The 121,896-nt window shown below is 37.8% G+C and overlaps 1 protein-coding gene across 7 annotated transcripts; it reads right to left on the bottom strand.

Moving 5' to 3' along the window:
* Positions 1 to 413: 413 nt before the first annotated feature.
* On the bottom strand, positions 414 to 110,804 carry FRS2 (fibroblast growth factor receptor substrate 2). Of its 7 annotated transcripts, none has more exons than XM_037996824.2 (10): positions 110,646 to 110,804; positions 95,939 to 96,034; positions 49,393 to 49,488; positions 48,312 to 48,354; positions 18,027 to 18,121; positions 11,337 to 11,428; positions 9,631 to 9,817; positions 8,719 to 8,877; positions 7,891 to 8,054; positions 414 to 6,200 (listed from the first exon to the last, which is right to left on the bottom strand). In XM_037996824.2, the coding sequence occupies exons 6-10, from the start codon at positions 11,400 to 11,402 to the stop codon at positions 5,250 to 5,252; spliced, it is 1,527 nt and encodes a 508-aa protein (XP_037852752.1). In that variant the 5' UTR covers positions 11,403 to 11,428; positions 18,027 to 18,121; positions 48,312 to 48,354; positions 49,393 to 49,488; positions 95,939 to 96,034; positions 110,646 to 110,804; the 3' UTR covers positions 414 to 5,249. The 7 variants fall into 7 exon arrangements, with proteins under 7 accessions (XP_037852752.1, XP_008002175.1, XP_008002176.1 ...); XM_008003984.3 differs by lacking the exon at positions 95,939 to 96,034 and adding an exon at positions 67,854 to 67,948; XM_008003985.3 differs by lacking the exon at positions 95,939 to 96,034 and adding an exon at positions 43,078 to 43,145.
* Between the last annotated feature and the right edge of the window lie 11,092 nt (positions 110,805 to 121,896).

The raw sequence follows: 121,896 nt of genomic DNA, 5'->3' as shown, positions 1-121,896 counted from the left end.
CTTTAAACAAAACCCCTCAGGGATCACCCCCTCCAAGCAGCTTTGCTTGAAAACCTGCACCCCTAGGCTGAGTTGGATGCCCTTCCTTTGTGTCTTTATCATGCCAGTTACATCAATCATTTGTGGACATGTCCATCTCCTTCATTGTTTAAATAATTTCCATCTTGACCTGTACTCAACTAAGGCTTTGCAATGTCACTCAGTGGCTAAAAACAGGTTTGAAGTCCCAGAGCTGAGAACTACTATCTGGAATGATCGCACAGATAAAACTGTGAGAGAGCCTGTCAAATAGTTACAATTTCATTTTTATGATATGTTCATTTTGAAAACAAAGGCACTGATATGAGACTAGGAAAGAAAATGTCATGAAGTTTCAAGTAGTATGTGAAATATAAATACAATAAAACTTTAAGTAGATATCCAACCACACGTTTTATTGGGGTTTTATTGCAATCTACTTTCGGCAGTAAGGGGAAAGTGAGCATGAAAAGAACTCCAATCAGACTTTATTCAACAAAGTAGCTTTTCATGAATGCTTCAGGTCAGTGTATGATCAGCTCAGCTTCCAGTATCAACTTGAGTACCTCATCATGGATATTTATGCTAGAATGACAACAGTAAGGCATTGCAAAATCCAAAGTCATCTAATATTAAACCATACTTTACATAATTTGTAGGACAGTATAATACTCTACAATAAATAAGGATTTTAAAAAATGTGTTGCTTAGCCCTTGTTGAACTAAATTCAATTACTAGCTTATTCTAAGTACTCCAGTTAATAAACGTTTGATTGTACTTAAAGAACTCTGACTTCTCCAAAGATAAAAAAATTAGTTATTTGTCTTGACAAAAATTAAGCTTAAAAAGCACATTCACACTTGTCCTTAAAAGCATGTTTACATCATATATGAGAGAACTTTTCATGCCTGACATGGCTTATATGCAAAAACAGTCATATGCAAAAGACAACTAGAGGGCAATTGTCCCATCCCCACTTCCTCCAAAAAGCCACACTCGGCCTCAGTGTAAAAGTTATATTTTATTGCCATGCTACAAAATGTATGAAGTTGGCACTGATAGGGAGAAATAGAGAACAAAGGGTGGGAAGGGATAGAGGGCAAATTATGTTGTTACATATACAAGGTTTTATTTTAATTAACAGTGGTTACGTTTTGCCAATATTAAAAATGCAAACCAAAATTTAAAATGCTGATCTGAAACAGCATTAAGATACAATTTATGCATAGTACAGTATCACTTATGTCCTTTATTAGAGAAATACGGAATGTTTATAAAAGAAATTAACCATGGGGGTAAAATTCATATTTCATATACAGTTTGGCAATGGTAGTCCCACTGTTAGACAATTTTTTATAAAAGAAAAAATTAAAAATCTAATAAGCTACCTTTATACAAAGTTGCTATATTTATGCCTTTACGTAGGAAAAAAACATTTATAATGCAAATGAGGACATACAATAATCTTACAATATTATACAATGTAATGAAAATAAAACATAACACAAAGTTTGTCCTTTATAAAATGTATATTTTGCATTACTAATGCAAATGTGGCACACTGGTGACTACTGTACTATTAATACCAGTCTGTTTCCATGCTATAATTGTCCAATTGCCATAGAACTGCAATTATAATGATGCTACAAAAGAACTGTGTTATACCCCAAAAAAATGAGGAAGTAGGGATGGGGAACAGGGATGTAAAGAACAGGAAAGATAGATAGGGGGCTGGTTTGGGCAGAGTATACTGTGGTATGTCATAAAATATTTGTTAATTTTTCAAGCCAAAAACATTTTCTTTACATTCTGTAATTTCGTACCAATGCCTTTATTCAAATTTGGCAAACATCAAGGAAAAGGTAATTAGTACCATATACCTCACACATCAGAAATATGAATGAGATGCCAATACATCAGTTACTTGTGAATGATGTCTCTGATGGTATGTCTACTTCAAGAATATATGTATTTATACACACACACTACACATTGCACAAAACATTTGGGCATTATAGGTTAGGAATAGCACAGGGGGAATTGGGAAGTACTTTTTCATCTGTTAAAACCTTTACCTCTAGGCAAAAATATGGCGGCACATTGTTGGGAAATTATGAAAACATAAGGCCCCTGTCCCATTTTTAATAGAACATTATTGAGGTACATTTTTATATGCTGTGCCACAGTTTTGGCGAGGGGAAGGAGATTAACAAACACTAGCTTGACTTGTTCTATTTATAACATTGAACGGTGGAGAGGGTCAACATTAGTATCTATAAAAACAAAGATTGCTTGGCAAATTTTCCTAAGTCCCAGATGTGATGTATTCTGGATATACTGGGAAGTGAAAAGCTTTTTGCTGAATCTTCAAGAGTAAAGTGCATATCTCATCACTCCACAGCAGCAGTAAATAAAAGGAACTATTTGCCAGTCTTCCTGGAGGGAGGGAAGGCACCATATTTTCATTTTTAAAATAAGATGAAACTGGGAAATAAAACACACTAAGAAAAAACACAAGTAATACCAATATCAGTTTCCAACCCTGGCATGGGATAGATGCTGTTATGATTTATATGGATAAATCAGTATTCTATTTGGAGGGAAAACATTAACAATGATTATATTTCCAAAACCAAAAAGAAGGATCACATGGTCTACCAACAGAATTATCTAAAATTAGATCTGCCTCAGAAAATCTGAGATATATGGCCATAATTATATGCTAATAAAATATTAATATTTCATTCTAAAATGCACCTAGTAATAGGTACATCTTTCCAGGACACAGCTTAATGCCCATTACTAAACTACTGCAAAGGACAAGTAGTATTCTAAATTACCTTTTATTAAATAGGAACACAAGTGATTTCTAGAAGACATCTAGAAATTAACACCAGTTGTATATATCTTCCTAATACTCTTATAGTACCTAAAATCAAATTCTTAGCAAATTGGTCCCATTTTCATTTTTAAAGCACACAGTATTTAAAGCATAAACTGTAATGATTATATTGGAGTTATCTAAAAAAATAAAAACTAATTAGAATCCAGAGGAAATAATGAAAAGGATGACGGAAAGAATAAAGTATCCAACCTCCAAAATGAATAAATAGATCAGCCCTTTCATTTGGAGATTAATGTTCTGCCTTGACTGGTTGTTTCAGAAAAAAACTATGTGCATTGGTTCCATCATAATTCTTATTCCACGTTACAAAAACTATTACATAAATTTGGCACAATTAGCAATTTACTCAGAAGAAAGGATAGTGGAACAATGTATTAAAAATGGAACCTGCATCACGGAAACTGCACACCTATACCACTGCTCTCTTTTAAGGGAACAGTGAACACTTTAATAAGCACCAAGTTCACAAGGGAACAAAAGGGGGAAAAGAAAATTCTGCTATGCACATAGAATGATAAAATACACTGATATTGATTTATAATAAAGACACTAAAATGGCACTGAAAACGATAAAGACACCTTTAATAATTTATTTTCTTTATAATGATCCCACTCTATTGTTCTCCTAATCCATCACTGTCCTATGATTCGGTTATTTACTGAATAGGTTGGATGCTAATATGACTAAAACTTTTTCATGCTAAATTAACCTTAGTTATATCTGGTAGATCCAGATCATAATCTCAAACTTCCTCATATTTAGAGGAAATAGTAAAATATTTTGCAAGGTTACCTAACCTTTTTCCACTCTACCTTCTCTCATATTCTCTAATGTTTAGGAAATTGGAACATCTTTGATTTTCCAAGAGTATGACATACGGAGACTCTTCAGTTTATATAAACTTTAATTCATTTTAAATCCTAAATTATGATACAATCTCATTGCTACAAGACTTCCACTGCACCTGCTATGCTGGCAACAATATTAATATTTCATGGAAATCAAAGGATAATCAAAGATCCCGCTACAAGTAAACGGACAGCAGAGCTGAGGAACACTAGAGTGGGCAGAGTACAACTGCAGCGTGTAGCTGGGGGAATTACTGCTAAAGTGCTGGGGAAGAGTGCCCACAGAGAAAACACGGTACACCTTGAGGGAACTTTGCATGTTAAAAGTATCTTCCTTTTTTTCTCAGTTGCTAAAGAGATCACCTATGGACACAAGTAAATTTAGAATTGAGAGAATGTTTTTATCAACTTGAAAAGTAAACAGCATATAAATAAATACTGGACAAGGGCAACCCTGTTACAGAATAACAGTAAGTTCCAAATGAACCTTCAAAACCATAATTTGACAAAAATGCAAACAACAATGAACACATAATCCAATTTCAAAACTATATACAAACTCAAACATTTTAAATTGAAAAGGACATAAAGCAACAAAATAAGACATCCCAAACACCAAAGAAAAAACTGAAGATAAATGGAAACCTAATGGCACAAATGCCTCCAGAAAACAATGTTTTGTCAATAATCTATAGGAGAAAAACTTTCAAGAGATTGTGGTTCAGATTTTCAAATGTTTTTGGGTAAAGTGACCTGAGACTGATTCTTGAGCCTATTATAATTCTGAGTAAGATATGTGGACATGCCCTTCAAATGACATCATGAGATGAGTAAATAGAAAATCTTGTCTCCTTCTTGCCTTTCAGTACACCAACAGCAAACCATACTCATGGACACAGGCTGCTTTCTAGTAACACTGAAGACAAAGGAGCTGACTGGTATAAGAGGAGGTGTGGTACTTGTTTCCTTTACATATGTTTTGGCTCAAGTAAAAAAGCCTTTAATTAATGAAATAAAGGATTCCTCATGTTACATGCTGGAGGCCACATACTGTGAACACTGAATCTACGAGCATTACTTTCAAAGCCTATAGTTATCTGTTAGCAATGCACATTGTCAAGAGGCTTTATAAAAAGTTTTAAAAGCCAACTATGACTTAGACATGAAAGATATGTGTTAAGTCCAGAATATTGATAAAAATCAACCAGCATGTCATTCACTTCAACTTTCATTTTAAATAGGCACTGTGAAAACAGGAATGCTGCTGTACAACGAGTAGTATATAATGAAATTAGTGTTCTTTAAGGAGTACCTGCTCTACATTAATTCCCTTTAGTTAAAGATGCACATGAAATACTCAGAAAAAAATTTTATCAGTCTATAAAAGGAATTAGTATTTAGAAATGAAAATGAAGTACTTGCATCTTCATTTTTAAAAACTTCACAAAGGTGCAAACAACATAATGCTTTCCAGGCTCACATGGGCAGATCAGTACTATTGTGTCTAGTTTTCCTAGATGTACCATCATCTCGTGGCAGTGCTTTCTGCAAATTTGACATAGCAGCAGTTCTCTCGATGTCTATCACGGCATACAGCTCTGTGCGCCTGGTAGGGGTTTGTGGAAGGGGAGTTGTAGGCGTTTTTGGAGTCTGAGGGTTGTCAGAGTCACTGCCACCTTCCAAGTCAACCTGTATGTAATTAAGCTGCCTGTGTTCTAAACTTGGGCGTCTGATATCAAAGTTAAAGACTGTAGGTGTACAGTCCCGACGCCTTGAATATTCTATTTTGTGAGCACTTGCCGGCACTGTTACATTCTCTGTATTTACATAGTTATGCATTGGATCTAGATTATTATGGTAGCCATTTAGAGATGGGGTCTTTGGTCCTAAATTGTCATCTTCATCCCTACTTAGCTTGCGGGCTTCCCAAACAGGAGGCAAAGATGGTAGATTTTCATAGTTTAATAATGCAGTTCTTCTCTGAGCTGAGTTGTTGATATTCTGGGTATCTGAGGTACTGGTGGATGTCAGACGACCTCTCCTGACCCCTGAGGCACTAGGGATAGATAGCCCATTTATATTTTCATACACCAGTTTGTTAACAGAGGGTGCATCTCTTCGTTCATCACTGTCATAGCCAGTGTCCCATTCTGTGTTATTTGCTCCACTTCCACTAACTTGATCTCTTCCAAGTTGCTCCAATTTCTCTTTTTCCATTAATTGCTTTTGAACAGGCGTTGGCCCTAAAACAAATTTGACTCCTTCAGGTTCAAGAAGAATCTGAGGATCCCTGTCCTCAATACTACTTGGTTCTTCTTTTGGTGTGTTGCTTTCAGCGTTAGAAACCCTCGCCTCCAATGGAACATGCACACTTGTGCGGTTTTTCCGCTCTTCTTGCACACCTGTAGTGTTGACATAGGTATGTACCTAAAACAAAACAGAAAGTGAATTAATTTACTTAAAAAAACAAAACTGAAAAAAAGCCTGACCACATCAGTTAATTTTATTAACAAGTTAATTTTATTAACTTTCTCTCCAAATGTACCCTTACTTCAAAACTTTTGCAACTATTTTTTTATTAATAAAAAGGTGGAAAGAGAGAAGAAATGTAGAAATGTCTTCCTAATTTGATAAAAGAGTAATGACTTTAAAATAACATGCAGGCTGGGTGCAATGGCCCACGCCTGTAATCCCAGCACTCTGGCACACTGAAGCGGGTGGATCACTTGAGGTTAGGAGTTCGAGACCAGCCTGGCCAACGTGGTGAAACCCCGTCCCTACTAAAAATACAAAAATTAGCTGGGCATGGTGGTGAGCGCCTGTAATCCCAGCTACTCTGGAGGCCGAGGCACGCAAATCACTTGAACCCGGGAGGCAGAGGTTGCAGTGAGCCAAGATTGCACCACTACATAGCAGTCTGGGCAACAGAGTGAGGCTCCATCTCAAAAGATAAAGTAACATGCAGCATTATATTTGATTGTTAAACATGATAATTATGCAAAAAATAAAAATCAGGAACAAAATAGGGATTATCATTTTGCTGCTGTTGTAGAGGTTCTCAAAGCATTAAAATATGATCCAGAAATAAATAACTTTGAAAAGAGATAAATTTATCCTTATTTACTGATGATCTGACTATATAAGATAAACTCTACTAGATTTAATAAGAGTTCTGTAAAATGCATAGATATAAAATAAATGCCACCTAGTAAGAAATTATCACTATTTAGAAAAGCTTAATGGTATTTTGGGGAGATAATATAAAAATATTTAGAAAGGCCGGGCGCAGTGGCTCACGCCTGTAATCTCAACACTTTGGGAGGCTGGAGCAGGTGGATCACTTGAGGTCAGGAGTTCAAAACTAGCCTGGCCAACACAGTGAAACCCTGTCTCTGCTAAAAATATGAAACAATTAGCCGGGTGTGGTGGCCTGTGCCTGTAATCCCAGCTACCTGGGAGGCTGAGGCAGAAGAACTGCTTGAACCCGGGAGGTGGAGGTTGCAGTGAGCTGAGATCACGCCACTGTACTCCAGCTTGCGCGACACAGAAAGACTCACGTAATTACGGTAAATAAGAACTCATTATGTACAGAACACAAAGAAACTGATTTTAAAAACACTAAAAACTTTTTAATATGACATATGGTTTACAAAACATAAGTATAACTAATTAATACAGAGGTTCCAACCAGATACTTCATTCCACACATGAAAACTAGAATAATCAGGAACACTAAATAACTCCGTAACATTAACAGCAAAATCTACCTTCCTACTAGTAGTTCACTGACTGTAACGGCTAAAATATGAAAAGCAGCATAAACTCTTAATCCATTGGACGTTCTTATAATGGGAACTGACCATTAGTTATGCCTTTCTTAATCTATAGATGTTCCTCTTCTGTGAACCCACAAGCTACTGTAATGCTAAGTTCCCCTGAATGCCCGCATATATTTGAGCATAAGCCAGCAAATATATGCTATTTCCTCTGATTGTTCACTACAAAAGTAATTTACAAACAGATAAACTTCAAGCTGAATAAAATCGTCTAGTTTTAGCACAGTGGTACCCTGACTCTGAACAATCATTATTGCTGTTACACCGTAGCATATGCTTACTTGTTCCTCAGCCACAAGCAAAGGATGTGTAGATTCTTCCCCTACTGAAGGCAGGCGAGCACTTCCCACAGAAGGATGTCTGCTTGAAGGATGGGATGAAGCATCTCCAAATGAGGGATATCGGGGATATCCATTAGGTAAGTTCTGAGCAGCAAATCCTGGAGCTGAGTTTTTTTTTATTGGTTTAAGGAAAAGGGGGGTGGGGGCAGAGAGAATAAAAATGATTAAGAATCGAATCTGTACTGAGAGGATTATGAGAGGTCTTTCTGCCAAGACAGCAGAAATCAGAGCACAAATAGTATTACTCCCACTCCATATTTTAGATAATATGAAATACTAAATGTTTTCATTTTTAAAATATTTGAAGTACATAGAACTACAGCTTTTTTTTTTTTTTTTGAGATGGAGTCTCGCTCTGTCGCCCAGGCTGGAGTGCAGTGGCGCGATCTCGGCTCACTGCAGGCTCCACCTCCCAGGTTCATGCCATTCTCCTGCCTCAGCCTCCCGAGTAGCTGGGACTACAGGCATCCGTCACCACGCCCGGCTAATTTTTTTGTATTTTTTTAGTAGAGACGGGGTTTCACCGTGTTAGCCAGGATGCTCTCGATCTCCTGACCTCATGATCTGCCCACCTCAGCCTCCCAAAGTGCTGGGATTACAGGCGTGAACAACCGTGCCCGGCCTACAGCTGTTTTTAAAAACTGACAACCATTATACTTCTGTTATCCAACGGTGATTTATAGTGTGTTATTGACTAAATATCCATAATCTGTATCTTACAACTAAATGTCTGTTATTCAAAATGTGAGAGGGAAAATGGGTACCTACTTGTAGGTGTTCGAGGTGTTCTAGGGACTTCCAATTCTGTCTGATGATTATTCCTTTCTACAACTGGCTCTTCCACCACATTTATACTATTATTTTGCATAATCTCTTGCAACATGTTAAATAATTCTTCTGCACGGGCACACTTAAAGGCAAAGATTCCTACAAATATAAACCAAAAGGGAAAAATAGTTAACATACCTTTGGAAAAACTATGGGAACACTTGACAAAGAGCAGAATTGTAAAGTAAGCATTCTATGCACCAAGAGTAAGAAATCCCTTTAAAATAAATATCTGATAAATTAATGATTATTCCCTGTTTCAAAACAAGCCCCCGCCAAAAGTTTACAGAATAATTTTCATTTGTCTAAGGGAGATGGCCCAAAACAAAGCTGATGAAATCAAGACCTGCACACTTAAGGCTCGTCTGTTTCTAACAGCAGGGGGAGCCCAACTCACTACTCCAAGGTGATCATCTGCCATGTAACAGGCCCCTTGGAAAGTCCCTAGGTGTTTTCCAATTGCTGTCTTGTTTAATTATTACAATAATTATAAGATAGGTATTACCATTTCCCTGTTATAGAGAAGAAATTTAACATTCAACAGAAGTCCTGTAACTTGTCAAGGCCATTCAAGTAATAGGTAGTAAAAAAATCAATGATAAAGACATTTAGTCAATTTAGCAGGCCCAGTCATTTACTGAAAAATCTTAAAGGTAACACGAGCCAAAATGTCTCACATAGACAATGTGCTTAATAAACACTTGATAAATGAATACATAGTATACTATATCTTTTCTTAACAATCTGTTTATTTTGGGATTTTCATAAGAAAAATATTAATCTTTATATACAGAATAGCTGAAAGAATAATATTTCAAATATAATAATTGGAAAAAGAAACAAAGATTCTACCTTGTCCAGTTTGACACCTTCGACCACTTTCAAAAGAAAAGAGATTCGAGTCATAGCCATAGCGTCGCAGGCAGAGGTAGTGCCATTTTACTGAGTCACGTTTGCGGGTGTATAAAATCAGTTCTGTGTCTGTAAGTTCCATTATGCCAGAACCTAACTCATTCCCATCATCATCCACATTAATGACCTAAAAAAAAAAAAAAGGTGACAGTCGTGCAAATATTTCACCAATTCGTCAGGAAAACGCATTGTTGCTAATTAGTTATTTGTAATTTGTTAGTTCATTCATCAACCAATGTGTGTGTCAGGCATGGACTATGTAGCAGTGTAACACCAGTTCAGATCTGTAAGAAATTTACATTTCCACTGGGGAAACAAAACATACAAACACAAAACAGTGTATGATTAATTGACAAATGAATGCAACAGTGGCTGCAGAAGGCAGGAAATGTGGCCTAAGGTTGTTGAGACACCTTCATGTAAGAGGAGGAGGGCCTTTAGCTGGACCACTAGTATAAATAAATTGACACAGAAAATAAAATCAGGGGGGAAATCCAGTGGGTCAGGAGATAAAGGGGACATCATAAAAACACAATGTTAAAGCAGAACAAAAAAGTACCTTTCAAAGAGACCGAAATAGATTGGTACAGAGTTCATATAAGGAAAGGTTTAGTACTGCTGAGCTTCAAAACACGTCCAAAGACTAGAGCAGTAGATAACACTTAGGGAGAAGTTACTATTCCCCGGGAGTGGGAGAAGAGCTTTATATGTATTTTTCTCATTTAACCCTCATAACAATCCTAGACTACACTGTACAAAAATGGAACTAAAACCCAGTAATAATGTAACCTGCCCAAGGTCACAAAGCTTATAAAGTAACAGACTTACACCTAGGTTTGTGTGATCAAGGCTACTCTTTATAACAGATCAAGGTCAGATTATCAGACACAAAACAGCTATAGGAGCATTTAGCCTATAGGTAAAATAACACCACAGAAGTTTTAGCAAACAGGTTAGTAAATGATGAAAGAAGATTAATTTGATGGTGACTACAGGATGAATCAGAGGGTGACTTGAAGTAGAGTCAAGAAATCCCACAGGCACGCATTAACATAATAACTGAAAGATAGTGATGAGATTGAAAAGGCAACCTGTAAAATGGCATTTTAAAAACAGTGTTACCACAACAGTGTGGCTAATAAGATACAGAGGACCAAAGGAAAACTAAAAAAAAAAATTCCATACTGTAAGAAAATGTTGTCATTGTTTATTAAATCAAGAAAGGGTGGAAAGAAAGGGAAATAGAAGGGTTTGGCGATGAATGCCAGGAATAAGATTTTTTTTTTTTCTTGAGACAGAGTCTCGCTCTGTCGCCCAGGCTGGAGTGCAGTGGCATGATCTTGGCTCACTGCAAGCTCTGCCTCCCGGGTTCACGCCATTCTCCTGCCTCAGCCTCCTGAGTAGCTGGGACTACAGGCGCCCGCCACTACACCCAGCTAATTTTTTTTGTATTTTTAGTAGAGACGGGTTTTTACCATGTTGGCCAGGATGGTCTCGATCTCCTGACCTCGTGATCTGCCTGTCTCGGCCTCCCAAAGTGCTGGGATTACAGGCGTGAGTCATCGCACCCAGCCTAAGATATGTTAAGTGAAATAAAGAACACCCAACTAGGCAGTAAGATATATAACTCAACCAGTTTTACTGACCTTAAACTTGTTCCGATGGTTATCTGGGACAGTGTCTTTATCTGGACAGCTACAACAGCTACCCATGGCTTCTTCAGAAGACCATGTGTGCACTACATGAAAAATAATTTGGAAAATGTATTAGATGAAGGATACAACAACTGTAAACAGAAAAAGACTTTAGAAATAATCTAACACAAACATTATTCTGATGCAGAAAATTAAGTCCAACAAGGTATATGGCTGCAGCTAGATTTTATACAGCTAGCTAGTTGATTTTACTCAGTAATAATGAGAATAAATTTTGTGAGGCAATAATACTGTCACACAAATCTCAAATTTCTAGTTAAATTTCCAAAGGTCACCTATTCTAAAATCATCTAAAAAACAAACCAACTTAAGGTCTCATATATATTATTTAAATAATTAACTTGTGTTCAAGAGTTAATGAAATTAACTCTTTGTGGCTTATCAGGAATTTCATGTCCTTCTTTAGAGAGAGAGAGAGAAACAGAGAGACAGAGACAGAGACAGGCAGGCAGATATTATGTTGCCCAAGGCTGGGTTCAAACTCCTGGGCTCAAGTGATCCTCCCACCTCAGCCTCCTGAGTAGCTGGGACTACAGGACTGCCAGGCCTGGCTTGTTCTTCTTTAAATAAAAAATCACCAAAGGGATGGTAAACTTCTGGGGCAGGTATTCTGACTGTTGTTACTCATTGTAGTATCTTTTATGTCTCCACAAGACAAGAGCTCATTGGTAATTAAAACAAAATCAAATTTCGAATAGTTCATTGGTAAGGGGGAAAGACAACTTAAAATTAAGCAGTAAAGTAACACACAGAATACTGGCAAAACTGATACAGTATGTCTATTTAATACTCCTTTCCCACAGAAGGAGAGAGAAGTGGTTATACACCTGACATTGAGTGTTTAAGAACACTCCAACTGAGCAGATAAATAAAATGCCAAAGCATTACTTACAAGTAAGGGAAATAATCATACAGAATATGACAATATATGAAAAAAGGAGGAGGGAAGGAAGCACAGAAGCTACAAAACATTACAAACATAAATTTGATTGAAGCTTGTTGAAAATTATTCAGTGGCTCTCTACTATCTTCAGTTTAACAGTATAAACTCTTCAGTATGATAGATCCGATCAGATGCAAGGTGATCCCTGTCTACAGATCCAGTCTAGACTCTCCCTGCTCTGTTTCAAGCCCTATTCTTAGTCCAGTCAGAATAAACAAGGTGTGGTTTCCCCAGAGCATCTTGGTCTCTCACATCCTTCCAAGCTGCTCCCTTTCTGCTTCTTTCCTTTCTCAAGATTCAACTCAAAGTGCAGTTCCTCTAGGATGCTTTCCCTGACTCTAAGTAACTTGGCAAGTTATACTTACTATGTATGACCGTCATGCATATGCTACCCCAAAGCACCCTGGGCTTCCTAGTATCATAGCATCTATCCCACTTTGTACTGAGTAGAAATTGTGGCTAGTGTCTGTTTATCTGTCTTCTTTCCTCCATTGTGAGCCTCTTGCCAGCAGGGATGAACCTTACTCATTTTTACATTCCTAGTACCTAACACAATACCTAGCATATAGTAGGTGCTATAGGACCTTTGTGATTTAAATGGACTGTATTAAACAAATGTGAAGGATCCCTAGCAGGTTTAAGTATTAAAAAGATGAAAAAGTATACTAGTGTATAAACCAAAAGTGTATATGATAACATATAATAGTAAAGTTAATTAAGACTCATGATATTTGGTATTTTTGCTTTAACTAATATGCCAGCTAGGTATCACAGTACAAGGACACGTAAGTCACCATCTTTGTCTTCAAAGAGCTGTGAGTGTCATGGGGGTGGTGGGGTGGGTGAAGGAGAGAGAGGTAAATAGATAATGCACTGCGATAAACCTTGTATTAGGATATGAGAAGAGTACTGTGGGCACAGGAAAGGGAGCAACTAACTTTCTGGGTTAGGCAGGGAAGGAAGCACTATTTGAGCTGGGATTTAAAAGGAGAGTAGAAACAATGTGCTAAGCAAAGTAAAGAGAAATAAGCACCTGAGACAGACAAAAGTCATGAAATGTCATACCACATTCAGGAGAAAGTGAGGTGTTCGGTAAGACTGGACTACAGGGTAGACTGGAAGACAAATGGGGCCCAACTATGAAGCAGCCTGAATAAGTTAGGGACATGTTCCCTAGATTTGAGACTTGATCTTCCAATGAACTTGAAGCTAGACTGCCTCTAGCGTTCCCACAATAGAATGGCATAAACTCTATCTTGGCCTTTATCACACTCTGTTGCAATGTTTATCTTTCTGCACCATCCACTTTGCTGTGATCCCTTTAAAGATAGGAAATCTTGCCTTGCTCATTTTCCAGGGCACTAAGCATGTCAACTGACATGACACATATTTTTTTTTGAGATGGAGTTTTGCTCTTGTTGCCCAGGCTGTAGTGCTATGGTGTGATCTTGGCTCACTGCACTCTCTGGCCCCCGGGGTTCAAGAGATTCTCCTGCCTCAGACATGGCACATATTCTATAAACATTTAATTTTTTTAAAAAAGTAATGTTTAATATTAATAAATTATAGGATGAGTAATATAAAAATTTTTAAGGGATAATTGATACAGACATTTTTTAAAAGTCTTCTTGAAATTACATATTCATTCTCCCCAACCTCCTTGTGAAATATAAAGAGCTAAAAGATTACTACAGTACGGCTTTTGCCTCAAAAGATGATCCTCCAAAGGAATGTTTTTCAACTTTTTTTTTCTCAAAAGGAGCAGGAAAATCATCCTTCCATTTGGCATCTTCATAAGCTACCTGTTAAGGTAGAACCTCTCATGCTGGCAGGGATATACAGTCATGAGCCACATAACAATGTTTGGTCGGCAACAGACTACATATATGACAGTGGTTCCCTAAGATTACAAGGGAGCTGAAAAATTCCTCTCACCTACTGACACTATAGCTATCACAGCATCACAGTGCAACACATTATTCATGTGTTTGAGATAATGCTGGTATAAAAAAAAACCTACTGCACTGCCAGTGTATAAAAGTATAGCACATTCAGTTACGTACAGTACGTAACACTTGATAATGATAAATGACTATGTAATTGGTTTATTTACTATACTATATATCTATTATTTCAGAGTATACTCCTTCTACTTATTAAAAAAAAAATTAACTGTAAAACAGCCTCAGGCAAGTCCTTCAGGAGGTATTCCAGAAGAAGGTGCAGTTTTTCTAGGGGATGACAGCTCCACGTTATTGCCCCTGAAGACTTTCCAGTGGGACAAGATGTAGAAGCAGAAGACAGTGATATGGATGATTCTGACCCTGTATAGGCTCATGCTAATGTGTGTATTTGTGTCTTTGCCTTAGTTTTTCACAGAAGTTTTAAAGGTTAAAAAAGTTAAAAATTTTAAAACAGAAAAAAGGGTAAAAAGAAAAAATACTTTTGTACAGCTGTAGAACGTATGTGTTTTAAGCTAAGTATTATTACAAGAGAGTCAAAAAGTTTCAAAAAATTAAAAAGTTTATAAAGTAAAAGTTATAGTAAGCTAATTTATTATTGAAGAAAAAAAATTTTAAACAGTGTAGCCTAGGTGTACAGTTTTATAAAGTCTACAGTAGTGTATAATAACATTCTAGGCCTTCACATTCACTTACCACCCACTAACCAACTCACCCAAGAGCAACTTCCAGTCCTGTAACCTCCATTCATGGCAAGTGCCTTGTACAGGTGTACCATTTTTTCTCTTTCATAGTTTTCTTACTGTACCTTCTCTATGTTTAGAAATGCAGATACTTACCATTGTGCTACAACTGCCTATAGTATTCAGTACAGTAATGTTGCTCAGATTTGTAGAGTAGGAGCTACAGACTATACCATATATCCTAGGTGCATAGTAGGCTATACCATCTAGGTTTGTGTAAGTACACTCTATGACATTTGTGCAGTGACAAAAGTGTCTAATGACACATTTCTCAGAATGTACCTCCACCACTATGTGATACATGATTTATATGAGTGGTAGTGCAACCTACCTGGGGACTGTATCCACACTGAATGCTTGAGTTCAGTACAACAATTAATGAAATGTCTAATATGTGATACGAAAGCCTTGTATGTCATGCCAAAGAGAAAGGAATTTATCCTACACATGATGGAAAACCACTGATGTATTTTAAGTAGAAAAGTGAGATGGTCAGAAGTGCATTTTAAATATAACCATATATTTAAATTTAAGTAAGTGTTTAGATCAGAGGAAAGGAAATCAGTTTGGGATTATTAAAAAATGAAATATGATAAAAACCTAAAACAAGAGCAGCAATGGTAGGAATGAAGAAGAAAACAATAAATTTAAGGAACATTTAAGAGGAAAAGTCAGTAGCACCAATAACTGACTTGATATAATGGAAAAAAGAAGCAGCTTCCAGCATGGCAGATGAAGGGTGCTGGGGTTCTATTACCTGAGATACAAAAAACTATAGTCTTCAAGAGGAAGTGATAACGATTTGTTCAGATATGTTCAACTGAGAGCCCAGGGAACGGCCAAGTGCAATAGTTAAGTACATGAGTATGTGTTTGAGGGAGAAGGTAAAACATTAGAACACACGTAGTATTTTAACTCTTGAACACTAGCGCAAGGATAGTATGAAGACTGGTCTGTGGTTGAAATTCTGGGGAAATACAAATGTGTTTAAATACAGGAGTAGAGAGAAGCCAGTGAAGGGAAAAAAAAAAAAAAAAGATCAGAATAGTACAAACTAAGTAAGCATCAAGCAGGAGAGCACCATCCATGGCAGAGACAGATGCCAAACTGCAATGAGCAAGTGGAAGATAAAGAGGTAGCTCCTAGAGGATGGAAACTGGTCTTTCAAGAACTGGTTGAGAAAATAAAGAATAGAGAAGGCTAGGGTGTGAATATATTCAAAAGAGGATATATTACCTGAGTTATGTATTTTAAGATAACACAGATTTATGCAGGCTTAAAATCAGTAGGTCAAGAAAGTTTAAAAACATAGGAAAAACAAAGAAAAGAGAAGGGCTAATTGATGGATCAAAACAGAGGGGGATACTAGAGACGAGTTCCAGGGCCCAGATTGAGAGGTTTACCCAGAGAAGGAGGAATGCTTCATTCTCTGAGGAGAGAGGAAAGACATAAGGGTGGGTGGAATATAAAAAAGAGACTGAAGTAGATAACATTTATCACCCTACATTTCTTCTATAAAAGAGAAGGCAAGGCTTGCAGAACGAGGGACTTGAGAATGGCAGGATTAGTCACCGAGGAGCTACCCAATAAAAGAGAGCAGGATTATTAAGTAGGCTGAGATGAGAGCTCAGCAGAGGCTGCAGAGGCAAGATTATGCTGTTTTGCTAGCTGTGCTCAGCAGTCCACAGGATAGTTCAACTGACCCAGGGACAGAGGGTAAGAGGGCGAGGTTACTAAAGGATGTTGGCAATACAGGGGTTTGAAGTGACAGATCATCACATCCAGTCAGGAAAGAAGTAAAGAAGAGAGCCAACAAAATAGAAAATGGGGCAAAGACTCAAAACAAAACAAAAAAACAGGTGGCCTCAGTAAGGCTAAAGAATAGGCTTAGCATGAGTGAGGGATAGACACAGCTGGAACACAGGCAGTTGTGGCCAATCTTCCAATTCCTGAAAGGAGACTTCTTTAATGTGAAGTTTTCATCCACATCTCTGATTCTTTCCCCTAAACCACAAACTCTTAGGCAAGGGAAAAGGCTAGATACTAGATATTCTGCATTTATGACCACCAGATTAATATTTGAAGACTACATCTGAGCTATGTGACACCTAATAATATGCACTAATATTGTAAACACTTGAGGAACAACCATGTGATCTCATTTGTATACACTCCTCCAAGTTGGTAACTCAACAAAAACACAAATGATTTTATTATGCTCCCTCAAGACAGCAACATACAAAAGCAAGTAGGGTACATTTAAAAACAATAGGTAGGCGGAGGTGGTGGCTCACATCTGTAATCCCAATACTTTGGGAGGCTGAGGTGGGAGGACTGCTTAATTAAGTCCATGAGTTCAAGACCAGCCTGGGAAACACAGTGAGACTCTGTCTCTATAAAAAATAGAAAATTAGCTGGGCATAGTAGCACACACCTGTAGTCCCAGCTACTCGGGAGGTTGACGTGGAAGGATCATTTAAGCCCAGGTGGTCGAGGCTGCAGTGAGCTATGATCATGCCACTGCACTCCAAGCCTGGGCGACGGAGCAAGACTCTGTCTCAGAAACTAAACTAAACTAAACTAAACTAAAGTAAAAGATAGCTTTTGTTTGGGAAGAGCAATGCTGTAACAAGTTTGCTGAATACTTTAAATTAGTAAACACGTCTTAGTTAATAAAAGCCATTTATCCTCGTTCTTTGGGAGTCAGGGGGTGGTGTCAGCAATCAGGAAGCAAAATGATTGCAGTTCAAGAAAACATTATTAAATTCTCTCATTAAAAAATTATAGGCCAGGAGTGGTGGCTCACACCTGTAATCCTAACACTTTGGGAAGCTGAGGTGGAGAATCATGTGAGCTCAAGAGTTAGAAACTGCCTGGGCAACATAGCGGGACCTCATCTGTATTTAAAATAAAAATTAAAAATAATTGTAAATGCAGGCTTAGTGATGTAAAAAATAAATAAACTTCAACTTACCTAGATCTGGCCATTAATATTCTTAGCCTCTGCTGCAGCATCAGGAGTTTAATCATACTTCAAAATACCATGTTTTCTTTGTTTGTTGACTTAACCTAAAAACAGAAGAAAAACATTGAGCATTTCTCATTTCTAAAGAATAATATTCCTTATGAGCTTTCTGGCAGCACGGTTAGTTCAGTTAATCTATTTAAACAAACTCAAAAGTCTAAAAGATTGAATAAAAAGTATTTAATATATAACATCAATTTTAAAAAGTAATATAATATTCACATGTTACCACTCTTTTTCAGAAGAAAAAGATGATAAAAATGTGATAGTCTAAGTTCTATGATGTTTCTGGCTTCTCTACTACAGCTATAATACTTGCACAACTCACTTCTCTATACTTATCTCCACAGCTGTAAAATGAGGGGTTAGGTTAAACCACCTCTTAGGTTCCATTCCAGCTCTAAAAACCCATTTTAGCCAGTAGCAGACTAATTCTCCGTCCCCAGTGACTTTTCCTAAACCTCACTCACCATAATTCCTCTGGAAGAGCTGTCTTCAAAATCCACCCTCCATATCTTCCTACTCCACAAGACCCCTCCAAAACCAGTTCAGACAAGTCAGCAAATCAGAAAATGGACGGTATGAACAAGCATGCCACAGAATCACAGAACAGTGAAATTACAGTGATAAATTACAGTCTAGATTTACAAGAGATTTCAATATATTTTTGAAAAATTTCTGGTCAATTTACCCTTCACAGCACAAAAAAATCAAACTTACTCAAACAGGGACACTAATATTTACTGAATACCTACTCTGTATCAGCATTTTATTAGGGGTTATGGGAAAAGTGTCATTTTAATCTACATACTAACTAGAGAACAAATATAATTGATAGCCAAAATGAACATTTCTAAAACCACATACTCACAGACAGTCAACAATTTCAACTCTGAACTTCAATTTCATATATAAAATCAGCATGCCAGGTGTTGGCTCACACCCCTTGGAGATGCTGCTACACCTCACTTTAAGGTGGGCAGCAATCCAGTCCCTCTTCTTTACTATCCCTTTCTTTTCTCCAGGAGCTCAAATATACACCACGCTTTGTCTCTGGCTTGGAAAACTGCCCAGGGCTGAACTAATTCTACCATAAACCAATTCTTTTAGGTGAATATATACTCTCTTTGCCCGTCTCTTCTAAAATGTATTCTAAGGGATTTTGGCCAATTAAGTCAGAAACATCTCTATTCCTCTCATTCTTCATTCCACTTATAAGCATTCTCCAACCCTTATCCTGCAATGAATTTAATGACTGCACATAAAATTAAGAGAAATGATAGTGATCTACCTATTAACTACCAATGAAAAGTCACAAGCTTTGAAATGAAGTTAAACATATTAAAGAATTGGTGTACCAACTCATTAAGCTCTTAAAAATATTAAAGAGTCCCCACATGAATCTCCAGAAATTATTTTAATCTCTTGAGAATCAATATTTATTCAATTTTATTCTTTAATTATTTTGATTAATGCTGCCAATGTATTATAGAGTTTTTGCTTGCTTTCACTGTTTTTCAGTGCAAATATCCAGCATGTCAGTTGTATCAAGGAGTCAAGATTTTTTGTGCCTCATTTAGAAGAATACTTTTTACAAGAAAATACATTCTGAGTTCTAAGCAACTGACATATCAAAGTACTCCTGGAATGAACATAACCCAATGGACCATGGGTGTCCACTGGATGCCTGAGACACTCTACGACTTCTTACCCCTCTTTGGTTTCTCCCCATTGTTGGAAGACTAAGAACTAAAAGATAATTTGGAGGCAGTAAGGGAAAAGGTGGTTATAGGCACTACATGGAACTATAATCTTATTGTTGTAACATCAGTATTTTTCTATAAAATAGGTATATATAACTGCACTGACTATGACACTTAGTAAAAAAAAAAAAATGCAATTTTACCAAGAGGCTAAAAATTACACTAAATGCTGTCTACCACCACCCCATTTTTCTACAGCAAACTAATTTACCTTACTGTATGCCACACATAGGGTCATTTGGATTGCCTCATTTAATCCAAACAACCAATAAGGTACATATTACCATTATTTCTGCATTCCAAATAAGGAAACCAAGCCTTAAAAAGGTTAGGTAGCTTTCCCAAGGTCAAGAACTGATCAGAAGAGCCAGACTTAAATTTTGATCTGATACCAAAGCCCAAGCAGTTATTAATTAATACACACAAAAATCTTAAAAACCATGTTTAGCATTTAGTATGCACTAGTAAATGTCAGCTGTGGAAATAACAGTACTTTGTTATTATACAATGCTGCATGCCTTTGACCATCAGTCAACCTTTCTGTGTCAACATTCCCTCATTTATAAGATTAGGACACCCACTTCATAGAGCTATTATGAAAAACCAAAATATCTCTGGATATAAAGACATTTAGAAAATTAATAGCATTTTAAAAGACAAGGCATTATTATATCATCATTACAAGTAAAATTCTGTCTCTTATTTCACAAAGAAGCCTTTTGCACTGTAAGCACAGAAAATCTAGAACTTAAGCACATCCTTATAACAATTATTACATTAATAAATTTAGTAAAGCTGTCCTAAATTATTCCAAATATGATTCTTGTAGAATGACATGTAAAGAGAACACTGAACTCTATTCACAAGTATGATTATAAATTTGGTGCTCAGGAAGGTATATGTGCTCTTTTGGTTCACTAGCAATGAGGGGGAATTTGGCTTATACTACAGTAATACTACAGTAATTTTGTTCAAATACAACCATGAAAGAATGTCAATAGTTAGAAGCATAGTAACATAACTACATTTTGGGCACAGTAAACTGCCATGTTTCATTACATGAAAACAATCAAGAGGATGGCATTCAAAACCCATGTTGTGTCCATGGTCTGGCTGTTGTTTTTTCTTTTTTTAACCATTGGGTAGGTCTTTTAATATACACATTAATTTCCTGTTAATTCTTAACACTGACAAAGATTTCTGAATTATTTATATTATTCTGAAAAAGAGCAGTTAAATAAAAAAAAGCTAACGAGGGGAGATTCTCAGTACATTCTACTAGTTGCCTTAAATCAGAACCATTATGTCAAAAGCAAGGACATCTGCAACAGTTCCCTTGCTAGATGAAAATTTAAAGTACACACCTATACACAAAACTACAAAGGTACATGACTATTTTTAAGCATCCATCCATGAATATGGTTGTATTTGCACATTCTTAAATAGATCTTTCTTCCTTTTTTTAAATCTGAGGACAAAGTTGATGAACTGCTTCATAATACGTAACCCTCCACTCACCCCCTTTTTAACTCTTGAAAAAAATCAATTACATTACTTACAAATCACTTCAATATCTGGTACTTTAATTTCTCGCAATTATATCTAATCAAAATTCCCTGAACTGCAGTTTAAACCAGATTCCTCTCATTTCTCTATCAAAGACAAGTAAAACCAGTATGATCAAAAAAGATTAAGCATATGCTTATGTATATTTAAACTGTCATCAATTCACTTTTCTGTGGATAAATTTCAAATATTAATAAAGTGGCATTTCTTTTAAGATGGATCTCACTATGTTGCCCAAGCTGGTCTCGAACTTCTGGGCTCAAGCAATCCTCCCACTTCAGCCTCCCAAAGTGCTAGGATTACAGGTGTGAGCCACTGTGCCCAGCCTAAAGCAGCATTTCTTTATTTCAGACATAGTTGCTTGAATTAAGCTAACAAAAGGTTATGTAGTAGATACAAATGATTTTTAAACAACTATCAATATTAAAGAGAAAATTAAACAATGAATTCATTTCCCTATCCACACACGGAGGCATTTTACCAAGTATTTTCTGAGCACCTATTCTGTGTGTCAGGCACTGAGTTAAGTGTTAGAAATAAAGATAAAGGACACATTTCCTGATTCCAAGGAGCTTACTGTCTAGTGAGAGAGACAGACAAGAAAATGAATATGTGGCAGAATTGCAGACCCATGTGCTGGTGCTATCAGAACATTCAATACATAGCAGAAGGAAAGACAGAAAGAAGCATCAAAAAAGGCTCCCTGGGAAAGCTGGTCCCTACATTGAGTCCTGAAAGATGGATGGGAGTTAGCTAGGGCAGGGGCAATCCAGATCAAGAAGAAAACATGTAAAACCCCCCCAAACCTAAAAGAACAGGGCCTCCTCCCAGGAGCACCCGGTAGTTCCTTAGAATTGGAATGTAGGGTGTGCATGGGAAAATATTAGGAGATAGGTAGGAAAGAAGGCACATGGCCATTTCACCGAGGGTCAGTTTGTACTACTGAGGATAATTCACATTTCCCCTTAAAATCTTACATAAACCACTAATGTCCTACCAGAATACTTTCCCATGGGGGCAGAAAATTGACATTACATTCAAGAATAATTTAACTTAAAATTAGTAAGAATAAAATTAATAGTGTTTTACTGTCTGTCATGTCCAAATTCTAACCTTCAAGGCACAACATCCATCTATAAACATTTCCCCTGATAGCAACTGGACTTGCAGTGTCACCGAACAATGACCTGAACCTCAGATTCTCTCTTCCCTTCTAGACCCCGAAAACTCACACACTTTAACCCCAAATCTCACAGTGAATCTCAAAGTCCCTTTTAATCACGTATTTTGTTTTTTAGGAACAGAAATCCAAGAATATATAGAGAGATTCATTTGTTTATGCGTATGCGTGTTTGTGTGTGTATGTATACATATAAAACAACACACACACATATATAAAACAATTTTGTGTGGGTATTTGGCAAATACTAAGAAAGTATTACTAAAATAGTTTGCTAAAAAACTAGCTTTTTTTAAAAAAGAAAAAGCTAAAATGGAAGATGATACAAAATACTATATCTCCACCTTTAGTAGTGTTGGTCATAACTCAATCCTGGAGTCATCCTTAATCTTGGTACATATCTATAGCAAGAGACACTGGTGATGAAATTTAGACAATTAAATTGGAGCGCCCATAATGTCTGCTCCAAGATATGTGCAAACCCAGCAGATGAGTCACTCAGTCTTAGCTAATTAACAAGGTAATCAGTACCAAGGGGAACAATCCTAGCGCGCGCACACACACACACACACACACACACACACACACACACAAATCAACCTTCAGAACTCTCAAAGAAACTCTAAGTTTAGGCCGGGCGCAGTGGCTCAAGCCTGTAATCCCAGCACTTTGGGAGGCTGAGACGGGCGGATCACGAGGTCAGGAGATCGAGACCATCCTGGCTAACACGGTGAAACCCCGTCTCTACTAAAAAATACAAAAAAACTAGCTGGGAGTGGTGGCGGGCGCCTGTAGTCCCAGCTACTCGAGAGGCTGAGGCAGGAGAATGGCGTGAACCCAGGAGGCAGAGCTTGCAGTGCTGAGACACGGCCACTGCACTCCAGCCTAGACAGAGCGAGACTCTGTCTCAAAAAAAAAAAAAAAAAAAAAAAAAAAGAAACTCTTAGCTTAGTGCCTTATACTGCAGTATAAAAACATACAGGGAAATCAAATACCATCCTCCAGCAACATCAAAAGGATGACCATTCTATATGAGCAATCCCATAGCTCTCTCCACTAAAAAGTCACAGATCGCACCATAGAAAGCAAAGGTGTCTGCTTTTAAGGCAGCAGTAAGAAAGTAGAGGCACTCTCTAGAAAACGATTATCATTAACTCTGAAAATCTGAATGAATAGATTTGATCTCATAGAGTTAGAGCATTCAGTTTTCTGTAAACATTGTAGATCAAAATTCCATGTTTTTTTATTCTTTAGCTCAGTGATAATTTCTACGTATTAATCTTACAACTGTGTCAAATTAATAAAGGGTCACTTAACCTTCATAATAAATCTCTAGTTTACAAATTTACTAATAAACAGTAATCCCTTAGCAGGGACAGAACTCTAGCATAATAAATACTTAACTTATGAAAAACACATATCATACAAAATCTTTAACCCAATATCCATTTACTAAAAAATACTGTGAAATTCAAAGGAATTGTTATTTCCCAAATAAATGCCAAGTTGTTCTTAATGTAATCGCTGAGTAACTTAAAATCAATTCAGTTTTTTCTATTACACTCATGGTTATAGGCAATGAAGTTTTTACTAAACTGAGCAACCGTAGGAGGTAAACCCACAAGTATGAATTTTACAATATTTTCCTTAATATGGTATACCTAACGGTTCTTAAAAAGCATTTGGCTTTATGGCTTTATTTTTTAAAACAACAAAATTTAAAGGCAAGTCACTCTAATTTCAAGCTTCATGTTAAATACACAAACTAATATTATTCAAACCATAAACATCAATAAAACACTAAAAGACATGTAAGAAAATCCCTAGGCATCTTCACTTTTTATATATAATAGCTTTAACCTATAACTAAATAAACACTAATGATGGATAACAGAAAAGTAAATAAAAGCTAGTCACGGAGGCTCATGCCTGTAATCCCAGCACTTTGGTCAAGGCAGGCAGATCACTTGAGGTCAGAAGTTCAAGACCAGTCTGACCAACACAATTAAACTCTGTCTCCATACAAAAATGAGCCAGGTGCGATGGTACATGCCTGTAGTCCCAGCTACTCAGAGGGCTGAGACGTGTGAATCGCTTGACCCTGGGAGGTGGAGGCTGCAGTGAGCTGAGATCATGCCACTGCACTCCAGGCTTGGTAACAGAGCGAGACAAAAAAAAAAAAAAGAAAGAGAAGACAAGACAAGACAAGACAAGACAAGAGAAAGAGAGGGAGGGAGGGAGGGAGGGAGGGAGGGAGGGAGGGAGGAAGGAAGGAAGGAAGGAAGGAAGGAAGGAAGGAAGGAAGGAAGGAAGGAAGGAAGGGAGGGAAAAGAAAAGAAGAGAAAAGAGAAAGAAAGAAAGAAAAAGAAAAGAAAGAAAAGAGAAAGAAAGAAAGAAAGAAAGAAAGAAAGAAAGAAAGAAAGAAAGAAAGAAAGAAAGAAAGAAAGAAAAGGTAAATTAAAAGGTATTTTTCAAAACTGAATATAGAAATGTATAAGTACAATTTACTATAACTCTGTACTTCCAAACTCAGGTGGATATGATGTTACTAGACTCATATTAAAAGTCTAAATATGGGCCAGGTGTGGTGGCTTACACCTGCAATCCCAGCACTTTGGAAGACTGAGGCAGGAGGACTGCTTGATGCCAGGACTTTGAGACCAGCCTGTGCAACATAGCAAGACATCGTCTCTAATTTTGTTTTAAAGTCTAATATTGATTATGTGTACATGAAATGTGTATACCATGTGTACATCGCCACCCGCCACATACACACTGATCAAAAGAAGCTATGCCAAATGCCAAGCAACTCTAACCCCCCAAAACAAACTGTTTCACAAATAGCTCATTTAAATGTTTCTGCATTTAAATCAACCTAAAATATTGATAAATGTACTCTCAAAGAAAACTAAATTTGCCTATTTATTCTCTACTTCTAGAGCAGTGCATTCAAAGTAATTGTTATAATCTAACACACCTGATTCAAGTATCCCACTAATAAAAATGTTTGTTCTGTATAGTCATCCCTTGGTGTATCTGGGTATTGGTTCCGGGGCCTCTGTATGGACCAAAACACGTGCACACTCAAGTGCCACAGTCGTCCCTGTGGAATCTGTGTATATGAAAAGTCAGCCCTTTGTATATGGAAATTTTGCATACCACAAACACTTTCTGGTTGACAAAATCCACCTATAAGTGGAGCCATACGGTTCAAACCCTGTGTTGTTAAAGGGTCAACTGTATATACGTTTTGTAACATGGCCCCTCACGAAATGCCAACAACAAAAAGTTTACCAGAAAAGTTTGCATCAGAGCACATCTATCCCTGTGATTAACTTTTATAGAGCTCTTAAAATAAATATTGTTCAAAAACTATTTAATGACAAAGACAAAATGTTCATGATATAAAATTAAGTATTAAGAAAAAAGGGCTGCGCGCAGTGGCTCATGCCTGTAATCCAGCACTTTGGGAGGCCGAGGCAGGCAGATCACCTCAGGTTAGGAGTTTGAGACCAGCCTGGTCAACATGATGAAACCCCATCTCTACTAAAAACATAAAAATTAGCCAGGGGTGGTGGCACATGCCTGTAATCCCAGCTACTCGGGAGGCTGAGGTAGGAGAATTGTTTGAGCCTGGGAGGCAGAGGTTGCAGTGAGCTGAGTTCACGCCACTGCACTCCAGTCTGGGCAACAGAGCAAGAGTAAGACTCTGTCTCAAAAAAAAAAAAAAAAAAAGAGAAGAAAAAAGGTAAAAAACTATTATTAAAAAAAATAAAGCTGGGCCGAGCATGTGGTTCACACCTATAATCCCAGCACTTTAGGAGGCCAAGTAGGGAGGACTGTCTGAGCCTGGGAATTCAAGATCAGCCTGGGCAATTTAGTGAGACCCTGTCTCTACAAAAAATAAAAAAAAAATAGCAGGGCATGGTGGCAAATGCCTGTAATCCCAGCTACTCGGGAGGCTGAGGTGGGAGGATCGCTTGAGCCCAGGAGGCCAACAGTGCAGTGAGCTGTGATCACGCCACTGCACTCTAGCCTGGGTGACAGAGTGAGACCCTGTCTCAAAACAGTAACAAACCACTAGATGCAATATGTATCCCTAGGTTGGATCCTGGAACAGAAAAAGAACATTAGTAGAAAAACAGAAGAAATGTAAATAGTCTGTAGTTTAGTTAATAGTATTGTACTAGTATTAATTTCTTAGTTTTAACACATATGCCACCGTTACATAAGATGTTAACACTAGGGGAAGCTAGGTGAAGGGCATATGGGAACTATCTTTACAACTTAACATTCTAAAATTATTCTAAAAAATTTTATTTTAAAAGTTGCTCTTCACATCCAGTAGCAAACTTGAAAGGATTTGCATTATTAAAAAATAACATTTTACACCAATTTTTCTCTCCCCTACCTCCACATAAAATACATAAACCCACACACAAAAAAACTAGATGAACACACCCTAAAATGTTAACACTGATTCATTTGGTGGTAGAACGAAAAGGATTTTTTCTTTTTATGTTTTCTAGTGTGTGAATTGCTTTTATAATCAATGAATTATTAACTAAAGAAAATACAAATCAATACTTACTGAAGAGTTCTTCAGAAACAAAAGCTGTAAGTGTCTAAGCAGAGCCCAAAGGCAGACTACATACAAAACACGTTTGGGCAGACTGTGAAAACACAGTGGCCAAGGGAAACTGCCAGGAGCATTTAAGTAGGGAAACTCTAATTAGTAAATGTTGGAAACCTGCCAACAAGCAGAACTTAACATCTACTCTCAGGTTAAAGTGCCTGAGGCCAACAAGCTATGCTCAAAATTCACATCTTAGGGGAATGAATGTCTTGAAAAGCACCCAATACTAAGAATTCATGGAGATACACAACCTGGGTTTACTTCAAACACAAATAATGCAGCTGGACACCTGGTACACAACTGCCCACTGAGAACTCCTAGAGACAGTCTTCAGTACCACAATATGTTCCCAAAGTTTTTCTTCCCTACTTCTTTCCTCTCTAACATCTTCCTACCACCTACGCCCATTCCTTAGCCCTAAGGCCTAAAAATGGCACCCTGGTGCCACCTAGCAACATGGGTAGAATTATCCAGGTCTAGAGACCACTAAAATTACAGAATCAAATCCTATTTCAGATGAGTAACAGATGCCTCCCACAAGCTTTTTTTTTTTTTTCCTGATACTTTTAAGAAAAACTATGTTCTAGTAACTCCATTAAGCCATAAGGGAAAATTTAATCAACAATAAATATTTTCCAATCAAAATTTAAAGGTACAATCATATTGTCCCTTAAAGAAAGTGCTAGTGGAATCAGATTACATTTTGATAAGAAATTTCTTCTAAGCTGTAATCAGCATAACTTACATATGTTAGGTTGCAAGCTCCTAAAATAACTCTAAGTGGGTCAGGCGCGGTGGTTCACGCATATAATCCCAGAACTTTGGGAGGCCGAGGCAGGTGGATCACGAGGTGAGCAGTTCAAGACCATCCTGGCTAACACAGTGAAACCCTGTCTCTAATGAAAGTACAAAAAATTAGCAGGGCGTGGTGGCGGGCGCCTGCAATCCCAGCTACTCGGGAGGCTGAGGCAGAAGACTCTTGTGTACCTGGGAGGCAGAGGTTGCAGTGAGCTGAGATCGTGCCACTGCACTCCAGCCTGGGCAACAGAGTGAGACTGAGATTCCGTCTCAAAAAAAAAAAAAAATCGCTCTAAGTGGCCTGTTCTGAGTTTTGTGTTGCTTTTTTAAAATAATTTGTAATTGTTTGTTTATGGGACACTCATTCTCAGCAGAAAGTATAGTAAGTCCTAGAACCACCACTTAATAAACATTTATATGCATTCCTTTTTCTTTTTTTTTTTGAGATGGAGTCTTGCTCTGCCGCCCAGGCAGATAGTGCAAGATATCTGGCTGATATCTTGAGAGCAAGATAGTGCAATGGCACGATCTTGGCTCACTGCAACCTCCACCTCTGGGGTTCAAGCAATTCTCCTGCCTCAGCCTCCCAAGTAGCTGGAATTACAGGTGTGCGCCACCATGCCCGGCTAAGTTTTGTATTTTTAGTAGAGACAGGATTTCACCATGTTGTCCAGGCTGATCTCGAACTCCTGACCTCGGGTGATCTGCCCACCTCAGCCTCCCACAGTTTACTCTTTTGAATCCTTGTGGACTCTATAATAAGGTATCTAGGATTAACTCAACGACGTACAAAGTAAGACACTACACTCAGAAGCAAAGGGGTCTTGTAAGTTAAAGTACCTGGCCTTTACTTCATGAGTTCTGTAACAGTGATTTTACGCATCAGAAGCCTTTGTTTCTTACTTTCCAGTTCATGGTTGTGTTTAAGACAGTAGACGTTACCTACCAAAAAAGTGATCCTCAGGTATGGTGGCCACTGTACTGTTATTGTTGTTACTTTGAAAATTAATAGACATATATCCTGTTTTTCATCAAAGCTGAGACATGACTGATTTTAAGACTGATATTTTATATACCACTGAGAAAGAAAAAAAGTCAATTTAACTATAATATGCCACTAATTGTAAGACACACTCAAATTTTAGTGAATCAAATTGGGAAATATCTCTTAGGATCAATAAAATATGTCATACAGTCAATGAAAGAACTATCAACACACTACAAATAACAGAAATGCAAAGTTGTTTGGACTGTCTTTTCTTTGCTCCTTCCCAGATGGTAAAGATAGTTACAATCAAGTGGTAGGATTTCAGAGCATCCAAGACTGATGTGATGTTCTTTTGAGCCCTTGCTAAATATTGATCTAAAAAACAATCTCATAATGCTGGGAACTATTTTCTCCATTTTTCAATGGGGAAATGAAGGTGAATAAATTAATCAAAATTTTACTAGAAGTCAAATTTAGAATGTTCAGTTTTCTGCTCTACCACATTAACAAAGACAATATGCACCCTTCCTCTAAAGGTTTCATGGTTTGCTTTCCTTCAGATTTACCTGGGTCTTAATTTAAACACGTACCAATCATCCATGGTGAAGGTAATTCTGAAGAGCCACATTCATAATTACACTTGAGCTCATCCCTCTGAAAACAACTACAATAACATATAATTTGGTAGTTTTGCTTGTTTGTTTGTTTTAAGACAGGGACAGGGTCTTGCTCCATTGCCCAGGCTGGAGTGTAGTGGGGCAATCAAAGCTCACTGCAGCCTTAACCTCTTGGACTCAAGTGATCCTCCCGCCTCAGCCTCCCAGAGTAGTTTGGATTACAGGTGTGCACCACCACACGCAGCTAATTTTTAAAATGCTTTGTAGAGACACGGTCTAGCAACGTTGCCCAGGGGGTCTAGAACTCCTAGCCCCACGCAATACTCCTGCCTTGGCCTCCCAAAGTGCTGGGATTTGAAAGCAACTTTGAGAATATTTCTTTCTTCTTTTTTTTTTTTTAAAAGACAAATGTCAAGAAAACAAATCTCAACAAAAAACAGCTGAAATTTCTAAGAAGATGTCTTATTCCGTCATACTCTCAAAATGTTTCTTCACCAATACTGGCTGAAAAGCTGTGTACTTTAATCTTTTTAAAAAGACTTTGAATAATTTAAAAGTCTTCAAACTTAATTCAACAGTTAGCTACAAATAATATTGGTTTCCTATAATTATGTACATAAAATACTCATGTTGAAGCCTTATAGTTTTAAATTTTCCACACGTAAATTACAAAATGGAATTCCCAGAAATGATTCATCCTTCTAAATAGAAAGTACACTATGGCTCAGGTGAGGTTTTAATTCTCATATAATTGACAAATGGCATACAATATCTCTGCTATCTCAATGTACTTTAAACACTACATTAGAATTTAAAATGAAATGCTTTGGTGGTTTTGCTTGTTTTGGGACTGGTCTTGCTCCATCGCCCAGGTTGGCAACATTGGAGATAATGTCTTCTAGAGAAATTTAGAATGCTAAAAACAAAGCCTTTCGTTTTAGACTTAGTGAAAATATGTACTTGAACACTAGAGAGATCTGAGTTCTTACTTAACCTCTCTGAATCTATATTTCCTCACAGGTTAAGTTAAAAATACTTCCTACCAACATTCCCTACACTTTATATGGTTCTTGCAGGTTCGGAAGTGGTTGTTGCATGCAATAACCATGAGGACTGAATTAAGTTACTGAACAATGAAGATGGGGAAAAAAAGGATGGATTAGAGTGATACTTAAGCGTTAGCCTTAATAATACCTGATGATTGGTTAGACTAGGAAGGAAAGCAGAAGTCAAGGAAAAATACTCACATTTTCAGCTGAGGTTGACAGTACATACATTGAGCCAGGGAACACAGGAAGGACACAAGGTTTAGAAAAGCATATAAGCTCAGTTTTGAGTGTACTTTGATGTCTGTGAGACATCTAAATAGAGATGCTCAGCAGACAAACAGAAATATAGGTGTGGAGATGGGAGAGAGATTTGGGAGTCATCAGCTTACAGATCCAAGCATAGGGACAGATGAGACTGCCCGTGCGAAGAAAAGTAAGACCTGCAGCAGCTCAGAAACACCAACATTTAAAGGAATTGTGAAAAAAAAAAAAGAGTGAAAAAAAGCCCACAAGGAGACTGGACATTCATTCTCCAAGAAACAAGAGGAAAACCCCCAAGAGTGTGGCATCACAGAAACCTAGGGGAAGACTGAGGCAAGGTGAGATGGGATTGAAAGAACATTGTCAAATCAATAAGGTAAGACTGTAGAAACCAGTGTGGAGAAGAAAATATTTAGCAATATGGAAGAGCAGAACAGAGACAGACAACTGTCTTCAAATTTCCATCTTATGGCATAATAGGCTTGATTTGCTCCTGAAATAGGAGACAGACCAAATGACAGAAGTCTATGCAAATGGAACAAAGTTCTATCTACCCAACAAAGAACTGAGTTCCCTTTAAATGCTGAGTTACCAATCGCGGACAGTGTTTCAGTCGAGTCCATTACTGTAAGAAGTATGATGTTGTCTCTAAAAACAAAATGAATTAAATACACAAAATTAACAACAACAAAGTTGTGATGATTTTTCTCTAAAAACTCAAGTGTGATGTTGTCTCTAAAAACAAAATGAATTAAATACACAAAATTAACAACAACAAAGACGTGATGATTTGAGTTTTCTTTCAATTGAAATAAATTTCAAGGACTAAACTAAATCTGAACTACTTTACATTAAAGGGAACAAAAAGACACAACAAAACAGCTTTAAAATACTTAATATAAAGCATATTTCTTAAATTATTTCTGAAGTTATAAAATATATTCAATTAACTGTAAGTAAAACACATAAAAAAGATAAAAAGCATTTTTAACTTTGTAAGTCTAAAGTAAAACATTTAATATGATATAAAACCTCTAAAGTCTTCACCAAATTTTATGGTTAATTTTTAGCTGTACTAATTCTGTTTAATATCATTAAAATCTACCCAACTGAGTTTTCATAATTTTCTACCACTAAATAATTATGTTCTCCATTTCTCTCTTTGCTATATTTTTAAACTTGAAGCACATACGTGTATTTGTTTGTTTTAAGGTAGGGCTTAAAAGTTATCTGCAATGCTGTATATTTTCCATTTGACCCTCCAAAGCAACTCTCTAACCTTCTCTACTCTACTCTGCGCCCTAGGAGCCTCACCCGCATGGAGGCACCAGCAGACCAGATTGGCTGTGGTTCCCTTCCTTACGGAGGTTCTTCTAGTAATGGCCCCTGTTAGGCAGCTCTCTCACATACTGATAGCTCTTGCTGACTCAGGTAATCACTTGACCTCTCTCTTTCCCTTTTTAGACACCTAGGAGTGTTAAGAGCTGTTCCTAGCAGCCCAGTGTTCCTAGCAAACCTGGCTAACATCACGTGCTGATTTCCCTTAACCTGCCCATAATGTGTAAATAATCCCTTTATTAAATTCTTTTCCATTACAGGGTTCCTGCCAGAACCCTGACTTAAAGCAGTTGTTATTGATGTTTTCAATACAGTAATTATATATTACACTATAATCAGTGGAAAAGATACCTTATGAGAAAAAAGCCACGATCACCAGCTTTTACATTTCTTAGTCAAACCAACTAAACTCCTAAGAATTGAAAATAAAAATTACCAACCTAAAAATGTTTGAAAGAAGGAATTACTTATTTTATTAAGATTAATATCCAAAAATCTTGCAGTCACCCTTCACACCTTACTCTCTCACATCCCATATCCAATCCATCAATCCTTTCAGATCTATCTTCAAAATATATCCAAGTTCAACCACTGCTTAACATTTCCACTATTTCTTCACTGGTCCAAGTTACCAATATTTCTTTATGAATTTTTCCCAACTGCCTTCTAATTGGTCTTTGCCTCTGATTGTCCTGCTCTAGTCTTTTCTCACCAGAGCAACCAGATTAATTCTGTTAAAAAGTATTAATACAGGAGCTTGGTGCAGTGGCTTACACCTGTAATTCCAGCAACTTGGGAGGCTGTGGTGGGTGGATCACTTGAGACCAGGAGTTTAAGACCAGCCTGGGCAACAGCACAAGAACCCATCTCTAAAAAAATGAAAAAAAACCTTAGCCAGATGTGGTGGTATGCACCTATAGTCCTAGCTACTTATTAGGAGGCTGAGATGGAAGGATCCCTTGAGCCCAGAAGTCGGAGGCTGCAGTAAGCCATGACTGTGCCATTGTACTCCAGCCTGGGTGAGAAAACAAGATCCCGACTCAAAAAAAAAAAAAAAGTATTAATGGATATTTTTCTGAAAATGGTAAAAATCGTAACTCTCAAAAAACAGTAAAACAAACATATGTCAAAGATATAATTTAAGTCATTAATAATAGAATTAGTAAGACGTTACAACTGGTTCAGAGGAACATTCCAACAACTACACATACATAGGGAATAAGGAGTTCTGAAAGAAATTTACAAATAGATGCAAAACAGGTATATTCACAGGTAGTATCAACTGCATTCTACTGGGGATAATTTATATTTATTTTCATGAATAAGATTTACTTGCATTTTCTACTTTTTTATTGTGGTAAAATACACATAAAATTTACCATCTTAACTATCCATCATCCATCTCTGTAACTCTTTTTTTCTTTTCGAGACAGGGTCTCACTCTGTCAACTAGGCGGGAGGGCAGTGATGTGACCATAGCTCACTGCAGCCTTGACATCCTGTGCTCAAGGGATTCTCCTTTCTCAGCCTCTCAATTAGCTAGGACGACTGGCACATCCCACCATGTGTGGTTAACTTTTTAATGTTTTGTAGAGGCAAGGTCTCACTATGTTGCCTAGGCTTCTTTTCATCTTGTAAAACTGAAACTCCACAGCTGTTAAACAGTAACTCCCTCCTCCTCCCACCCCCTGACAACAACCATTCTACTTTCTCTCTAATTTTGACTATACTACCTCCTTCACATAAGTAGAATCACATAGCATTTGTCTTTGTGTGACTGGCTTATTTCACTTAGCGTAATGTCTTCAAGGTTCATCCATGACGCAGCATATTACAGAATTTCCTTCCTTTTTAAGGCTGAATGATATTCCACTGCATCTATATACCACATTTTACTTACCCATTCATCCGTCAATGAACACTTGGGTTGCTTCCACCTTTCGGCTACTGTGTACAAATAGATATGGGTGTACAAATACCTTAAGACCCTGCCTTTGGTTCTTTTGGATATACTCAGAAGTTGAATTGCTGCATCATATGGTAATTCTGTTTTTAATTTTTTGAGGACCACAAAACTGCACCATTTTATATTCTCACCAACAGTGCATAAGGTTTCCAATTTTTCCACATCCTCACCAACATTTGTTACTATTTTCTAAAAAAATAGTAGCCATCTGTGGCCAGGTGCAGTGGCTCACACCTGTAATCCCAGCACTTTGGGAGGCTGAAGTAGGCGAATCTTGAGGCCAGGAGTTCGAGACAAGCCTGGACAACAGGGTAAAACCCCATCTCTACTAAAAATACAAAAATTAACCAGACATGGTGGCACATACCTGTAATCCCAGCACTTTGGGAGGCCAAGGTGAGTGGATCACTTGAGGCCAGGAGTTCAAGACCAGCCTGGGTAACACAGCAAAACCCTGTCTCTACTAAAAATACAAAAATTTAGCCAGGTGTGGTGGTGCACACCTATAGTCCCAGCTACTTGGGAGGCTGAGATGTAAGAATCACTTGAATCTGGGAGGCGGAAGTTGCAGCAAGCTGAGATCATACCACTGTGCTCCAGCCTGAGCAATACAGCAAAACTCCGTCTCAAAAAAAAAAAAAAAAAAAGAGTAGTGTGAGGGTAATATAATGAGTATGAGGGTAGTATCTCACTGTATTTCTGATTTGCATTTCTCTAATAATTGGTGACGTTAAACACCTTTTCATATGCTTACTGGCCTTTGTATATCTTCTTTGGTGTAATGTCTATTCAAGTCCTTGGCCCATTTTTAAATTAGTTTTTGGTTTTGAGTTTCAAAAGTTTTTTCTTGTATTGTTTCTGTCTTTGGTGTTACATCCAAGACACCACTGCCAAATTCAATGTCATGAAGCATTTGCCCTACATTTCCTTACAACAGTTGTACACTTTTGATTCATTTTAAGTTAATTTTTGTATATAGTGCTAGATGAAGGTCCAACTCCATTATTTTGTATGTAGATATCCAGTTTTTCCAGCATCACTTGTTGAAGAGACTGTCCCTTTCCCACTGAATAGTCTTGGTACCCTTGTCAAAAATTATTTGCCCATATATGCAAGTGTTTATTTCTGGTTTTTTTTTTTTTTTTTTGAGACGCGGTTTCGCACTGTCACCCAGGCTGGAGTGCAGTGGCACGATCTCGGCTCACTACAACCTCCGTCTCCCGGGTTCAAGCAATTCTCCTGCTCAGCCTCCCAAATAGCTGGGATTACAGGCCTCCACCACCACGCCCAGCTAATTTTTTGTATTTTTAGTAGAGATAGGGTTTCACCATGTTGGCCAGACTGGTCTCAAACTCCTGACCTCGAGATTCACCCGCCTTGGCCTCCCAAACTGCTGGGATTACAGGTGTGAGCCACCACGCCAGTCTATTTCTGGGTTCTCTATTCTATTCCATTGGGCTATATGTCTGCCTAAATTTATGCCAATACCATGCTGTTTGATTACTGTAGCTTTGTAGTAAGTTTTGAAATCAGGAAGTGTGAATCAACAGCTTTGTTCTTCTTTTTCAAGATTGTTTTAGCTATTGACAATCCCTTGATATTCCATATGAATTGTAGAATGGGCTTTTCTAAATTTGCAAAAATCATCATTGCAGTTTTGATAGGAATTGCACTGATTCTGTAGATTATTTCTAGTATTCATATCTTAACAATATGAAGGCTTCCAATCCATGAAAAGCAGATGTTTTTCATTTATTTAATTTCTTTTAGCAATGTTTTATAGTTTTTGTTGTAAAAATCTTTTACTTCTTCGGTTAACTCGTATTTTATTCTTTTTGATGCTATTGTAAACAAAATTGTTTTCTTAATTTCCTTTTCGTATTGTTCATTGTTAGATGAAACTGCTAACGCTTTAGGATTTTTTATACATAAGATTGTATCATCTGTAAACAGAGATTACTTTACTTCTTTCCAATTTAGATGGCTTTTCTTTTTCTTGCCTAATTGCTCTGGATAGAATACACATTACAATATTTAATAGAATTGGTGAAAGTGGGAATCCTTGCCTTGTTCCTGATCTCAGAGGAAAATCTCTTTTCAGTCTTTCACCAATGAATATGACATTCACTGTATTTTTCATATATGGCTTTTACTATGTTGAAGTAGTTTCCTTTTATTTTTTATTTATTTATTTATTTATTTTCAAGATGGAGTCAGGCTGGAGTGCAGCGGCATGATCTCGGCTCACTGCAACCCCCTCCTCCTAGGTTCAAGTGATTCTCCTGCCTCAGCCTCCTGAGTAACTGGGATTACAGGTGTACACCACCACGCCCAGCTAATTTTTACATTTTTAGTAGAGATGGGATTTCACCATGTTGGCCAGGCTGGTATCAAACTCCTGATCTGAAGTGACTCACCCACCTCAGTCTCCCAAAGTGCTAAAATTACAGGCATGAGCCACCACACCTGGCTCCTTTTATTTCTAATTTTAGTGTTTTTCTTTTTTAATCATGAAAGGATGCTGAATTTTGTCAAATGTTTTTTCTGCATCAATTGACACGATCATGTGGTTTTCTCCCATTCATACTTTTAATGCATACATTACATTGAACAATTTTCATATGTTGAACCATCTACGCATTCCAGGAATAAGTCCCACTTGATCATGGTATATAATCTCACTGATATGCTGCTGAATTTGGTTTCACTAGTATTTTGTTGAGGATTTTAACATCAGTATTTATGATTCAATCGCATTTTTAAGAAGTTTTCTGTTAAGTTCCAGTACTCTAAAAAAAAAGAAGCCTTCCTACTCCGCCCCTGCCCTGCCCACAAAATGAGACAGAGATAAACTCAATGGCTGAGCTAGACAGAACACCCATTTGCCATTTTTTTGTCCACTTCAACGTGGTTCACAAGTTTTCCTAACAAAATCCTGCAATGGCTCCCCCTATTCCTCTGAGAATAAAAATTAAGGACTTTTCAATGGTCTCTATGAGATCCTAAATTTTTTAGTAACATTTTCTGCCTCTCCTGTTCCACTACTGATCATGTACTTTAAAATTCTTCACTCTCCATACTCTGCTCCAGCCACAACGGCCTCCTTGCTGTTTCTAGAATACACTAAGTATGTTCCTATCTCAGGTCCTTTGCAACTACTGTTCCTTGTACCTGGAATGCTCTTCTACCAGATATCAGCATAGTTTCCTCCTTCACTTGCTTCAGGTTTTTGTTCACAAATCAATTTATTAAAGAATTTTCCTGAGCACTCTACACATGAAATAGATAAGCCCTTACCCACTAGCTTATGATGATACACCTTTTCCTCTTTCCCTACTACATTGTTCTCAAAATGCCTTACCACCAAGTGGCATACGACATATTGACTTGTTTTTTTATTCTCTATCTTCACTCCACTGCCGCCACAAAACGTAAACTCCATAGTGGCAAAGATTTTGTTTTGTTCACTGAAATATCCTCGATGCCTGAAGAGTGCCAGACAGATATTAAATGCTTAATAAGTTTTAGTTGAATGAATAATATCAGATATTGTTTAAAAATAGCAACATTCTTATTCATAAAATTTGTTTCTGAATTTCTGCAATGTACAAACATATCAATAAAACTACAACCAAATGCTTTTACATTTTTACTTATTAACATATGTTACTTAATAGTTACTTATTGAGATGACTTGCAAAAATGGGGCTCAAAATTATCACTTAGATTTGTCTGTACACTGACAGCTATCTCAAGAAAAATAATTTGAAATTTAAGATACAGTATCACAAAATTTGTTTTAGAAGCAATGCTACCATGTTGTTATCAAAGTGAGCAAGTATACTCATAAGACTGAGGTAGCACCAGATGGTTTCCTTTTTGTACTATAGATTCAAAAACTGTCATTTGGATTATAGTTATTATAGCAGATGTAACTCCTGAAGACTCTATCTGGGTAAGTCAACCGCCTAAGAGTCATTATCCAAGCCACAGTATTTCCTCCAAGCTAGGTCACTCTTTGACGTTTTACAGTCTTGGGATGAGCCTAGGTGAAGGTGAAGATACTCTAAGAGTAAAACAATTGTTTATGTTGGATTTCTCATCCTACAACTTTTCCTAAGCTCTTTCATTTTCTTTTTCTTTTTTTTTTTTTTTAGCTCTTTCATTTTCTAACATTAAAAGGTACTTAATACTAACAGAATTTACTTTGAATGTATTTGAACTACCTGCCATATGCAATTCCAACAACAACATCTTTGATCTTAGTTATTTCAGTGAAAACAGAAATATGGTTACATAAGGTTGAAAGTACAAGTTTGGAACATCACAGACCAACGAAATAATGTTTTAGCTACAAACAATATTAGTTTAAATATTTTTTCTTTACATACCCTGATTCATTCAAAAATCTGTTTGAAAAAATAAAGAATTTCAGAGCTAGTCTTTTTTCTGTATACTTTTTTCCTATATACTTTAATAACCTCTAGATTACTTACAATACAAATGCTATCTAAATAGTTGTTATGCTGTATTTTGTAATTTTTTATACTGTTTTCTATTTCAAATAATTTCAATCCGTGGCTGATTGAATTTGCAGGTGTGGAACCTTGGATACGAACAACCAACTATAAATCAAAGGTAAAGGCATCATAAAGTATGGTTTTAAATTCCTCTAGTTGATAAGGCTGAACCTGTTTACGATTGGGTCTGACAGCATGCACATTTTCACTTTTTAATTAGAATGCTGCAAATTAATATGTTTGTTATACTAAGTATGTCTGTCAGTAAAGAAAAATATTCAGAACATACTCCCCTGCCATCTATATCTGGTTTTAGAGGCAATAAATGCTCCTAATATATGGCCCTGATAACACCTGCTTTAATAATAAAAAGATAATCAAATCATCTTTCGAGTGTGTGAGGAAAAATTCTGAAAATGGAGAAATAACTTATTTGAAACCAATCTCTTTAAATTATAAAAAATGTGTTAGAATTACATCAGAGCATAAGACTTTTTATATAAAGTTACTAAATTTATATCAAAACCACTTCCCCTGAATTAACAATAATACAGTGTTACTTTTTTTTTTTTTTTTTTTAAGACAGGGTCTCACCCTGTCGCCCAGGCTGGAGTGCAGTGGCACAATCTTGGCTCACTGCAACCTCCACCGCCAGGGCTTAAGTGATCATCCTGCCTCAGTCTCCTGAGTAGCTGGGACTACAAACACATGCCACTGCACCTGGCTAATTTTTGTATTTTTGTACGTTTTATGTTTTATTTATTTTTTTTGAGACGGAGTTTCACTCTTGTTGCCCAGGTTGGAGTGCAATGGCATGATCTCGGCTCACCCCATCCTCCTCCTCCCAGGTTCAAGCAATTCTCTTGCCTCAGCCTCCCGAGTAACTGGGATTACTGGCATGTGCCACCATGCCCAGCTAATTTTGTATTTTTAGTAGAGACGGAGTTTCTCCATGTTGGTCAGGCTGGTCTCGAACTCCTGACCTCAGGTGATCCGCCCGCCTTGGCCTCCCAAAGTGCTGGGATTACAGGTGTGAGCCACCACCCCCGGACTACTTTTTGTATTTTTAATAGTGAAGGAGTTTTGTCATGTTGCCCAGGTTGGTCTCAAACTCCCGGACTCCAGAGATCCACCTCCCTCAGCTTCCTAAAGTACTAGGATTACAGGTGTGAGCCACTGCACTTGGCCCAGTGTTACTTTTGTACCAGTAACTATACTAGAATACAGACTAACTGGGCCTAATAACATTAATGCTATATTCTTTATTTTTACAGAGTAGGCCAAATACACACATATACACACACTTCCTTTAAAACAAAAACAGCTAAATTATACATTCTAAGGTATTTTGTATAATTTTCATAAGAATTTTGGTTACCCTGAAGTTTAAAAATTTGAAATATTAAAGAAGTTAAGATTTTAATAAACACAACTTTCTACCGTTTGTGTGAGTAGGCCTTCAGATGGCAGCAAATGCAACATAATAAATGTTGGGCCTGTTTGTAAGAACTGGTTATCTGATATCCTCTTTTACTAAATTTTTTAAAACATGGGTTGCTCCAGGGGAAATACACATTCAAGAGTGGAATGTGATCTAAAATCTAATAAAAGTTGCAAAGTAGGTGACTTCTAGGTTTAAAAAAATACTTGAGGGACTCAGTTTTGTGGTTTTTTAAAAAAACAAACTTCATTACATTTAGTCATCATGTCTCTTAAGGATCCTCTTGGCAGTAACAGTTTTTCAGATTTTTCTTGTTTTTGATTATCCTGACCATGTTCAGGAGCACTGGTAAAATATTTTGGAGAATGTCCCTCCTCTCTTGGAATTTGACACTTTTCTCATAATTAGACTGGGAGTATGGGATTTGGGGAGGAGGATCACAGAGATAAAGTGCCATTTTTTATCACAACATAGCCCTTGAAACATATTATCAACATGATTTATCACTGTTGATGTTACCCCTGACAACCTACCTGGCTGTCAGATTTCTCCGCTGTGAAGTTACTTCTCCCTGAACTCTTCTGTACTTCTTGGAAAAAGTACTGAACTTCTTGGAAGGAAGGCATGCACAGCCCACACTTAAGGATTAGGGAATTGTGTCTCACCATGATGAAGGTGGAGTATTGACAAATTACTTGGAGTTCTTCTGTACAGGAGATTTGTCTCTTCTCCATTTATTTATTTATTTATTTATTTATTTATTTATTTATTCATTCATTCAATCACTTATTCATATCAGTATCAGTCCATGGATATTCATTTTATACTCTGGGTTATAATCCAATACTACTTTATACTTTACTTATTTTCTTGTTCAAATTATTCCAACTTTGATCATTGTGAGCTCTTTTAAGTGACTCCTATGCCCCCTTTGACCTAGTCCCATTTTGTGGGTTTTTTGTTAAAGCCCTTCTTTACTTTTTTTTTTGGCACTACAAGATGTTCTAAGCTGATCTTGTCTATCTTTTTATTATTTTTTGAGACACAGTCTCACACTGTCACCCAGGCTGGAGTGCAGTGGCACGATCTTGGCTCCCTGCAACCTCCACCTCCTGAGTTCAAGTGACTCTCCTGCCTCAGCCTCCCAAGTAGCTGGGATTACAGGTGCCCGCCACCCTGCCCAGCTAATTTTTTGTATTTTTAGTAGAGATGGGGTTCCACCATGTTGGCCAGGCTGGTCTTGAACTCCTGACCTTGTAATTTGCCCGCCTCAGCCTCCCAAAGTGGATCTTAGACGTCTGTTTCTTGCCCTAGTCCTAGATCGAGCCATTTTTCCAAGGAACCCTGGTCCTTTTTAAAGGAGAAGGGTACAGATTCAGCATCCCTAATTGGAAAATCTGAGAATTTCTGAGCACCAAGATGACACCACAGGTGGAAAATTTCACACCTGACTTCACATGATGTGTGCACAAAATTATTTAAAATATTGTATAAATCACCTTCAGGCTATGTGTATAAGGCATATATGAAACATAAATGAATTTTGTGTTTAGACTTGAGTCCCATCCCCAAGATATCTCATTATGTATATGCAAATACTTAGAAATCCAAAAACACCCCTGAAATCCAAGCAGGCACGGTGCTCACGCTTGTAATCCCAGCACTTTGGGAGGCCAAGAACAGCCTGGAGTTCAAGAACAGCCAGGAGTTCAAGAACAGCCAGGAGTTCAAGAACAGCCTGGCCAGCATGATAAAACCCCATCACTACTAAAAATACAAAAAATTAGCCAGGCATGGTGGTATGTGCCTGTGATCCCAGCTACTTGGGAGGCTGAGGCAGAAGTTGCAGTGAGCTGAGATCATGCCACTGCACTCCAGCCTGGGCAACAGAGTGAGACTCTGTCTCAAATCAAAACAAAACAAAACAAAACACCCTGAAATCCAAAACACATCTGATCCCAAGCATTTAGGATAAGGATAAGGATAATCAACTAGTAATAGAAACCAAGATTTGGGTTCTTGGTGCGCTCTTGCTATTGGGTGTCATTGCATCTAGGAGGGCCTCTGTGTAACTAAATTTTATGTTATTTTGTGGGGAATCTGCATAACAAAATATAGAAATAAACTCATGGAGAATAGACTAAGACCATGAAGTTGAAAGATTATACAATTATAGATAGGGTATTATCACTTTTTATGAATGTGTTTTGAAAATAATGCATCTGAATAACATAAGGGAACCTAAATTTTTAAAAATATAAACTTAACACATGTCATTTTTGTTGCAAAGAGAAAAAGGTGACAAATGTATAATATCAGGAATAAAAGAGGAAGTTCAGTAGAATCCATCTTAATTCAAATGGACATGAAGTTAGTTGGATAATGCAGGAAATTAAAACACACATACCACCCTCACACACACCCCTTACCTTAAACATTTTATTTTAGCTTAAACATATAAAAAGGCATGAATTTACCAAACTTAAGGCCAGGGCCTTTTTTTGTTAATGGGAGACGGCTGATTAGAATTCTGTATTATGTTTCTCATACAAACCTTACATAAGTTGTATGTTATTTGAAATGGATCAAGGGATTCTATTTCTAGCAACATGGTAGGTTAGATGTCCAGACTGACTCTACTGCTGGAATCTACAATGCTTTATATACATATTTTTAAAATTTTATTATTAAATGTTTTCCTAATCTGGCACAAATGTAAAAAGCTACGAAAGGTGGCTCTTGACTTTAGGGTAATTTCATAATGCTGCTTAGAAAACTGCAGACTGCGGGAGACAGACTATATAGTCCAAGACTGCCTTGCATACAGTTGCAAATCCCCAAATCCACAAAGTACAAATGAATGAGCAGCAAACCTACCTTGCAGAAGGTGACAGCAAGTAAACTTCCCTGCTTGACCTTGATGCTGGTAAAAAGAAGAAAATCTCCTGCAAGAATTTATAACTATAAGCCAGCTCTTAAATGAGTTTGTGGAGATGAAAAAGGACAAAAAGGCATAAGTAACATGAAAAATAGACTATATGTCTAATTAGAGTTATAAAAGGAGAAAATAAGAGGCATTATTCAAAGAGATAATGGTTAAGAATTTTCCACAATTATTCAAAGACATTATTATCCTCAGATCCAGGAACTCCCAAAGAATCCCAAGTGGGATTACAAAAAATAAAATGAGGAAATGAAAAAAATAATGCCTCAATACATTATACAAAACTGCAAAACACTAAATGGGAAGGAAAAAAAGGCTTAAGACAGCCAAATAAAAGGGTGATTACTTACAAAGGAAGGGCAATTAAGACTTCTCAACAGCAATACTGGCAGTCAAAGGACTGGAATAATGTCTTCAATATGATGAGAAAACAGAATTCTACACACAGAGAAACTACCTTTCAAGAATGAAGTTGAAATAAAGACATCTTTAGACAAAGAAAAAAGTGTCTTTTTCACCAAATGATCTTCACCGAAAGAAATTCTAAAGAACATACTTCAGGTAGAAAAAAAATTATCATAGACGAAAGGTCTCAGATCCAAAAAGGAACAATGAGCCAAGAAAACAGTAATTAGGTAAATAAATTTAAACAAAGGTTTACTACCTAAAACAGTAATTTGTCTAAAATTCTGTATGTATGCATAAGAAGAATATGCCAAAACTAAGATAACAGACAACAATGTTACAGGTTGGGAGGAAAACAACCAGAGTGTACTAAGTTACTACATTATTCAGGAACAGATTAAAGATACTAATTTGGACTTTTCTAAGAAAAGCATCTTAAAATAGCCAGAGCAACCACTAAAAGAATAAATAATATATTAATTATAAACAAATATACATGCATGCAAGGTATGGAGAGGAGATGGAATGAGACAAACATGTATGTCTAACTCAATACAAAAGACTGGCAAGAATGAGAGGAAGAATTGGATAAACAGAAAAACCACAGAAGGGGACAGAAATATATGTAAATCAGAGCTGGGCATGGTGGCTTACATCTGTAATTCCAACACTCTGGGAGGCTGAGGCAGGAGGAACGCTTGAGTCCAGGAATTCAAGACCAACTTAGGAAACATAGTGGGATACCATCTCTAAAAAATTAAAAAATCAGCCCAGCATAGTGGCACATGCCTGTGATCCCAGCTACCTGAGGGGCTGAGGTGGGAGGATCGTTGACAGCAGCAGATAGAGGCTAGAGTAAGCCATGATCGTGCCACTGCACTCCAGCCTGCGCAACAGAGCAAGATCTTGTCTCAAAAAAAGAAAAAAACAGTTTAAAAAAAAAAAATCTAAATCTATCAGTAACACAATTGACTGAAAATCTCCAGTTAAAAAATAAAGATTGTCATTCAGAACAAAAATAAAACTCAATTTTATTCTATTTACAAAACTCCAACGAAAATACAGGAAAAACTAAAGAATGAAAATACTGGCCAGGTGCGGTGGCTCACGCCTGTAATCCCAGCACTTTGGGAGGCTGAGGCGGGTGATCACTCAAGGTCAGGAATTCAAGACCGACCTGGTCAACATGGGAAATCCTATCTCTACTAAAAAAACAGAAATTAGCCAGGCATGGTGGTGCGTGTATGTAATCCCAGCTACTCAGGATGTTGAGGCACAAGAATTTCTGGAACCCAGGAGATGGAGGTTGCAGTGAGCTGAGATTGCGCCACTACACTCCAGCCTGGGTGACAGAGTGAGACTTCATCTCAAAAAAAAAAAAAAAAGAATGAAAATACTATACTAAACAAAAGAAAACTACACTAGCTATATTAATCCAAGAAAACAGCAATAATAACAATTAAAAAAAAAAAAAGTAAGGCTAAAAGTGTGTTTAGATAGAGGGCCCTTTCATAATGATAAAAAATTCGATTTAACAAAAAGATAAAACAATTCTAATCCTAAATTATTTCATTATTTTGGCTTATTAATGTACTTAATAGCATACATTCAAAATAAATAAAGCAAAAATTAACACATCTATAAGGAGAAACTGACAAATCTACAGTCATGGTGACAGACATTAATTACCATGTCTTTCTTACTAGAAAAACTGATAAATCAGTCCCCAAATAAAACTAAACCTGAATCCAAAACAAAACCAAGACACAGAAGATATGAATTGAATAGAACAATTAACAAGTTCTTAGACATAAATATAACACTGTACTTAATAAATGAAAAATTTGCATTCTTTCTAAATACACATGGAACATTTATAAAAATTAGCCACACTCTAGGTGGGAGGATTGCTTGAGCCCAGCAGGTCAAATTATTTTAATCCTTTCCTTTCCCTCCATATTTTATAAATTAATCACTTAAACAGCAATCATTTCAAAGCAAAGAGACTATCTGGTTGTGAAAAATAATATGATGCTCATGTAACACAGGGCTGCCACTGTTCCAACTACTTCATATCTTAAATACATCACATTTATGCCCTCATTTAAGATCAACACATCATTGTAGGAATTAAGAAAAAAGGATAAAAAACAAAAATAATACATTTCATTTAAGTATCTACATCAACGCCTATATCTAGATATCATTTCAAGTATTAGTAATGGTGCCCATAGTAAAATCTTAACAGCATCTCAGGTAAATGGGATGTTAGTTTGACCCTTCTCACTGTCCTTGAATCATTATTTTTACCAAATTGGCTACTTATTTGTCAGACAGGCCCAGAACCTAACTTTGGATGCCTTGAGGAAAAAACACTCAGTTTTTAAAAAAGAAGAAATGGAACAAGTAGACAACACATTTTTAGGAATCTCCAAATAATTCTGAAATTACAGTGCCAAAGAAATATACAACTACAAGGAACACATCATTTACTTGGGGACTATTAATACTGTATATATGACTGAAAAGGATGAACTGGAAAGATGACATTTATTCCAAGATAAATAATTATTTTAAAAATAATAAAAAATATTTATCCATCCAGCAAAATAGACACATTCCCATCTCATCTGCCATCAAAGCACCGTCCCCAACTTCAACCCCAAACACGCACATACATATAAGACAGACCTTTTTCATCTAAACTGTAAGCCTGTGGCTTACATGAAAACAAAATGATTTTAACCACACACAAGTTCCAGCACTCAGACTTGTAGTTTCTACATGCTGCCCACACAGCACTTTGTGAGCATGTGATTAGGAGGAATGATGTACAATCACACCACATTCCTTCCCTCAGCTCACACATCGAGAACTTGCCCTCTCAGCTGCATTCTTCTCCAAACAGCCATGGTCACCTTAGCAACCCTGTACTCCTAATATGGACAGCTGGTCCATTTAAAGTCAGTACTTCTTGGCAGGGAAAATGCTTGTTCTTCAAATTGGGGGAGAGAGTAGAGGTTTTCCTTTCAATACACATTACAGGGGTTGATTTAACTTGATCAGCACTTTTGTTATGTGGCAGCAATTTGTGTTGAGTTTCAACCTATTCTGAATTTTGTTTTTTTGTTTTTCAATCTAAAAGCACATAGCTGAAAAAATAAAATCAAGCCAGCTAATAAGGAATTCTAAGAGTGGAACATGAAACAAAAGGTATCTAAAATAACTGTTCTTTTATAAAACTATAAAATGATCCATATTTTTGTGTATTACGTTCAACCTCAGTTAAAATGAACTGTAACACCTCAAGTCCTAATACACAGTAAGAAATCAGGGTCAGAAGATCCATATCTTTTTAATATCATAGTCTATTTTTGAACAACAAAAACACTGCTAAACTTCAAAGTCCCATAACTTCAAGTAGATATCAATCTGCATTTCCGTATTCCACCACCTACATGTGAAATCTCTCACAGTCTTTCCACAGGCTTAAATGTAAGCTAGGTGTAAGCCAAGTGGTTACTACTATTATCTGAAGACCCTTCAGACCTAAAGTGACCTAGAATAGGACTGGATTACTCAAACACAATCTAAATCTCCAGCTCTAACAGTAAAGCACAGTCTGAACCAAATTAAGCCTTTTGGGACAGAAAATACTGGTTTATAAGCCAGTATACCTGATTTTCACACTACAAACAAATAATTTGGTGGGGAGGGGATTACTATATTCTGAAAAACACAAGATCAAATTGCTCATTTCATCCCCTTGATGAAATTCTAATTTCCCACCCATCAAAACTAGACACATAACCTTTAAGTAAACAGGCATGCTCAAAACTAGAAATACGGCCAGGCGCGGTGGCTCACACCTGTAATCCCAGCACTTTGGGAGGCCAAGGCAGGCAGAACACCTGAGGTTGGGAGTTCGAGAACAGCCTGACCAAATTGGAGAAACCCTGTCTCTACAAAAAATACAAAACTAGCCAGGCATGGTGGTGCATGCCTGTAATCCCAGCTGCTCAGGAGGCTAAGGCAGAAAAATCATTTGAAACCAGGAGGCAGAGGCTGTGGTGAGCCGAGATCACGCCATTGCACTCCAGCCTGGGCAACAAGAGCAAAATGCCAACTCAAAAAAAACAAAAAACAAAACAAAACAAAACCTAGGCAACTTAAATTTATGGCATTCATTCTAAATTGGAAATACTTATGAAATACTTTTCTATATAACAGAGGTGGACCAAATCCATATTAATAAATGTTCCTTTGACTATGGCCTACAGTATTCATTGCTTATATTTTTGTCTATATATGTGTGTTTTTTAAACTTCTCAGGCTATGAGGTTCTTCCTGGTTAGAAAGCACTTCTTTCAAGTTAAGACTATCCTAATAGTTACACTTTTTATATATAGGAAAGTATCAGCTGGGTGGCAGTATAAGATTAGTAAAAGAACCTAAAGCCAATCCTAATACTGGCTTCCTCATTTGTAAAATGAGAATACTATCTATTCTATTTAGGCAGTGTGGTAACATATCAAAATAAGAATAATAAAATTACTATGCCATACAAAAGACTCAAAATTAAAGAAATTGGAGAAAGGGACTAAAATTCTGACATAGTAAAACAGTAGCTAATAAATTAGTGAGAATCCTATGATAAAGAAAAGGTATTAAATAAATCCATGGAAGCAAATTTTTAAAAATCAAGAGCAATTAAGCCTTACTTAACTATATTGATTTTATTACTATATTTACAATTTCTTACCTTGTGGAATTCTCTTCTGAGAAAAACAGATACAATTTTGTTCCTAAAAAAATTTCAGGTAGAAAGTTGAAATGTTAGTTTCAAGACAGTCTATTAAAAATGAAAACTTACAAAATGCTAACATAGTACATTCAGAATATTATGCTATGACATTTGATATTATGAAAGCCTGAGAGACAGTTGGTCTCTAATAACAAAAGTATGTGTTATAAAAAAACCCATAAGATTTATTACTTCTATTACAAAAATACTTATTCTACTTGCTAAATATCAAGTCATTTTGCTAGGTACCTGATGATATGTGGCAATTTTTATATTCTAAAACAGTTGTTAAGTCAAATAGGTTTTCGTCTAAGACGATGTTCTGAAGGGTACTTTTTTTTTGTAGGTGTAATTCACATAAGGTAAAAAGCATTTCTTTGAACAGTGTTTTTTTAAACATATTCACAAAGTTTTGTAACCATGACCACATCATCTTATTCCAGAATATTTTCACCACTCCAATAAGAAACCCCATACTGAAAGTTATACTTTTAATCCTAGGAAGAAACATATGAAATAAATTTAATATTTAAAAATATGCAAGAAGCGTACCGATCAAAATTATGTTGTAAGATACACCACAGAAATACACTTCTTAGAGCTGTATGGTAGAATCTGTACTACCAAGTAAAACCAAAAATACAAGGTAACTTTAATGTCTACTTTTTTTTTTTCTTTTTTTTGAGACAGAGTCTCACTCTGTTGCTCAGGCTGGGTGCAGTGGTGCAGTCTCAGCTCACTGCAGCCTCCACCTCCATTCTCACGCCTCAGCCTCCCAAGTAGCTGAAATTACAGGCATGTGCCAATATCCCTGGCTAATTTTTATATTTTTAGTAGAGACAGGGTTTCACCAGGTAGGCCAGGCTGGTCTTGAATTCCTGACCTCAGGCGATCCACCTGCCTCAGCATCCAAAAGTGTTGGGATTACAGGTATGAGCAAGCATGCCCAGCCTGCCTACCACATTTTTTAATTAAATGATTTTCAAAGTAGATAACTATAAAGTTAAAAAAAAAAAAAAAAAGATTTGGCCACACTTACCAAGCTGGTTGACATGCCACAGCTGCATCTTACTTTATGACAAATGGACTGTTTCATCACTTTTGCATCTGGGCATCTACTTCTTAATGGTCATTTCTGAAATATAGGTTAAGTTATTAAGAATGCTACTCTTGAATATATTATAACAAAACTCTTTAAGGACAATTATCTAAATTGTAGTGACCAGAAAGAACTTTCAAAGCATTTTTTCCCCTTTGAGATAGGGTCTCATTCTGTTGCTCAGGCTAAAGCACAGAGGCACCATCACGCCTCACTGCAGCCTCAATCTCCTGGGCTCAGGCAATCCTCCCACCTCAACCTTCAGAGTAGCTGGGACCACAGGTGCATGCCACATGCCCAGCCAATTTTTTAAATTTTTATTTGCAGAGACAGGGTCTTACTACACTGCCCAGGCTAGTCTTGAACTCCTGCACTCAAGCAATCCTCCTGCCTCAGCCTCCCAAAATGCTGGGATTACAGGTGTGAGCCACCATGCCCAGCCTCAAAGCACTTATTGAGCAACCTTCTCATAAAAAAACATTAACAACAGGGCTGAGACTGGGGGGCGAGGGGTGATAGAAAACTGGCTATTTGTCCCACAGGACCAGAACTCTTCAATCCTCAATTCCTGTCACCCAGTAGGACCTTGCAACTCCTAAGTGCCATTTACAGACTGGAAAAAAAAAAAAAGAAATATATGGGAGCCCTAATATAGTACATTCTGAACACAACAAATTGCTTATTTATTATAAACAATTATTATCATTAATTGTTATAAGCAATTATTATTTTTATTGTCAACTTTCCCCTATAACTAGAACGTAAACCACAGAAGGGGTTTTTCTTGGTTTTATTTACTGTTTTTTTTTTTCTTTTGAGACAGAGTCTCACTCTGTTGCCCAAGCTGGAGTGCAGTGACGAGATCGCAGCTCACTGCAACCTCCGCCTCCCAGGTTCAAGCAATCCAACCGCCTGCCTAGCGGTTGGGACTACAGGCACGCTCCACCACGTCTGGCTAATTTTTGTATTTTTAGTAGAGACAGGGATTCACCACGTTGGCCAGGCTGGTCTTGAACTCCTGACCTCAGGTGATCCGCCTGCCTCAGCCTCCCAAAGTGCTGGAATTACAGGCGTGAGCTGCCACACCCAGACTACTGGTATTTTTCAAGCACCTAAAACAATGAATTCCATGCTTTAAGCATTCATAAGGATTTACTGAAATGATTAATAAACTGATGAATTTTTTAAACTTAAATTGATGAAATATTTAACCTTCCAGTACTATTTATTTATTTATTTATTTATTTATTTATTTATGTCTGAGACAGGGTCTCGCTCTGTTGCCTAGGCTGGAGTGTGATGACGCAATCTTGGCTCACTGCAACCTCTGCCTCCTGGGTTCAAACAATTCTCCTGTCTTAGCCTCCCGAGTAGATGGGATTACAGGCAGATGCCACCATGTCTGGCTAATTTTTGTATTTTTAGTAGAGACGAGGTTTCACCTTGTTGACCAGGCTGGTCTTGAACTTCCGGCTTCCAGTGATCTACCTGCCTCTGCTTCCCTAAGTGCTGGGATTACAGGCATGAGCCACCATGCCCAGCTTACCTTCTAGTATTTTAAAATGTCACTACCCATGTAGTGTTCATCCTAGGAGCTCCAGTTTCAAAAGATATTCATATTATTACCACTTCCACTCTTAGTACCATGGTCCAAGTCACAATATTTTGCATACACATTAGTATAACAGTTCCCTGTCTGATCTCCCAGCCTCTCTCTTGCTCACCTCGACAAGTCAGTGAGATTAGCCATTTTCAAAAGAAAGTCAGCTCATGTCATTCTTCTAATCAAATCCTCCAATTGAGTCCAGCTCAGTAGTCTGAAAGTCAAAGTCCTTACAAAGGCCCATAAAGACCATGATCTGCTATCCCCCACCCCATCTCTCTGACCTCATCTACCACTCTCTCCTTTATTCACCCCATTCAAGCCATACCAGCCTCTTTCCTTTCCTTAAACTTATCAAGCATCTTCTCACTTCAGGGTCTCAGGACTTTTTTTCCCTCTGCCAGTAACAACAAATCAATCTCTCTCTCTCTCTCTCTCTCTCTCTCTCTCTCTCTCTCTGTCTCTCTCTGTCTCGCTTATTTCTCCTCTTCCTTTAGGGCTTTGTTTTTATAAGTCATCTCATCAAAGAAATCTACCCCAGTGTCCCGAGCAGGCCCAAAATAGCTGTCTTAGTTTTCCTTATCTGGCAAAGAATTTGCAAGGAATGGTAAATTATAAATTTGGGAGATGGTAATCTTCAAACATAACATAATCAATTTTTAGATCTTTCTTTGTGTCTAAACATCTGTAGAGCTACACTGTTCCTTTTAAAAGATTCTTACGTTCCTGACTTCAAAGAAATAATGAAGATGTATCTATCACAGCGTGTTTTTTTTAAACGGTTGTTTTGCTTTTAAATCATCTGTACCATAACTCTAGAATAGAGTGGTAGAAGATTTGAATTAAAAGAGTCCCATTAAAAAACAGAAACCAGCAAAATAAATGGCATTTCCTTTTCTCCCACTTCGTTAGGGATTTCTGTTTGGGATTACATTATAAGGTTCCAAGTAATCTCAGGAAGTTTAACTGCTTCAAATTTGTCTGTTACCTTTAGGTATCAAGACCACCAGGAAGGAATCAAAAGAACTCACTAACTCTTAACATGACTAAACTAGCTATGACATGGTAGGATGTTTAAACTTAATTATTTTTTCTTTAAATAAACAAACTCCCCCTAGACTAAGCCCTCCTCTGCCTTTTAAATATTCTGTGGCTGGCAAATTTCAGGGTCTTAAGAGAGATAGCCAGGGGACAGAGAAAACAGCAAGTCTGACTCAGTGATCACATTTAACAGTCCCTGAAAACCAAAACAAAGATACAGTTCTGGCAAGAGTTTTCTAGAATTGCTGCAAAACTGACTTATCCACATACCTTTCATCTGAACAATCTATTTTCACTTACTTTAAGGTACATAAAGCATTTGTTATGTGCCTATCAGACCTTAGGTATAAAAATAAACCAAGAGTACAATGAAAACAATTAGCAGGGGTTCCAACAGTTGGATGATGAAATTTAATGTTCAAATCTGCTTTGTTTGGAAAGTTGGAGAGAACCCTTGAATATTTTTGTACCGAAATGCTCCCACTCATTTAGAAATCAGACTTTTAGCAAGCTCAACCACTTGAAAGAAGGCTAGTAATATTAAAAACTTTTACTGAGCAACTTCTATATGCCATATATATACATTAGTTAATTCTCAGAATTTCCCAATCAAAAAAGTTAAAGCACACGGTGGTTACCTAACTTGTCTAAATCAGAGATAGCCTCAGGATTCCAAATCCCAGTTTGTCTTGTTCACTATTATAATCTGTAGTAACCTGGAATACAGTTATTAATGACAAATCCCTTATTTGTGTCATAGGAATAACAGGTAAATCCAGGCTATTTATATAAAAAATTTGCTCAAAGCCAGGCATGGTGACTCGCAACAAGAATCTCAGTTACTTGGGAGGCTGAGGCAGGAGGATTCTTTGAGCCCAAGAGTTAAGAGTCCAGCTTGGACGATGTACCTAGACCTTGTCTCTTCAAAAACAGAAAAAAAAAAAATCATTAAAAAAAAAACTTTGCTCCATTCTTGCTTCAGACAGGAGGACAAATGAAGAAAGATTCACTGCTATACATTAAGAGTAAACCTGTGGCATTAGGGGATTATTAAGGGCATTAAGGGGTGAATCCAAAGAATGTGCCATGCTTAGGTCAAAAGAATTGAGTAAAAATAAGCTGGCCAGAGCACAGCACAATAATTGGTTTTCAAATCACTTTTAAATGACTGATTGTTATTCCATACACTTAGAAAAGTCAGGGGAAAAATGTCAGGGTTCGACAGGGTGGCCACATAGGTGTTCATCAAAAGTTTCTGCACTGGCCGGATGCGGTGGCTCACGCCTGTAATCCCAACACTTTGGGAGGCCGAGGCAGGCGGATCATGAGGTCAAGAGATCGAGACCATCCTGGATAACATGGTGAAACCCTATCTCTACTAAAAATACCAAAAATTAGCCGGGCATGGTGGCACGCGCCTGTAGCCCCAACTACTCAGAAGGCTGAGGCAGGAGAGTGGCTTGAACCTGGGAGGCAGAGGTTGCAGTGAGCCGAGACACCACTGCACTACAGCCTGGGCGACGGAGACTCCGTCTCAAAAAAAAAAGTTTCTACACTTTTCTGAGTATCTGAAATATTTTTCTCTCTCATCTATCTACACACACACACGTATCTGTTAAATTATCTTTAAAGTAATTTTTAGAATTTATAATAAAATTATTAGTTTTATTAATTTTCCTAATTTTCTTTTTCTGAAAAATCCTCTCATGTGGAACACATTCTTGACATTATCAGATAACACTAATTGGCTTTAGTTCTTCATACTCAATAGAATCTGATTTTATAAGTGTCATTAATGAGAAAATATTGCGTAGGAATATTTTCTTTCTGAATCGTAAGTGTAATTAGTTGTTATTAGATTGAACTACTGCCTATCACACAGCAGAAGCAATATATCCACTGTATTTAAAAATGAAAATCAAGGTAATTTCTTATCAGGACACATTACCCAGGAAATGTAGCCTTATTATACTAATGTCCTAAGTTATTTGGAAAAAGTGAAAATTACTTAGAACTATCCCCATGATTAAAAAACACGCCATTTAAACATCAATGCAACTTACTGATTTACACAGAGAAACAGACTGATCAATTTAAAGTTTCCCAAAGGATGGGCCAGGTGCCATGGCTCACACCTGTAATCCCAGCACTTTGGGAGGCTGAGGTCAGCAGATCACCTGAGGTCAGGAGTTGGAGACCAGCTGACAAACATGGTGAAACCCCATCTCTACTAAAACTACAAAATTAGCCAGGTGTGGTGGTGCATGCCTGTAATCCTAGCTACTTGGGAGGCTGAGGCAGGAGAATCGCTTGAACCCAGGGGGTGGAAGTTGCAGTGAGTCGGGATTACACCACTGCACTCCAGCCTGAGCAACAAGAGCGAAACTCCATCTCAAAAAATAAAATTAAAATCAAAATAAATAAAGTTTCCCAAAGGACTAAATACATATGCTAGTCTTCTAAATCTTTGTGATCTGGGGATTATCAGCAAAAAACAACATTCTTTTTAAAAAACACATACCACTTAGTTGAGTTTATGGTGCTAAAAAAAAAATCTCCCTCACAGTCTCCATTGCACTGATGGTTAATAAAGATGAAGGAGAGGAAAGAGATGACATGCGTTCTCAAGATACCACTTATAAACAATACAACTTTATTTTTTTAAGCCTTAGGATTTTAGTGTTCCTTTCTCAATAACAAAGACTTTGTGTGCAGACCCAGAATTAGGAACATATAAAGATAATGGGATGGTCTGTATGGTTTTGAAATCAATGTTGGGGGTTATCACCTGTGGCATTTGCTTGTTTTATTTTGTATTTTAAGGAAATGCAGATCACAGAGCATACAGATATGTATTGTTTCTTGAAACTTTATCATATACACACAGTCTCTCTATAGTCAGTGTTTGTCTCATCTTTATCTCCTTTCCTTCCTTCCTCTTGAATACTCACACACAGTATGAATAATGCATATTTAAATACTTGTGGCTTGTATAAAAACATGCTACACACATTCTAGGCCATGACACAAAATGCATTTTTTTAAGTAAAAAACAATATGACATCTTAACATTGTGATTCGATTTAGAGCATCAAGGTAAAAACTTCCAGAGTGGAGGACTCTCCAAGATGGCTGACTACATGAAGCCAGGAGAAACTCCCACCAAGGGACCGGGACATCAGGAAGACTCACGCACTCCTAGCAAACCTTCAGAGGGACAGCATTAAGACCAGAAGGAAGAAAGATACAGGGCATAGCTGAAGAGGGAGGAAGCTGAGAACCCTACACAGGGCTACTGGGCACCAGGACTAGTTCCTGGCCCCCACTGATTCCTGCAGAAGTGGTGAGCTGACAGGCAAGAAGCAACCTGCTCTCACCAGGCAGGATTCACCCCTGGAATTCCAGCAGGAAGAGACCCCTCCACCACCATGGACACTTGAGTTGGCAAGCACAGCTACTCAGAAGTGGTAGCAGCAGAACTCCAGACTGCGCCAAGTCTAGAGGGTTTGGTGCTGGAGTATCTGTAGTAGAACATGGTCAGGGATGCCCATTCCCCTAGAATTGACGTGCTCCCATAGGAGATTTTAGCCCTAGGGGAACTCTCAGATCTGAACTCTGCAGAGCTGGCCTTGTCCATGAAACAGGGCCAGTTTGACCTGAACACGCTTCAGTCAGGGTCCCACCCTGGCCACACCTGCATGCAGTACAGCCCCCAGGTACCTCCTGGGGGCTGCATCACAGCTCCTGCACTGGCAGGCCATGCCTGACTGGCAGAGTGCTCTAGCAGAGCTGCCCAACAGACACATACCAGGCTGCCTGTGCCCTCCCCCAACTGTGGCCTCCCCTGTGCTGCTTCGCCTACAAGCACTAGCCCACAGCAACCCCTCACATCACTTTGCCAGCATGTGCGTGCCAGTAGGGATCTTGCCTTCCCTTCCCAGCCAGGGCATCTGCACCCTGCCATGCCTCTGCTGCCAACATAAGTGCACCCCCACTCCCTATCCCCCACCATACCACCACTGTCACAGGAGCACTGGCAGCAATGAGACCACCAGCCCCTGCCGCCAACACTGCTGCCTGCCCAAAACCAAGCATGGAGAACAGCAGGCTACCCCATCAGTGCCCCATCCCATTCCTTGCAGGGACCCCCTGCCCTCCTCTAGCCATGATGCCGCCCAGCTGCTGCAAATGCCTGCATGGAGGCCGGCACCCTGGCACTGGCTAGCACCCTGCCACAGCCCATGTGTCCACACTGCCATTGCTGTTGGCACGTGCAAACGAGTACAAGGACCAAGCCTGCTGCTACCACCCTATGAAGTGCTTTGGCTGGCACTTGCCCATTGGAGTGTGGTGACCAGTGTTACTGGAGCACTGGAATTTAATATCCGGCCAAACCAAGCTTCATAAATGAAGGAGAAATAAGATCCTTTTCAGACAAACAAATGCTGAAGGAATTTGTTACCACCAGACCTGCTTTACAAGAGCTGCTGAAAGAAGTACTAAATATGGAAAGGAAAGACCCTTACCAGTCACTACAAAAACAAGCTGAAGTACATAGACCAGTGACACTACAGAGCAATCACACAAACAAGTCAGCATAAGAAGTTAACATCATGATGACAGGATCAAACTCACACTATCAATACTAACCTGCAATGTTAATAGGCTAACCACCCCAATTAAAAGGCTCAGAGTGGCAAATTGGATAAAGCAGCAAGACTCAATGGTATGCTGTCCTCAAGAGACCCATCTCACATGCAATGACACCTATGGACTCAAAATAAAGGAGTGGAGAAAAATCTACCAGGGAAATGGAAAACAGAAAAAGCAGGGGTTGCAATCCTAATTTCAGACAAAACAAACCTTAAACCAACAAAGATCAAAAAAGACAAGGGCATTACATAATGGTAAAAGGTTCAATTCAACAAGAATACCTAACTATCCTAAATACATATACACCCAAAACAGGAGCACCCAGATTCATAAAGCAAGTTCTTAAGAGATCTTCAAAAAGACTTGGACTCCCATGCAATAATAAGTGTGAGGCTTTAACACTCCACTGACAGTATCAGACAGATCTTTGAGGAGGAATATTAACAAAGATATTCAGGACCTGAACTCAACACCGGACCAAATGAACCTGATACGCATCTACAGAACTCTCCACCCCAAAACAACAGAATATACATTCTTCTTATCGCCACACAGCACATACTCTAAAATCAACTACACAATTGAACATAAACAATCCTCAGCAAATGTGAAAGAACCAAAATCATACCAACCCCCTTTTTGCACCACAGCATAATAAAAATAGAACTCAAGACGAAGAAAATTGCTCAAAACCTTCATTACATGGAAATTAACCCACTCCTTAATAACTTTTGGGTAAACAATGAAAATTAAAGCAGGAGTCAAGAAATTATTTGAAACTAATGAGGACAAAGATACAGCCAGAATGTCAGACATAGCTAAGGTGGCATGAAGAGGGAAATTTATAGCACAAAAGGCTCACATAAAAAAGTCAGAAAGACCTTACACAACCTAAAATTACAACAAAAAGAACTAGAGAAGCAAGAGCAAACCAACTCCAAAGCTAGCAGAAGACAAGAAATAACCAAAATCAGAGCTGAACCAAAATAGACTGAGACACAAGAAACCATTCAAAAGATCAACAAACCCAGGAGTTGGCTTTTTGAAAAAAATTAATAGACTGCTAGCTAGACTAATAAAAGAAGAGAGAAGATACAAATAAACACAATAAGAAATGACAAAGACAATGTTATCACTGACCTCACAGATATACAAATAACCATCACAGACTACTATGAACACCTCCATGCACACAAACTAGAAAATCTAGAAGAAATGAGTAAGAGAAGAGCTGGTACCATCTGTACTGAAACTATTCCAAAAAAGCTGAGGAGGAGGGACTCCTCCTTAACTCATTCTATGAGGTGAGCATCATCCTGCTACTAAAACCTGGCAGACACACACACACACAAAAGAAAACTTCAGGCCAATATCCTTGATAAACATAGATGCAAAAATCCTCAACAAAATACTAGCAAGCCAAATCCAGCAGCACACCAAAAAGTGAATCCACTACAGTCAAGTAGGCTTTATCCCTGGGGTGCAAGTTTGGTTCAACACACATAAATTAATAAATGTGATTCATCATGTAAACAGAACTAAAGACAAAAACCACAGGATCAATTCAATAGATGCAGAAAAGGCTCTCAAAATTCAACACCCTTCACGTTAAAAACTCTCAACAAACTAGGTACCGAAGGAACATACCTCAAAATAGTAAGAGCTATCTATGACAAACCCACAGCCAACATCATACTGAATGGGCAAAAGCTGGAAGCATTCCCCTTAAAAACCAGCACAAAACAAGGATGCCCTCTGTCACCACTTCTATTCAACACAGTATTGGAAGTCCTGGCCAGAGCAATAGGGCAAGAGAAAGAAATAAAGAGCATTCAAATAGGAGGTGAGGAAGTCAAACTATCCTTGTTTGTAGACAACATGACTCTATATCTAGAAAAGTCTACAGTCTCAGCCCAAAAGCTCCTAGATCTGATAAACAACTTCAGCAGTTTCAGGATACAAAATAGCTGTACTAAAATCACTAGCATTCCTATACAACAACAACAGCCATGCTAAAAGTCAAATCAGGAACACAATCCTATTCACAATTGCCACCAAAAAAAAAGAAAAAAGAAAAAAAAAACCTAGGAATACAGCTAACCAGGAGGGTAAAAGAGCTCTACAACAAGAATTACAAAATTCTGCTCAAAGAAATCAGAGATGACACAAACAAATGGGAAAACATTCCATGCTCATGGATAGGAGGAATCAATATCGTTAAAATGGCCACACTGCCCAAAGCAATTTATAAACTACCAATGATATTCTTTACGGAACTAGAAAAAAAATGTTTTAATTCATACGGAACCACCACCACAAAAAAAGCCCAAATATCCAATGTGTCCTAAGAAAAAAGAACAAAACAGGAGCCATCATGCTACCTGACTTTAAATTACACCACAGGGCTACAGTAACCCAAACAGCATGGTACTGGTACAAAAACAGGCATACATGTATGACCAATGGAACAGAAGAGAAAGCAAAAAAATATGGCCGCACAACTGCAACCATCTGCTCTTCAACAAACTTGACAAAAACAAACAATAGGAAAAGGACTCCCTAATCAACAAATGGTGCTGGGATAACTGGATAGCCATACGCAGAAGACTGAAACTGGATCCCTTTCCAACACCATCTACAAAAATCAACTCAAGAGGGATTACAGACTTAAATGTAAAACCCCAAACTATAAAAACCCCGGAAGGCAACCTAGGTGATACCATTCTGGACACAGGAACTGGCAAAGATTTCATGATGAAGATGCCAAAAGCAATTGCAACAAAAGTAAAAATTGACATACAGGATCTAATTACATTAAAGGGCTTCTGCCCAGCAAACAAACAAACAAAAACAAAACACCTAACAATAGAGGAAAAGAGACAACCTACAGAATGAGAGAAAATATTTGCAAACTATGCATCTGACAAAGCTGTGATATCCAGCATCTATAAGGAACTTAAACAAATTTTCAAGAGAAAAACAACCCCATTAAAAAGTGGGCAAAGCACACGAACACGTTTCAAAAGAAGAAATAAATGTGGCCAACAAGCATATGAAAAAAAGCTCAGTATCACTCATCACTAGAAAAATGCAAATCAAAACCACAATGAGATAGATACCATCTCACACCAGTCAGAATGACTATTATTAAGAAGTCAAGAAATAATGTGCTGGCAAGGTTACAGAAAAAAGGGAATGCTTCTATACAGTTGGTGGGAGTGTAAATTAGTTCAACCATTGTGGAAAGCAGTGTGGTGATTCCTCAAAGAGCTAAAAACAGAACTACCATTCAATCCAGCAATCCCATTACCAGGTATACACCCAAAGGAATATAAATCGTTCTGTCATAAAGACATATGCACATATATGATCACTGCAACACTATTCACAATAGCAAAGACATAGAATCAACCCAAATGCCCTTTAATGGTAGACTGGATAATGAAAATGTGGTACATATACAACATGGAACACTAAACTGTCATAACAAAGATCAAGATCATGTCCTTTGCAGCAACAAAAGGTGGAGCTGGAGGTCATTATCCTAAGCAAACTAACACAGGAACAGAAAAGCAAATACCCATGTTCTCGCTTATAAGTGAGAGCTAAATGGTGAGTACACATGGACACAAAGAGGGAAACAACAGACTCTGTGGCCTACCAGAGGGTGGAGGGTGGGAGGAGGGAGAGGAGCAGAAAAAAATAACTATTGGGTACTAGGTTTAGTACTTGCATGATGAAATCATCTGCACAACAAACCCTGTGACACAAGTTTACCAATATAACAAACTTGCACATGTATCCCTGAACTTAAAAGTTAAAAAAAATGGTCAGGCGCGGTGGCTCAAGCCTGTAATCCCAGCACTTTGGGAGGCCGAGACGGGCGGATCACGAGGTCAGGAGATCAAGACCATCCTGGCTAACACGATGAAACCCCGTCTCTACTAAAAAATACAAAAAATGAGCCGGGCGAGGTGGCGGGCGCCTGTAGTCCTAGCTACTCGAGAGGTTGAGGCAGGAGAATGGTGTAAACCTGGGAGGTGGAGCTTGCAGTGAGCTGAGATCCGGCCACTGCACTCCAGCCTGGGCAGCAGAGCGAGACTCCGTCTCAAAAAAAAAAAAAAAAAAAAAAGTTAAAAAAAAATAAAACTTTCAGAGTGAGTTTTCTTCTATGTCTTCAACATTACGCAGAAGAGATGCATACAAATGTAAACGTCATCAGAGTCTGTGACTTTATTATTTTTCATGAATTTTAATGTAATACACAAAATATTTACTATGAAGAGCAGCTTGGTATTAAAGCAGGTTTGCCTTTTATACGATCCCAGGAAACTGACTTATGTGAACCCCAAAAGACCTCAGTATTTGACAGTCTCTTCTTGAAGATGGTATTTTCATATCTGTGGGTCCCAGAGACTGTCACCCCGTCCATTAACTTCCTCAGAAGTGGATGCAATTTGTACAAAACACACCTTGGCCCCTTTATTTTCTAGGCAATAGTCCATAACTTCAAAAACAGAAGTCAATAAAAAACAGTTACAACTTTTTTTTTTTTTTTTTTTGAGACGGAGTTTTGTTCTTGTTGCCAAGGCTAGAGTGCAATGGCACGATCTGCCTCCTGGGTTCAAGAGATTCTCCTACCTCAGCCTCCCAAGTAGCTGGGATTACAGGCAAGCACCACCACACTCGGCTACTTTGGTATTTTTAGTAGAGACATGGTTTCTCCATGTTGGTCAGGCTGGTCTCGAGCTCCAGACCTCAGGTGACCTGCCCGCCTCAGCCTCCCAAAGTGCTGGGATTACAGGCATGAGACACTGCGCCTGGCCTACAATTTTTTTTTTTTAAAGACAGGGTTTTACTTTGTCAACTAGGCTGGAGTGCAGTGACACCATCTCTGCTCACTACAGCCTCGACTTCCTGGTTCAAGCGATCCTCTTGCCTCAGCCCTCAAAGTAGCTGAGACTATAGGCATGCGCCACCACACCTAGCTAATTATATTTTTTCTCTGTTTTCATAGAGATAGGGTTTCACCATGTTGCCCAGGCTGGTGTCAAACTCCTGAGCTCAAGCAATCTGCCCATCTCAGCCTCCCAAAGTGCTAGGATTATAGGCGTGAGCCCCCTGGCCAAAAATAGTTACAATTAAAAAAAAAAAAAAAAATCTGCGTTTATCTGCCAGAAGAAAAACACTATCTTCATTTGTCAGTAGTTTTGGTAGGTTCTAAATATTTTTCAGCTGTGTACAGGATATAATTTTTCCCACAACTAAACTCTAAGGTATTTTCTCATAAGTGGGAATTGTACAAAGGACAATGAAAGAACGAATGACTAATGTCTTCAACCAGTTTCCAACAAATTGAGTAGTAGAATTCATGTCTCATGAAGAGGTCTTCAATAAATCCATACCTCAAAGCACTCAAGACAAGCTATACCTGTTTTCTTTCAACTACTGCTATGAAATAGTGTTTCTCATGAAATCCACAAAACTTTTAGTTAAGATAAGCCAAATGAATTCAGTGGTCCTCCCTAACTTGTGCCTCCTTCCTTATACACAAAAAAGTGCTTAATATTTTGTATATAAATGCAATATAGGAAGAAAACGCTAAGAAGAAGGGCAAAAAAGACAAGCCCTATAAATTTGCCATATTACAACATATTTTTAGAGTGGGGGGAAATACCTGTGAAATCATTTTATATTTTACAGGTAAAGAAAATGAAGCACCTTATAAGCAAGGAAAGAAGTCAAGTTCGTAACATAAATGTTTTTTCCCCTAGAATTACACATTCCAACAAATCTATAGGACATTTTAGCTTAATACATGTCTAACATACATGTATTATATATGAATCAGAACTGACAGCAATGCTGAAGAGTTTAAATAAAAGCATGAATTCTAAGTTAAAGGAAATTACAAATGGCCTATGTGCCCTTTAGGAATGGCAAAATTCCAATAAGAAATCTGTTTCCTTGGTGTGGCTCTTTAGGACAGTCTAGGCTCAGTGGATCACTGCTCTGGCCTCACACACCACTTCTTATCTAGATTATTAGATTCACCACTGGCAAATGCCCCTAAAGATTTAAAAAAAAAAAAAAAAAAGTACAGGTTGAATATCCCTTATCCAAAATGCTTGAAACCAGAAGTGTTTCGAATTTCAGATTTTTTTCAGATTTTGGAATATCTGCATATACATAATGAGATATCTTGGGAATGAGATCCAAGTCTAAACACGAAATTCATTTACATTTCATATATACCTTATACATATAACCTGAAGGTAATTTTATACAACATTTTAAATAACTTTGCGCATGAAACAAAGTTTGTATACATTGAACCATCAGAAAGCAAGGGTGTTGCTATCTCAGCCACCCATGTGGACAATCTGTGGTTGTTTAGTACTATCATCATTCTGCACACAGAAAAGGTAACTACAGCTGTGAGGGCTGGGAGAGTCTTTTTTCCTTTGTGGAGGATGAATAAGCTGTGTGTTGTGTGCCTGTGTTTTCACTGGAGCCCATGACATGAGGTCAGATGTGAAATTTTCACTGTGGCATCATGTTGGTGCACAAAAAGCTTTGAATTTTGGAGCATTTCAAATTTTAAATTTTTGGATTAGGGATGCTAAGCCTATATATGCCAACACTCTGTTTTCAAAAATGGACTACCACTCATTTGAAAACTGATTCACTAAAAAGTTTCTATAAGAAGCATAAATCTTAAAGTGGCAGAATAGAAGAATATATAACATCAATTGCTTTTATGAAAAAATCCATTTTATACAGCTAGTACTGGATTAAAACAAAACAAATTATAAAGAAATAACAGTTCTCACATTAAAAGTTATATGCTAGGAAAGATCAGATAGAGATAAGGACAAAAAGTATAGTATACTCAATGTTGACAATTTAATATTTAAATAGAACACAAATCACTTTTAATTTCATGGATTTTAACCTTACATCAAGCACATCTCCAGCCCACATTCAGACTGTCTACAAAAGCATGTGTGTGGAAGGGCATTTAATCTACCCACTTTTACAAAAATATAGCTGCCCATTTAGTCCTAAAGGCACAAGTGAATAAAATAACATTATTATGAAGTACTGCTTTGGAAGTATAGAAAAATCTGTAGGACAGACTTGTGCTACGGTAATAATTAACAAGAGATGTGGTTTACGAATAAATACTCCAGTTTAATTGATATCATAGAAACCATGCAGGTTTGTCTTTATGATTTCCTCTTGCCCAAACCAAGTTGGATATTTCCCCGGTTAAGTAACAGTTCTTGTTTATTTCTCCTAGATATCACACCTTTTGTGTGTGTGTGTGGGGGGGGGTCAAACTAGAAATACATAAACCAATATAAAATGTAAACTGGTAGAGAGGCTTAAGATTTACTGTTTACTCTAGGGAAAGCACAGATTCAAACTTTTTTTAAAAAAAAAGACAGACCTCAATGACTTTCCTGATATAGAAAGGGAAAAAGTTGTTTTTCCACCTACCATTAGAGTGAACAAAAGATTAAAAATGTTGCTTTCAGGGTAATGTGTGTGCATCCCCTCTCTTCCATATGTATTTGTCTTTGTTTCTCCCTCTCAAGGGGTGGGTGTGGGTGTGTGTATGTGTGTGAGAGACAGAAAGAGAGAGCAAGGGATGTTTCTCCCTTCCTCCCTCAGTCTCAGTCACTCTATATTCCCTCTCCTTTCGTGTCAGCCTGTCTCTCACACTCAGTAACTCATTTCTAAGCACTGATATTCAGAAACAAAGCATTTTATCAGATTGTAGTCTGAGGCAAAGTGAATTACAAAAATAGTCACAAAGTGAGAAAAAGAATCAGAAATTATTTAATCATCAGTTGAAAATAGAAAAAATCAAAGCCACAAACTTTCAGCTTTCCTTAAACTACCTAAACACATAAACGTCATAAACGAAATCTTAATAGTAGGTTCAATCTAATAGATTTATTTACAGAATGTTGAGCTAAATACATCAGGACAGAAAAAACATTAAAAGTGAGTTTAATTAAGTAGTTAGCACTGGCTTTGGAGTCATAGCTCTGAATTTATATCCCAACACTGCTATAACTAACTGTACAATCTTGGGCAGGTTACTTGCTCTTGGTCTATCTCTTAATTTCTAAAATGAAACTAGTAAATTTGTTGTGAGGATGACACAGATAATTCTTGTTAAACATTTAGCATGGTGGCACATATTGAGGGCCTCACATTCTATCTGAAACATCAGGTGCAGTGAACAACTATTATTCTTTTTGTCTGCTTGAACTTCTCCTGCCATATGATTTCAGAAGGTAAAACACTAGTTCCACATTTTGGAGTTCTTGAGAATTCCACCCATCCTTGTTTTTGTTTTTGTTTTGAGATGGAGTCCCACTCTGTTGCCCAGGCTAGAGTGCAGTGGTACGATTTAGCTCACTGCAACCTCTGCCTCCTAGGTTCAAGCGATTCTCCTGCCTCAGCCTCCTAGGCAGCTGGGATTACAGCCACACACCAACACGCTTGGCTAATTTTTGTATTTTTAGTAGAGATGGGGTTTCGCCATGTTGGCCAGGCTGGTCTAAAACCCCTGACCTCGGGTGATCCACCCACCTCAGTCTCCCAAAGTGCTGGGATTAAAGGCATGAGCCACTGCGCCTGGCCATCCACCCATCTTATGATTGCAGAAGGTTAAACACTTTCCCACATCTCCCATACATCTAGGATACGTATTTTGTCAAACACACATGTGCATCCCAGAGTAGCAAACTAGTAGGCAGAAGCAGAGAGAAGGAGCTTGTTCTCACACTAATGGTGGAGCAGTTTCAGCAAGGTCAAGTCTAGGGCAGAGGTGGCAGCATTGAGAGTCATCCAGAGCCAGGTGCTGCTGGGACAGGCTGTAGTGTCCATCCGTCTGTCTCTAGATGGTACTGGCATCCTCATGGGAATTGTGCAATGTGATTTGGGGCATTGTTTCTGGTTGCTTAGCCCCGAATCTTGTTCTCCAACCCTCACAACAATTTGATAAGCCACTGAGCTCTACTCAATTTCCTTTTAAAACATATTTGAGTTGGTTTTTACTAATCAAAAATTCTGACTGACATCACGCAGGGGCGAAATCTATTCTCACCTGCCTCACCCACACAGAAAAAAAGAAATTTTCCATCTCTTCAAAGGAACTCAAAAAGTATTGTTTGCTTTTAACCAATGGATTTATCCTGGGAAGTCCTGGAATTTTATTTTTATAAATTATGGATAATTATTTTCTTAATTTAAAAAGTAAGAAATATCTAGGCAGTTTTAGATTTATTTCAAAGGAACACTGTCAAGGAGAAATGGTATCACAAGAAAACAACTCTATCCAAGGAGTAGCTTTCATTGAGGTAACAAATGATTCCACCATGCCTAAAACCAACCTATGTATTCCCACCAGCTTTCTTCCCAGCAGGAGCTTTACATTTGAGGAGCCTCACCCCCAAGGGTCATTTTTAGGTCAAAAAAATTTTTTATTATCATCAGAAAACCATATATATTCCTCTTTTGTTTTAAAAAATAACTCAGTAAAATGTCTAAATAGCAAAACTATTCAATTCTCTGTTAAAATAGTGCACAGTAAGTCAGTGCCTCATTGTCATAGGCTAATGCACTCTCCTCCTCCTCTGCCAGATTTCTCTGCAGGTCTATTTTACAGTTCAGTAATGCTTTTTCCAGTGTTCAGAATGTTACAGCTCAAATCTGTTAATTTTATTACTCATCAGTATAAATGTTGATACAAGGTTTGTAGCGAGGCTAAAGCTTGTGAACTAGTTTCCCTAGTCTCAGTAGCCAGTTACCATATGGGGTTGAAACTATGTTTTAATGAATAAAATATATATATGAATAAAATCAAGCATAGCTTTTTTTTTTAAAAAAAAAAAAGGTGATTGTTGACTGCCAACCTAAAAAAAAAAAAAAGTTTAAAAAAGCAAATCTTTTCAGATTAAAATTTAGGAAGAAAGAAGAATTTGGAAATGTATATTGTTGTTAATGTACATCCAATGTATAAAAAAGTTTAAAAAAAAAAAAAAAAAAACTTTGCCAGAGATTTGGGGGGGCAGGGGGTAGAAGTCACAGAATTTCAAGGTTTATGCTCATGCATTAGAGCTACATTACAACTTACAAGTAGCTGAGGCCTTGAGAGTTCAGCAACTTACCCAAGGAACTTATCGTCTGATTCCTAGCTGAATGATGTCATTAAGACATTTGCATTTTGCCCTTCAAAGTAAAGGTAACTGAAATAAAGTTAACTGAATACCATATGGCTTGATTCCTGAACTTAAAATAACAAAAAAACACTAAATCCAAAGCAAGTGATTTCAACTGTTTGTATTCTTTTTAACATAAAGTTCTGATTTATGGTAATTCATAAATACTCCAGACCTAAAAGTGCAGAAAAGATCATCAAGGAAAGTAAAAACTTTCTACAGTGTCTATAAGTTCATTTCTAGGCAATGTCCGGGATGTGTTATAAAGTAAAATCATTTTTGCATATATACCAAGGGCTATTTCTTAACCATCAGTTATAATATATAAGTTGTTATTTACTGCATGCCCTCAGGACATATACCTAAACACCATGAATTTAAGTGTATGCCACTTAACAAAAAAAAATTTTTTTCTGGTCACAATCCACCCACCTTGTAAAGATACCATAATCCCTTAGGAAAAAGTTCTTCTGTATTTGGTTCTTATACTAAATGGAGTGTGAGCTTTCTACTCAAGGGAAAAAAAGGAAAAAGTTCACACAAAATCTAGGTCTTCTTTCTTAAATGAGGCTTGTGCAAGTAAGTCTTACAAACTAGCTATATTTGTGTTTTATGAGAAGCCTAGAAGAAGTAGAGCTAAAAAGGTCCTAAGGCTAGCTCTGAATAACTACCCTGTTATAAAGAGTAATTTATACTATGAAATAACAGTAACAGCCAAAATATTCCCCTCCCCCACCAAAAAGAGGTAAGCTAACAGATTCCTATTAAAATAAGGTGCAAGAACACAAAGTACATGAAACCCAAAAGAGAACAGGGAGGGAGGGTGTGTATAAGGAGATAAAAGGTTTACAGCAAGGAAAGCAAACCTAAGACACATGTACTGCTACTTCTCCTCCTTCAAAGTTGGCAGACCCAGGTAACAGGTGACAGCTAGGTGGAGTCTGGCAAAGGCTTCAGAAACCTGTTACAAAGCAATGGAAGCTGTCAGATCAAATAGAACACTGTCACCCCTGGCTGAGACTGACTGAACAAAAGCTGCAAAGGAAACTCATTAAGGAGATAAAGAGTATAGAGAAAAACAGTAACAATAACAGCAGCAAATACTTACTGAGAGATTTTTTATTTTTAGGTTACATACATTGTTCATTTAATCCTCAAAACAAATATAACTAGTAACGCTGTGCCCATTTTATAGATGGAAGGAAAGAAATGAGATTTACAGAATTTTCAACAACCAACTAGCCAAAGTCATACATATAGTAAGAAATGGGGGCCCTAACAAGGATATGAGCAGTTTACCACTCTTGTAATGGATCATAGAATTCAACGACTGACCCAATCCTCTATTCATTCCCATGTAAATCCACCAGTTCTGTTTTTTTTTTAAAAACAAAACTTTAAGTAATATCACGTTTCTAATTGAAACTGTGGGAAATAAAATGAATATACTAAAACTGATATATTTTTATTGCTTTTATAATTAACTTTGATGAACACTTTCTACCTAGACTTCTATACATTTTTATTCCATTTATAAAACATTATCAATGGAATTCTGGGTCAAAGAGTGCACTTACATTTAGCCGGAACATTTGATTTTATTATTACTGAAATGATGAAGAGATGATGGTCCCTTTAGGAAAACAACTGTCTTATTCTCTCTTGTATCCAAAACATCTAGTACATGAGCTTAATTCATTGACTGCTTAATGAATGATGGAGGTTTCCCTTCCCTTAGCACACAGTCTCTGAGGGGAGAATTAAATACAGCAGGTTCCCAAATGAGAAGACAAATGATGCCAAATATCAAATTTATCGATGGGCTGCATAAAGCCCTCCTTAGGGAGAAAAAAGCACAAGTATTGGCACTGCCATTCAAAGTATCTCCAAATGTTTAAAAGAGTTGGATATCTTATATTTAAAGAATACAGTATTTTAGTAGGTATGTAACACTGAAAGATATTACTTCTCCCAGTTTATCATTTAAATGGCACACTATCCATGGAGATAATTCCAGAACATTTTCAAAGAGCTTCAAAGGGCTAAATATTATACATACTGGCTAGATTTTTCATTTTTCATTGATTTTTATTCACGGGTATTAATGTTACTATAGCAGGTATCCCATAATGATGAAAAACATATTCACTATAAGACAATGTGCAGGGTATTGAGCTAGCACTTTAGATGTATTAATTTAATGTTCACCACATTCCATGCTAGGTATTATTATCTCTATTTCACAGGAAAAGAAACAGAAGATAAAGAAACTTGCTTGTTTCTTTGAACCAAGACATTCTGGCCACACCCCTAAATCACTACACAGTATTGACTCCAAGTAAGAAGCAAAAGCAAATACAGTTCTGGCACAGCTTTCAGTGGACATTAGTGATAAAGGGTACAATGAGAATACGCTTGCCAGAAAATAGGGTGTTCCATCACTTTGGATGGACTATTTATCTATTTAGTAAATAATTCTTTATTATCTATCATGGGCCAAGAACCATATCAGAATATGTGAGTGTTTTTCAAACCTTGAAAACAGTTTAGGGAAGAAAGAAGCAGATCTTGTAAAGCAGATCTCTAGCGTACAGAGACAGATGTAATGGAGATAGAATAAAATAGAATTATTCACAAGTGTCAAGACACAGAAGGAGTAATTAACTCTACCTAGGGCACTCAAGAGAAGTTGCACAGAAAGGAAACAGTTCAATTGCAACTTGAACAACAGACTTTTAAAGTCTCTAGCTATAAGTTTCTCTCTCAAAATTATTCTCCGCAGATGGGTCAGGTTATCACTATGAAAAGTGCTACAACAGTAGAAGCACAGAATATGGCTTAGGACAGCTGGCACCACACGAGGTATGCTAGGGAGGGAGAGAAGGGGCTAGAGATTGCCACGGATCTGCACAATCAAACCCCTACTAACACAATAGAAGCCAGTGACAAAGAAGTCCATTTATCACGCTTAATTTTATAGCTAACATGGCTATTAAAACTGCCTTTGTTTGGCATACCTGTAAATTCCTAATAAATTCTTAATAAAAGAAACCTAAATTTAAAAACAATAACAAAGGAATGAGGGCCAGGATGGGAAGGGTGAATCTTTAGTAAAGCATGACTGACTGACTCTTCCTGAGACCTTGCTTTAAAAAGTTAAAGGAGTTTTTAGAAGTATAAAGCCCAAAAGGATGAAGAGAATTGGGAAAGACACAACAGCAAATGAGAATCATCAACAACATTTTGGAAGCTAGAAAAGGAAAACAATAACCTATAAAGACCAAGAAAGTTGAAATCTAAACCTGACAGGGCGAAGCCATCAGGAAGCAAGCTGATAAAGACAGAAAGTAGAATAATGGTTGCCAAGAGCTAGGGAGGGGGAAATGGGGAGTTACTGCTTAATGGGTGCTGAGTCTCAGTTGGAGATGATGAAAAAGTTCTGGAGATGAATAGTGGTGATTATTGCACACTAATGTACTTAATACCATGGAACTGTACACTTTAAAATGGTTATAACAGTAAATATTGTTATTATATTTTACCATAATTTAACAAAAAAGGCAGCAGCAAGTTGACTCATGCTGGAAAGATTTAGGTATCATAGGGACAGGGAAGACAAAACACAGGATGGGGCTGGAAACCATATGACTGGCTGAAAATTCTTAAGTGGCCTCCTCCTGAAAACCGATCATCTCCCTATCTCTGGTAAGAGTCTGGAGATGCACCTCTGGAGAGGGTGAATGAGAGACCCCAATCTTAGGAACACAAGTCACAACTGAAGCAAGACAAAATGCCTTACTGAAAAAGAGGAGAATTATGTGAAATTCTGCTCAGAATGCAGAAGACTATCTCCCAGCAGAAAATGGAGATGACAGATTAATGTGTCCAACCATATTAAGAGCTGTTTCAGATTTGTTAAATAATTGTAAAAGAATTAATAGTAACAAGAAAAAAATTTTTAAACTGGGATAATTATCGGGAAAACCGAAATATAATTACAGTGAATTTTGTGACTCAGTTGTGAAAAATATTTGCATAGTCTTAATAAACACTAAACTACCCCCAAAATCTGATATCCTATAAAGAGAAGATGAGAAAAAGGGAAGTATGTACAAATGCTTGTGGGCACTAGAGAGATTAAGATAACTAATCGTCATCCTTCTTAGATGGAAGTCAGTAGCTACCACCTAAAATGAAAACCCAACAAAAAGCAGAGTAACTGACTTAGAAAAATGAAGACAAATATCAGAACAAATAACTAAAAGAACTGAAACGGACTGCCTTGTAAAGATTGGTAATTGGAGGTGAAGAGAGATGGGGAACTGCTGTTTTCATAAGCCTTGTAATACAATTTGACTTTTTAAACCACACATGTACAAATATCACTTTAATTTTAAAATAAATACAAATTTAATTTAGAAAGGTAACCAGAAGATTTTGTTTAAAAGATCTAAAATTGTCTATAGAGTATACAGTTTTTTCAACTATCATTATTAATTTCTGTTAATTCTTAGGACTTCCAGTAATAGTGAGGCCAATCATAATAAATGCCTTTCTTGTAGTACAATTCATTAACTGATATGTCATTCACTAGAGGAATACTTTGGGAATGTAGCAATTCTAAAGCCTGTTTAAAACCACTCCTTAAATGCCATATTTTCTTTCTTTCTCCCTAAGAATAGATATTTGGATATATTTTATAAAAGCTTACATTATTTGCAACTCTTGGGTCAAATCCAAATTTTGACATTTTGAATGACTAGTATTTGTAAACACCAGTGATAGGAGAGTTGATTTAAGTCTGAATGTCAAATGATACAAATGGACAAACTGAAAGGCTACCTCACGGAAAAATACACACAGTAATAAATATGCAAAAGAAAACAGTAAACAATCTTATTATCTTATCTGCAAGAACTGCAGCAACTTTCTTTTTTTGAGACAGGGTTTCACTCTTGTTGCCCAGGCTGGAGTGCAATGGCGCAATCTCGGCTCACCACAACCTCCGCCTCCCGAGTTCAAGCAATTCTCCTGCCTCAGTCTCCTGAGTAGCTGGGATTACAGGAATACCCCATCACACCTGGCTAATTTTGTACTTTAGTAGAGACAGGGTTTCTCCATGTTTGTCAGGCTGGTCTTGAACTTGCGACCTCAGGTGAGGTCCACCCGCCTGGGCCTCCCAAAGTGCTGGGATTACAGGCCCGAGCCACCGCACCTGGCCGCAACTTTTTAAGTCCCATTCTTGTGGGCACAAATTCATCAACTAAATATAATCTAATTAATATACTTCTACACAGTCAAAACCAAGAACCTCATCCAGAAAAGGAAAATGCTTAAAAACACAAGATTAAAATCATGAGATTAAAACTACATCACAGTCTATTAAATTTTTAAAAAATTAATGAAGTTCTTTTCATACAAAGATAAAAGCTATGAGGCCTTGGTTTCCTTTCACAGCAGTACTAATGGACTGTGTTGATCTATAACACAGAGTTGCTCGATTTCATGTGTGAACTATAAAACAAACTTGCAAATAAACAACTATTACAAAAGCTTAAAAACATTAAAATAATATTTGTCTTATTATTTACATTGCACACCCATATAACAGGACAGAAACAGAGTCAGAGATACAGCAACCAAAAAAAATGCCAAGTATTTATCACTGAGTGCCCATTATGTGTGGGAACATGACAGAAAGAAATGCATACAAGACAAGACTCCTGCACTCAAGGAGTTTGAAATTTACTAGTGGAGGAGACGGAGTAAGAAGTATGTTGTAGTAGGGCTGTGTCGTAGTGTTTTTTGTTGCTTATTACAGAATATCTAAAACTGAGCAATTTATAAGATATGAGATTTATTTCTTACAGTTATGGAAGCAGAGAAGCCCAAGGTTGAGGGGCCGCAGCGGGTGAGAGCCTTCTTGGCTGGTGGGTCTCTCTGCAGAGTCCTGAGGCAGCAGAGGGCATCACATGGTGGAGCTGAGCGTGCTAGCTCTGGTCTCTCTTCCTCTTCTTATAAAGCTACCAGGTCTACTCCCGTGATAATCCATTAATCCATGAATGTATTAATCTATTCATGAGGGCAGAGTCCTCATGACCTAACCACTTCTTAAAGGCTTTTCCTCTCAATATTGCCACATTGGGGATTAAGTTTCAACATGAGTTTTGGAGGGGACAAACATTCAAACCATAGCAGGCTGCCAATATTAAGACATTAAAACAATTCATGAACAATACAAAACAGAGAAATAACTAAGAACTAAACTATGAAATTATAAATTGAGAGGAGGGGAAGATAACAGAGGTCTTGAAAGAAGAAGTAGACACCGAACTGGGTCTAAAAGAATCTTTCAAATGTTATAAAAGCATTTGAAAAGATAAGGGATATTAGGGAGAATGAGCACTCTCTCTCTCTAGATTTTGCTATATATTTAAATAATATGTATCAGGTCAGATGAGAAAAGGAAAGAAAAAAAGAGAATACATATCAGTACTTCCCAAATTTATCAGCGTAACTGTATTTGTAGTACTATTCTAAAACACTCGATAAATTCAAGAGACTACTAAAAGTAATTATAGTTTATGAAGGATCCAGGATCAAACCAATTAAGTATTATAGAACCCAATTAAAACAAAATCAAATATAGTCTTTGGGGATATAGGAAAAAAAAAAAAAAAAACCCAACCAGACTTCTGGAACTCTTATTAACATTAAGACAATAAACTAAATTTTGAAACAATTCCCAGAAGTGTTAATGCTCAAAGTGACTCCTCCCCATGAAGAGAAATTTATGCAATACAAGCATGTCTTGCAAGCCAACTCAAATAGTGTTCGGGTAAAAATAAAAAACATCTGAAGACAACTTTACTGTCTCCTAATCTTTTAAAGCACTAGGAGAAATTTTTAGGTTAGTATAAAAACATTAAAGAATACATGAAAATAAAAATAAGAGAAGAAAAACTAATGAAACACTTCTGGAACAAGAAATGGTGTTCAGGGATGGATTCCAATCAACCAAAGGTGAAAATAACAGAAAAAAGACAAGGAACTCATGTGCAGAAACGTTCTTGGAATCTGCGTTGGAAACTAATCATACGAAGTAATCATCACAAAATGAGGTCCAATCTACTGGTTAAAAGCATAGAGAGTTTTTATGACATTTTTCCACGCAAACTCAATGTAGACTTTTCCTCCACTACAAATGCACAAAAGGTTTGTGTTGGTGCAATTTACTATGCCTATTCTCAGCCCTAGGATATTTTTGTACCCAATCTCAAATTGGAAATGAGATGCTATCTGTCCTCAAAATGTCGAGTTATTGGCAGAAACATAGTTCCGTGTCTAATAGAACTTATATGCTGTACCACAAGTCTTTTAAGTGGTATTCTTTTTTAGATGTAAGACCACCTATATAGCTAAAACAATAAATCGAAACTTGTGGAACACATTATTTGCTGATGTATTAAAGCAAAAATTTTCCCTAGTATGAGAATACCACCTTAGTGCTTATTTACCTTATTGCTAAACAGATTCTTATTATGTATATCCTTTATTTTATGGAATTGGTATTTCAAGGTTAGTTACACAGCGAATCCTACTATTCCACCACTGTAAAAGCAGAGAAATGTTCCACAGAACTATATTTCCAAAACATTAAGCCAAAAGTTGACTACTACGAAAGAAAGTTCACACTTCCTTTGCTTCCACTTCCTCATTTGCTAATTAATATGAGGTACCATGTGATATTCAGTTTTTAGAAACAAAAATTGGATATCAGAAGAGGCCAAATACATTGCCTCACACCTGTTATCCCAGCCTTTTGGGAGGCCAAGTTGGGAGGATCGCTGGAGGCCAGAAGTTTGAGATCAGCCAAAGCAATATACTGAGACTCAATCTCTACAAATACAATACAATACAATACAATACAATACAATACAATACAATACAATACAATACAATACAATACAATACAATACAAAACAAAACAAAACAAATTAGCCTAGCATGGTGGCACGCACCGGTACTCAGTTCCTGCTACTAAGGGAGGCTGAGGTGGGAAGATCACTTGAGTCTAGGGGTTTGAGGCTGCACTAAGCTGTGATCACACCACTGTACTTCACCCTAGGTGACAGAATGAGATGCTATCTATGGGGAATTAGGCTTCTACCACCAGATACACAACTGTAAGCAACTTAAAAAGTGGGGAACTGGAAATAGTTGTCCATTTATTTCCATCAGGTTGTAATTCTACTTTGAGTAAGAAGGAAAAGTTATTTGTTTTTTTTTTTTTTGTGGAGACGGAGTCTCGCTCTGTCGCCCAGGCTGGAGTGCAGTGGCGCGATCTCGGCTCACTGCAAGCTCTGCCTCCCGGGTTCACGCCATTCTCCTGCCTCAGCCTCCTGAGTAGCTGGGACTACAGGCGCCCACCACCACGCCCGGCTAATTTTTTTTGTATTTTAGTAGAGACGGGGTTTCACTGTGTTAGCCAGGATGGTCTCGATCTCCTGACCTCGTGATCCGCCCGTCTCGGCCTCCCTAAGTTCTGGGATTACAGGCGTGAGCCACCGTGCCCGGCCTATTTGTGCTTTTAAAGTTATCATAATGCACATTTTATGTTTAAAGCATACATTAAATAAAAAGAACATTATTACACTATAACAATCTATAAGAAAAAATATATTTTTATAATGGGATACAACTGTTAACATAGCAGACTTAGGTTATTTTCCCTCTATAATGTATATAAATGTTCCTTGACTTGTGATGGGACTACACCCCAATAAACCTATTGTGATGCCAAAATATCAAAGGTAGAGCCATTGTAAATCAGGGATCATCTGTACTTTGTTTTATTTGGTCTTCTTAAATAAACTCACTTCAGTCTCCTGGTTCTATGCTTTAAATTCCCTTAAAAACTTTTTATTTATTATTTCATTTAATTTATTATTTTAGATAGAGTCTCACTCTGTCACCCAGGCTGGAGTGCACTGGCATGATCTTGGCTCACACAACCTCCACCTCCTGGGTTCAAGCAATTCTCCTGCCTCAGCTTCCTGAGTAGCTGGGATTACAGGTGCCTGCCACCACACTGCATTCATTTTCCTCATATTTATAATTACCAGACTGTATCTATTAATTTGCTTGCTGCTTGTCTCACTCATCAGAATGAAAGCTCCATCAGAACAGAGAGATGTCTCCTGTTCTCTGCTGAATACTTAGCACCTTAAAAACTGTCAGATACATAGGCATGCAATAAACATTTTGCATTTTTCGTAGAAATGGGGTTTCACCATGTTGGACAGGCTGGTCTCAATTTCCTGACCTCAACTGATACACCCACCTCAGCCTCCCAAAGTGCTGGGATTACAAGCATAAGCCCCTGTGCCCAGCCAAATTTTAAAAATCTGTAAAAGCAATTTAATACTAATTTTCATTTGGGATTTAAAAAATAAAACTACTAGTGTTCTCATTTCTATCAAATGACTAAACTCTGCACCCCAGGGGTGATGTAGGGCATGAGAACCAACCCTTCCACTCTGCTTTCTTCTCCGAGCCATCATTCTCCATCTTACTCCTAGCACTGAAGAGGTAAGTGCAAAAACACTGTTCCACAACTTCGGCAGTTCCTACCAACTACTGCCCAAACTCCTCTCAACAGCCCAAAAGAATCTCCATTACCATCACGTAGAAGCTTGTGGTCTCTGGTGATAGACAGATGTACAAAGGAGAGCTGCTAACACTCCTCTTCACACACCACACACAAGAGGCGACTGCATCACTTACTGGCAGCCACGCAATGGGGACTGTCAGTAGTAGGCAGAATTTTAAGATCCAAAATCCCTGCTCCATGATTTATATACCCTGTAAAAACTCTAGGACTATGAATATGATGAGATTTTACTTTCATGATCAGGCTAACTTTAAGAAAATGGGATTATCCAGCTGGATAATCCTGAACTAACCTCAAAAATCCTTCAAAGGTGGGTCTAGAAGACAGAAGTCAGAGAGATTGGTGCATGAGAGATTAGACAAAAAGGATATTCTCCATAGCTGGCTTTCAAAATGGAGGGGGGGCATATGGCAAAGAATAAAGGCAACATCTATAAGCTGAGAGTGGCTCCCAGCTGACAGCCATCAAAGAAATAAGACATCAGTCCTACAGCTGCAAGGAACTGAGTTCTGCCAATAATCTGAATGAGCTTAGAAGTGGATTCTTCGCCAGAGCCTATAGACAAGAAATCATCCCAGCTGACACCTTGATTTCAGCCTTGTGATATCCTGAGCAGAGAATCTAGCCACACTGTATCCAGATTTTTGATGTGTAGAACTGTGGGTGCCACTGAATTTATGGTAATTTGTTCTGTAGCAAAATTAATAAGGGACTCATTGGAGGGAAAGCCTGTAGGCGGCAGTGGTGGCAGCTGCTGCTGCTGCTGCTGCTGCTGAGATAATAGGTAGATTTCCTTCTAGCTTCAGCAACACCTCCAACAGGAAGACCAGAGGCAGACTATAAATTTGCCTGGAAACTAAAGAAAGGTCTCCATAATGGGGTATATAGCTTTGAAACCACACTGCATTCATTTCCCTCATATTAATAATTACCAGACTGTATGTATTAATTTGCTGGCTGCTCGTCTCACTCATCATAGTGAAAGCTCCATCAGAACAGAGATTATGTCTCCTCTTCTCTGTGGAATACTTAGCACCTTAAAAAACGTCTGGCACATAGGCATGCAATAAATATTTGCTGGATAAGCTGCCATCAACCAGAAATCACAGTGGCTGGGTATGGTGGCTCATGACTATAATCCCAGCACTGTCGGGGGTTGACGTGGGAAGACTGCTTGAGCCTAGGAGTTTGACACCAGCCTGGGCAACCAGTGAGACCCCATCGCTATAATAATTTAAAAAAAAAAATTCACAGTAAACTGTGCTATATATAAGATTTCTTAGAATAACTTCATTATCAACTGGAAAAGCTGCATTCAACAAAGTCCATTCTAATAAATGATGTCCCTTTAATACAAAAGATAGGTGTTGGCCAGGTGCAGTGGCTCACACCTGTAATACCAGCACTTTGGGAGGCCGAGGTGGGCAGATCACTTGAGGTCAGGAGTTCAAGACCAGACTGGCCAACATGGTAAAACCCTGCCTCCACTAAAAATACAGAAATTAGCCAGGTGTGGTGGCGGGTGCCCATGAAACCCAGTTACTCAGGAGGCTGAGGCAGGAGACTTGCTTAAATCCAGGAGGTGGAGGTTTCTGTGAGCCGAGATCGTGCCACTGTACTCCAGCCTGGGTGAGAGAGGGAGGCTCCATCTCAAAAAAAAAAAAAAAAAAAAAAAAGTTGTTTCTCCATACAGTTGCTTCACACGTGCTTCCACAGATGTCTACCCTAATGCTGTCTAGTAAAGAATGCTTGTAACCTGGAAAATGTATCAACAACAATAGAATGATGTTTCAATAAACATCAACAATATGATAATGAATAATAAACAATATGATAATGAAACAATATGATAATGAAATCCCAACATCAACCGATTAAGATGGGGAATTTACTTTCAGGTGATACAGCCAATTCATCACCTCTTTTCACATAACCGTCCACACCGTCCAGGGTTCAAGAATCCTGATATGCTTGAAGAAACTGAGAACCAGAAAAATCTCCAGATGAGCAGTGGAGCATATTTCTACAGTGAATCACATGTACATCTAATTTGTTTGTTATGCTAAACTGAATGTTGCTCAAAATTAAGTGTAAAGGTCCTAATATAATGCAAAAGAAATATTTTAACAATTATACCTTCTACTAAATACAATTTCTGGCACTTTCAAGAGCAGGTAACAGCACGAGATATCTAATTCTCTTTTGATACATCTCTTCTGCTAGAAACAATTACTTCTATTCCAAACTTCAACATGGTACACTCCAAAATGATTCACTGGTTGGTTGGGAGTCCCGAATGTCTTTCTACCCCAACAGAATCACTGTTACAAATGGCAGTTAGGTGCCATGAGCAGTCTGTACTTCAGGTACATTACAGAGCTTTGTGTCCTGGCAATTACACTGTGTATTTATTTATATCTTGTCTCATTCTTTCAAGAGGGGAGGGGGAAGGTTGTAATCATCATATGTAGCAATTTAATGATTTTTTTTTTTAAGGATTGCAATTCCTAAACAAGTCTTTTTTCAACAGAAAAAGTTCATCTTAAATTGGGACCATCTCAATTCAGCTTGAAAAGAAGGCAGGGAAAAACACATACATTCCCCTTATTCTTTAAAATTAATTTTATAATGTAGAGAACAACAAAGTACTATTATGCATAATCCACAGAAAAGTAGAATGATTTAATCACCACAAATTCAAAAAACTTCCAAAAAATGTGTTCAGAATTAAGGGACAAAATTCGTTTTAAGGATAACAAAAAACACAAGTAAACCATTAATATATTCATTCCTCCCCCATCCACCAAAAGTAAAAACAACTTCACATTTGTGACCAGTGTTGGTTCCTACCTTTGTATATGACTCACAAAACTATTCCTCAAAATTATTCCCTATACCTATTACATATAATCACATTTCCTTAAAGTAGGATCTAAAAAGGGGTGGAATTCTTCCTTTTCATAGACAGTTCATATATAAAAAGATGACAGTCTAATTCACGTTTAAGCCTGTATCTACAAATTTTATCTACTGAAATATTATCGTTGAATTAAATAAGCCTGCTAAGACTCAATCATAAGACCAGACTCATAATCAAAAGAATGTTCTAATAGATACTATATTTGAAAGCTAAGAATGTATTTTCCTTATCATTGTTAGGCGCCCTGACCACATTTTCATCTACTAATTTAAATTCTAGATAAAGGCCGGGCATGGTGGCTCAAGCCTGTAATCCCAGCACTTTGGGAGGCCGAGAAGGGCGGATCACGAGGTCAGGAGATCGAGACCATCCTGGCTAACACAGTGAAACCCCGTCTCTACTAAAAAAAAAAAAAATACAAAAAACTAGCCGGGCGAGGTGGCGGGCGCCTGTAGTCCCAGCTACTCAGGAGGCTGAGGCAGGAGAATGGCGTAAACCCGGGAGGCGGAGCTTGCAGTGAGCTGAGATCCGGCCACTGCACTCCAGCCTGGGCAACAGAGCGAGACTCCGCCTCCAAAAAAAAAAAAAAAAAATTCTAGATAAAACTTCCTAACACACTGAGAAAGTATTTTATCAATTCCTCTCTATTCCCACTGCCAATTCCTCTTCCTCTGCCATACCTCGGTGTTCCCCACTTTAGTATGCGTGGGATATATACCCACTTTAGGTAGAATGTATATAATAACCAATCATGTCATGAGAAAGCTAATAGCTTTTCAATCCCTCAAGCCTTCTAATTACAAGATCTTAGTCTCTTCATGTCGTTTACTGTTTTGCTTTTTTTGGGGTTTTTTTTCTGGGCAGTTTCAGGCTCAGAGAATTTAACAGGTAACAGCATCTATCTAAAAGTTAATAGCATTATTTTGTTGTTATTTTAATGTTGCCATTGCCAACTATTCAAAGCCAGTGATACTAGTTTTCCATTTACAGTACCGATATAAAATTTCTCTTTAAATAAATGTATTTAAAGAGTCATTTAAAGATATTAAGGAAATAACTGAATCTTGGAATGGCCCCCCAAAAAAACTGAAGTGTCAGAAACACTACTCTGACCAGAATTGTGGCCATTTTAAACTCAATTTTTTCTCCACATTTTCCGGCTTATTTGATGACCCCAAATTCTCAACTAAGCTCCAGATTCCAACTCGGGACACTGTACCAGCACATCAAATTCAACACCATTTTCTTTGGGGTCACCCCTCACCCCCACCCTACTCCAACCTCACCATCAAAACCTAGCTAAATTCTCCTATATAACCATTCACACAATCTAAACATCTAGAAGCTACCTGTGATTCATATCCCTCTCCATTCACTGAATTCCAGAATTTACCAACTCATTCGTTCCACAAATAAAATCATGCATGCAAATAAAATCACATTATTTTAGAATGTTGTTTCTTAAAAACTTTCACACTCTATGAGAGGAGATATGTAGCCTTGTGGACGCTTTCTCCAAAATTGGAGGGTGGAGGGCAGAGGGGAAGGCATGAGATGGGACGGATTTGAAAAGGAATGTCCTAAAATATTAACAGGGGTCATTTCTACATGGTACATGGTAGAAACAAGTAAGTTCCATCTGCTCCATATTTTCCTGTAACTTTGTATGTTTTCTATATTTTTATCATCAAGAAAAAAATACATTCCAAAAAGTGGTCCCATCTGGACTCATGTCTCAATTTCTATTCAAGCATCCTAGGTCAACTCTCTTTAAATCCTCCCGCCTGTCCTCTAAATTGACCTTTGCAAAGGTCACTGTCCAATACATTATACACACAATTGCCTGAATAATACTCCTGAAAAGTCTTCACTAGGTTACACTTCTAGTCAACAATCTTTAATAGTTTCCTATTGCCTATAATCATAAGAGTTGCCTACTCTGCCAGCTTTTAGGCACTTACCTAGCCCCAATTCTACCATTATAATAGCATTTTTATAGTATCTAGAATCAAACTGCTCAAGTAATATTTCCATCATTTACCAGCTGTGTCATCCTAGAAAAGTAATTTAACCTCCAGATACCTTGGCTAAGCATTTGTAAAAAGGGGGCTAATAATACCTCATAAAGTTGTTATAAGCATCAAGTGTGTAATAAAGGGACTGGTACATAATAGAAGCTCAATAAACAATAGTGTTATTATTCCTTTATAATCCTACACACAATCTCAGCTCAAGGCTGGTTTACCCACTATCACAAATACACCTGACTTTATGTGCTTGGCTCACAGTGCTTCCCATGCCCTGAATAACCTCTGTCAATCCTCCACTTCTTCAAGCTCTACCAGCTCTCTGAAACGTGCACAGGCCAGACTTCCCCTACTTCTCATATTCTTTCCAGGGGTGTCCAATCTTTTGGCTTCCCTGGGCCACACTGGAAGAACAACTGTCCTGACCACACATAAACTACACTAACAAGAGCTGATGAGCTAAAAAAAATAAATAAAAATAAAATAAAATAAAAAACAACAAAAAAACCCCCAAAAACCCTCATAATGGTTTAAGAAAGTTTACAAATTTGTGTTGGGCCGTATTCAAAGCCATCGTGGGCTGCATGAACTGCAGGTTGGACAAGTTTGCTCTACACCTCATGGGTCTTGTGGTAGGTGAATTAATACTCAATTCATCTCAAAACTTGTAGAGTTCGAAATTCTCTGTCTCAGCCTCTACCAGACTATTAGCAGTCTGAGGACAGTCATTGTGCCTTAGACTTTTATCCCTTGATACATTAATTCCTTGTATAGAATAGATCCACAACATAAAATTATTGTTTTGCATATTTTAGTCTTTCCTTTCCAACTAGACTGCAATCTTCCCATCAGGGTAACTTATGTCTTCTCTGTAATCCTAAAAACACATAGTATAATGCTACTGGCCTACTCTACATTCAGAAAAATAGCACTTTAGTTGATAAATCTCACATAAAAATACATGAGAGAAGATAGCAAGTTTCTACTATAAAACTTAAAGTACACATCAAAAAAATCTGAAAAAACAAACAAGGTCTGATATAGATATTGGTGGAATTATCTTTTTCCTGGTGTAACAGTTAAACTGTCATAATCACCTCACCATTTGATACATCTACTAGTGGAACACAGCAGACTTACCAGATCAGACTACTACTCTGCTCAAAACTCTCCAAGGACTTTCTATCTCACCCAAGTAAAAGTATCTACAATGGCCAGGCCCCTTGTTCTCTCTGCAGTTCCTTGAATACAGTAAGAAACAAATTAGGTCAGCTAGAGCTTTTACACTTGCTTTTCCCTCTCGTGAAATGTTCTCTCCCAAATATCTACAGGGCTCACTCTCCCATGCTCTTCAGGCAACCTCAGGAGAAACCCCTTTCCTTATCATCTGCTATGGTCTGAATGTTGGCATCCCCCTAAAATTTAATGTTAAAACCTAATACCCAACACAACGGTATTAAGCAGTAGGGCCTTTGGGGAAGTGAAGAAGTCAAGATGGCTCTGCTCTCATGAATGGGATTGGTGCCCTTATAAAAGAGGTTGAAGGGAGCTGTCTTGCCCCCTCTACCATGTGAGGATACAGCAAGAGGCGTCATCTATGAAGCAGAAAGTATGCCTTTACCAGGCATTGAATCTACTGGTCACTTGATCTTGAACTTCCCAGCCTCTAGAACTATGAGAAATAAATCTGTTATGTGTAAGCTATCCAGTCTAAGGTATTTTGTTGTATTAGCCCGAATGAACTAAGACGGTAAGAGCACTAAGCTCACCCCACATTCCAACCCTTTCACCAGCTCTTTCTTCATAGTGCTTATTACTACTATCTGTTTATTGTCTCTTTCTAAACACCAGTCTGTAAGCTACATGAGTGCAGGAACTTTGCTTTGTTCACTGCTATGGCCCCAGTCCCCAGTACAGACAACAGGGCCCAATAGTCAATAAAGATTTGTTGTACAAAGAAATGAATCTAGGTTGAATTAATTGACTCTAGAACATTCTATCTTTAATTTTATTTAATATCATCCATTTTATATCTTTGTTTCCTCATTTCCTCATTCAGACATTTGGAATAATACCTAAACCTTGCAGGAGATGTAAGGAGTAAGAGAGTGTGTGTAACTTAGAGTAGCATCTAGCACACAGAATTGTCCTCTGTTACCTATTGTTGTTAATTTCAGCCACTTAGATCCAATTATATTCTTAGATACAAATATATGATTCCTATTTGTTATGCCCTAAACAATGATTTTTGTAGGCAAATGGTAAAGACAACTAATATCTTCTCTAACCAAAAGTTACCATAGGCAAAAAGCTACAAAGTATAAGAGTGTTTCCTAATAATGATAAAACTACTCATATAACCGCAAGTTAGAATTGTTATACGCTATTATTGTAAGTGAAAACGTTTGGTTTATACATCTGATCTGAAGCCTGTAAGAGTTCTACCAAACCCAAACTAGGTTGTTGTTTTCACTTTAGCTGGAAACTTCAAAAATATGTAGATACACATATTTTATCATTCACAGGCTCCTTTCTATTGCAATGGATTTGTTCACCAGACTACAAGCTTTTTGGTTTTTTGGGGTTTTTTTGTTTTTTTGTTTTTTTTTTTGAGACAGAGTCTCGCTCTGTTGCCAGACTGGAGTGCAGTGGCGCAATCTCAGCTCACTGCAACCTCCGCCTCACCAGTTCAAGCGATTCTCTTGCCTCAGCCTCCCAAGTAACTGGGATTACAGGTGCCCACCACCACGCCCAGCTAATTTTTTGTATTTTTAGTAGAGATGGGTTTTCACCATGTTAGCCAGGATGGTCTCCATCTCCTGACCTCGTGATCCGCCCACCTCAGTCTCCTACAGTGCTGGGATTATAGGCCTGAGCCCCCATGCCCGGCCAGACTACAAGCTTTAAGTGTCAATTCATGACAATATGTTTTACAACAGAGTTTTGACCATTTATCAAAAAAACACACTAAAACTTAAAAGGAAAAAAAAATAGTATTATCATAAGTCAAATATTAATGTTTTATCAGAAAGCTAAATGTAAGTTAAACTACTTGGCCTCCAAATCTGATATGCTATGAATTAACTGATTCTATTGTAGGAAACACTCTATACTTTGTAGCTTTTTGCCTAAGGTAACTTTTGGTTAGAGAAGATATTAGTTGTCTTTATCATTTGGCTACAAAAATCGTTGTTCCAATTAAGCACTACGTTTTTTTCCTTTTTCTTTTTTTGAGAGTCTCGCTGTCATTCAGGCTGGAGTGCTATGGCACTATCAGAGTTCACAAAGCCTCTATCTCCTAGGCTCAAGCAATCCTCCCTCATGAGCCTCCCAAGTAGCTACAACTACAGGTGTGCACCACCGCAGTCAGCTAATTTTTGTTTTGGTTGTTGTTGCTATTTTGTAGAGACAGTGTCTCGCTATGTTGCCCAAGCCAGTCGTAAACTCCTGGCCTCGAGTTATCCCCATGCCTCAGCCTCCCAAACTGTTAAGCATTATTCTGTAATACTCCTAAAATTTAGATTTTTATTATAGTCTCCATTTTTTAAATACTCCATTCTAGAGAACTACCCAAACAATCTAGACTGTGTTTATCATGCAAGCTACAGCATAGTTAATCAAAAGGTATTAGTGGATATATCCCTACAACAAGGAAATATTTATTATATTGAAGCACAGACATGGGAAAACAATCAATGGAATTTCTAATGGTAAATAAGCCAAAACTAGCAGCTAAATGCAAGGCCCACCAGGCATGAGTAAGCTGAGTATATTCCAAGTTTAGTTTTGTTCTCTTAAGTTTCCAATAATTTGAAGCAATAGGTTTGTTTCATAACACATCACTTACAGTTTCTAAGCACTATAATACTTAGCAAGTATTTATTTAGCATTTATAAATGCTATTTCTGATTAGCCACTTTTGGCCAAAAGTATGTGTTCTGGGATGAGGAAAACAATAAATGCCGAAAATCTCCTGTTCATCACTGTTCTTCAGCTCCCAAGAAACATTTCAGTGTGTAGGAGATTTAGTCCTCATATCAATACCAGGGAATACTGAATTAAAACCTAGAAGTAGCCAGGCGAGGTGGCTCACGCCTGTAATCCGAGCACTTTGGGAGGCCAAGGCGGGTGGATCTGAGGTCAGGAGTTCAAGATCAGCCCAGCCAACATGGTGAAACTCCATCTCTACTAAAAATTTAAAAAGTAGCCAGGCGTGGTGGTGGGCGTCTGTAATCCCAGCTACTTGGGAGGTTGAGACAGGGGAATCACTTGAACCCGGGAGGTGGAGGTTGCAGTAAGCCGACAGTGCACCATTGCACTCCAGCCTGGGCAACAAGAGCAAAACTCCATCTCAAAAACAAAACAAAACAAAAACCTAGAAGCAACAGGCTAGTGCAGGAGAACTTACTCAGGTGCTGTGAGATAAAACACATGGTCAGCACTTACAAGATCCTGAGAGTGAATGCCTCCTTAAATTTTAAGTCCCACATGCCTCCTTGACTCACTCTGGCCTTAGGTAGAGCCAGGAATGCTATTAAACATTCTGCAATGCACAGGACAGTCTCCCACAACAAAGAAGTATCTGGCTCAAAATGTCAATAATGCTAACATTTAGAAGCCCCAGTTTAAAAGAAAGAAGTGAGTTAGAATTCCAGCTCCACAACTCATTAGCTAAATGAACTTCAGCAAATTATATAACCTCTCTGAGACCGTTTCTTCATGTATAAAATGGATATCGTGCTTATACTGAAAGACTACTGGGAGGAAAAACTGAGACAGAAGCCCTAGGCACAGAGTAGACACTCTACAAATGTTAGTTACTCTTCTTCAGAGTAAAATCTCCATCACAGACAGAGCTCTGGCCCTCTCAAAGATGTATTTTTAAGTTATTATGGTACTATAATTATTTTCTTTATCTCCTATCAAAATTTAAGGAACTTGTAGAGTCCTTACCTTATTGGACTTTGTACCCTCAGCATCTACCACAAATGGACAAATAAATTCTAAGCACCTACCCATTACAATAAGGTATATATTGCATTGTGCAACATTGTCGAACATAAGAAAACATAATTCTTGCCCTGGAAAAATTCTGAAAAGAAGCCTAACAAGAAAACAAAACATACAGAAAGATTTAACACACAGAAGGCACACAAAGAAACTCATGGATTGATGAGTAAAATTTACGTAAATAGCTGAGGCCACAACTGAATACTAACGGAATGCAGACGAAATAGTATTAAAGATATTTAATCCGGGAAAAGGCATATTTTAAATCAACATAATCCTACGTATATGCAGCTAATATTTTCTAAAGGGAATGAAAGTACACTTAACAAACAAACATCAAAATGACAAGTACTATCATTTGTCATTTTAGCAATATTTAGCTAAATTTCTTTTCTGTTTTGTTTTTTTGAGGCGGAGTTTCGCTCTTGTTGCCCAGGCTGGAATGCAATGGTGCGATCTCAACTTATCACAACACCCGCCTGCTGGGTTCAAGTGATTCTCCTGCCTCAGCCTCCCGAGTGGCTGGGATTACAGGCATGTGCCACCATGTCCAGCTAATTTTTGTATTTTTAGTAGAGACGTGGTCTCTCTATGTTGGTCAGGCTGGTCTCGAACTCCTGACCTCAGGTGATCCACCCGCGTTGGCCTCCCAAAGTGCTGGGATTACAGGCGTGAGCCATCATGCCCGGTCACTAAATCTCTTAATTCAGATGATGGCAGCACATTTTAACAGGTTCAAAGGGCATTTTAAGCAATTTTTAAAACCACATTAAATTTTAATGGGAGCTTATCAAATCCCTGACATCCACAATCCATAAATCGTCTGAGACAGAATAAGACCAAAAGGGCTGATGCCCAAATGTCTGAATACTTTGCTGAAAAGGCTGAGCTCAAACATACCCAAAGTGTGTTAGAAGCAACTTTTAAAATGCACAAATGTAACAATTATTTTTAAACCAACAATTTTAGGAAAACAGCAGTTCCTATCTAAAGCTTTTATAAATATAAGACACTGGCTTTGCAAATGTCAGCGGAGTTTTAAGATCTCTTTCTAAAGCAATAGTCTCTCTGTTTTGCCTGGTATCTTAATATGCCTTTAGTTTCAAAACCTAATTTGCCAACACTATTCCTCTCAAAACCTCAGGAATTCCATTACTAGTTTTAAACTAAATTAAAGGAAAATAGACACATTCAACCCATGGCAGAAGTATGCACAAAGTGTTTGTTGATGCTCATAAATAGGTTGAGAAATTTAGACACATCTGAAGGACAATGGCTGTACAGTCAAGTCTGTTTTGCTCCACCATGGAACCAAATAGAGAATTATTGCTACCAAGTGAGACCAGCACTAGATACCTCTAAACTAAGTGGGCTATAACAGAACATTATCTTCAAGGTAAGAGTTTTCGTGTATGTTTTCACTTCAGGGAAGAATAGAATATCCCTAAAAAAAAAAATCCATATGGAGCCAAGTTATCCTGTCTCCCAAAACAATCCTTAAAGTGACTTCAACAGTAATCACTCACTTGCCCCCTAAAAAATATGAGATTTTTTAAAAAAGGAATAAACTATGCTTAACATACAGATGGTTCTTTGTCTTATTCCTAGAAATCTTCTTTTCCATTCCATTTCCCTTTTCTCAGATTCCATAAATCTTCCCGACAATTACAGCCATTTCTACTTTTCTTCCCTTTCCATCATCTCCTTCAAGACCTGATTCATCTCAACTCACCTGAATCACAGGTATCAAGATCCCCTGGGTGGAACTAGTAACTATTTTCCCATTTCCCTGTTACTCCATTTTATATGACTCAATGGAAACACAGATTCATAATTCCAAATTACTTTTTTTTGTTTCTCTGTCTTGTTTTAAACTCTCCATTTCCTCTACCCCTAGCCTCTGGCCAAATTCTTTTTTAAACACAATTCATTCACAAGATACAGGTTATCTACATAAAGTAAAATTACAGTGACTGCTAGTAACGAAAATAATACATTTTTGATGAAGTAAACAAGTGAAAGCCAGTTGTTTGTACAAGAGTGATCAGTGCTTGCAACTACATAATAAAAATAGAGAAAATAAATCTAATTATAAACAGCATATAACCAAACTAGTAATATTTTTTGCAGAGTACCTTATAAAACTAACATTCTATCTTTAGAAATGAATACATGAAGAACAATTCGGAAATATTTATCAAAAATGCTGATGTATATCCACTGGCACAGAAATTCTACTTCTAATTTTAAAGTACTGATATATATTTGCACGGGCAAAATATGTATACAATATTCATTAAATCATTATTTTAAAAGCCAAACATAGGCCCAGCACTGTGGCTCACACCTGTAAACCCAGCAGCTGGGAAAGTGAAGATAAGAGTCCTTGAGGTCAGGTGCTTAAGACCAGAGTGGACAACACAGTGAGTGCCCATCTCTACAACAAAATTTTAAATGGAGGTATGTACCTGCACACCTGTAGTCCTACGTACTTGGAAGGCTGAGTCAGAATGATCGCTTGAGCCCAAGAGTTCAAGACTGTGGTGAGCTATGATTGTGACACTGCACTTTAGCCTGGGTACCTGTCTCCAAAACACACCAAAAATAAGAAACAAACTTAATGTCCACCAAAAAGGGAATTTATAATACACTCCGTTCGATGGATACTATATAGCCATTAAAAAGTGATGTATGGGCCAGGCGTCGTGGCTCACGACTATTAATCTTAGCACTTTGAAAGGCCGAGGTGGGCAGATTGCTGGAGCTCAGGTATTTGAGAACAGCCTGGGCAACATGGCAAAACTTCGTCTTCATAAAAAATACAAAAAATCAGCCAAGCAGGTGGCTTGTGCCTGTGGTCCCAGCTACTTCAAGGGCTGAGGTGGGAGGATCGCTTGAGTCCAGGAGGTCAAGGCTGCAATGAGCCAAGATTACACCACTGCACTCCAGCCAGGGTGACAGAGCAAGAGAGATCCTGTCTCAAAATAAAAAAAAAAAGAAAAAGAATGTGGTTATAAATGTAGAAGACAAAGTGCTATAAACAGCAACTGCCTTTGGGTATGGGACCTAGTAGATAGAAAGGTAGGAAAAAAGACTTGCTTTTCACAATAAGCCCTTTTGTATCTTTAAATTTTAGATCATGTACACATACTAAACTTTTGTTAAAATGAGTAATTTTTAAAACAGCAAAAGAATTTAGGACATTCTCTCAGATCTTCTAATCCATAAATAGTTCTACTCTTCTATCTCTAGGCACTTTTAATTTGGACTGAAAATCTAGACTACTAGAGGTTACCAGTAACCACAGGTAAAGGACTTATTTCTTCTTTAGTGAAATAACACTGAATACAATACAATTTTGTTAGCACTCTACAAACTGCTTCACCAAAAGAGAAAACTATCTGGCTGAAATTTCTGGTTATAGTCTAGATCTCAAATGGCTACATACACCAGAAATATTTTGTAAAGAACCTAAGAAGTGCTAAAATCATTTGAATCCAAAAGGCAGTTAAAAACAAGAGGAGGAGGACAAAAACTTGGGCAAAAGTTTCAAATGAAAAAAAAAACCCACACATTTTTAAGGTACTTTTCTAATGGAATTTTTCTTTTTAGCTCTTAAATTCCAAATAAGCTGAATGCTATAATCCCTCAATTAGTCATTAAAACTCAAGAAATTTAAAGAAACACTCCATCTCTTTTTCAAGCTAATTTTTAAATGTTGCTATTTAATGATTTTTGTTTTTGCTATTAGATAAAGAACTATTAATCTGATAGCAGCCAATACTACTCAGGTCCCCTCTTCTTTCTCAGATTCAAACAATCTGTTTGATTACAAAACTACAAAGCAAATTCTTGAAATGGGGAAAATACATAACAGTAACATTATAGAGAGTAGTGTATTTTTTGTTAAAATCCTTTTACTGTGTCTCTTGTTAACAACGTTATGACTTGGCCATCTGAACATACTGCTACATCAGTATGTTTTAGACTTGATGACCTACTTTTCTTTAAATCAAACTATATAGCCCAAAGGTTTGTTGTCAAAATCAATTACAATCTCTTGAGGTGTAGAACATACCTCAGCAAAAAAAAAGATGTTAACTAGCATATCAAACAATCAGTATATTCATTTGCCAGATTCAAACATTCAGGCTAATGATCCCCAAAAAAGCCAAAAAAAAAAAAAAAAAACCCAAAAAATTCATAAAAGGTATAGTTAAGAAAACAGGATGTAAAAAACACCTCAGAATATGTGGTATTTACATATCTTGACAATTACAAAGAAAAAGGACAAGAATGTCACCAACTTTTTCTTTTCTTTTTTTTGAGATGGAGTCTTGCTCTGTCATCCAGGCTGGAGTGCAATGGCGCGGTCTCGGCTCACCGCAATTTCCACCTCCCAGGTTCAAGTGATTCTCCTGCCTCAGTCTGCTGAGTAGCTGGGACTACAGGCACATGCCAACACACCCAGCCAATTTTTGTATTTTTAATAGAGACAGGGTTTCACCATGTTGGCCAGGATGGTCTCGAACTCCTGACCTCATGATCCGCCTGCCTTGGCCTCCTAAAGTACTGGATTACAGGCGTGAGCCAGCACATCCGGCTAATTTTCATTTTTAACTGTAATTTTATATTTATTGGTAAACTACTAGAGCTCAAGGGCGACTTAGGTATTTCATACATTTGATTAATGAGTACTGCTAATGATAATTATAATCATATCAAAGTCAAGGATTCACAACTATAAACAACAACAACAACAAAATTTAAACTCATTTAAAGACAGTGAGTCCAGGACCACCTAAGTTAGAACTAGTAGTTCCTTAAGCTATTTTGGAGATTTAAAAATAGCCTGACAGCCTTATATACTGTCTGAAATATAGTTTCATATACAACCAAAATAACCAAATTCCTTTTTTGGACAGGAAATAAAACTCATTATGTTTTACTTGACAATATAAAAGTCTGATATGCCATAGGGGAAAAAAAAACCTCAACGTGCTAATGCCAGTTATCACATGATGATTAGCAGCTCTGGTTGGGGTTACAGCCATCATTAATAAAAACAGAAAACCCAATAAATAATAAATATATTTTGGCCAGGTGCAGTGGTTCACGCCTGTAATCCCAGCACTTTGGGAGGCCGAGGCAATTGGATCACAAAGTCAAGAGATCGAGACTCTTCTGGCCAACATGGTGAAACTCTGTCTCTACCAAAACTACAAAAATTAGCTGGGCATGGTGGCATGCACCTGTAGTCCCAGCTTCTCGGGAGGCTGAGGCAGGAGAATCGCTTGAACTCAGGAGGCAGAGGTTGCAGTGAGTCGAGATTGTGCCACTGCACTCCAGCCTGGTGGCAGAGCGAGACTCCATCTCAAAAATAATAATAATAATAATAATAAATATATTTTATTTTGTAGAAAATTTTTGGATGCCAGCATCTGAAAATTAATGAAAAATAGAGTAATTTCATTTTTTTTCCAAATGTTCTAGGAAAGCAAAACGCCAACTAAAAACACCAGGCTCTAAGTACGGACAAAACAGTTAAGTTTAATCAGGAAAAACATTTGTGTGTGCTAGATGAGGACAGAAAGATACCAAAGAACTACAGATATGTGTGTGTGTGTGTGTGTGTGTGTGTGTGTGTGTGTATTTTTCTTTTCTTTAAACCCTAATGGCTCAATTGATACCTCATGAAATAAGTAATGACATCAAGATGACTGATCAGATCCCAAACTTAAGGAAATCTAACAGGACGAAGAGTAAAGTTTATGGCTGTGCTCTCCACACTCCATTTTTGCCCTTCACATTCTTTCACTTCAGAATGACCTCAGCAGTTTATAAGTAAAGGTCTTAGCCATAACTCTCACAAAGACATAGTCAATACAAAACAAATAATTGTAAGCTTAATTTTTTTTCTGAGACAGGGTTACTCAGGCTGGAATCCAGTGGCGCGATCATGGTTCACTGCAGCCTTGACCTCCAGGGCTCAAGCAATCCTCCCACCTTAGCCTCCTGAGTAGCTGGAATTACAGGTGTACACCACCACACCCAGGTAATTTTTTGTATTTCTGTAGAGATGGGATTTCACCATGTTGCCCAGGCTGGTCTTGAACTCGTGAGCTCAAGCAATCTTCCCACCTCAGCCTCCAAAAGGGCTGGGATTACAGGCAGAAGTCACCTAACCAAGCCTTATAAGCTTAATTTTTATCCTGGAAGGTACCCTCATTTTTCTTACACAGAGTTGGTGCAAAAAAAGAACCAAGGAGCAAAATGAAGCCAGTATCTAAGATGTGGGACAACTTACAGAACTCTATCCCAAACACTACCTGAAGACCACTCAAGATTACCTATTGACTGAGTAAATCAGATTCCCTAAAAGGCATCAAACACCTGCACAGAAGGTGAAGAGTACATGCTATATTTGAACCTGTACAGATCTAGGTAAAAATCCTGGGGCTCCATTATTATCACCTGCCTGACCTTGGGAAGGTTACTTAACTCTCTGAAGCCTCAGTTTTTTCATCTATAAAATGGAAAGAGGAATAATAATTCAGTAGAAACTCTTTAACAGACTTCTACTGTATCAAACTTACAAAAATAAAGCTCTCCAATCCCTCCATAAATCACTCCCTAATGCCCAACACAGGCTCATCACCGATACCTAGTGGTCTTCTAAGCAGACCACTTTCTTCACATGTCCCTACCCTTCTGCACTTAATGTTTAATAAGAGCCAGCTGTCCGTTCCCAAACCAGTTTATACCAACTGTACTTGTTATTGTAATTATGTAATGTAAGATCATATGAACTGAATTATGAGGAAAAAGAGGTTGTTTCTGTGAAAATTATGTTGAAAAGCTCAAAAAGATTCAGCGGCTAGTATTTTTTAAAGTTATTATGGAATTAGGTGTACGTCAAAACAGCTTTAAGTAGGAGGAAAAGCATGAAAACGTAGAAGGATTTTATATACAAGTATACCTCAAAGATATTGCGGGTTCTGTTCCAGACCACAGCAATAAAGCAAATTTTGCAGTAAAGCAAGTCACAAATTTTTTGGTTTCCCAGGGCATACAAAAGTTATGTTTACACTGTACCATAGTCCATTAAGTGTGCAATGGCATTATGGCTTTAAAAAAACACACATACCTAAATTTTAAAATACTTTATTACTAAAAAATGCTAATGATCATCTGAGCCTTCAGCAAGTGGTCATCTTTTTGCTAGTGTAGGGTTTTGTCTCAAGGTTACAGCTGCTGACTGATCACAGTGGTGGTTGCTAAAGGCTGGGGTGGCTGGGGCAATTTCTTAAGGCAACAATCACTTGCCGCATCAAATGACTTTTCCTTTCACAAAAAGTTTCTCTGTAGCATGTGGTGCTAATTTACTGCATTTTACCCACAATAGAACTTCTTTCAAAATTGGAGTCGTCAATCCTCTCAAACCCTGCCACTGCTTTATCAACTCAATTTACGTAATATTCTAAATCTTTTGTTACCACTTTAACAATGTTCCCAAAATCTCCATCAGGAGTAGATTCCATCTCAGAAACTATTATTTGCTCATTCCTAAGAACCAATTCCTTATCCGTTAAAGTTTGACCATAAGATTGCAGCAATTCAGTCACATCCTCAAGCTCTAGTTCTAATTCTAATCCTTTTGCAATGTTCACCATATATGCTGTTACTTCCTCCACCGAAGTCTTCAATCTCTCAGAGAGATCTATGAGAGCTGGAATCAACTTCTTCCAAACTCCTGCTACTGTTGATATTTTTACCTCTGCCCATAAATCACAAGGGCAAACACAAGGTCGACATTAAGATGTTCTTAATGACATCTGGAATAGTGAATCCTTTCCAGAAGGTTTTCAATTTACTTTGCAGAGATCCATCAGAAGAATCACTACCTATGGCACCTATAGTGTTACAAAATAGTATTTCTTAAACAGTAAGACTTGAAAGTCAAAATTACTCCTCAATCTATGGACTACAAGAACAGATGTGTTAGTAGGCATGAAAACATTAATCTTGTACATCCCCATCACGGCTCTTGAGTGACCATGTACATTGTCAGTGAGTAGTAATATTTTCAAAGAAATCTTTTCTTACGGGCAGTAGGTCTCAACAGTGGGCTTAAAATATTCAATAAACTATGTTGTAAAGAGATGTGCTGTTATCTAGACTTTGTTGTTCTATTTATAAAGCACAGAGTAGATTTACCATCATTCTTAAGGGGCCCTAGGACTTCTGGAATGGTGAATGTTAACTTCAAGTCACCAGCTGCATTATCCCCGAAGTAGAGAGTCAGCCTGTCCTTTGAAGCTTTCAAACCAAGCACAGATTTCTCTCCAGCTATGAAAGTCCTAGATGGCATCTTGCAATAGAAAGCTGTTTCACCTACATTAAAAATTTGTTGTTCAGGGTAGTCACCTTCATCAATTATCTAAATTAGTTCTTCTGGGGAGGCATGTTGGCTCAGGCCTGTGGTTCTGGTGCATAAGGAGGCGAGCCCAGGAGTTCGAGACCAGTCTGGGCAATATAGCAAGCCCTCATCTATATAACAATAAAACAAAATTCTAAGAAAAATGATAAATAAATAAGTTATTCTAGGTAACTTGCTGCAGCTTCTACATCAGCATTTGCTGCTCCCCCTTGCATTTTTATGTTATATAGATGGCTTCTTCCCTTAAACCTCATGAACCAACCTCTTCTAGCTTCAGACCTTTTTTCTGCAGCTTCCTCACCTCTCTCAGCATACAATTGAACAGAATTAGGGCCTTGCTCTGGATGAGGCTTTGGCTTAAGGGAATGTTATGGCAGGTTTGATCTTCTATTCAGGCCACTAAAACCTTCTCCATACCAGCAATAAGACTTTCACTTTCTTATCATCTGGATGTTCACTGGAGTAGCACTTTTCATTTCCTTCAAGAACTTGTGCCTTTGCATTTACAACCTAACTGGCACAAGATGCTTCTCTTTCAACATGCCTTCCTCCCTAACCTTAATCATTTCTAGCTTTTGATTTAAAGTGAGAGATGTGTGACTCCTCCTTTCACTTGAACACTCAGAGGCCATCATAGGACTAACTGGCCTAATTTCAATATTTGGGGTCTCAGTACAGGAAATAGGGAACCCTGAGGAGAGGGAAAGAGATGCGGAAACAACCATTCGGTGGAGCAGTGAGAACACACACATTTATTGATCAAGTTCACCATTCTATATGGGCACGGTTTGAGGTGCTCCAAAACAATTACAATAGTGACATCAAAGATCACCAAAACAGATAGAAAAATGATAAAAAGTTTCAAATACTGTGAGAATTACCAAAATGTGACCCAGAGACACGAAGTAAGTACATGCTGGCTGGAAAAATGGCACTGATACAGAATTCTGAATACAGGGTTGCCACAAATCTTCAATCTGTTAAAAAAAAAAAAAAAAGGAATTATCTGCAAAACACAAAAAAAATGAGGTATGCTTGTATTACACTGAAAGTGCCTTATGTTCTCTCTTCTCCATAAAAAAGAGAATCTCTTAGGATACTTAATGGATAATGCTGCATGGCTGTGGATTATGCCAAAAAAGGCAATCCAGAACTCTAATCAAAGGACCCATCCACAAACAAAAATCTTGATGCTATAGGGAAAAAGTGAAGGAATGTATATTCTAGTTAAAATAAAAAATGTTATTTTTTATGATTCCTTGTAACCAACATTTTCAAGTATCTACTCAATATATCACATAGAGGATCTTCATATGTGGCTACCTCAAAATTTATAGAATTATTGTGAAGACTGGAAAACATGCACTTAAGTACAGTGTCTGAATCTTAGTAAGTATTCAATTAAAACCTGTTTAGGTCAGGCATGGTGGCTCATGCCTGTAATCCCAGCACTTTGGGAGGCCGAGGGGGGTGGATTACCTAAGGTCAGGAGCTCCAGACCACCCCGGCCAACATGGTGAAACCTCATCTCTACTAAAAATACAAAAATTAGCCGAGCATGAAGGCAGGCACCTGTAATACCAGCTACTCAGGAGGCTGAGCCAGGAGAATCGCCTGAACTTGGGAGGTGGAGGTTGCAGTTAGCCGAGATCGCACCACTGCACGCCAGCCTGGGTGACAAGAGCAAGACTCCATCTCTAAATAAACAAATAAATAAAAAACCTTCTCTTTTACTTTAAGAGTTGTTTGTGTGTGTGTGTGTGTGTGTGTGTGTGTGTGTGTGTGTTTAAGATGCGGTCTTACTATGTTGCCCAGGCTAGTGTTGAACTCCTGGGTTCAAGTGATCCTTCCACCTCAGCCTCTCAAGTAGCTGGGACCACAGGTGCAAGTCACCATGCCTGGCAGGTTTTAATGTCTTCTGTTGTTACCATAATTATCTGCTGCTCTAACAATACAGTACTGCTGTCTCCCAAGACATACAGAAAAGTAAAAGATGCACAATTTTCTTGTTATTTTATTTTTGTATTCATGTATGTTACACATACAGACTTTAGACATTATTAGCCATATAAATTCCTGTTTTACAGCCATCAAAAAAAGTAAAGGCCAATACTCTTGAGAGCTCCAGGAGACTGTAGTCTCCCAGGGGTATACTTAACTATAAAGATAAGGCTACAGTAATGTATTAACATGTCAGCATGACTAGGCACTTGAAACTGACAACATAGGAAAAATGAATGAGGCGCTGGCGTGGTACCAGTGGAGGAAGCAGCAGCCCTTTGAACAGGGAGCAGACAGGAAGAAAGGTCGAGAATCCAAATTGAGGAGAGTAACTAGGAGATAATGATAAAAAGCAATGGAGAAGCAATGTAGAAACTGGCAATCATTTTGTAGGTAAACCTGTAAGCTAAAGAGAAGGATGTGGTGATTCAACCTCTAGCTCAAAACTGTGCAAAAAGTTTTTCCAGGCCAGGTGCAGTGGCTCAGCTCACACCTGTAATCCCAGCACTCTGAGAGGCCAAGGTGGGAGGATCATGAGGTCAGGAGATCAAGACCATCCTGGTTAACCTGGTGAAACCCCATCTCTACTAAAAATACAAAAACTCAGCCGGGCGTGGTGGCAGGCGCCTGTAGTTCCCAGCTACTCAGGAGGCTGAGGCAGGAGAATGGTGTGAACCAGGGAGGCGGGGCTGGCAGTGAGCTGAGATCGCGCCACTGCACTCTAGCCTGGGCGACAGAACGAGACTCTGTCTCCAAAAAAAAAAAAAAAAAAAAAAATGGTTTTCCAATTAATTAAAACCAATATCACATTTTTTAAAGTTCATGTCATTATGACATTATAATCAATTTTACTCTTCATGAAAAACCTGCTACCTAAAGAAATGCACTCTAAAACCACAACAATGAAGTACCTTTCTCACCTACTAAGTTGGGGGAAGGGGAAAGCAGCACTAATACCCAATCTAAAAGAATACAGTGAAACAGTACTAGTAATACTATCCTTTTGAGAAGCAATTTAACCACATTTCAAGACTAAAAAACTCTCATATCCTTTGACTCAAAAATCATACCTGGCAATCTATCTTAAGGAAATAACTAGAAATATGAAGAAATCCATATACTCAAAGGTGTTTTCTGCAATATTTCTCTTTTTAAGCTTAATTTCTTTTTATATATTTTGCAACATTTCTTATGATAGCAAAAACCAAATATGATGGATGGTGACATGGAAAATACTTAATATAAAGTTTGTAAAAAGCAGCAAACAAAATTGAGCATATACTGTGATATAAAATGTATATGAAAAAGGCGATAAAAACTCCAAAATTGACTGAGAATTAAGAATTTTTTTCTATTTTTGTAAACTTTCTGAGATTTCACTTTTTGAATTAAAACAAATTACATTTTTAAAACATGAATCTCCAAAGATTACATACTACATGACTTCATGCAACATTCTCAAAATGACAAAACTAGTGGTTGGGGGGCACGGGGCATTGTAACTACAAAGAGGTAGTGCTAAGGAGTTCTTTCATGGTGATGCAACAATTTTGTATCTTGATTGTGGTATTGTTTCTATAAAATTACACATAGGATAAAATTACACAGAACTATATATACACATGCACACACAAGGAACTTCAGGTTTGAAAAGTGGTGAAATCTGTATACCATATGTTGTCTCATTAACAGTAATGTATTGATGTCAATTTTTTTGTGTTCATAAATGACATCTATATAAGATGTTTTCATTGGGAAAACCAAGTGAAGGTATGCAGGACTATTACTTTCCAACTTCCTGTGAGTCTATTTCAAAATAAAATGTTAAAATAATAGATGCACTAGCATGTATAACATTAAACTTTCCTGAGAGTGGGAGATGTGGGAATGTAAAATGAGCCCTGTAACATGTAGCTTTCAAGGCACTAACCTATTAACTATTCACAAAACCCCACAGAAGGCAAATGGCCATCTTTAGATTGAATGTAATTTACTTAAGTCAGGTTTTAATAAAAGGCTTCAATTTAAATGAAAATATCAGTCAATTTTCAGAACATGCTTAACTGAATAGTTTTGAACCTCAAAGCCTATACTTACAATGTAATTTATTAAGTAAGAGCCCTTGGAACTTTCTTCCTTGCCAGAAAACAGTTTCAACAGATATAAACGATATTTTCTTACACACATTCACTTTAAATATATAAATGACTACTACACACAAAGGATATAAAAGCTTATTACCTCTGGACTGTGCTCCAGGACAGCAATCACATCTGTCTTAATTAAACATTTTAACACAATGCCTAATATATAGTAGGCTCCCAATAACTATCTACTGACTCAGTCAGTCAATGGATGAATTCATGTTTTAACCAAGGTTCAATGCCCAAGTCTCTCCAGCTATAACTGGGAATGAGAGGTAGAGGGTTACAGGGGAAAACGAGCCCAGCTTCTACCAATTTACCAGATCAAAGGATTATATTAACAAACACTCCCATAACATCAACGTAAAAGTTTACCTCGGGAAAACCTTAAGTCACCTCCTCTAATCACTCAAATCTTAAAGGATTGTTTAATAAAAAGAAATGATCTGGTATCAAAAAATCTGCCTCACTAATTTTTGTCACCTAATGCTTCAGAATTTTCTTTGCTATGTGCAACTCTATCGACTTTTTGATCCGACAAATCTTAGCTAGAGTTATGCAAAGTATCAAAAACCTCTTCTACACAAGCCTTAAACTCTCAACAATTATATATACACAATTACATATACATTATATATGTATATATAGACAGCACTACACAAATATAAGGTATGTTATTACTACACTTAGTTTTCATTGAGAAAAAAAAAAACATAAAACACTAAGATACCTCTAGGCAGACTGCCTATTAGTTACAAGGGAAAAATAGTAACTATAGAATAGATAGATGAACCAGACAACATCTTGACCAAAATTAAAATCACTAATGAGGGGCAAGTGGGCATTATGTATCTCCAGATGTGATAATCTGAGAAGAAAACATCACTTTTGTAACATTCTGACTAAAGATAACCTGACTACAATCAAAACACTAATCAGATCAAATCAGACAAGCCCAAGTTGAAAAATCTTCCATAAAATAAATGACCTATACTCTTCAATTGCATGAAAGACAAAGAACTGCTAAGGAACTCTCCCCAAATTAAAGGAGACTAAAATACAATACGTGATCAAATTACCAAAATGGGAATGTAAAGTGTAAAGTACTGTATCAATGTTAAAATTCTTGGGCCAGGTTTGGTGGCTTATGCCTGTAATTCCAGAACTTTGGGAGGCCGAGACAGGATAGCTTGAGCCCAAGAGTTTGAGACCAGCCTGGTCAACATAGTGAGACACCATCTCTACAAAATCTTTAAAAAACTTAGCTGGGCATGGTTGAGTGTGCCTGTAGTTCCAGCTACTCAGGAGGCTGAGGCATGAGTATCTCGAGCCTAGGAGTTCGAGGTTGCAGTGAGTTGTTGCTATGCCACTGCACTCCAGCCTGGACAACAGGAAGAGACCTTATCTCAAAAAAAAAAAAATTCTGGAATTTGGACTTTCATGATGGTACTGTGATTATCTTAAGAGAATACCCTTATTCTTAGGAAATACATCCTGAGGTAAAAGGCATACAACCTACTCTTCAACGGTTCACAAAAAAATAAATGTGTGTATGCAAAAAGAAAAATATGGCAAAATGTTAAAAATTAGTGAATATGGATAAAGCGTATAACAGAGGTCTACTGTACTATTCTTGCAACTTTCCTGTAAGTTTGAAATCATTTCAAAATAAAAAGTTTAAGAAAACAGCACACTATTCTCCAGGCATTTACTTATAAGCTCTAAACAACAAAATTTTTAAGCACTACTAAAAATCACTCTGCAAAACTAATATAAAGTTTTAAGAACTTCACAGTCAAAAATTACAAGACAAGAAGGCACGGCACCATAAGCAACAGCCGGCAGAAACAAACAGCAGAATCACATCTGCAAAGACTTCAGATACTGGATTATCAGGCACAAAATGTAAAATAAGTATATTTAATAGATTTTTAGGAAATAAAAGAAACTGAGAATATAACCAAGAAAAGGAAAAAGAATACCCAAAAAAAGGATTAGATAGTCTTAAGGAACTGAATAAAATATCCAGAAACAAAAATATATAATAAATGAAATTTTAAGAAACTCAACAGCCAGGTGCAGTGGCACTTGCCTGTGCTCCCAGATACTGGGGAAGCTCAGACAGGAAGATGACTTGAGTTCAGAAATTTGAGGTTGTAGTGTGCTATGATCGCCCCTATGAAGAGTCACTGCACTCCAGCCTGGGCAATATAGCAAGCCCCCATCTCTAACATAAATAAATTTATAAAACTCAATGAACATGCTATAACATAGACTAACCTAGAAAACATGCTAAGTAAAAGAAAGCAGACACAAAAAGACAAATATTTTATGATTCCACTTCTATAAAGTACTTAGAATAGTCACATCTGTAGAGGCAGAAACTCAAATAGTGGTTGCCAGGAGCTAGAGAAAAGAGGAAATAAGGAATTACTGTCTAATGGGTACAAATTTTGGTTCATGATGACGAAAAAGTTATGGAGATCAGTAGTGGTGACAGATGCACAATGATGTGAATGTACTTAATGCCACCGAACTGTACACTTAAAAATGGTTAAATGGTAAATTCTATGTTATGTGTATTTTACTATAATGAAAAAAATGGGTATAATAGTTAAAACAAAAAATTTTTAAATTCAATAAACTGGTTGAACACAGTTGAAGAGAGAAGTAGCTAACTTCAAGGAAAGTATCCAGAACACAATACAATACACAAAGATAAAGAAATGGACAATATAAAGACATGTTAAGAGACACAGAGGTAGAGTAAGAAGATCTAACATACTTCAAATACAAGTTCCAGACAGAAAATGTGGAAGACAAAATTTGAGAAAAAGGCCAAAATTTCTCCAAAATTGTTGAAAGACATTAATCTTCAGATTCCAAAACCTAGTTAATACCAAGCATGATAAATACAAAGAAATCAACTTCCAAACATAAAAATGAAAATGCAGATCACCAAGGACAAAGAAGTGGTTCTAAAACTAGCTATAAAGAAACAACAGATTAGGCTGGGCACGGTGGCTCACACCTGTAATCCCAGCACTCTGGGAGGCTGAGGCAGGAGGAGGATGAGGTCAGGAGATGGAAACCACCTGGCTAACATGGTGAAACCCCGTCTCTACTAAAAATACAAAAATTAGCTGGGCATGATGGCACATGCCCGTAATCCCAGCTACTCAGGAGGCCTTGAGACAGGAGAATCGCTTGAACCCGGAAGGCAGAGGCTGCAGGGAGCTGAGATCGTGCCACTGCACTCCAGCCTGGCAACAGAGCAAGACTCAGTCTCAAAACAAAGAAAAAAAGAAACAACAGATTAACTATAAAGGACTGTCAATTACACTGCGTATTTTTCAACAGCAATAAAAGCCAGAAGAGAATGAAATAAAATCTATAATGAGCAAAGAAAAAAACAACTGCTAATCTAGAATCTATATTCAGGAAAACCAGTTTCAGGAATGAGACTAAGAAAAAGCCATTTTCCAACAAATAAAAAGTTTTCCAACACACCCTCCCTAGGGAAAATTCTAAAAGATGTACTTCAAACAAAGAAAAATGGTCCCAGATCAGAGGTCTCAGATGCAAATGAGAATAAGCAGACATCTGTAAATACAGTGTATAGGCAAATCAAAGTTAACAGTGTTTAAAACAAAAATATCTCATTTGTTGGAGGTCAGGGAGAACTAAAATAAAGCGACATAGAGTTTAACTTCTAAACTTCAAGACAGGGAAATGTTAAAAAAAAAAAAAGACATTCACATAAAATTAAAAAGAAAAACAAGGTAATGATTAATATAAAATTCAGATGGTGGTTACTTAAAGAGTATGTCAGAGATCACAAGTAGTGAGAAACATGAAGGGCCATCACAGGTGCTGGCAGTGTTCTGTTTTTTAAAGTGGTTGGTCATACATGGTAGTTCATTATATAATTCTTTACATACACACACACACACACACACACACACACAATGATGTATGTCTTTGTAAGAATAAAAGTAAATTCTGAAAATCAATACAGAAGAAAAAAATTCAAAAATCTATGGCTCCTCCCCAAAAATCTAGAATACTTCACAAACACTGGTCTTCAAAATTCAAACAATAAAAAGATGAATTATTTCATTCAACAAATACTTACTGAGTGCCTAATCTGCCTACATGTGAGGTGAGAGGTGGCATGAAGATGTCTGATTTCTCTTTTCTCTTGTCATCCTAACCTTACAGAGCTGCACTAATACAGTAGTCACTAGCCACATGTGGTTATTCACATTTAAATTAATTAAAATTAAATTCAATTAAAAATTCAGTTCTCCTGTAACACTAGATATATTTTAAGTGCTCAGAAGCTATATATGGGCCACCATATTGAACAGCATAGACATAGAACATTTCCATCATTTCAGAAAGCTCTATTAGACAGTACTACCATATTTTATTATGACAGAAATACATTGATAATTTTAAACTCTTACACAGAAAAAAAAATTTTAATGGATTAAATCCCCCATAAAAGTCATTTTATTTCTATGAAATTACAGTTGCTTAGTAGTATTTAAAACAGCTTGCTATTTGTAAAAAATACATAGAAAGTATCAGAAATTGCTTACCATCTCCTATGTTCCAACAAAAACCATCAGACACAGGGTTTAAAAATAAATGAATAAATGGCTACTATTAAATAGTTAATCACAGTACTACTAACCAGTGATACAAGCCATGTCATAGGGATATAAAAAGCCACAGGATGAACACTGCACTCTCTCTTAGAAGCACCAATTTTAGTTGAGAGTATTTTAAAATACTGTCTACATACATGTAAGATAGCAAAATGCAACATTTATATAAATTTTAAAATATAAAACCCTACAGGCCTCAAAAACTTCAATTTACAGCAGGCACACTTTGGGCTGCATTCCTAGACTTCTGAGGGTACCATTCATCCACATTTCTGCCATTGGAAGTACTTTAAGAGAAAAATTTAAACACTGTTAAAATAAATGAATTAAACATTTTTTATTTACCAGAAACAATGATACACAACATAACTCTATAAACCCATATCATTTTAATATCTAAAGCAGCAAACTCAGTTTTCTTTAAAATTAACAGAGGGTCCAAGCTATTTCAACTTAACCCGAACATTTTGCTTTAGGCATTCTAACAAAATTCAAATATTTCTATAGCATTCCCAACTTTTAAAATTACCCAACCAAAAACACTCAAAAGAAACAAATGTTAAGCCTTAATTTAACAGTCGCCTAGGCTAGGTTTGCACCTTAAGTTCCCCACCCCCATGCCCCACCCACCTGCCCACCCAAGTGAACCAGGGAGTCAATAAGCTTCTCATCTAGAAAACTGATGCAATTTCAATAAGCACTTATGTTAATAATTGGTTTGTGTCCCCAGGAAGACTTCTGTGGCTCCACTTACATAATCCATTATGCACAGTGCTGCACTATTCTTTCTCTAGAAAGCATTTTGAATACTGATATTTGTACAAGGTTTACTTGCTATATTAATAAAAAGGCTTTTCTTGCTCTATCTTTCCTGCAGAAGAAGTGAAATGGAAAGCCAATTTCTGCAGCTTCACTATGTCAAAGGCGAGTTATTTATCTTGTTGGCTAATCAACAGAGTAATAACTTAAAGCAGCACCCCCAGGCAGCGCCCACAGTTCACCAGTTTTCTCCTGAGGCTCTGGTTGAGAAACACAGTCTTAAACAAGTAATTTGGAGCCACTTGTGTGAACTCAACTGAAAACAGTCTGAACTGCTCCTTGAAATGTGTTGTAAGTATTGACTGTGAATCTTGACAAAATTAAATTCAATGGTGGCGAGAATCATAATACAGCCTCTGTAGGCTAACACAAGGGCAGAATGTACCCCAAACCTTCTTTAATATGCATAAATATGTGGATGAAAAGTCTCCTCCAATCCTTCAGATTCTGTTTAAGCCAAGATTTTAGGATTTCACAGAACCATAATCTTTAAAAAGGGGCACAAGGAAGGAGAGGGTGACCAGCATAGGACTGCCAACTTTTATTCTGCCAACGACATTTAAAAAACCAATTACCAATCACCACTACTTCATAAAAGAACTAAGTGCCCATCAAAAATGGTAAAAGACAATTTTAGAAAAAAAAACATCAATAGATTTAGCTTTAAAGAAACTTAACTACATTCTCCTTTCACTCAAAGGAAAACTCCGTCATGAACAGACACTACTCCACAGTCCAGCATTTTGGGAGCCACAAGCTTAAGTGGCTTGCTCCCACTTAGAAAAGGAAAGTGATGATATGTAATGCCTAAACCAAGTATTAACCTATTCAATAATGAGGAAATGTAAGCTTGGAGAAGTTTAGGGACTCTCCCAAGGTCGAACACCAAGGATTTTGACACGGGTCTATCTAATTCTAGAGTCAGAGGTCCCAGCCATTATTCTAAGTTTCCTCTAATATTCTTCCAATGGTATAATGATCCACCCTCATCTAGTCACCTTTGTGACCAATGACAACCAAGGAATTTCCAAGACAGCTGGAGGGAGTGAGGGGTGTACTCCCTGGCCATCATTTAGACCGAAGCTAAATGGAACTCCTGACCTTTGCCTCATTAATACCAGGCTTACTGAAACTAAGCCAAACAGCCCAGACAAAGCACACACAAAACCCCCTGCCTCCAACAACACTGAGACAGGACTCTTTCGACATTCCCAAGTGCCTGTGATACAGTGGAAAACATATTCCTGAAAAACAAAAGGAATGTATTAATTCTCAAGAAGGAAATAAACACTTCCATGGTAACTCAGTCTGAAAATAATAAACTTGCCCTCAAAAAGTTACAACTCTAAGCCTCATTCTGCAAACTATTACAATCTTTCACACATTAATACTCAAGTTCCCCCTATTTAAATACCTAAACAGAAAACCACATGAAATTCTATAAATTTACACTTCTTAGTTTCCAAAATAAAATATGTAACTTTCATATGTGTTATTATATAATGGATAAAAGTATCTTATTCTATCCCTCTAATGTAATCCAAACATTATAATCCAAAACTACTCAACTAAAATAGAGTTGGAAGAAAAATATGTAATTAAATGCCATTTTCTATAAAAAACAATATTAACAGCCTTAATGAGATATAAATATTATCTTTGAATATTCAGAGGTTCTTGATATTGAAACTAAAATCAATGGCATACACATAAATAAGAGAAATACTGTATCAGAGATTTGCTTCCAACTCCTCACATACCACTTGCCAAACAAATGTCCAAAAGAAACAACCTAATATAGCTTTTAAGTAACCAAATCTGACACTCTGGATGAAATGAGTCTGAAGTAGTTTGTCTTCCCTGAAATAGGGTAATGATAGCATAGTATTCTTGCTATCAAGGGCAAGAAAACTGTATTTCTCAATTGGACTTTTAATGATCAGATTCTTTCTACTCCACATGAACCTAAAGTGTGAAGAAGCAGTACACAGACTACCAAATTCTTTACCCACTGCATAAAATAAATCATTTAGCGTATTTCCTTCTGTTTCAAACACATGCCATTTAAAACAGAAGTGGTTTGTTTTTCTGTCCACTCTACATTCTCCCTTGGCACTTCCATGTTCTTACACAGATTCAACTAATACACCTATTAGTATTATTCACTAAACCCATGTTTAATATATGCCTTAGTGCTGACCTCTCTCCTGAACCACAAATCCACATTTCTAAAAGCCTTTGGACATTTCCAGCATTTGGCAAGTATATAAAAAGTCAACAAATCCAAAACTCATCTCATTATGTACCTCCTTGCCCATATTTCTAGTAAGAGTACCACCATCAACATTGCTGACACTTAAAAAGTGCAATCTTCGGCCACGCACGGTGGCTCACACCTGTAATCCCAGCACTTTGGGAGGCTGAGGTGGGCGGATCACAAGGTCAAGAGATCGAGACCATCCTGGCCAACATGGTGAAACCCCATCTCTACTAAAAATACAAAAAATTAGCTGGGCGTGGTAGCGAGCACCTGTAGTCCTAGCTATTTGGGAAGCTAGGCAGGAGAATCACTTGAACCCAGGAGGCGGAGGTTGCAGTGAGCCGAGATCACATCACTGCACTCCAGCCTGGCAATAGAGCGAGACTCTGTCTCAAAAACAAAAGTGTAATCTTCAACTTCCATCTCCTCCAAACCTGCTCCAAAAATCCCCTCCTCCCCGCCACCCACTTACTACATTGAAGTCCTGCAGAGCCTGTGCTCTAATTCTGTTACCACTGCCCTTGCCCAGTATTAATACTATATTGAATGTCAGTTTTCCACATCAAATCATTCTGCACACTACTCTATTAGACCTTAGTAACTCCTCATTACCTCCCAAATGTCCAACTTTTTTCCCCAAATGTCAAACTTCTAAAAGCAGCACTTAAACATGTTCCACAATCCCACCCCAACTTAAAATTCAAACCTCATCTCTAATTCCCCAAATGAACAGTATATTCCAGGTAATCTGGTCCACTAACTTTTCTCCAAGTACACAATGAACTTTTCCACCTCCATACTTCTGCTCACATCATTCTCTTTATTTGAAAGGCCTTCTTCACCCACCTACTCCCAATCCATAAATCTTTGTCTTAGAAAAATCTTAATCTCTGTAACATTAAACTCAGGTTACCAGTTTATTGGGAAGCAACATGATGCAGGAGAAACACACAGGTTTTGGCACCAGACAGATTTGGATTCAAATTGGGGCTGTTACTGCCAGCCACATAGCCCAGGCAAGTAACTTAACATATTTCAGTCTCACTGTCCTCATCATTAAGCTACTTACATATTGCTGTGAAGCTAAGAAAATGTTGTAAACAGCAACTAGCATTGAGTCTGTTCAGTAAATGCTCAATAAATAGTAGCTTCTGAGCTATCTCCACAAATTTCCATTACTCAAGCTAAAAATGAACCCTTTCTTCTTTTGTATAATTTACTCCAAACTTTACCTTAAACCACCCACATAAGTATTTACGAATGTTTACGTTGTAAATGTTTACACAAATCTCATATCCTCTTCTAGATTTCAAATTTCTAAAAACCAAAAATTTAATCTTTATATCCTAAAATGCCTAGTATAGCACTTTTCATTAAGCACTCAACACCCATCGCCAGTTAAGTCCCAATTAAAAAAAAATTTTTAGTATGCCTAAAGAATACAACTCAACTCTTCATGATTTCAGAAATTATTACCAAAACATGAAACTCACCTGTTATGCCTGTACCTTTATTTGCTCCTTTATTGCTTAACATAGCTTGATGCACAGCAAATGCTCAGTATCTGTTGAATTGACTTGTATAATATAAAAATACAATCAGTATCTGATTTTCCCCACCTTTCTCTGCTCTTAAATCTCTTGAAATATTTCCCTTCAAAACACAGTCATACCTGCAAATCTGTAACTACACCTAACTTAACTATTTTTCCAGATTCTCTCAATTCCAATATTCCAATCTTATGCTCTAAATAATTAAGTACTTCACATGTTGAATCTACAGTTTCTATTTAAATTTAAAAGTTGTGCAAATAGGCTGGGCATGGTGGCTCACAATTGTAACCCCAGCACTTTGGAAGGCCGAGATGGGAGGGTCACTTGAGCCCAGGAGTTCAAGACCAGCCTGGCAACATAGTGAAACCTCGGCTCTACTGAAAAAAAAAAAAAAAAAAATTAGCCAGGTGTGGTGGTTGGTGCCCCTAGCCACTCAGGAGTCTGAGAAAGAAGGATTGCTTGAGTCCAGGAGTTGGAGGCTGCAGTGAGCTATGATGGTGCCATTGCGCTGCAGCCTGGGCAGCAGAATGAAGCTGTCTCGAAAAAGAAAAAATAAAAGGAAGGAAAAGTAAAGAAAAGAAAAGGAAAAAGAAAAGTTGTGCAGCTAATCTCTCCACAATTTTTTCCAAGGACTTTAAAAATCTACCCTTTGCCTCTTCAAAATCAACAACCTTGAAATAAATTTTCCTTTGCATAGGAAAGCTCACTGAACTTGTCACTTCAGTCTATTTTTCCTGATTAATGACACCACCTCCCCTTTCAGGGGTGGGAGGAAAGAGAATGACATAAGTACCCAAAAAATTACAGTATAAATCCTAATCTACACACAAGATGAGAGGTGCAGATAGTGTCACTGGTTTCAAGAAGGTGATCTGTGTATACTTTATGCTGCAAAAACAGTGGCCATCTGCTAATAGCAATAATCTGCAGTAACTGCATTCCCTTATAAAAAGTTTTTAAATCACCATTTATTGGGGAAAACCCGTATTTCCTACAAACCTTTCAGCAGTAAAGTTTATTACCTAAATTCTGTTCACTAAACCTACCTACATCACTTTCTCCCCTAGGAAATCCTCAGTTTTTCCGAAGTAAACACTTCACGGAATAAGTTTAAACAAACAAAACATCTCTGCTCACCTGTGTGAAATTCTGCATTGCAGCAACAGTTTTTAACAGTGTAAGGAATCTCTCAAGAAAATCCAAGAACAATTTTTCTTTAAGAAAAATGACAGTTCCAAATATGAAGGTAAACAAACTTTGGGAGAAAGGATATAATAATTGTCCAACTCTTTGCAATCAATTCGTATAGCCTCTGAATGAACTCATCATACAACTGTGACATCAGATAGCCAAAAGAATTAACAGTGCAGATAAGAGAACAGCATCTTTATTTTTTAAAATATATCTGCAAAAAAAAGGCGGGGGGGGGGTGTCTAAACTACGGATTTTCCTTAAGCAAGTTGTTGTTTTTTTTTTTTTAAGTTTACTTCAACAACAGCTTCAGTGAGCTTTCAACTGAGTAAAGATGATACAGAGCATGCTGGTGCCACAGCGACCTACGTATCCAGAACCGCTTCCGAGCCCAGTCCAAATCGATCCCGGACAACCCAGAAGCAAATCTGTACGAAAAGCCCTGCAAAAGATCCCTGGCATTTAGAGGCAGCGCCCCACCCTGGAGTGAAAAGACGACACCCCGGGGACCCGGGTTAATTACCGAGCCCGGGACAGACCCAGAGGAGACGAAACGTCGGGAACTGGAGCCCAAGATTGAGTCTCATGTCCAGCTACTACCCCAGGCCAGACACAGAATACCAAACTGGGGAGCGGCGAGGTTTGGGGGAGCACACATGAGGGGGTCGGACGGACGGAGGCCCAGCCCATCCCCACTCCCGAGTCCCAACAGCAACAACAGCTCCGGGAACCCCCTTACTGGCTCCGCCCCGCCCACCCCATGGACCCACAGCCCTCTTCTTCCCGTCCCGCTGGCTCGGAGAACTCCGCGGCGGTCGACAACCCCCTTCCCCGGACGCCGGCAGCCGAGCCCTCAGCCCGGATCCCGAAGCGGGCAGCAGGGGCACGAAAACGCCAGCCCTGACGCGGGCCCGCAGCCGTCCCAGTCCGTTTCCCTAGCCACTCACCGTCGGCCCAGGTGCTGAGAGGGAGCAGAGCGCGGGTCGGCGGGCGCGAACCCCCAGACTCCGACTGGGCTGGAGCCCCTACTTGGAGCAGATCGACTCTCAGCCGCTGTGCCTACAAGGCCTCTCTCCGGCCCGAATCCTGGAAAAGCACTTCCGGGGGAGCGGGGGAGGGAAGGGTTTTGGCACCGGAACTGCTCTCAGCCCGGAGCTGCCAGGGCCTTCCAGGCGGGGCGGGGACTCTCTCGCCGGGCGCCCAGAAATCAGCCTTTGGGCTCCTAGCTAACCCTTTCCGCCCCGTGCCTCCTCGGTTCCCCGGCTGCTGCTGCACCCTTTGCTTTAACTGCTGTTCGAGTTGTTTTACTCCGGCCACCTAATTTTACAAATAAGGAAACCGAGGCTCTGAGAATTTACGTGCAATAATCCAGCGCATACACCCGGCCTCCCGACTCCCTTCAGTGTACTCTACGCTCCTATCTGCCTCCTTTAAAAAATAATGATAATAGTTAACACTTATTGAACGCTTACTACGTGGTAGGCACTATTAAGTCCCTTCGGGTGCATTAACTTATTTAATCATCCCCAAACTCCTTGGGGTTGGTGCTGTTATCTACATCTTGCAGGGGAGAAAAACGGTCAAAGATACCAAACCCAACATCACAAACGTTGGCTGCTTGATTTTATTTTAATTCATGTGTGTATAAATCTCACCTACCTATAACAAGATTTTTAAATTATTTAAAGACAGGACTCAAACTATATTCGTATATTCTGTCATCACTGGCGACTTCAACAGAGGCTAGAGCTGGGGTGGAGGGGTTGGGGTGGGGACCTGGAGTCTTTTCGCTTGTCTCCTTTTATTTGCTTTTATTTTTTCACCCTGGCAAGTTATAAAATCATCTCTGTATTGTAGGAATCCAAAATGATAATGCATGATAAACATTTCAGTGTCTGGCACTGGATAAAAGTCAACGATTCTTATGCCTCATTAGCAATAGGCAATAGAAAAGATTAGTTAAGGAAATAAGAAAGAGTAGAGGTTTTTACAACGGGAAAAATGCAGGTGCTTGGGAAACTCCGTGCAGTGATAGCATGAGGTCCCACAGAGTTACATATCAGACAGGGAAAGGGGACGGAAAGGAGGAGGGGAGGATTCCTCAGCCACAAAATGAGAAAGGCACCAGATAACTGAGGCAGATTCTGTATCTGGGATGCAGGGAAAGAAAAAAAAAAAAAGCCTCTTAGCATGCATACTATCTGCAAAACAAATGTACTAACATCTCTTGAAACGGCGGGGGGGGAGGGGAGGAGATTTTTAAATTTTTCTACTATGAAAAAATTTTTCTACTATGAAAGGCAGGGGAAATGAAAAAAGGTGAAAACCCATTACTACAAATTTAAGATGCAAACAATGCCATTGCTCTTGGCTTTATTTACAGGGCTGTCTTATTTATTTTATTTTAGTGATCACAGAAGTGTTTGCACATATTTCTGTAACACTCAAATTCAAGCAACCTTTTGTGTCTCAGGGTGTGAAGAAGTAAAAAACAGCGTAGGTTGGCAGGACTCACCGACATCTCTTTTTACTCAAGGCCTAAAGGGATAGTGAGAGGAATCCTGAATCACAGACATTACCAGGCTCTGTGTGGCATGCAGAGGTGCTAGAGGTTAGTCATTTAATCTGGTCATCTAACTGGTAAATGGAGCCGCCTGGATTTGAATTTGCAGACCATATTCTCAGATGCCTTTCACCATTATCCCAGTGGTTCTCAAATTTGAGACTGCATCGGAACCACCTGAAGGGCTTGTTAAAACAGATTGCTGGGCCCCACCCCTAGAAGTCCCTGGACTAAGCCTCTCAACATCATCTGTGAACTTGTTACAGATGCACATTACTGGGCCTGCCCCAGATCTTATGAATCAGAAGCTCTGGGGTGGGACCCAGCAATCTGTGTTTTAACAGGCCTTCCAGGGGATTCTGGTATACTGACAAGTTTAAGAACCACTGCATAAGATATTAAGAACTAAGATATTAAGAATTAATATCTTGTCTTCCACATATTCCTCTTTTTTTCTAATTTTTTCCAACAGGGATAACTCTTACTGGAGCAAAATTTCTTCCCATTGAATTAAATGACCTACTGAAGCATTTTTATTCATGTTTGGCTCTCAGTGAAAGATGAGGCTAGAAAAAAAATTACTATAATGGAGGATTCATTTTGATTACTTTAAATTTGTGCTGAAATTTAACCAGATAATACTGGTTTGGGGGTAGAACTAATCTTATTTGAGAATTACTCTATGCCAAGGCTTTACACGCGTTTTCTAAATTAATCTTCACTACATTGCTATGAGGTTTTATGGTCTTAATTTTAGAGATGAGGATAACTGAGACTTAGGTGAAGTAATTGACTTAAGGCCACATTCTTGTTAAGGGGCAGAATCAGGATTGTGCAAAGATCCCTCTAATTCCAAAACTCATGTTCTTTCCACTTCATGGCTGGAGCCTGGAGAACCAAATTCCAGTGTGGGCTCCACCGCCCTAGCTATGCAACACTGAGTAAGAGATTTAATCTCTATTTCGATTTCTTCATCTATAAATAATGTTATCATAAATCTGCCCCACCCACACTGGAATGTCAGAACAAATGAGGAAATGAAAGTGTAAGCACTTTGCGCTTTTTAAAGAAAAACAGTAAAAAGGCAAGTTATTAAGGTATTGTATGTATAGGCAAGTGTTGCTGTGTGATCCTGGATGGTGAAGTCTTTCCCAATTATCTCCTGATTCATAAAGAAGAGTGCCAAAGAAAAAGTTGTTTGACTTCATATACCAGTGTCTCCTGGAGGTAAAAGAAGATGACAGAGGATTGGATGCATCTCTTGTAAAAATCACCAGGCTCTTTTGGCTCCAGGTTGTTGCCAAATCGCTAGCCCATCCTCATCTTTTTTTTTTTTTTTTTTTTTTTTTTTTTTGAGACGGAGTCTCGCTCTGTCACCCAGGTTGGAGTGCAGTGGCCGGATCTCAGCTCACTGCAAGCTCCGCCTCCCGAGTTTACGCCATTCTCCTGCCTCAGCCTCCTGAGTAGCTGGGACTACAGGCGCCCGCCACCTCACCCGGCTAGTTTTTTGTATTTTTTAGTAGAGATGGGGTTTCACCGTGTTAGCCAGGATGGTCTCGATCTCCTGATCTCATGATCCGCCCGTCTCGGCCTCCCAAAGTGCTGAGATTACAGGCTTGACATCCTCATCTTAGAGATGTCTTTTCTCCTAACCCTTTTCTTCTGTCCATTCCAGGCATTCCTCTACCTGCCTGCCTCTACCCACTAGGAAAGACTTAAAATTCCTGTTACTTTATTGTGTAGAAGGATTTAACTCTCAATCCTCATCTCAGGCCAGACTCCAGGCCACCTTTACTGACGCAAATACCATGTTGTGCAATTCCAGGGGGTACTATTCACAAAGAATACAACATGAATGATGCTCAAGAACTGACAAACACAAATGATGCCCCCTGGAACTGTGCAAGGCTGTGGCCCTGACTATGCATAGCCCCTACCCCCAAAATCCATTAAGGTGTTTTGTTAAACAAAAGAGCCATCTACTTGGGTGTCCACCCTTTGCCAAGCTTTGAAATAATGGGGTTCTTTGTTTTTGTTGGTTTAATGCAGACCTGATCCTAACCACCCAGCTTATGTTCTAACTTCCATTCTCTACTGTGACACTTTTCACTCTCTTCTGTGACATTGTTGCCTATCTCCCCACTAGACTTGTGAGTTTCTGAAGACCTTTTTATATTTTGTCTTCCTCATCTTTTATTCATGCCTTAAAAACATTTGCTTTGAATAAAAGCACAGTGTAACTGGTATATATGTATTAGTGTAAATATTTATGGCGAAGATTTGACAAATGTATTTTTTGGTCCAGAGAGTTTTGTACCAAGAAATAAATTGAGTCAAAATTTTAAAATTGAGAAATGTCACGTAAAAAAAAATGCCAATTTCTGGCATCCCTTGAAAATTTAAACACTCTGGCAGACATCTGACATGCATCCACAAGGCATCAGTGACTTTAGCTCAGAGGTAGCATCTCTCTTCAAATAGTGCAATGAGTTGGCCTTACCCACATGTGATATCTTTATGATAGACCACTGATATATGGGATCATATGGATGTTTTAAAGAAACAAGTATGGAATTTTGCCTTATAGATTTCACATGTGCTCATAACTATTCAATGTATTTTGAGGTAATTTTATTTTATTTTTGTTTTTTGTTTTTTGAGATGGAGTCTCACTCTGTTGCCCAGGCTGGAGTGCAGTGGCGCAATCTTGGCTCACTGGAAGCTCCATCTCCCAAGTTCACCCCATTCTCCTGCCTCAGCCTCCTGAGTAGCTGGGACTACAGGCGCCTGCCACCACGCCCGCCTAATTTTTTGTATTTTTAGTAGAGACGGAGTTTCACCATGTTAGCCAGGATGGTCTCGATCTCCTGACCTCGTGATCCACCTGCCTCAGCCTCCCAAAGTGCTGGGATTACAGGCGTGAGCCACCACGCCCAGCCTTGAGGTAATTTTAAATTGTTTTACTGGGATAGCAATTGTGGGGTACCACATTGTACCTTTTTTTTTTTTTTTGAGACAGAGTCTCATTCTGTCGCCTAACCTGGAGTGCAGCAGCATGATCTCAGCTCACTGCAACCTCTGCCTCCCAGGTTCAAGTGATTCTCCTGCCTCAGTCTCCCGAGTAGCTGGGATTACAGGTGCCCACCACCACGCCTGGCTAATTTTTGTATTTTTAGTAGAGACCAGGTTTCACCATGTTGGACCAGGCTGGTCTCTAACTCCTGACTTCAGGTGAAATGCCTGCCTCAGCCTCCCAAAGTGCTGGGATTACAGGTGTGAGCCACCATGCCTGGCCACGTTGTACCATTTCTAAACAGGCAAGGCAAGTGCAGACATCAAATTATAAATATCATTTCCACCACGTTTTAATGGAGTTGTAGCTAATGTTATTTGTCAACAGCCTTGGAAAGACAAAAGACGAAAAATAGCAATTACTTAAATAGATGACAAACAGCCCTATAGGGTATAATTCTTTTTTTTTTTTTTTTTTTTTTAATTTATTTTTTCCTGGATGGAGACGCAAGCAAAGCTAGTTCAGGTAGCTAGCAAATGATGAGGTCAGGATTAGAATCCAGGCAGTCTGTCCCCAGAGACACACTCATAACCACTAAACTAATATTTATTGATCCTTTTGCATGTGTCATGGCCATGACTGCCTCCCAACTGAAAGAGACAACCAGATTTATAGAAGAATGCATAAATCTCTTCCAGGCCTTTTATAGATCACCATAATAAACCCACATAGATCCTTTTCCCCCTCCCTCCCCAAGTCGTATTGACATGTTTATAATCTTCATTTTTGAAATGGACAAACTGCCAGATGTCTAAAACTTCTTTTAATTCCCATATAGTTCTTGCAAGAAGTTTGTTTCTACTGAAAGTTATCATAACGAATCCTATGCACGTGGTTTCACAAACAATGGAAGAAATTTGAAGCCATATAATATTGACATTGAAAACCAATATCTCTAGTCAAATTGTGCTTGCGTGGAGAAATGGGAGATGTCAAGGTTGAATTTGAGCGAAAATGTCACATTGACACAAATGCAGAGAAAGCTCAAAAATAGAGAACTTAAAAGGGAATGATCATCAACCTTTGGTGTATTTTACATTTAATTTTTAACTAAATATCACGAAAAAGTATTGGAACTGACACTTTCCCTTAAAAGACTTAAATTAATTAAATTTCTGTTGTCCACATTGAATTATGTAGTATCAGGAATTTAAGAAGTTGCCATCCACTCTTACTCCTTTTTTTATCAAAACACTGGCCATCTTACCCTTCCTCAGCTTCTCTTTCTGCAAAAAATGCATGATAAATGCATCTTTATATCTTAGAGATGTTGTGAGACATAGCTAATAAATGATTATACAGCATAGTTCTTTGAAGTATAAAGCACTGCATAATTACTAAATACTATAATAACCATCCTCATAATAATAGTAATTTTCAACCAACACATCAACCAGACCCAGATGCCTTTAGTCACCTCCCAATTAGACAAAAGTATATATACCAACTATTAAATCAAGTAAAAATCTTAAACCACAGATTAGCTCTACTCCCCTCCTCTTTCCTATGTAGAATCTAAAGTCAGACTGCCAGTGATGCATCTCAGTTTCATCCCTTGCTGGCTCTGTGATCCAGCTCATACAAGACAGCTAATCTCCGACCTCTATCTCTTCACTATAAAAATTACAATAATAGTAATACCCACCTCACAGGATTTTTGTGAGAGTTCAACAAATTAATACATGTAGAACTCTGAACTGGTGGCTGGCAGACTATAAGGGCTCAGTGAACATTAGCAGTGATGACTTGCAGCAATAGCTGAAAAAAAAAATAATAATGGGCAGCAGTCTAGCCATGTTATTGGATAGTAAGTCAATCTGTTCAACTTGGAGCATAATTGGCACTGCCCTCTAGGTTCCTATGTTAATATTCATCAAATATAAGCTCTTTAATATTGAACTTTGATATCAAAAGGAAAGGTGAGACATTTCAATTTCATTTTCCCAGTCTGTTTATCCTTTTTCTTTTCTTTTCTTTTCTTTTTTGGAGACATGTTCTTGCTCTGTCACCCAGGCTGATGTGCAGTGGCGCAAACACTGCAGCCTTGATCATCTAAGCTCAAGCGATCCTCCCACCTCAGCCTCCTGAGTAGCTGGCACTACAGGCGTGCCCCACCATGCCCAGCTAATTTTTATATTTTTTGTAGAGATACAGTTTTGCCATGTTGCCCAGGCTGGTCCTAGGCTCAAGTGATCTTCCCTGGTTAGCCTCCCAAACTGTTGGGACTACGGGCATGAGCTACCATGCCCAGCTATTTTTATTCCTTATAATCATTGTGTATGTAATAAATGACTACATTTTTATTATAGATGATTAGGAAAAAAAATGAGTAAAATTTAAAAGTACCTCTTCATCACTAATGCTCCCCATTCCCCAGCCCATTCTTCTCCGCAGATGTAACCACTATAAATGATTTGGTGTGTTGTTTTCCAGGCATTTATTTGTGCATTTATATTCATATAAAGAAAACCCAATGGAAACATGAAAGTATATGCTTAAAGCACCCCAAAGATGGAGTTTCACAATGTTGCCTGGGCTGATCTCAAATTGCTGGGCTCAAGCAATCCTCCTGCCTCAGTCTCCCTAGGTAACTGGACTTACAGGCATGTGCCACTGTGCCTGGCCCCACCAAAAACAACAATTGAAGAATTTTGTGTTTTTCAATCATTATTAAGTAATTCACAAAATAGAAAGAGGAAAATGTGGTTAAAATTTCAATGTGATATGAAAAAAAAATTACCAAAGTGAAATTCTTAGAGAAACTTTTGATAATAAAGATCTTATACACATGTCAAAAAAAGGGAAAAAAAAGAAATTTGTGTTTTTACATACGCATAGATATTAAAAAAATCAGAGCTTGTTGGGACTTCCTTATACTATTTAATTTTAACATGGTTTTAATTCTTAAACAGTAAAATACTATTTACTATGGATCATAAGCTCTTTAGTGCTTACGATTTTTCTTTTTTCTTTCTTTCTTTCTTTTTTTTTTTTTTGAGATGAAGTCTCACTCTTGTCTCCCAGGCTGGAGTGCAATGGCGTGATCTTGGTTCACTGCAACCTCCACCTCCCAGGTTCAAGCAATTCTCCTACCTCAGCCTCCTGAGTAGCTGGAATTACAGGTGCCTGCCACCACACCCAGCTAATTTTTTTTTTTTTGTATTTTTAGTAGAGATGGGGTTTTTTTGTTTTGTTTTGTTTTTTTGTATTTTTAGTAGAGACGGGTTTTTTTGTTTGTTTGTTTTTGTTTTTTTTTGTATTTTTAGTAGAGACAGGGTTTCGCCACATTGGCTAGTCTGTTCTCAAACTCCTGACCTCAGGTGATCCGCCTGCCTTAACCTCCCAAAGTGCTAGGATTACAGGCGTGAGCCGTTGCACCCAGCCACAATCTTTCTTAAGATCTTAATCCAAGCTTGCTTTATATGTATGTATGCACCAATATTTTTAAATACATAAATGTAATCATATTGTTTTGCAAATGGCTTTATTTGAGTGAGCGATTTTACACGTCACGATATTTTACTTAGTGGCAATCTAAATAAGGAGCTTAAACCGTATCTGCCATTTTGCTCCCCTAAAAACTATTTCTGTCTAACGGTCCTGTTAGAACAACTTGAGTTTCAAAAGCTTCCATTTTTGCTAAAGCAAATTTCATTTTCCATCACATTTCCAAGCCCATGTAATACAATCCTTTTTTAATCTCTACAGAGTGTATGATGGAGAGAAATCCTACCGACCAGGAGCTTTCTAAATGGTGACTATGGAGAGATGCCAAGGAAATTGAATGGTGCCAAATGCAAAATCCTCAAGTTGCTCTCTAAACCAACAGAAATTCACTGGGAGCTGGATTTCACTGAGGCAGGAAGTATTTCACCTACAAAGATAGAGCACATGTGGAGATTATATTTGGGACCAGGGAACAAAGAAGAAAAGTAAAGCTACATTGTATTGCAGTTGTATTTCAGAAGAGAGTAAAAAGAGAACGTTCCCTGAAGTAAAAATAACCAATGACCTTCGGTGCAGGAAAAATATTTAAGTAATAGTTTATAATTAAGTTTATTTAAATTTTTCCCTTATAGGAAATTAACTGCTGAAAATCTGTTATTCCTATAGCAAATTCAATGCACATAGAACGCATAAAGAGAGATCCAGAATTATTTCAAATTTCAAAAATTATATTTATTTGAAATAACCCTGGATCTAAACTTCTACAAATGTTTATTGCAAACTCAATATGCATAGGAGGTCAGGGGAATACCAAGAACTCGAAGTTACAGAACAAGTCCTCTAAGTACTTAAAAGTGCCAGTTAGGGAGACAAGTTATGGGCTTATAGAAAAAGAACCGTAATAATGCTAAGGATCTTGTGGTAAATACTAAATGAATAACAGAGTCATTCATTTTTGAAGACTTCTTCCCTCACTCATGGTCTTAGGACCAGGTAAGAGATAGAACTTAAATCATGTCTTAAAGGATTTTGGAAATTATAGGAAAAGAAGGGACATGAAAAGGATCCCAGCATCTAAAAAAGTACAGATGCAGCCAAGTACCAAGCACATCAAGCAGACCTTGAGCAGATCCTTTTAACTGCAACAAACGGTTTGTGCCAAGTAGGAGAAAACTTTGAGTAAGTAGGTTGGGCCTCTACTCTGAAGGGCCTTGACTACTAAATTAAGATATTTGGACATTATCTTTTTAGGCCATAAAGAATCAAACTTGGTTTCCTGTGAAGCAGCATGATTAAAGTATGCTTTCTAAAAATCTTTATTTTTTTATGAAGAAAATTTGCAAAACACAGAAAACCACCACAAATATAATAAAAATTGACGTGCACCTATAATCCCAGCTACTCAGAGGCTGAGGCAGGAGAATCCCTTGAACCTGGGACACAGAGGTTGCAGTGAGCCGAGATTGCACACTGCACTCCAGCCTGGGTGATAGAGCGAGAATTTGTCTCAATAAATACATACATACATACATACATATGTACATAAATATTAGTAAAATAAAAAATAAAAATAAAAATTACCTGGAAATCCATCATCCATAAATATGTTAAACTTTGATGGATAAATGTATAGCATTTTATTTCTGGTCATATATTTGTGTGTGTGCACGTGTGTGTGTAGACTGGGATTATGTTTTATTTATTCAACATTACGTTGTGAGTACTTTTTTCAACATGATTTTTAACGAACTGCATTGTATTTCATTATATAAGTGCAATATATGTCCAATTTTTCCATTTTTCCTCCAGGCATAAATAACTAAGATTAATCCAAGGTTAACATAAGCAGTATTTACAATGGATTGGAGTAAGGATAAACTGAGAGCAGGAAGAGCAGTTAAGAAGCTACTGGTAGAGAAATGTTTGAATAAAGGGCATGCTCACACACTGGAATAGTTTATAACTATTACATTACATTATAATTATTGTTTCAAAGAATGATACTGCTCCCAGCGTAGTATTATGAAGTGATCTCCAAGGTCAATTTTCTGGGTTTCTCCTCTTCTCCCCAGTCTCTTAAATTTGTAGTGCTCCAGAACTCAGTCCTTTCTCTTCTCCTTTATCTACATTTCCTCCCTTGGTAATCTCATCCAGTCCCAAGGATTTAAACACCATCTATATGTTAACCACTTGATGGCCTGTGGAAAGAAAAAGTATTCTATATACAGAGATGGATACACATTTCCTGAAAAAGCATTCAAAACTGTAAGTTGCTATCCAATACGACAAATTATAAATACAAAACACTAGTGTACTGCCCTCGGAGGGGTGCTTGTAAGTGAGGGGCCTTGAAGCTGAGTATATGCTACAGCTCAAGTCAAGGCCTAGAGACAGGAGCAGAATGATGTGATGAAGGAATCGGGAGGGGTGCATCGCTACTACAAAGTCCGGCGATGGGATGGGTAGAGAAAAAATCACCTTGGGCAATTTGCTCTTTAACTTCTACTCATTCAGATGTTTGTCAACTAATAACCTGAAAGCATCGTTTGATTTAGGTTTCTAATAAATGGCATGTAAGCCATTGTGACAAAGGGTGGACAGAGAAAGATTCTGTTGACCAGTGAACAAAATAATGATCCTGAGATAGAAAGCAAATATACATGATTCTTCATTTTCAATACCTTCTCCATGTCAAAGTTTTTTTCATTGTTTCTTTTATGAGCTCTGCTTTTCATCAAATAACCCCTTCAACTAAAATTTTCAAAGAATTCTTTCTTTCCATCTTGAAAAGGCCTACCTACTTTTATACAATTGCACTTTGCCTTCCTTTTTGTGTAATTGGGTACAAACATGTAAAAATATTTATACTCCTCTCTAATCTATAGAAAACCATTTTGGGGGTCTTGAAAACAGACTCTTTACAGATGGAGAGAATGAGAGAAATGTCCTCAGTGTGCTGGCTAAAAACTGCAATGTCTGTCCAGCACTGTGCCTCCTCTCATAACAGGGGATGCTCTGCTGAATGAGCCCTTGTAAGTCAAGATTCAAAAAGTGCTTGTTTGCTCCAGTCGAACAAAGCTCTCACAGACAGTGGGATCTGCAGGGTAGCCACCAA

The sequence above is a fragment of the Chlorocebus sabaeus genome, chromosome 11 (genome assembly GCF_047675955.1).
Source record: "Chlorocebus sabaeus isolate Y175 chromosome 11, mChlSab1.0.hap1, whole genome shotgun sequence".
In the NCBI taxonomy this organism is placed as follows: domain Eukaryota; kingdom Metazoa; phylum Chordata; class Mammalia; order Primates; family Cercopithecidae; genus Chlorocebus; species Chlorocebus sabaeus.
Note: the sequence above shows the minus strand (reverse complement) of the source record. Positions and strands in the feature narration are given on the sequence as shown.

Coding starts and splice junctions, on each gene's coding strand:
- FRS2 (XM_037996824.2), bottom strand. CDS start 11,402: ATGGGTAGCTGTTGTAGCTGTCCAGATAAAGACACTGTCCCAGATAAC. Junction 9,818..11,336: donor ACCATCGGAACAAGTTTAAG/GTCAGTAAAACT, acceptor TTTTTTTTTTAG/GTCATTAATGTGGATGATGA. Junction 8,878..9,630: donor AAGGTGTCAAACTGGACAAG/GTAGAATCTTTG, acceptor TTATATTTGTAG/GAATCTTTGCCTTTAAGTGT.